Source organism: Hakea prostrata, chromosome 1, assembly GCF_041222555.1.
Source record: "Hakea prostrata isolate BN-2017 chromosome 1, UWA_Hpros_2, whole genome shotgun sequence".
NCBI classification, from domain to species: domain Eukaryota; kingdom Viridiplantae; phylum Streptophyta; class Magnoliopsida; order Proteales; family Proteaceae; genus Hakea; species Hakea prostrata.
The window spans coordinates 75,148,714-75,292,525 of NC_142600.1; the positions used below are offsets into that span (position 1 = coordinate 75,148,714).

The 143,812-nt window shown below is 38.1% G+C and overlaps 9 protein-coding genes across 12 annotated transcripts; 5 read left to right on the forward strand and 4 right to left on the reverse strand.

Annotated features, from left to right (window-relative positions):
- Positions 1–2,211: 2,211 nt before the first annotated feature.
- Positions 2,212–4,671, reverse strand: LOC149030083 (transcription factor LAF1-like). The gene is made up of 3 exons (XM_089152188.1): positions 4,404–4,671; positions 3,669–3,798; positions 2,212–3,217 (listed from the first exon to the last, which is right to left on the reverse strand). Exons 1-3 carry the CDS (start codon positions 4,537–4,539, stop codon positions 2,605–2,607), a joined length of 879 nt encoding a protein of 292 aa, XP_089008314.1. The 5' UTR covers positions 4,540–4,671; the 3' UTR covers positions 2,212–2,604.
- Positions 4,672–17,005: 12,334 nt separating this feature from the next.
- LOC149030084 (pre-mRNA cleavage factor Im 25 kDa subunit 2-like) lies at positions 17,006–34,911 on the forward strand. The gene is made up of 7 exons (XM_089142398.1): positions 17,006–17,312; positions 17,723–17,768; positions 28,512–28,605; positions 28,782–28,855; positions 29,153–29,239; positions 29,333–29,443; positions 34,099–34,911. The coding sequence occupies exons 1-7, from the start codon at positions 17,188–17,190 to the stop codon at positions 34,168–34,170; spliced, it is 609 nt and encodes a 202-aa protein (XP_088998524.1). The 5' UTR covers positions 17,006–17,187; the 3' UTR covers positions 34,171–34,911.
- Positions 34,912–34,926: 15 nt separating this feature from the next.
- On the reverse strand, positions 34,927–36,983 carry LOC149030085 (pentatricopeptide repeat-containing protein At3g29230-like). The gene has a single exon (XM_089142396.1). The coding sequence runs from the start codon at positions 36,959–36,961 to the stop codon at positions 35,273–35,275; it is 1,689 nt and encodes a 562-aa protein (XP_088998522.1). The 5' UTR covers positions 36,962–36,983; the 3' UTR covers positions 34,927–35,272.
- Positions 36,743–47,560, forward strand: LOC149030086 (propionyl-CoA carboxylase). Of its 4 annotated transcripts, none has more exons than XM_089142393.1 (14): positions 36,745–37,310; positions 37,382–37,480; positions 37,564–37,765; positions 38,015–38,089; positions 38,216–38,317; positions 38,519–38,547; positions 38,807–38,920; positions 39,524–39,638; positions 40,282–40,472; positions 40,546–40,662; positions 45,090–45,170; positions 45,373–45,611; positions 46,326–46,365; positions 46,703–47,560. In XM_089142393.1, the coding sequence occupies exons 2-14, from the start codon at positions 37,433–37,435 to the stop codon at positions 47,285–47,287; spliced, it is 1,938 nt and encodes a 645-aa protein (XP_088998519.1). In that variant the 5' UTR covers positions 36,745–37,310; positions 37,382–37,432; the 3' UTR covers positions 47,288–47,560. The 4 variants fall into 4 exon arrangements, with proteins under 4 accessions (XP_088998521.1, XP_088998519.1, XP_088998520.1 ...); XM_089142394.1 differs by having other exon boundaries at positions 37,396–37,480; XM_089142392.1 differs by having other exon boundaries at positions 36,745–37,306.
- A 2,507-nt stretch (positions 47,561–50,067) lies between these two features.
- LOC149030087 (LIM domain-containing protein WLIM2b-like) lies at positions 50,068–51,448 on the forward strand. Its single transcript, XM_089142399.1, has 5 exons — positions 50,068–50,202; positions 50,311–50,410; positions 50,492–50,517; positions 50,610–50,699; positions 50,954–51,448. The coding sequence occupies exons 1-5, from the start codon at positions 50,068–50,070 to the stop codon at positions 51,254–51,256; spliced, it is 654 nt and encodes a 217-aa protein (XP_088998525.1). The 3' UTR covers positions 51,257–51,448.
- Positions 51,449–52,215: 767 nt separating this feature from the next.
- Positions 52,216–53,703, reverse strand: LOC149030088 (WD repeat-containing protein RUP2-like). The gene is given in 2 exon segments (XM_089142397.1): positions 52,216–52,844; positions 52,846–53,703. Coding segments are annotated over 2 exon segments (1,191 nt in total). The 5' UTR covers positions 53,626–53,703; the 3' UTR covers positions 52,216–52,433.
- Positions 53,704–66,733: 13,030 nt separating this feature from the next.
- Positions 66,734–118,600, forward strand: LOC149030089 (K(+) efflux antiporter 2, chloroplastic-like). The gene is made up of 21 exons (XM_089142400.1): positions 66,734–67,004; positions 67,192–68,915; positions 77,308–77,479; positions 77,657–77,747; positions 81,611–81,747; positions 81,860–81,919; positions 82,029–82,148; positions 83,242–83,310; positions 87,656–87,721; positions 95,637–95,726; positions 97,508–97,612; positions 97,682–97,810; positions 98,116–98,325; positions 104,120–104,269; positions 111,738–111,791; positions 111,928–111,986; positions 112,164–112,230; positions 112,312–112,488; positions 112,688–112,744; positions 118,137–118,211; positions 118,385–118,600. The coding sequence occupies exons 2-21, from the start codon at positions 67,246–67,248 to the stop codon at positions 118,427–118,429; spliced, it is 3,603 nt and encodes a 1,200-aa protein (XP_088998526.1). The 5' UTR covers positions 66,734–67,004; positions 67,192–67,245; the 3' UTR covers positions 118,430–118,600.
- Positions 118,601–128,067: 9,467 nt separating this feature from the next.
- Positions 128,068–129,384, reverse strand: LOC149030090 (F-box/kelch-repeat protein At3g23880-like). Its single transcript, XM_089144553.1, has one exon. The coding sequence runs from the start codon at positions 129,382–129,384 to the stop codon at positions 128,068–128,070; it is 1,317 nt and encodes a 438-aa protein (XP_089000679.1).
- A 10,695-nt stretch (positions 129,385–140,079) lies between these two features.
- TET10 (tetraspanin10) lies at positions 140,080–143,662 on the forward strand. Its single transcript, XM_089142401.1, has 10 exons — positions 140,080–140,423; positions 140,512–140,566; positions 140,650–140,705; positions 141,502–141,549; positions 141,887–141,935; positions 142,025–142,108; positions 142,191–142,258; positions 142,397–142,522; positions 142,614–142,689; positions 143,047–143,662. Exons 1-10 carry the CDS (start codon positions 140,347–140,349, stop codon positions 143,113–143,115), a joined length of 708 nt encoding a protein of 235 aa, XP_088998527.1. The 5' UTR covers positions 140,080–140,346; the 3' UTR covers positions 143,116–143,662.
- The last annotated feature ends 150 nt before the right edge of the window (positions 143,663–143,812 follow it).

The window sequence follows — 143,812 nt, forward strand, 5'->3', positions numbered from 1 at the left end:
ATAAGAAGGAAAAAAAGAAAAAAAAGAGAGGAAAGCAGTACACATGGAGGGTGAGGTGTAGAAGAATAAAATCCTGCAAAGGAAAAGGAGTGGAAGGGGAATAAAAATCAAGAAGAAGAGGGACAAAGAGTTTCACACAAATAAGAGAAGGCTCCATCAAGTCTGTTAAATTCATTCTTCAATGGTGCTTATAATTTTGCAAAAGTACTTTAAAAGAGGGAACATGCCAAAACCATTGCTTTCTTCTTTTATTTTCTTTTTTTTTTGTTGGGTGGGGGGAGGGGGTTATTGGCTTGGATTGGGAGTGAGCGAATGTTAACTGGTGGATAAGGGAGATGAGTCAATTGCAACAAAAACAACAACCAAAATGGGAAGAAAAAAGGACACTTGTCCCCATATACAACCATAGACTGAAATAGAAGCAAAAGAAAATAATAAATAATATTAGTTAATGATAAAACCACAGTAAGTGGGTTTCATAGGTTTTGCTTTGGCAACATATAACTGTCGGGGACTCTTCTTCAGCCCACAGAGGAGCAACGTAATGGCATCTTTGTGGTCGATGAAACACTTAACGTGGTGCAAGCTACACACCAGGGAGGGAACAATTCAACTTATTAAAGAAAAATCAACCATAAAAGATTCTTTTTTTAGGCCATTATAAGTTTCACTTTATTTTTATTGTAGTATATACCTGTTCATAATAATAATAATTGAAAAAAATGATTAAGTAATATTTTGTTGAGAAGTTTTGACAGTTTTTATTCTAATAGTATTAATATGTGATAATCTAAGCTACAATTCTTAAATCTCTTATTTAAATGATTAATTAATTATTTTAATGATTAATTGATGACAATAAACTATTATTCTTAAGCCAAATTGCATTTAAGTTAAATGTCTACACTTTTTACTAAACTTTTTTTGTTTATATTTTCATGCAATCTCTTTGGTGGTCTTTCTTATATACGAAAATCAAAAGGACAAAGCGTGACACACAAATGAAAAATGTAAACGATCTCGATAAATTTGAGAAATTTTTGTTGATTAGGAAATATCATCGAATTTATTAAAAAGTTGTAATCAATAAAAACAATGACGATTCACCTCCTAAAGTTACCTTGGAAAGTGATTGTAATGCAATTTTACATATAATATTATTTCACGAATAAAACTAAAATATATCAAATAAGGAATGATTATTTTTAATTAGTTAATGTTGTTATCTTAAGCTTACTAGTAAACTTAAAACCTAAATTTTTTAAATTTGGAATAAAATAAGGAGGGTATTGGAGTGACTGATAGAGATGATCACAAAGGTAATCTTCTCTAAGGTTTTTCCATGTGATATTCAATGCATTTCGACTCTTTATTCAGAAGCTTCACGCATTAGATCGACCATATCGGGTATGTTGCATGCAACTATAATGGGAATCATGAACCTTATCATTGAATCTGGTTCATTGAAGATGATACAATAGATTACTAAAAATAAGAATTCAGTTGTGGAAACCAACTCTATTTCTTGGAATATCAACTGTCTTAAACAAATATTTAATAAATGTAGTATTTGCTTTGTTCCATGGGACTCCAATTTGGTTGCAGATTCCCTTGTATAAGATTGTCCTTTCGCTTGAACTATTGGAAGTTTGGCAAAATTCTAACTCTTAGCTTCATGACTTATGTAAGTTACATATGCCAGTGCTTATAATAGTTATTCTTGTTGGATCCATTAGGATTTATATAGTTCCTATAATAACTAATTCATAATTATGAATATAATCATGGAAGCGTAGAAATAAATACCTGTAGTGCGTTCTTGTTGTCTCCTTGAATCTTCCGTAGTCTTTCACTCTTTGGAATCCTTCGTTTGAATGTATGTTGAGTGTATTAAATAGCCTTAAACCCAAATGATGTATCGTATGACGGTTACGCGGATCCAAAAGGTTATTTATAATATAAAACCCTAACCTTTAACCACTCCTCACACTAGTAAATGTCAGTAATACCCTTGAATGAATATAACCTAGAGATAAAGGAACCAGTGTTAGTTAAGCCCACAAAACCCAAAAATTCTCACTATAGAAATTTAAGAATGACAAATCTATGTCAATGTCGTACCAATATCATATCGGTTTTGTATGTAATTCGTAGCGGTTTCGGTGTTAGGTGCACACGCCAGATCACCCCAAGGAGGCCATCACTATTCTGGAAGGTCTATGTTTTATTAATGCAATCAACGCCGTGAGTGACGGTGACAATTACGTCTTTTCAGAAAAGAAAAAAAAAAGAAAAAAAAAGTGACGGTGACAATTACGTAAAGAATGGGAGCAGTTCAATAACGTCACTATCTTAGGCTTCAAAGGACTTCCATTATCTGACACGTGTCCTTAAAAAACTAACAACTTCTTCGAATCACGCCATTCACCTAAACCAAATTCCGATTCTTTTCTCATGTCAAAATCATAAGAAACGTTGACTGAGAAAAACCAAAATCATAATTCTCGTATTCACAGCTTAAATTAACGAGCAACATATGGAACATTAACACTTAAATTTACAGCTTAATTAACAAACATTTTAATGGTGGTTTTCACTTTTCAATCAATATATTATGTCATGGGCGGCGGCTAGGCTGAAATCGCTGCAACTCTGTCCGACGGAAACAAAATCGGAAAACCCATTTCCGGCGATGGACTCGAACTGAGGAATCAATCTTTGGCCGGCATTAGAACCATTATTATTGCCGAATAAGTTATGAAATTCACCACCAAAAGGTATATCGTAATGCAACAAATTGTTTCTGAATGAATCGTCGTCGATGCTCAAGTTGTCGGAGTTTTCACTTGGGATTACTTCTTCGCCTGAGTTGATGAAGCTCATGCTCCGACCATGATTGTTATCTGAGGAGAGCCACTCAGCAAATAGTAGTTTTGGAAGAGAGCTCTGTGTAATTTCTTTAATGGGGTTGGGACGCAAATCGTAAGATTGTGGAACTGACTGGTCTGTATCGGTGGGAGAGTCTTTCGTGAGTTTGAAAGAATCAAAACTTGGGATTTGGGTTGGTGTAGGTGTGGATTCCATTAGAGACTGGGAATTGCTACTTTGAGCTCCTAAAGATCCAGATTTCAGAACCCTTTTCTTCAAATACGAATTCCAGAAGTTCTTGATCTCATTATCAGTTCTTCCGGGCAAATGCTGAGCAATCTGCGACCACCTGAATTACAGATTTAACCATTTAGTCAAAGTCAAATCTTTTACTGCCATAGTTTTCATTAAAGTCTCCAAATAGTAAAATCGATTTTTCACAAGTAATCCATTCTAGGTTTAAAACTTGAAACCTAGGAAGGTTTGGTTTTTACAGTAACTTTCTTATAATATCATATATTACTCATATTTAGTTAAATAAATATATAAATTCTTACCAAAAAAAAATAAATAGATAGAAACTCTAGGTCTAACTCTTTTTTTTTCTTACATAGGAAGTAACTTTCAATTATTTTTATACATATGTACAAAGAGAATCACTATTTGTCTTTAGATAGAGTAAATAGAGTGAAGGTGGCCTGCGTCTTAAAGTTTACGGATTAATCGAGAAAATTTATGATACCAGAACACGTTCAAATTATTTGTCTTATTTATTAAATAATATAGAGATTATTAGTTACCTGTTGCCTAATATGTGATGAAGGGACAAGATCGTTTCTTCTTCTTGTAAGGTGAAGAGACCACGCTTCAAACCGGGCCTCAAATAATTGATCCACCTCAATCTGCAACTCTTCCCACTCCTCTGCAAACCTATAACCAACACCAATAACATCAACAAAATGTCAAAATTTGAGAAGTTGATTTATTTACTAAACTATACAATTCTGATGATCAATATATGCAATGCATCAGTGGTATAACATTATTACATATTAAGTAAGTCTTGAAGTTCAATCATATACAAAGCATGCATGGGACCCAAAAATGCATGGGACATGTAACTCATGCATCATCATCATCAATCAATCATTCATTATATTCGAAATCCCATTCCAACAAGCCATTAGTTGTAACCAGTTGGAGATGCATACATGATTACATGCCAGCTTAATTGCTTATGCAGTAGAGGATGAATTTACCAAAAACTCCTTGTCGGTGTTGACTATTTTACTTGTTTTTGCCTGCATTTATTTCTTTAATCTAATTAAATTTTCTATCCTGGGCAATAAGGAAACTACTGGTGCGCAATGCGCTACGAAGTAGTGAAAATTTTTAATCTAAGTAAATAACACTAAGATACACAGAATGGCCGGAATTGAGATTTGAGACGGCCAGTTCATGTTAGCATGCATTGGACGAGTGATTTGAAGGAATTGAATAAGATGCTAATGTAAGCAGCAGTGAGTGCAACTCACCAGCTTTGGTAGGAACGGAGCTCCAGCAGCCATGGCCGTGCTGGAGAATATAATTCCTGAGCTTCTCGTCTTCTTCAGGCGACCATAGCCCTTTCCTGTGCCTCTGCTTTGGCTTCTCACACGACTTGCACCCCATTTTTTTCTTCTTCTGCAACTTGATCAAAGATGTTATAAATCTCGTTCCTTATTTTCTCTCTACTCTGAAAAGAAGTGTTCTTTCTGAAGAGAGAGAGAACCTGAAAGAGTATATTTTGATGAAGGAATGACCGACAAGAGAAGCTTAGGATTTAAAGGAGGATTGGTGAAGCTTCCTTTATAAAAAAATTCAACTCTAATACATAAAATAGCTATTTTTTTTCTTGTTTATTATTATTATTATTTTTTTAAATATAAATACCCGTCCCTCCCGGTCCCCAAAGACAATTTGAATTATAAGAAATGGTACTTAATATTGACAATATATAAATATGTTATATTTAAATTAGAAAGAATAATAAATACTTCAAGGGAGAAGGGTTTGGGGGAGGGAGTTTGCACCCATCATTGCAAGGCTGGACATATCAAAGCAAGAGGGTCTTTTCCAAGAAGGGACAAGAGAGGATGACACATGCTGGACTATGTAATCGTATTATGGTAGATGTATTTCTGGCATATTGGTGGCAACCTTTCATATAGATGCAGTAAGATTAAGGAGGTTTTGAATTTAGACCTCTGTCTTCCACACCTTCTCCTTCTCCTTCTCCCCATTCTGTCAGCATATGGCCCAGTCCTCGTGATTGGTGTGATGAACACAACCCAAAAAAAAAAAACCATTTAATGCATGTATAAGAATATAACGAATTATTTCTTGTGTAGTGAAGAGTTACAAACAGGGAGCTAATACGTACGTGGTCCATTTTGTCCACAGAAGAGCAAAAATCATATCTCGTCTTTTCACTTTGTTCCATCTGACAACTACAGTTGCGACCATATATTTATCTAAATATGTGCAAAAACTTACACTATATAAGTAAATAACAAAAAAAGTGTCACTCAGTCACTTGGTTTCTATATATATGAAATATATTGCTTACCCCTCTTAGTTCAAAGTTTATTTCATTTCGATATAAATAGATGTGTACCATGTTGCCTAATACAAATGTATTTGCATGAGCATTATTACCTATTTGTTTTCTAGTGTTTTCTTGGACATGGCCTTAAATAATGAGGCTCTAAAGTCTAAACCCTAATAATGATTGACAATGAGGAGATAAGGAATCAATATGACCCATGAGCATGGATCATTTCATCATACAATTGGTTTCTAATCTGACTATTAAATATTGATCTCTATTTGATACTTATGATGCATAGGATTGCTATGAATATGGACCACCATGGAAAGGGACCAAGACCAAAATTCAAATAATGGGGTCTGGTTTGATTTATCTAAGCCTAAGATCCAATTAACAAGTAGTCGAATCTATTATGAAATGAAAAATTTTTATATAGAAACGAAAGTCTGCTGCGATGATGGCTAGATTCATTTAATAGATTTGATTCCTTTTGTGGTCATTCAAAAGTTGTTAATTGATTTGACAACAAAAGATTATCATAAGTTCATAGCCATCTAAACAAGTTATATTCTCTTATTCCCAGTTAAATGATGTTATATTTAGAAAAGATAAGTAAAGAAATTAAGGGTAGGTTTTTTTTGAATCGTCAACCTCCATGCTACCCGGCAAGTAGTATATATATAGACATTTTTTAATTTGTAAGTTAGGTAAGACCAAATCATCTAAGGAAGCCAGGAATCATATATATCCTTTGTGTCAAGGCAGAGCATGCGTCCGTGCATTTGGCATACGATGCTTGCCTGTGGTACTTGGAGTGGTTGATTGGCACTACAGGTAGGCCATTGTGCGGCTGAATGCACGCCCTACCCAAACGCAGAGGATCTGCTTGTAGGAAACCAATGGAAAATTTATAATCTAGCTTTCGTCATTGGTGACAAGAAGACATTTTCTCTTGTACAAAAAACTAATATCATGGATAATTACATGTACACTTACTGAAGCTAGATGCTCTAAACCTATGTTCACTAAAATATCTTAAATTTGAGGTCTCATAATTTTTTATTTTGAGGGTTTGAATCCTCTCTTTGGAGGGTCTCTCAATAAGTGTCCAATGAATTATAAGGTTTTGCTACTTATAATATTCTAATTCAAATATTATGATTAAAAAACCTATAACTCATTGGACTCTTTAGAAGATTCTCTTCAAGAAGAAGAGCCAAATACTATGTTCTGGTTCCTTCTATGAAGTAGGTACGAATTAAAATTGAAAAATGATGAAATAATTGATTAGTTTTTCAATTGAGAAATCCATAAGTTTGATTATGTCATGCATTAAAAGAAAACACTACAACAGCAAAAATAAAAAGAAGGTATGGGGGGAGAAATTATGGAAACTGCCCTAAGAAAATTGTAAGGTGATAAATAATTTGAAACCCAAAGTTAAGAATATTAATGTTTGATATGAATTTGTTTCGACAGGTAACTCTGTGGGGGAGGGGGGAGATGTGAAATATGAGCTTGAACCTAAGAACCCATGGTAACAATGAGCTTTTAAAAACTACAAGCAACTAAAAATGTCTCATTTGATATTAATTGTTTATTTAAAAAAAGCTACATCGGTATAAGGTCTTGAAAAAAAAAAAAATAGTGCGAGTCTGCATAAATGTTTAGCAACGTTGTATATGACAAAATTTTTGTTCCAAGTTGTTTTGAGTTGGAAAATACTTTTATGTTTCCAATATTTTGAGTATTTTTGTCCTCACAAGCATCATATACTGAAACTAGAATGAAAAAAAATCCCTTTCAGAAGATCAAAAACATTCGTGAATTACACATTAACAGAAGTATACATTGTTCAATGATGGTAATAGTGGGGGTGGCAACAGCAACAATAGTGATAGCAATGACATTGTGGTATTGATGTGATTGAGATGGTGGTGATGATTCGGAGATATTCAATATGTCAGTGTCATTCTTGTTCTTGTTTTAACTTTGTATTATAATTTTCGAAAAGCTCATTTCATACGATATTCAAAATAGCTCCTGACGTATCTCAAAAATACTTAATATTAGAAGTATTTGCTCTTCTTCTATAATTGTATAGCCCTGAGTAATTCAAATAACATGTACAATAGAAAATAGAAAACATTTTGCCATCATTGGTTTTCTTAAAAATCCTACTGTCTGCACTATGGAATAATATAATTTATAGCTTCATCAACATATATGGTATAAATTGAAGTTCAATATGGTATTTTGAAGTAATCCTAGCCTTTTGAAGGATTTAATAATTGAAAAAACCCTAGGCTTTTGCTTAAGATGAGTAACATATTTAACTTTAAAAGCTAGAAGGATTAGTTGTTAGGAGGCAAGCCAAGCCATGCAACATCATCTTTTAATCATTAAATCAATCTATAAACAATGAAAATTTGTATATGATTTGGAATCTTTTTGCAGGTTTCTACTCCCAAAGTTCTAGCTTAAAAAAAAATTAGAAATGAGAACTTAAAAAACAAAAACAATGAATAAAGAACCTTATCATCTGCTTTCAATCCCATTCAATCAAAGTTTTAATAGAAATTAAATTAGCTATATATTATAAAATTATTACAACCTTATCAGCTCAATCTTCTATTTGTCAATGCAGGGATTTCATAAGACCTTTCTCAACTAATCCGTCTATTTCATATTAATTTTAAATTTGATTCTTTGGATGGTTAATGTGCTAGAGACGCCATTAGGAAGGACAGGTGTAAACATCTTCATATTCCCTGAATGTCATCTGTTGTAATTGTTCTTGCTTTCATCTCTTTCACTAATTGTATTTGATTTTTTGTCTGATGATTTTGATTTCTAAGTGTTTTTTAAAAAGTCTAATTAGGGTTTGTAATACCCAAGAGTACAAAACAATAAATAAAACTATTTTGTAGAGAATTTTAAGAAAAAGAACGTATAATTAAATAAAAAAATATATATAAAATATAAAAATGAAAACTGAATATCATATTCTGACTTACTAAAATTAAAAGACACTTAACTATTGACTCCATATTCTAAGTATATCTACCATGAATTTTATTGAAATTTTCTTTGCTTAATGATGAGGAATCTAATATTTGATAGACTAGGTTATGAAAACTACATAACAATGACCTCGAAATTATAAACTCTAGTGAAATTGATAGTTATATCTATTTAATGAAAAATATAGTATATTATTGGTAATTAATTTCCTCAGCTCAAGCCTCAAGGGTTGGACCCAAATAAAATGGCAAAGACTTCTAACTGGAAAAAATAATCTCCTTTATTGAATTGCAGACTAAAATTGTTGGGTAATTCTTTGTAAACAAAAACTACTATAATTATCGAAAATGGTAATTCACTGATAGAAGTTCATAAATATATATATTTTTTTTGTATGAAAAATTGGGTGTAGCACCCAAATTAGAAAATTACATTGCAAAGAATGGTACGTGAAGCCATTATGCCTGGAGAAACTACTCGATGCCTTGAGGAGGTTCTTGAAAGAATAAGTACACAGTGTCCTTCATGAGTGAGCTTCCTAACTATCCAATCAGCAGCACAGTTTGATTCTCTATACACAAGTTTGAAGACAATATACTCTTATGTATATCGACCATTTCTTTGATTGCGTGGATTATGCGTGCCATTCTCTACAATCAATTGCTAGGTTGGAGGATAAGGACTGCCTTGGACGAGTCCAATTCAACAATAAATGGTAGTAAATTTCTTTCAATTGCTACACGGACCCCTTCATGGATTGCATGTAGCTCAGTTTCTACAACATCTCTTCCATTTACTCGCCTTGCAAATCCTCCTATAAATGTACCTTTTGAATTCCTGAAGAGTCCGCTCACTCAAGCTTACCCCTGTGTGATTATGTCGGCATCAACATTGCATTTGATCCATCCTTTCCCTAGGTGTTGCCATTCCTCTTTTAGTCTTCTGCATCCCCTTGATGTTTTGATCTCTTTGTTCATTCACCATGCATTATTAACCTGAATTTGATAGTCCTTTATGACTTCAACCCCATTCCTCGGTCTGGTAAAGTTATTGTCATGCGCCTTGTGGTTTCTCCAGCCCCAAATGAGATATATTGTGCATGCGAATGTACTCCATCTTTCTTCGATAAAAACTCCATCTCACTCGATCATGAGCTTATTCTGAATCATCTTCATAGCTTGGTCTCAACTTATACGTGGTTCAAGTATCATGATAGAGTCAGGCCTGTACGTGTGTTGATAATGTTTAATTGCTGTCAAGAAAGCCTTGCTTTATGCACCTCTTGCATTCCAACTCATTATCTTCATAGATAACTTAAAAAAGTTGTTGGGAAATTCCCTCTTCTTCCATTCGCTCATCCCTGTCAGGGTGATTGATTATCATATCAGCTTCTGCTTCTTCTGTCACTTGATTTGGTACCTCTATCATGTGGGAAATCTTTATCAGGGTGGTTTTCTCCTTGAGTTCTCCTCGACTCCTCCACCTACATGTCTTGGATTAGATTCACTCACCCTTGTATTGTTGCTCCATTGCATAGTCTGGTTACTATTTTCTTTACCCCATATAGTCACCATTTTTCCTGTTTCTTGTGAGCTATGTTTTTCTCTCCCTTGGTTTACTCAATTTTGTGTATCAGTTAGAGATTGTGGTGGAACATAACTCTTAGGCTAAGTTTGATTAATATGGGATTCTCTAGCTATCTTGTTGTTGTTCCTTTGGTCCCTAGTTTGCACATTTATTCTTTCTTCTACCATCCTTCGGTTGTTCCGGTTCATGCTATTATTGGTAGTGGGCCCCACTTGTTGCAATGACTACATTGTGCTAGTTCCCACTTCTACAAACTCCTTTTCTTTCCCATCCCTTTCTTCTTCTAACTGCAGACCCATGAATCGCAACCCCGTTGTTGCATTCCTTGTTGTCTCCATTAGTGCCCCATTCGGTTGGAACTCTTCTCCGTTTCCATTGGGTTTTTGGGCTAACATCCAGGGACCACAAGTGTCCAGTGGAGCGTTTTCCGTTCTTTTGACATCATGTTCCATTGCACTTTGCATGTCACTACCCTCAAATGCCACTTCTGCCGGATTTTGTGCTTCAATGAAGCTCATACATTGTTCTTGTGCGTGCCTGTATTTTCCACAGTGAAAGCATAAGAAGTCCAATCATTTATATACTCATCCATAAAGTTACCTTTTCTCTAAAAAAAATTATGTTTATGAATTTACTCATCAATAAAGTTACTTTTTCACTTAAAATATATATATATATATATATATAATGAGTGAGTTCCACAGAACCCAGTGAGGTCAGCATAATCATACATCGCGCAGCGTCACACACATCAAATGCAATATAAATATAATGTGATAATAAATGAATATGCAAGTATGTTCCTAAAGCCTAACGAATGTAGTCTATATGGCAAAGCATTAAATAATAACATTAGCGTCGTTTGGGTAGTTTCATCACTCTCCCTCATGGACTGGTTACTTCTGTTGGGATCCTGTTGGATGGGATTAGATCACATAATATTATGGCTAGGATTAAGTCACCACTCTCTCACCAACACCATTTGGTTTGAGTACTGTGCATGTCAAGTATAAATCTAACCCGATGAAAGGTCATCTATGTCTTATACTACATGTGATCTAGATACCTTCTCTCACGCCTAGTGTCGTTTTGGTCCGCGTATCTTTCTTACCTAGGGATGTTGTTTCCCACATAAATCGCATATTATGCTGGACTAAAATCTTGTAACCCTATGGTTGTCCGCACATACATAAGCGGATGCCCTCGTGGCTTCTCCATGGAAATCACACATCGTGCTGGAAGTACCACAATTTCCGAACACATCATATTCACACTCATCATTTGAATGAATTGAATAGTAACATAAGCATAAACATCATATTACATCTTATTCATGCAAAGTCTCACACACAATTCATAAGAGGTACAAGACATTTGCAATAACAAGAATTAGAATTTAAATAATACACAATACACGATAATGTATTCCTCACCCGTTAATAACAAGAATGATCTCCAAGAATATAAGAAATCCACAATTCAAGAGTGCTAACACATTATAAGAATCCTAGAAACATATGGACTAAATTAGGTTTAAGTCGGGAATCAAACTAAGCATCAATCGGACCTAACTTGCAAACCCGGACAGGGGGCGGCAAGTCAAGCTCACGACCCCCTCCCTGGCTGGGACCAAAAATTCAATTCTCATGCTTGTTTCGAAATTAATTGATTTGGGGGGGGGGTGTTTGGAACTTCAATGGAACAATAATATTGTCCCAAAAACACATTTGAAACATCCCAACTAGTCTCAAAAAAAAATCCCCAATTTGGTTCTTAGAGTGTCGCCTGCGGGTGTCTTTGTGAGAATGAATCGGTCTACAATAGAAAGGTAGCACTATTCATTGCTCAAAGGGGTTAAGAAACATGATGGGGGAACATAAATGAGTATTCAACCCAACTCAACTTCTAAAACTGACATCATTATTGCAATCTATCAACTTAAATACCATACAAAGTAGTTGGAGAAAAGGGTTTATAGGTCTTCTTACATTCACACGCGATTATCTTCGTAATTGCACTTCGGCACTTCCTCACTTGCTAGATCTCTCCAAACTCCAAGCTCTTCCCCTCACCCAAACTCTCAACCTCCAAGGAACATAAACAATTCATTTATGAGATTAGAAAGCAACAAAATAGGGTTTTGAACCTGAAAACCCAAAATTGCCCCTTTTCTGGGTTGTGGGCTATTAGTCAATTTGATCAACCGTCCCTATAACTTTCACATGCGAAAGTCATTTTTGATTGGCTTTGCGGGGTAGATTCCTCAAACATACTTGACTCAATAGTATGCTTTTACCTTGGCATTGGGGTCCTCTTGCATTGGTTTCTGTGCATGCCAAAATCTCCTCTTTAATCCTTCCAAACTGACTTTCTCTTTTGATCCCCTTGAAATCAATTAAAGTAGCCGGGTCATCTCCTAGTGCATCCAAGTCCAAAGGTTCGATTTCCAAATTGTCAGGCTCAATTCGAATGGTCCAAAATTGCCTTCTACTAGAACTCCAGGTTCGCGGACTGGAGGCAATGGGTTAGTGGGTTAGGATTTTAGGAGATTTTAAAGTTATAATCTATAATATTTTATGCCATTAGTATCATTTTGAATTGGGTGAGGTGGGGTTGCTAGTAGACATAATGGACGGAGATAAATCTTTTGGGTGAATTGGAGGAATCTAACAAAAAAATCTACACAATAAATAAGTTCTCAAACATGATGCACAAAAAACCGCTCGTGAAGCATCTTGCATGATCTCCAATTTCAGCCACCATATCAGGTACATAAAAACGGATACGACGACGGGTCCTATTCACCATGTGAATATTTAGTTATCTTTGAATCAGATCACACCCGGCGGATGTGTGTAAGATGTGTCGCCTTTGCTTTGGAAACCCTAATGAAAATAGTTGTGATCTTTGTTTGAAGTATATTACCGCTCTTTGTCCTCATTGCATTTTTTAACACAATATTTTAGAAGAAAGACTTTTACATTACGCATGACTTAACGCATTTTATCCAATTGTTTTGGGACCAATTCTTTCTCATACTAATTAAAAAGGACTTAGAGGTCATTGTCATTTTTTTTCTAATGATACTATATTTTTAATAATATTTTCATAGCAAATATTTATTATCAAATTAATATCTCAAGGTATACAATACAAATAAATTGTCAAAAAATGGCAAAAGTAAGCAAAAACACTATCTATAGAAACCGTTATAATAGCGATCAACCATGGTTAATTATTAATGTCATTTTCTTTCATTTGGACTTTCATTTACAAATACATTTTTGCTTATCTATAAAAGAATTTTTCGTGGTTTTAATCTAAAATGAAAAACCTTCTAATTATTTTAAAATAAATCATAACAACTCCTTAATATTATTATGTGGAGAATATGATAGCTATTATAAGAAAATTAACATCCAAGTAGTCATCCATATGCATGCTTAGCCCACTTAAAAAAATATAGGAATAGTTATATTAATCTGCTAAATACATCTTATAATTTTTTTCTTTTCTTTTCACAAATATGTTTTATTATATTTTCTTTCCTTTTCCTATGTCCTCTAAGAATGTACGATTAAACTAAATATAAAAATGAAAAATGGAGAAAACAAAGGGGAGGAATGAATGAAAGGAAGCAACTCAATATTAATCAATAAATAATATAAGAAAAATAGAAAGAGCCTCAAAATAATAAACCCATATATTTGAATTCAAACTATATATGCTTATCAATGGGAATAAAATATTAAAGTTGAATGGGTGTTAAAAGCATTACTTATTTATAAAAAATATTTCAAAAAACTTATTATAGTAAAAATCAAGAAAGTAAAAATAGCCATGCATTGAAGTGAAAATTAGCATTAGAGTATAAAATGAGGAATACAAAATAATTTCTACATACTTTTGATGCTTAATTGGTGTATATACTCTATGTTGCATTACATGTGTTGCTACGCAATCCTGCACGTCTCCTCAACCGAATGAACCTGCAAGAATGAGCTCGATCAGGGTGGTCGAGTTTCACCTCCGACAATCTAATTAGGAAATTCTCCGATTAAGGAAGACAAGAAAGCAATGAACAATAAAGTATTTAGTAGTGACTGCTTAATTCAGTGTCCCTTTCTCTTGTATTAATTCTCTTATCCTTTTATAGGTTTTCTCTGTAGGAGTTTGACTGAGACCCAAATATCATTTGGACTGCCACCCCAATCTTAATCATTGAGTCCTACTCAAATGTGAATAGTTGAATCCCAATTGAATACCTTTTCTTTGGCTACAAGTCTTATTGTATTCGTCTTGCTATTATGCCTTTGTATTTATTTGACCGACCTTATCTTGGCTGGTTTGACTTGATCCAAATTGCTCGGACTGGGCTCAACCGATATGGTTCGGGTTCACGGGAACCCGAACCAGGTCAGTTCTCCTTTATCAACATGATTTTGGTCAAAGAAACAAAAACTAGAGAAAAGACTGTCATCACCTTCGTATGGTGAATAAATGTGAGTCTACATGACATCATCCATTTAATATCTTACATGCATTCGTTTATGTGGTGATTCATCAATGTTGGAGGGGAGAGGAAAAGAGAATGAGGGAGAATCAATAAATAAATCTAAAGAAGGTAAGTGAAAATTATTCTTAAGAAGAAAAAAAGAAAGGCATCCATCGATCCTTGTGTAAAGTCTCTATCTAACAATGGTAATTAACAGAGGTTAGTTGGGATGTTTTAGATTCCCTTATCCTATATAAGAGACCACGGCCACCACCAAGAAGCAAGAGGGTAGACTTTAGTTTTTTTTTAATGTTGCATGAACTGTGCTTTCAAAGGAAACTAATCAGATCCATGTATGATATTCAAATGGAAGAAGAAATTCATCTAGAGAATCGAAGGAGCTGCACAGCATTGTTAATGCCAAAAAATCTCCCTTGAGATGTAATCGTGGTGCGCGTAATCTGGCCCGGATGAACTTAATTCAAAAAAAAAAAAAAAAAAAAAAACTTTTCTTTTTGTATTTATAAGAGTTTTGACACAATATGATTCTATAGAATTTTGATCTGAAAATTTTCTAATCACTTGAAAAGTGTGATTTTACTAACTTTGCTGCATATGTTAACTTAAATACCCTCGAAGAAGTAACTTCTAACTAGAGGGAAAGTTGGAATGAGCATTAAGCCCATTGTCCTTTTAAGTTTTTTCCCACTTACCCAGTAACATGTAGTTCATGCATAGGAAAACATCATCTGCTGTGCACAACTCTCTGCTGTGCATAGCAGTGCACATATATACCAAATGATTGGCTGAGAAAACAAAGTAAATACAAGACTATTGAGGACAAAAAGGACTTAGTATTTACATTAAGGGGATATTCATAACATTGACAAAAAGGACTTAGTATTTATGAGTATTTCACACCTAAGATGGATGGTGATAGGCGAGGTGTGCAATTTCGCTATTGAAATAATGTTATATACTTTTTTGGCAAATAAATAAATGATAAACGCTTGCGTTGATAGTTCATAAAACTAATGCTTGCATAGGTTGAACTCGAAAATTCGAACATTATGTAGGGAGGGGCACAAAGTTGTCACTATTGCGTTCCCCTCTTTTCTTACCCCAAAATACAATAAAAATAAATAAATTTAAAACTAGGCTTGTCTAAATTTTACAATAATAAAAAAGCCCAACTCTCAGCCCATGTTTGCAGGGTCTATGCTATAAGATCCATAAAGTTCAACAATAAATGGCCCAACCTTAGCTGAGCTTCAAATAATGAAAATTGTGACACACATGACCATCATTATTGCCTTGTCTATCTTATGATATTTTCCTTCTTTGGAGGGGAGGGTTGTAGGAGAGAGAAGGAGGTGGGAGAGAATGATATGTAGTTCTAGGTGGGGGCCTGGGGGCTCATAAGCTCAAGGAATGGGGAGGTGCAAAGTGATGGATGTTCGAATTCAAGATTTACTTGGACTTAGTGCCTCTAAGTAGAAGGCTGCCATCACTATACTTGATAAGTAAAAATAATGATAGCAAGCCAACCAGGATGAACTAGGGTTGACCGGCTAGGTTGGGTTGTGGACAATCGGTTCATACCAAATGGAACCATAGCGAAAGGATAAACCAAAGATTCATTGAGTGCAAAAGAACCTAACCATTATGGTAAGGATAGTGATCCCGCTAGATTTGGGATGAGCAATCATTCTCAGAAATGAATCAACAACTAATTCGGATTAAGGGAAATAAACACTATGATCATATAACCATGGATGAGATTCATCAATTAATTTAATGGTCGAGAATGGAAGGTAAATTCTATATAAGTTAATGATCAATGTGGAGGAGTAACTGAATTGTTGCCTTCCTCTCTATTTTTCAATTAAAACTTTGCAACAAGCCAGAGAGCTCTTGGGTGGTGTTCTTATGGAAAAAAAAAATTTCTTTTGCTGTGTACATCTCTTTGCTGTGTACAACAATGCATTTTTGTACCAAATGATTGGCTGAGATTAAAAGCTTAATTTTAAAATTTAAAAATTCTAATATTGTATTAACTTTGTTTTCTTAACCAATTATTTGGTATATATGTGCATTGCTGTGCACAGCTGATGATGTTTTTCCTGTTCTTATTGACTTAATCATTGGATGTGGCTTTTCGACCAACAAGTTGGCATGGGTTTGACTCTTGTTTTGCAAGGCTTTTGATGGTTGGACAATTTTCAAACGCATCAATATAAATAATATGAGGTCTAGCTCAATTGCCCAAAACTAACACTTCATATAATAATAGCAGAAGATTAAAAATTAAAATCTCCCTTCAACGGCAGAAAAAGAAGGAAAAAAAAAAAATTCAAATCTTTTGGAACTTTGTTTTTCCTATACGCATGTATAAGTTACCGGTTGGTTTTGTGTTTTAGGTTATCTCGGACTAGGTTTCAAGTTTCAACCGACGATCTATTCACCGCACCTCACCATATAGAAAAAATTAAGGGGGAAAAAAAAAAAATCTTTCGAAAGTTGCAATTCTACTTGAATTGCGATCAAGCGAGCGAGAGCTTGGTTGGAGGCAGGAGGTGGAATTCTGGGGGAGAAACCAGCGTCGAGGTAGAGACCGAGAAAGATGGTTGCGAGTGCGACGCCGATTGTGAATATGTATCCTCTCTCCAGCTACACATTCGGAACGAAGGAGCCCAAGATGGAGAAAGATACTTCAGTGGCTGATCGTCTTGCTCGAATGAAAGTCAAGTAAGCATTTCATTTAATGAGGAATAACAAGGTGTGTTAGGAGCAGAAAACCCAAAACCCCAAGTAGAAGAAAAACGAAAAAGAACCCAGCAACTATTGTGTTGATCATTCTGAAAATCGTAGGTCGCAACACCTGCATAGTGGCTTTATCTCTTTCTTTACTTGTTTCCGCTTCAATGTCTTCATTTTCAAGGATATGAAAGATCTCTATTTGGGAAATGATCTATTCAATTCCTGTTACAAGATATTCCCGCTAATGATCATTTCAAAAGTAAAAATAAAAATTGGGTAGAGCCCGCTGATGTTTATTTTGACCTTTTTCAGTAAATAAAATGTCATGATGCACACAATTTAGTGTGAATGACATGCACCTTTGATTGACTAGTTATACTCCTTTCTGGCTTTTACAGCTACATGAAAGAAGGCATGCGGACAAGTGTTGAAGCCATTCTACTGGTGGGTATATGTCAGCTGTAACACTGTTGTGCATTTGCCTAGTTGAAGTTCCTCCTATCCTTCTTTTGTGTGCTTATGTTCATGATATTGTCAAGTTTTTGTAGTGATATAATACCAATTGATCAGTATTTTGATGTAAAGCTATCCAAGCTTGATTGTCGACTCTTGATCATCAAAAACTCAGTTTTTTGCTTCTAGGTTACAATGTATGGGCTACTTTCGGATTTATGAAGAACTGCTTTATACTCTTTTGTGCAGGACCTTCTGTTCTGATTTGAGTTCATAAGAATTACTTGTAGTTAATGATGTTTCTAGAGAATTATTATTGTTACAAGACATTGTATAGTTGCCTTTCTACCTCAGCACAGTTACCTATCCTCAGTCTTCCCTTCTGACATAATATTTGTCACTGAAGTAAGCTGATCTGCTCCTCCTCCAGTTCCAATTCAATTTTAACATTTTAGGTAGTTCCAGTTTCCCATAGGTGGTCATCTTGATACAAAAATTTGGTAAGCACCATAGTTCAATATATATATATATATATATATATATATATATATATATATATATATAAATAATATATATATATATATATATATATATATATATATATATATATATATATATATATATATATATATATATATATATATATATATATATATATATATATATATATATATATATATATATATTGGGGGGGGGGGGGGGGGGGGGGCCGGCCCCCCCCCTCCCTCCTCCCCACCCCCCCTTCTTTTTTTCTCTCTCTTCCCCCCCCCTACTCCGCGGGCGGTTTCCCCCCCCCCCCCCCTTTCCTGGGGGGGGGGCGGAACCCCCCCCTCTTGCGGGGGGGGGGGCGGGGGCCCGGGGGGGGGGGGGGGGGGGGGGGGGGGGGGGGGGCGGGGGGGCCCGGGCGGGGGGCCGCCGGGGGGGCGGGGCGGGGCGGGGGGGGGCCCGGCCCGCGCCCCCCCGCGGCGGCCGCCCCCCGGCCCGCCGCCCGCGGGCGCGGCGGCCCCGCCCGGCCCCCCGGCCCGTTCCTCCCCCTCCCCCCCTACCCCCCCCCCACCCCCCCCCCCCCCCCCCCCCCCCCCCCGCGCGGGGGGGGCCCTGCTCCCGGGGGGGGGGGGGGGGGGGGGGGGGGGGGGGGGGGGGGGGGGGGGGGGGGGGGGGGGGTTGGATAAAGAAAAAACTATATTACTAAGAAAGAGAATTACATAATTTGGTTAGATCTATTACATTCCAAGCATTCTTAAGTGCTATTGAAGATCTATATGCTAAGGAAGTGAAACATAATTGTAGAGTAGGGTATTGGTAGGCATCGATGTCTATATGGTTTATACAAGAAGCTAAGTAAAAAAGGGACATGAGAAATTGGCCATTGAGTGTTCTTCGGATGTCGAAGTAGATCAACTATTTATTCTAAGTTGCACCATATGTTGGCTAGCTTGACTAGGGAATTGTTGGCTTGATCTATTCTCTGTGCGAAGTCCAACTATAACTAGCCTCCATGATATCTCCATTCCCCTAAGCTTCATGTACCGACATATTGAGGCTGGCCTCCCCAAAATAGACCCACACTCCATCCTGCAGAGTTTAGTTGTGGATTATGTACACCTTGCATATAATAAAATGGGAGGGATTGAAACAAATTAGTAAAATGCATATTTTGGCAAAAACAAGTGGGTGTAGCCATAACATCCATTGTGTCATTGTGGGTTGTGGAGGACTCAATGGTCCTTATAGTGGGATGTAGGGTGCCACTCGAGGGAGATGCAGTGTAATACTTTTAAGGGGTTGGGTGCATGTTTATTGAAAACCTTTTGGTTTCTCTTTTGCCACATATAACAACATGTAATTATAAACACAGAAAACAACCATTGTTTTGAAATTTTATCAAGGGTAGAAAGTGATAGGAAGGAGGTACATAAATGTAGAATGGACTGCTGTGCAAGTCCATCCGTTCGCAGGCCTAATGGTTCTGCAGCCCAAATTCTTTTGGTCCATTCACAAGAAATGAAAGTGTGCCAAAGTGATTCTACACCATTTTCACAGAAATCACATTCAACAAATGATGATGTCCATTGTGCAAGTACTGTCTTGATTGGAAGTCCTTCATTTAAAAGCCGCCACAAGAATATTTTGAATTTAGGGTAAGAGGTAACTTCCATAAGTACTTCCACCATGGACTTAGGGTGGTATCTCACTTATTAATTCTTGATTTTATCAACTCTTGTCTTGTTAGCTTGACTATGATCCATTGCTAGAGATGAGAGATTGCCAAGAGTCAAAGTTGGAGGAAAGGTGTAGAGATGCAAATGGTTAAGAAGAGATAGATTGTGAGTAAGAAGATACTCCCTTTGCAAGTTATTGTTTGAGGTTGCTACTTGTGCCACCATAGCATTTCTCGTCCATACTTCATAATTATGAGGTTCCTGTATTGTATCCATGGATCGAACCAAAATGATGTTTCACTCCCATTGCCTACTTTTCTTGCGACCATTTTTCCTAGTAGGGGGAGGATGCTGGAAATGCTATTCCATGTCCATGACCCCTTCTTTTGTTGAACCTTCGGTTGAAAGGGGTAGTATTGGGAAAGTATCTTGCCTTGAGTGTTTAGACCCACAGAGCTTCAGGTTTGGTGAGCATTCTCCATCCCTGCTTCAATAGAAGTGCTAGATTGACATCTTTCATTTTTTTGAAGCCTAGACGTTTATGTTCTTTAGGGAGGCAACATTGGTTCCATGGAATTAGAGTAAGTTTCTTTTGCTTCTTAGGGTTCCCGAGCCTGAATTTTTGGCAAAGGGAATCAATTTTCTTGCAAAAGGTAATAGGGAATTTGAAGCACTGCATATGATAGAGAGATTGTGACTAGAGAACTGATTGTATTAACACGTCCTTGCTAGCATATGACAAATTGGTCACTTTCTTCTTCCTTATTTTGTCAAGTATGAATTGCCAAGTTTTCATTTTCGCTCTTCCATGAGAATGATTTGTTCCCAAGTAGACTGCATCTTTTTTCATTTCCTTGATGCCGAGCGAAGACAAGATTGATTGTTTGTCCTGCTGTGAAACATTTCTACTAAAGAAAGCTTCACTTTTGTTAAAATTAATTTTGTGTCCTGTAATATTAAAAAACAAATCTAAAATTGCCTTTAATGTCAACTTATCCTCTTTTTCTGCATGACATAACAAAAAAGTGTTGTTAGCAAAGAAAAGAATGGGAGATTTTAGGGGCCCTTCTAGCTACTTTAATCCCTTTAAAGAGTTTAAGGGCCCTGTATTCATTCATCAAATCTTGACAAGATTTCCATTACCATTAGGAAAATGTATGGACCGAGAGGGCCTCCTTGTCACAGACCACAAGAACCGGAAAACCAAAGGTACGGGCTGCCATTGAGCTTAATAGAGAAAGAAGTAGTCAAGATTAGAGAGTCAATAAGATTGCACCATTTTTGGTTGAAGCCTAAGAAATGGAACAACTTGATTAAGACACCCCATTCAACTTTGTCAAAGGCTTTTGACATGTCAAGTTTAAGAGCCACAAAGCCTGTTCTTCTTCTAGATTTCCCCATAAAGTGGAAAATCTCTTGGGTCAGAAATTTTTAAGAAAGGTTTCAATCTTAAGGCCAAGAGTTTTGCCACAATTTTATAATTGACATTACATAGGCTAATTGGCCTAAAATTAATCACAGTCTTGGGTTGTTCTTTTTTTGGGATGAAACATAGGAGGGTATGATTGACTCCGAAAGCCAAAGAGCAGTTTGAAAAAAGAAAGATGACAAAATCAAGGAGATCATTGTTAATTAGATCCCAATGTTTTTGGTAAACCCAAGTTGTAAATCCATCAAAACTTGGAGCTTTATGCGGGCCTAGGGAGAAGACCACATTTTTCAGTTCTTCCATAGGATTTTGGGGGGGGGTGGGGGGGGGGGCAGAGATCCTAGTTAACGTTTCTCTCGAGGGTAAACATGGGAACAAACATTCAATAAAGGATGGATCTAAAGGGTTGGAAAAAGTAAACAGATTTTGCATGAATTCAAAAAAAGCATAAGCAATTTCAAAAGGAGATGAAACCAACTTACCATTATGTGCCAAAGTCTAAAATTTTCTTCTTATGAATGTAAATTTTAGAAGATAAATGATAGAATCTTGTGTTTCTGTCTCCATTAGCAATGTATTGGCTTCGAGATTTTTGGAGCCAAAATTGCTCTTCCACCATCAAAGCCTATGATGGGATTTGCTTCTTGGAAGCGATGAGATTCCAATTCGGCTCAGGCCAGTTTTCCAGACAATCAATTTCAGTGCATGTGTTATGGAATAAATTATCAATATTGCTAAAAGTTGATCTATTCCAATGTTGAAGAAATCGAGAGAGATTAGAGAGTTTGCAATCAAAGGGTGCATTACCTTCACTTACCTATGCCGATTCTATTGTTGACATGTAAAGTGGGTGGAACTGCAAGGCATTTTGAAAATGAAAAAGTTTGCGGCCATGCATAGGTGTAATCTCAGGGGTGAGAAGAATGGGGTTGTGATCAGATCCGGTAGTTGGTAACTTCCTTAAGGATGCATTTAGAAAAAGGGTTATCCAAGATGGACAAACAAAAGCCCTATCAAGTTTTTCTTTTACTAGAGTTGGAGGTTTATGTTTGTTAGACCAGGTGAAAGGTGAGCCTGGCATAGAGATGTCTTGGAGGTCAAGGTTAGAACATATTTGAGTGGAGCAGGGGTAGCGCCGTGGAAGGTTTAAAAAAGCCTCCCAATTGTATCCTCCTGAGACATAACCTCATTAAAATCCCCCATAATTACAAAAGGTTTGGATAGGGGTAAGATAAAGTTTTGAAGACAGCCCCAGAAATCTTTCCTTTCCGCTGCCGTAGGAGGAGTGTAAATTAAGACTGAGATCCATTCTCTCTCGTCAAGGATACAATTGACAGCCATAAACGAGCAATCAATTCTGAGTAGATCAAAAATGGTTTTAAATGCAGTCAATTTCAGAGTCCATAAGCCACCTTTAAGACCTCGAGATCCTTGACTATCCACTGATGCAACAGTCTCATACCCTTTAAAGGTCAACTTCTTCTTTTCTTTTAAAAGAGAGGGGTAAGTGGAGCATTTCGTTTCACAGAAAAAACCAGGTCTGGTTTATGTTTCTTGAGGATTTTAGCAATGCATTGCAAAGTGAAGTTCCCATTTAATCCTCTAACATTCCAAGTGAGAATCTTCATATTTTTTTTGTCAAGAAAAATGGTCAAAATCTCTATCCCTTCTGATAGTGATGTAGCACAGTGAATATAACAGAGTAAAAAGCAAAGTGTAGATAAGGCTGAAAATCAACAGAAAGAAAAGATAAAATTTGTAATATACAGATTTATGGAACTCAAAGGCAATGAAAGAAAGAAAGAGACAGAATCTTCAACAAGAAATGGTAAAAACCACCCCTGAAGTGGAGCAAAGAAACGAGACAAAGCAAAGTGAGAAAGGCGAAACAACGAAGAGGAAATGTAATATACAGTTTTGGCTCAAAGGCAATGAAAGAAACAGACCCAACAAGAAATAAAAACCGAGAAAGAAAGACACAAACAAATACAAAGTTAGAGATTTAGTCAAGCAGAAAAGCGGTTAAAAGATATCGCTTTTTTAGGCAGTCTAATGAAAATACAAAATATTCTTTCAATGACAATACAACAATCAAAGAAGACAGAGTTTAGTTGCAAAGAGAAAGGACATAGGGGTACCTAGGGGGCATTTGGATCCTGGTTTGTCATCTCTGCAGGGTTGGGGGGAGGTTGCTGTGTGGCAACTTGGGCAGTCAAAGTTGTATCATAAGCATGATCACCTTCAATGATGATAGGGTTGTTTGTGTAATGGAGGTTGAGAAGATAGAGGTGTATGCGGTTGCGGGATTCCATTTCATTACAGAATTGGAAGAAAACAGTGAGTGGTTTAGCACAAGCATTGAGAGTTGCATCTAGATTGAGGATTAGAGAGGCCAGTGGAGTGAGATTAAGGTTTGGTTCAGCTATTCTCCTTCTTTTCTTTAGTTGAAGTCCAGCATCACTTGTCCCTGCTCCCCCTGATATTGTCCCTACTTGTTCAGGAAGAGAACCAGCTCCAGGGTTGATTGAAACACCACAAGTCGAATCTGGGAAAGATCAACTACCTGTATCTTCCTCTTCCATCTTTCAATGCGATCGAGAAGTTTTGTTACAATATCTTCAGAAAATCCAGTTTTTGGGATATTGATCACTTCCTGCAACCATCATTGAGTGGTCAAATGCCGTTGCTTCAATAAGTCTTCAAGCTGTGTTTGTCTTTGTAGCAGTTCCTTGAAACTTGGATGAATAGCATCATCAGCAGCCTCTAAAACTTTCTTGCCTTTTTCCTTTTCTTTTTCTTTTTTATTTGTTGCAGCCATGTTTTGCAGACTGCTTGGAAAAACCTCCTTTCCTCCAAGCGGGTTGTGGCAGGATTCTTCAGGAGTTGTTCCTTTTCCTTCTGCAGATTTTCCAGACAATTTTTTTGGTTCAAGAACATTCATTGGTCTTGATTCAGCTCCTTGATTGAGTTTCTTCAGCATCTTTGTAACCTGCTCCAACTTGTGCATCCAAATATTCACCTTCTTCTGCTTCTTCATTTGCTTGCTCCAAATTTGTCACTGCAGACAAAGACAGCAGTGCTTGCAGTTCAGCAGTAGTAAAAGTTCTTGAAAATCCAACAGGTAGATGATCCACTGTTAGACTGTCAAAAGATTTTATTTTGAGGGCAGCGTTGTTGACATACAGTGGGTCATCCATCCCATATCTTTTGCAGAACCCAGATTGATGGGTTAATTTCCCACATTTGACACAAAGAACTTTTGACTTCATACTTTACATCAATAGGGCTCCATTCATTTTTGAAATTCTTGATGGAAGTTTGATGGAGGACCGGTTTATTAATATCAAAGATGATCTTAATTCTTGCAACATCATCTGGAAGTCCCATTTCCTTGAGGTTCATCTAGATATCAACCACCTTGCCCATCTTAGAGGCAGCCATGAGGTTTCCTTCATACGTAATATTGTTAAAGTGAATTCCCCACAACTGAATCCAGATTGGGATCGGTGGGAGCTTAGCAGTTTTCTATTTTCAGGCAAGGGGTTTAAGGCCAAATGGAGGATGAAGTTCCCTATCCGACCAAGGGGACATAGAGAGGACAGCATTGCAGTGATACTCTTAGATAAAAACCGCCTTGAAGTTTTCATGTCCAACATTGGTTACAGAGATGGCCCCAATGTGGGACCAATCCTCTGTCAACCTCTTACAGGTGGTGGTGATGAGTTCTCTTGGAAAACCAAGAGCAAACCCATACAACACCCTATCCACAGAAGCATCTTCTTCGAAATATCAAGCCTGTTGGTTGACCAATAGCTCCTGAAGGTTCCACTGCCTTCCAAGAGTCACTGCCAGTGCCTCGACAAGGCTCACTCATTTTTATTTGATGTTTAATGACCCCTGTGTTTTGTGTTCCTGTGAAACCAGGGGGACGAAAATGGGGAGAGTGAGGGGAAGCACGTGTGCTTTGCCTGCTCATGCTGGAAACAGGGAGAAAAGCCAATGGGACACCGATAACGATAGGAGAGAAAGACGGATAAGGCAAAGAAAGAGGTGAAAATGCGTGGTGAAAGATGGGACAAAAGGAGATGTTGGGATTTGCCTTATCCTACCTGGATAAAGGATTGAAAGAAGCTTTAAAGTGATGTGATTAGAGTGATTGGGGTATAAATTGGTCTAGGTAAAAACTGGGTTACAACACAACTACGCTTAAGATATTCTCCTCAAGACTGCCATAAGCCAGAGATCCCCTCACCAATGCATTGATGATTTAACGCATCCTCATGCCCCCCAGTGGGTCCCTTAACCTGCAAGAGAGAACAAAGAGACAAGTTGACAACAAAGCAGATGTGAAGAATGAGAATGAAAGAGGAGAGAGCAGTAAAGGTACAGATGGGACGAAAGAAGCTAAAGGATTGGATTTCTTCCATGTTTCTTCCTTTTCTCTAGTGGTTTCTGAAGAGTTGATGCCTTGGTTGGATAAATAAATCTATATCTCTATTGGCTCATCTGTCTCATCCAGACAATTCTGTCTTTATATTTCAGAATCTCCTTGGTTTATATCCGTTCTCTTACAAATTCTTGTGATACATCTAATCAGGTTTAGTTATAGTGTTGTTTGTTAGTGTTTCTGGAATGCATTTGATGAAACTCATTTTTGGCACCTAAAGTCAACAAGATGCCAGGGAATTACTGAGCATTTTGGTCACGTGTCAAGGGGGCCAATGTATTTCACCTGATAATGGAAGATAAGGGTTGGAATTTCTGAAGGAAAAGTTTGAAAGAAGGGTGTGGGCTAACAGAATATGGCCTGGATAGGGTGGAAATGTGGAATAGGATTCCTAACCTACCAAGTATTGTTGATTAGCTTCTCTTCATTTTATTCTTGTGCAATTGATTACGTCTTGAAGTTTAAGAATAAAGGAGAAGATTCTCATCTTTGGTTGCTTGTTACATAGAAGCCTCCTTGGGTTAGCCTCTGTTGAGCTTTTCTAGGGCAGTCAATTATTTTATAAATACCTTTCAGAAAAAGAGAGAGTTCTTATTTTGTTCTTTATAGGTAAAAGCCTCTTTGTAATAGGCTAATAGCATTGTTTTACTTGATTATGTTGATGTATATCATTGCTTACAACAAATGAGGGACTAATAGCTTGGCAAAAGAATGTGGGTTTGATTTCAAGGTTTGTTGAACATCAGTTCTGGCTAGAAACAGGGATTTTTTTTGTTAGAGTATTTTGAGGAAAAATAAAGGGAAAAAAATTACACTTGAGAACATTATATCGGCTATGTTATGAAGCATACGAGGAGAAATACTTGGAACAGGTGGACTTTTATATTTATTAGCTCTTCAGTTTGAGGATTATATTTGGTGGCAACATTGTTCTGGCACCAAGCAGGACTGAGGGTGCACATGAGTCACTCTTTCTGGGATGACAGTAACTAGTTATCTGATTCTTTGATGGATCTGAGTGGTGCATGCTCAGATGCGATTAAATAATTAATGATGATTTAGATTCTGTGGGAGCAATTGTCTAAGGATATGGTCATTGCATTAATCCAGCTAACATTCAGTTGCATGAGAAGGTCACCTGGGATAAAGTTGCTGTGTTTAGGTGACATGTCTTGGCAACACTTCAATTTAAGTTCACTAAATTAGCGTCGATTCTTTACGTGGGGGATGACCTTTTGAAAGGACTCAATAACAATGATAAGCAAGCCTATCTTAGAGGAATTGGTTGTGAGTGGGAGGTCATTACAAGGTGGTGCTGTTCCTGATTCGTAGATTCCATCATATCTAGTAGATGCTGTGGATGATTTTGATTTTCCTCCAAGTAAGGAGATTGAAGAAGAAAGAAGAAAGTAAAGAGATGTCTCTCCAGGACTGCTCTGGCTTGGGGCTTGGAGTCCAGAGGGAGCGACATTATTTTTCTTTGATCCCTCCCTTAGGAGCATCCATTTAATGTGTCCCTTGAGGCTTGCAATTCCTCTCTTGCCTCTTTAAAAGAGCTCCGCAAAACTTGTCTCATGGAGCTTGGATGGATCCAGCAAAGGAAATTTCTTTTTGACCATACTATTGATTGTTGACCTTCCTTTTTTTGCCTGCCTCACCAATATTGGTGCAACTGATTTTGAAGGAACTGATCTTTCAGGGGGACATAATGTATTTGAAGTTAGATGTTGTCATCACATTAAATTTTTTCCATATTATCTTCATTCAGCAGAGAGAAGAACTTGATCTTTTGTTTCCCATAGGATTGTTCTTGTCCTAAATTGCTAATTTTGTCTTAGCTCCTAGTAGTTCCATCTGGTTCTCTCCATGTATAGCTTTTTGAGCTGTATACATCTTTTGCCATTGGTTTTTCATTTCTTTTTAAAAATTAGTTCTCCCTCCCCCCCTCCCAATAAATATAAAAATAAATAAATAAATGAAATAAAAATAAAATTGTAATCTAGCTATTGAACAATAAACTGTGGATTTATTGTTGCAAAATCTTTTCTAGGGTTGAGAAAGTCAACTTTAATATTCAGGATTAAAATGGGCAAAATATTGTCAGTGAATCCCTTGAGATTGCAATAGAAGGCTAAATATTGTCATTTTAGAGAGTAAACTTGAAATGCCAGAGGTCAAGTTTGGAGATATGTTATTCGAAGTAATCCCTGTGTAAAATTTGGGGCAGAATGAATCCATATAATGTATGAGTCTGCAAATTCCAACCATTCACTGATCACATTATGGACAATGTGGGCAGTGGGGATGGGGTAGGGGAGCTACTTATTATGGAACTATCCACGCACATTTATCATTGAACATGAGAAGTAAATTCTTACATTTCCTCTCATTATAAAGCGTGTTAGCAATATTGTTGTTGGTTATATTGAGGGAATAGGAAAAGGATTTCTTTGATTTATGACCTCAGGAGGGCAAGGTATTTTATCTGGCCTCCAAATCCCTAGTTTTGGTCGGAACATTGATCATGTGATTTCACATTTTCCCTTTCACCTCTCAAAATAATGTCAGTTTCTCTTTCTTCTATAGTTCTGCTGGCAATTGAATTTAGTGCTTCCTTGTAGGTGGATAAGCTTAACTGATGCTAGGCTACTATATTTTACAGTGACAATTATTCCCTTTTTGTGGCTACCTTACAGGTACAGGAGCACAACCATCCTCATATATTGCTTTTGCAAATTGGGAACACCTTTTGCAAGCTTCCTGGTGGGCGTCTGAAGCCTGGAGAGAATGGTAATATGGTCCCCCCCCCGCCGCCACCGAAAAAAAAAAAAAAATACATAAAGAAGGAAAAAAAAACCAAAAAAATTAAATTAAAGGTTTGAGGGTGTTCCTGATGACATTGTTTACTTTGCTGTTGTTTAACTTATGTGTCTCTGACTTTTGATACTCAATTATCAACTCTACAGAAATTGAGGGCTTGAAACGGAAACTCTCTAGCAAACTTGCCACTAACTCTTCTACACTTCAACCAGAATGGCAGGTATTTTTTCTCTCAAAACTTTTTGTTTATTGAAAGCCATCAATGCTTCTTATTTTAGGTAATCCCTGAGCTTACGTGTCCTTAATGGATGTTTGTTTATGCCCATTGGTTTGTTGCCTTATTCTTTGAGAAGTGGGAAAAGACCATCCCTTGGCATGTGGTCTTTAGATTCTTTAGTGAAATCAGATATTGTTAGAGTTGGTATTCATATGCACAAGCTTTCTCGAAGGGGCTGAAATTAATCATCGCTGTTCACCAGAGGTTGATTTTCTATTAATTGGTTGCATCTTGTTGCAGATTGGAGAGTGTGTTGCTGTCTGGTGGAGGCCTAACTTTGAAACTATAATGTACCCCTATTGCCCGCCCCATATCACAAAGCCGAAGGTAAATAGATTTCCGAGCCTAAAAAATTATGGCAAGATTCTCATGTTGTGATCTTTTTGATTTGGCCGAGTCTGAATGGGGTTTGTGATCCAGGAATGCAAAAAGCTTTTCCTTGTTCACTTGTCTGAGAGGGATTACTTTGCAGTTCCAAAAAACTTGAAACTGTTAGCTGTTCCACTGTTTGAGCTCTACGATAATGTTCAGGTACAATGACAGTATGACACTTTCCTGTTATCCTCTATTGAGTTTTTGCTGGACATCCTTATGAATGTTGGACATTGGTACTGTTAGATGCTGGGTGTAGCTTTAGAAAGAAGCTATATGATGGCACGGTGATATTCCTTTTTAAGAAATATGTCAGTTTGGGATATCTTGGCTGGAAATAATATGTTGCTATGAATCAGATAATAAAACAACCATATGTTCATATAGAAGTATAATGTGTTGATGGGAATCACTATTTCAAAACGTACTAAATGAAACCAATGCAAGGAAGAGCATTTTAAAAGGTTGTGATAACCATCAAGAAACCACAAATTATAGTTGTATCAATGAAAATATGTTTTAAGCATTAGGTCTAGATGATGGAGGAGAAGCATGGTGGTTTTGAGTTAGAAAAACTAGTGATACTCAGAGCTGTAATAATTAAGAAGTAAAGACGAATAGGAGAGAGTAATTTAAACCTGCCTGAGACAAGTATCTAATATTTTGGATAACCAGTTGGATTTATTCCAGGAAGATTAACCCTGGAACCTATTCATATGCTTAAGAGACTAATAGAAAGATTTAGAGGATGCTAGGAGCATAGTTGCCACGGTGAAAAAGTGACTCAAGTTGGTGGTCGCCAGGGGCATCTAGACTCCTTGTTGCCTACACAAGCCTGGCAAAGTGAAGGCTTTAGGAGTGATACGCATGTTTTTATCTTTTAGGTTCAAATTTTAAAGACTTCTGTATATAAATGAATATTTGTTTAATTAACATATTAAATTAACTTGTTTATACAAATACCACAGTGCTAGCCTCTCCTCAACTCAATGAAGTAATGTCTGTTGTGCTCATCTCTTCTACACTGCAACTTAGCAACAGCCCAATAATCGGTGAGTACGCTTTTGAGAGGTTGGGTTCATGCCAACACCCATCCCTTGGGAAACTGTGTGGATGCTGACACACTTTCTTGACAGTTGTAGTATGAAAGTGATGAAACCACGGATCTAGGGTTAGGGTTTAAGTTGTAATTTCCCTAGATTTGGTGGCTGCCCCGGAACTCCAGCAATAGAGAGGGTTTTCTAGGGATTTTAGAGGTTTAGATCTAAATTCAATTGTACTTTGAAATACAGACTTGAGATTTTGAGTCCTAAGGCAACTAGGATTTGAATTAGACTTTACAGAGGTTTCGGCCAGTGTGGTTTGGACTCTGGTTTTGCTTGTTTTGTGATTCAGAATTAGGATCAGGTTTAAAGGGGTCTGGACTCTGGAGGGTCTGGTTTAGGGTTTTATGGAGTTTCTAAAAATTCTGCAGAATTCCAAGGTTGAAGAAGACTTGCAGAAATTTTCAGATTAGGGCAAACAATGTTGAGTGGGGCAAATGACTTGAGGTTTCTGTTCTAGGTCTTGGGGCGACTCTAGGAAAGGAGGAAAGGGTTCAAGAGGGGCTGGAGGGGAGGGCTTAACCAAGGGGGTGTGCTGCTGGAATTGCAGAACAGAGGAGGAAGAAGGGAGACCTGCGGTCTCTAAGGGAGGGGATGGAGTTGCAGTACCAGAAGGGGAAGGGACTAGGGTGAATTGTGATGGGGTTAGTGGGGTTTCCTAGGTCTAACAGAAGGGAATGGGGGCAGGGGAGATACGGTGGAGTTGGCAGGGGCTGTAACTTGTTGGCACGGGATTGATTTGCTTGACTGATTGCAGGCTTTGATGATGCTGGAACTTGGCTGAAATTGATGACGAAGAAGAAGATCTTTCACAAAGCACTCAACCAAGGCCCACCCAAAAGGAGACTCTTGTCCTTAATCAATTCAATAAATCATCGAAAACTGACTTTAACTTGCAATGAACAAGCTATTTATAGCCCAAAATAGGGGTGTAAACGGACCAGATTTGGATCGGATAGTGGTAATACCATATCCGCATCCTATTATATTCGGACGGATTCGGATAATATCCTATCGGTTTTCGGACGGATTTAGTTGGATTCGGATGATAATCAGATGGTTATTTTCTTAAGTAGATTCTTCTAAATGGGCATAAATACAAATTGAATATAAGTTTTCTGACTACCTATTTACATCTTTATCATTTTATTTGTGAGGGCTAGGTTTGAAATTTAAGAATTTATCAACTTTGGTAGTTATTTTAGTAAAAAATCTAGAAAAATAGTCACATATCATAGGTAAAAAATTTATAAAAATAATAAAAAAATCTAAATAAGTAACTTAATCGGATAATTTTATCGGACGGATAATAATCGGTAGGTAAGAGACATACCATATCCGCATCCTATTAGTAATCAAACGTATTCGGATACCCCTAAATGGATGCGAATGTGAATTCGGAAGTGAATTTCGGTTATCCATTTACAACCCTAACCCAAAATAACAGACCTTGACTTAGCTTAGGACTATTTTATCAGATAAGGATTCCTTTACAAAACTAATTGGACTCTTAATTAGGAAAAAAACTCTTGACTAAATAAGATAGGGAATCCTATCCTAACTCAACCATGACTCTTGACTTTTCAAACATAATTTTAGCTCATACTAAAAGACTCCAAACAACTTCAAATTGGACTCAAACTGACTCAAATAATCCTAATTTAATTTCAGGAGTAAATTCAGGACTAAAATGCCCAAAATACCCCTCCTGTTGGATTCAGCCAGCCTAAATGGAGGCTTTTCGGATCCATCCTGAGGGTGCCACTTAGGGTTTCAGATGGGGGGGGGTTCTTGTGTTCATCAGAAAGATCTTCACTCGGTCTTTATGGACTTCCAAAAGCTTATACAGATTCCCTATAGAGTTTTGAGTAGATATGTGGTCATGGGATATGTATGTGTAATGGTGTGATGACCTTGTGAAATGCTTCGATTATAATGAATATCGAAATAGTAGGAATGCTGGTTTCAATTGAAATTTTGCCATTTCAACCAGCATTTTGGTTTGGTTCAGTTTTGGTTTAAAAGAAGTAATGAAAAAATTCTGATTAAATTTTAAAATTTTGGCCCATTTGATGAGTTTTGAGTCGTTTCATCTGTTGGAGGCAAAGTTGGAACTAGGTTTTCTGACTTGATCTGAACTCTGCAAAACCTGTTGTCTAAGGCTGCGTTTATTAGCTGGAATAAAGGTGGGGTGGGAAAAAAGGGGTGGGAAAATTCTTGAAAAAAGTGTGGATTTCTTACTTTTCCTTTAAATCCCAAAATAGTAGATTGTTTGGTTGCTTGGGGTGGGAAAGTGGGAGACAAGTTTCCTTGATTCAAGGAAACTTGTCTGCTGATGTGGCAGCCCAACTTTCCCACCCCATGCCATTTTAAAACCCCACATATTTGGTGGGACTTTGTGGGAAAGTTGGGAAAAGTAAAAAGTGGGACCCACCCCTATCACTTTTCCACAAAACCCTTTCCTTTCCTTTCCTTCTCCCTCACCCCACTACACATGGGACCCACATGTTTTTTTTTCCCACCCCACCTTTGCAAATAAACGCAGCCTAAGTAGAATCAAACCCGGTCAGGATGAGTTTATTCTTTTTGAAGGCACTACGTGGAGTCAGTCATAAACTCATATCCAGGGGTGTTGCTCTGTATGGCATAATAGGTCAGCTCTTCTTCAAGCAAACCTGTCAAAGTCGTTGTAAAATTTTATTGTACTTTTATCTGGAACCTAAAGAGCAAAAGGTGGTTTTATTTCTATGCAGAAATACCATGGTTAAAAGCAATTCAGGTTCGCTTCTATTCACATAAGACATAAGTGCACTAGACTTGTGGCTTTCTTACAAAAGCACTTCTAGGAATTCATCCATGGTGTCACCCAGATTTCAAGTGTACCCCTCTGTTGCTATTAAAGTTGCCTGTGGAATGATTTCTGATGTATACCAACCATTCACAAGAGGTTTAAGATACAAATCAGGTATACACCTAGATATTTGATCTCGTGGAATCAAAGGTTTCCGATGATAGAACAAAACAGAACATATGATCTGTAAACTCAATAAGAGCAGGACTGATGGTGGGGTGATAAAACTTGTAGGTAGGTACTGCAAAGTGAATATAGGTTGCTAGGTTCAATTATAAATGAAAAAATAGAAGATGGTGTTGCATACAGAAGTAGATAGGGCGGTTGATTTTTTTCCTTCAAAATTCTGCATAAAATTTTATATGACTGTTATGCATCACTGTGATGTGATCAGCAATTATTTAGTGGAATGTTTGGCAGTACAAACAAGATACAAATCAACCTACTTAAGCTGAAATAAGGATGTTGAAATGGATGGGTGAGAAAATAAAAATTATTTATTAAGGAATTAACAAATTAGAGCTGTTCTATTAGTATCTCAGAGATTTGCTAACCACATCATGTTGGACAAGACTGAATTGGGTATTATTTTATCTATTCTGGGCAAGTATTATAAACAGGTAGATTCTAATCTAGAGTTTCTGTTGTATGAAACTTCAAGTAGTGTTGCTTCTGTGGTTTTTCTTTTCTTCTTATCCTCCCCTGAGTCCCCTTTCCTCCCCCACAACCCCCCCCCCCAAAAAAAAAAAAAAAAGAAAGAGAAAGAAAAGAAAGGTAAAAAACAATGGAAAACAACTGGAGAACAATACTGTATAATTTTTTCAGCTTCCATTTTACATGTCCAAGTTATTTGGTTGCAGAGATATGGACCAGTTATCTCCACCATCCCGCAGCAGCTTTCCAGATTCCAATTCAACATGATCAATGCATGAATAAGGTCAATGTCGAGGAATATATTGATGCTGGGAGTCATTTTATCACTTATTGGTTTGAGGACAGTTTTACGGATAGACCCATTCACTGAGACTAATCAAAGTCAGAGACCTTATTTTCATCTGAGAGTTTATATCGGTCCTTGTGAGGACTTGTATCCTTCGTTATCTGATAACTGCTTCAGTTTTTTGTGTTTGTCAAACTTGTATAATGCGTAGGTCCTAACTCTGAATGCTAGTCCATGTATGCTAATTGAAGAGCTGTTTGTGGCTTGGTGGGATAGTTTTCTGATGTACACTTGGGAAACTTGTAAGTAGGTGGGATGGTTCTTTGGCTGATGCTGCCCTTGGTAAAGCTGTGAGCAGACCAACTGGCTTCCTTCTCCTCTTCCCTCCAACGGCAAACACCGACACCACCTCCACCTACAACCCCCCAACTGAAAGAAAAAAGAGAGAGAGAGAGAAGAAGAGGCTAGCATGATTGGTGTTCTTTCAACTTTTGAGGTTCACTGTTCAAAAATTGTGGTGGTTGTGAAGAACTCTCACCTGGCACTGTGGGGTGCTTATTTTGACTCCCCCCCAGGTAGTACCTTGTGTTGTGGTTGTGTCATATCACCTCCACGTTGTACGCATCCCTTTGTACTCTTGTTTGTAATCTGCCAATACCAAACTGCTATTGTAGCCATCTCAAGTGCATTGTCATATCCTATGTAACTTAATTTTCCATTTCAAAGGTTTTCATCACTTATGGTATTTCTCTTGGCCAAAATTGAAACATACTAATTTCTGGTATCTACCACATAAATCGTGTATTTGGTGTCGGTAACTCTTAATGGTTTCCATCGGGCAACTCATTAGTTCTGATCCATGCAAATCAATTCCAAGAGTTTGATATAGCAGGAAGCAACTGGATGAAAAACCTGGAGCAACTGATTATACACAGATGGGTTGGTCTCTCGACTTATATTATATTGAAGTCTTCAATTTCTTTCTGGGGAATTTGGGCACAAGGAGGAGAAATACATACTTGAGCAACTTCACAAGGACATTTGGTAAACTTATTTTTCCTTTATCATAATGAAACAGAAAGGATGTTAAAAGGTCATACATGAACAACTTCCAGAGCACTAAACCCAGCCTTCTTCCATAAGCTTTTTTCTTCCATCTTCTCTCTCATGCGCAAGGCCTCCGGCCATTTACCACTTGATGCATAGATGTTTGAAAGAAGCACATAAACTCCTGGTTCATTGATTTTCAACTTGTCAATCCTGTTCATTATCCTCTCTACCAACTTAGAGTCGCTGCTAATTCGGCAACCCCCAAGCAGAGCTCCCCAGATAGCAACATCTGGATCATACGGCATCTCCTTCAACAGCAACTCTGCTTCTTCAAGCAGACCATTTCGACAAAGCAAATCAGTGAAACACCCATAATGTTCGAGCCTCGGAATTATTCCAAAATCTCTGTTCATAGCATAAAATATCTGTTTACCTTCTTCAACCAAACCTCCATGACTGCAAGCAAACAAAGCACTGGAAAGGGTGAAATCATTTGGCTTCACTCCCTTCCTTTGCATCATAAAGAACAATTTAATGGCATCTGCTGTTCTTCCATGGATGGCAAGAGATTTTATCATTACATTCCAACAGAAGACATCCTTGTTTCCAATTTTAATGAAAACCTTAAATGCTCTATCAACTTCCCCACATTTGGCATACATTTCTATAAGAGCAGTGGCTACTATAACTCCCAGCTGGGTCCAGTCTTGTATAAGATTATTATGTACCCATCTACCAAAATCCAGAGCACCCAATTGGGAGCAAGCAGAGAGAGCAGAGACGAACGTAAACCCATCCATACCTACACCTCCCAAATGCATCTGAACGAATAGATCCAATGCTTCCTTGAATTTCCCATGCCGGTTGTAGTTTGAAATGATGGTATTCCATGAAATCACATTTCTGACAGGCATTAGTTGAAATAATCTATTGGCCTCGTCAAGGTCTCCCGAGCTAGCATATGCTTCAACCATACAAGTCCATGATATGACATTTTTCTCTGGCATCCGATCGAACAAATCTCTTGCCTTTTCTATATCTCCAGCTTTGGCATAACCAGTGATCATTGAATTCCAAGAAACTACATCTCTTTCGGGCATTTCATTGAACAGTCTTCCTGCGCATTCGATATTGCCAAGATTTACGTTCCCAGATACCATTCTGTTCCACAATTCTACGGGTTTAAGAACAATCTCATCGAACACCTTCGACGTATCATTTAAACTGACATTTTCCTTGTCATTCTGCTCAGAAGAATCGCAATAACCTTCTGTTTTCATGTAGAAATTCAAAAGTGAACTAGAAATGGGAAAAACCTGAGACAAGCCCCCTTTTATAATCTGACAGTGTAAATTCCTACCTTTTCTATCCAAACCCATCTGAGCACACGAATTTAAGACATATGGGTAAGTGAAGTTGTTGGGTACAAGTCCTTTTTCAGTCATTTTATCGTACATGGAGATGCATTTCTGGTGAGGGCCATTGTAAGCATACCCTCTAATCATGGCATTCCAAAGTACGATTTCAGCATTGGAAATTTCATCCATTTGAGAAAACAGAAGCTCGGCGTACTTCATCTCTCCAAATTCTGTGCTCCTTCGGAGGAATCTCAAGCATATTCCGGTGTCTTGGTCGAGGGAGGTTGAGATGATGAAGGCATGTATCTGTTTCAGCTGTTTGAAGCTGCATTGCTGCAACAAAGCTGAAATTTTTACTTGCGAGTAAGAAAGCATTCGCTTGCGTTGCGATCTTGTGGCTGCTTCTACTAAGAAATTTCTATTCTCTACGATGCCTCGTCTTAAATATTAACCCGATATATCGGAATGTATTCCCAGTAATCATTCCGATACGTGTTCTAAAACCATGCCGCTGCTATCTAAATTCATTTCAGCAAGTTCTGTACCTATTTGATTCTAGTTCATACAAGTCCAGCATGTACTAACAATTCAAATCAACGTTAACCCAATAGAAAGGTCAACGAGAAGTTTTTGGGTTTTCAAAATCAATATCATCTACATCAGCAGTTTGAAATTTAAAGCTTTCAAAACTACAATCACCGATCTACCAAACGGGTGAAGGCAGGTTATATCTTCTTTCTTTTCACTGTACCAGGTTTCTATGACTTTATTTTAATGGTTGTTGATTGCTTACAGTCCCGGTTCACTAGGGCTAGGGATCGATAGCTCTAGGAGACTTTCGAGGTCATGGAACTGGAGCAGAATGATTGCGCATACAATTGTGAAATCAAACTGGTTAGTTAGCTTCATTTTGCTTTCTATGGTCTGAAATTGATTTGAAGAAACAGTGATGGTAAGATCACAAGGATTAATTACAGAGGGAGAATCCTCGAAGGCGCAAGGATAAAGTTGTCATTGGTTGTGGAGCTGGTTTTGGTGGAGACAGGGCATTTGCCGCTGTCAAGCTTCTTCAGAGGGTTGAAGGGTTAGACTATCTCGTACTTGAATGTTTGGCAGAGCGGACCTTAGCGGATCGTTATCAAGTTATGGCATCTGGAGGCGATGGTTATGATTCCCGAAGTATATTTCAGAATCCAACTCTCTTTTTGTTTGTTCCTCTGTTTTTGTGTTGTTCGCTGATTACCCCTAGCTTCTTTCAATAGTCCCATAAATAGAAATTTCAAGAGTAGGTGGGAGCAAGAGTGAGGAACACACTTTTGTTGAAACAAGATTGCAATTCATTCCTAAACTTGCAATTTTCGGTTTGATCCGTATTTTGTTTTTACATTATCACCATTCTACAATTCGCAATAATCTTTTTGTTTTTAGTTTCGGAGTGGATGTCCTTGCTTCTACCTTTGGCTGTGGAGAAGGGAACTTGCATAATTACAAACATGGGTGCAAGTAAGAAGCCAACAACATCAAATTTTTTAATCTATCTGCAAATTATATCTGTTCTGATATTGATGGACGTGCGTTCTCTGACATTTGTGTTTCGTTTATCAATGCATACAATCTAATTGTTGAAAGTGGACCCAATTGGTGCTCAGAAAAATGTCATCAACATAGCAACAGATTTGGGCCTCAATCTAACAGTGGCTGTGGCATATGAGGTCCTTCCAACAAAACCAGGTGTCCCCTTAAGTTCCATAAAGAAATTTTCCTCCTCTGTTAAAATGAAATTGTGTACATGTACCTTCTTGATTTCAGCATAAGTATCTTGGCTGATATATTTAATTTTTGTTTAAAAGTAGTTTATGTCGTTTTCTTGTTATAGAACGACATCCTAAGGTTTACAGGTTACTCTTTTCACTTTTTCCATATACATTTCAGGCTCAAGGTCCTTGGATAGCTTAGAAGATGTAAGCATTTCATAATCTTGACATAATTATTCCTAAAACTTCATTTTTTTGTTCTTTACTTAGTTAAATGGCATATAAGTGAGTTTCCAAATCACATTGTGCATAACACAGATAGGCATTATACCCCATGCATGTGCATGTAATTTATCTATTGATAGGGTGTGAAGGCATGGAAACCTTTTGGTATGAATTTGATCACGTGTAAATATGTTTTTTCTGTGTTATGAAGTTGGGACAATATTCTTTCTGATGCATGTAGGGTGCCAGCACATATTTAGGAGCAGCTCCCATTGTCCAATGTCTAGAGAAGTATCAACCAAATGTTATAATTACATCACGGGTTGCTGATGCAGCATTATTTTTAGGGCCAATGGTATGGAATCTCTACTTTTTTTTTGAATTCAAAGGTATTTTGCCTGCCGTATGATTTCAGGATCTGACCATATTTGTTTCTTCTGCCAAGAACTAAATAGCATATGTTTATGTAAGTTGTGAACTAGAATATTATTAATACCTGAAAAACAAAAGAGTGGGAGGATTACAACAACAACAACAACAATAAGCCTTGTCCCAACTAAATGGGGTCGGCTACATGGATTCTTGCCCTCCAATCAGTTCTGTTCAAGGCCATGCTAGATACAAGGCCTGAGCTATACATATCCTTTCTCACCACTTCTCCTAAGGTTTATTACTGTTTAATTAATGTATGTTAGAAATCAAGGTGGAATATATGTACATTAAACAAATGTGAGACTGTAACCAAGACTATTGGTAGTCTCACAAAGTAGAGAAAGGATTAAAATGCAGGCAAAGGTCATGGATTTCTGTAACAAAATGGGACTATTAATTTGACAAAAATTATATATGACATTTTCTATAATATGTTGTTCCTCCCTTTGTAGATTGTCATGCAATTGATCAGTTGTATAATTTACCTTTGAGAAACTATCTGAGATTTATTTGGAATGTTTGATAGGTCTACGAACTAGGTTGGAATTGGAATGATTTACAGTTGCTGGCACAAGGATCTCTGGCTGGCCATCTCCTGGAGTGTGGCTGTCAACTCACAGGAGGGTACTTCATGCATCCAGGTGAACTGTTGCATAACATTTGCCTTTTCATAACTTTTCAATTTGACTGCTGGTATGTTTTCTGGTGTTGTATCAAATGAAATTCTTGCATCCATCTCCTTCAGTTTGTTGTGATTCTGGGAAAGAGAATATTTGGAAATTGTTGACTGTTCAATTATATGATAAATATTTTAGTGTTACATGCAAGCCCATCACAGGGGATAAATACCTTGACCTATCTAATGAGTTTCTTTTCCATTTATCACTTCATTTAGCTGAAGTTGGTTTTGATTGAAAGTGACTTTCATATCTAATTCCATTGCAGGGGATAAATATTGTGACTTTTCTTCTGAGCTTCTTTTCATTTTCACTTCATTTCACTGAAGTTGGTTTTGATTTGGAGTATCTGTCACATGTAATACCATAGCAGGGGATATATACTGTGACTTTTCTTTTGGGTTTATTTTCAATTTTTTTTTTTGGGGCTAAATAACTTCATTTCACTGAAGTTGGTTTTGATTGTAAGTAACTGTCATTATGTAATACCATTGCTGGAGATAAATCCTGAGACTTTTGCTTTGAGCTTCTTTACATTTTATCACTCCATTTTGCTGAAGTTGGTTTTGATTGAAATAAAATGTCATCTGTAATAACACCATTGCAGGAGATAAATACCGAGACCTATCTTTTGGACACCTTGTCGATTTATCACTTCCTTTCACTGAAGTTGGTTTTGATGGAAGTCTATGGGTTGCAAAGGCAGAAGGCAGTGGAGGAGTTATAAATTTTAGTACTTGTGCTCAACAACTTCTCTATGAACTTGGAGATCCATCTGCCTACATCACTCCTGACGTGGTATGTCTGCATAATGAGTTTATCTTATACTAGTGCTCAGTCACGTAATATTGATGTCTTTCCATGATAACAGGTTTTAGATTTTGGAAATGTATATTTCCATTCATTATCCAGAGACAGGGTTGCATGTGTTGGTGCAAAACCATCTGATCAAGGTGTTCCGGATAAGCTTTTGAAGTTAGTTCCAAAGGTATGATCCTAGTCCAATTTATGCACTGGAAAAAGATGATATCCACTACCAGTGTAATCCCAAGACTCAACTTTTAGCTCCGAACTGTAGTCCCAAATTTAATAGGCCTTGAGCTGCAAAAAGTAAGCTTCAAGGCAACCCATTTTTCAAGTGTCAGGATCAGATTCTCCAACCTGATGGAGTCAAATCAGGATCAATGGACTTTGATATGCCAGTATGGTGCCAATCTCATAAAAAATCCGTTGGCCAGGTTTATTAACCTGTAGTGGTAATGTTCTGCCAACCAACTTGGGCAGCAGAAGGGAACCCAACCAAGCCCCCCCCCCCAAAAAAAAAATTCGGGGGGAAAAAAAAAGCGCGTGGGGGGGGGGGGGAGAACGCCGGGGGGGGGGGGGGGGCCGGGCCCCCCCCCTTTCCCAAACCCATATATATATATATATATATATATATATATATATATATATATATATATATATATATATATATATACTAGCAACTTACACACGGCAAATGCACGGACCATATAGAAGGATTAAGAGAGTGAGATCTTTGAAATTATTTTATGAGATATCTCGATATGCAATATAAATAAAGACAAACGCAAGAGAAGAAGTAATAATTTTCTTGGGAGAATGGTAATGCATCACAGTTAAAGGAAATATAAAGCCAAACACTTAAGGCACATCATGGACAGGAACAAACCGGTTCGCTTGACTTCCGCATCAAGAAACTCTTCCATTATTCTCGTGGTTCAGACCTCCACGGCCTTAAGTGTTTGCGCCGCGTAAGTACGAAGCCATCCGTCGAACACCCGAGTACTCCCCGATGCTGCCATCAATATTATTCCTTTCAGACCCCCAATGTATGTCCATTAAGGGCAGCACCATTCCCACAAGGAACCAACACAGAGCAGCCCATAGAACCACCATTGCTTGTCCACTCTTCAACCAGCATTTTCGAATCAGCAGAATGGAATCCCAAATCTTTAACTTTGTCCTGCATCCAAATTAGGGTTTCACGGATGTGCGTGAAGGCCTTCCACAACAGAGGATTATACTCACAACCACGAGAGACAGACGAGGGAGTGGGAGGAGATTGAGAGAGGTTGAGATAGAAATTGAGATATGTCGTGAGAGGAGATTGTGAGAGATCAAGCGGGATTAAAATTAATGATAAATTGATAATGATTCATGACTAAAATGTCAAAATTATCCTTGTAAAAGTAAGTAAATAAACAAAAAAAATAGTACCAAATTATTGGTATTTGAAAACAAGAAAAGGACGGAAAGGTCAGAAAAAGATTTGCAAAAACAGAATAGTAAATGCTTTTATAATAGTAGTATGATATGATAGTATGTGTTATTCCTAGATTGACACCGAGAGGGGGTGAATCGGTGTCTTCAAAAATTCACCACAATGTGGTGGGTCTACCAGACAAGATACCACTCGTAGTTATCAACCGCACAAGGACACGTCCACCACACACCACAATGTGGCTGGGTCACCAGGACAGGTACCACCACTTTGCAATCAAGGCACTCCAATATGTGCAACAAAGAAAAAAAAAAAACGCAATGCACGGAGTTTACGTGGTTCGGCCAAATTGCCTACATCCACGGAGTAATACCCTACCTAGGGTTTCGTATATTATTCAATACACTCCTAGATATTTTGACTGCTACAACAGTCCAGGAACACCAATCCCTGCTATAGTCTAAAATGCAATTTAGACAAGGGCACCAACCCAACCCCTGACAAGCTCCAACTTGCTAGGTCACAATGTAAACCAATAATTCAAGTTCCCCAAATTACATTCATGATCTAGGTTCTTCATCATTAAACATAACCTAGAAAATAATAGACAATAACTTGTGAATACGGGTTACTCAACTTGTGTAAGATGCATGGTAACAATACTTGTTTCTCTTTTTCTCCAACTCTTTTTCTCTTTTCAATCTTTTCAGTTTTTCTCTTTAAAAAAACCATACAACCATGCCCCTCTTCTCCGCTTTCTCCTTCCTTTCACTTTCTTTCTTGTTCAAGCAAAACAAAAGACTTATTATTCCCAAGCAGATCTCCAAAGCCAACTAACGTCTCGGCGACCTCCACGCCTTTCCAAGCTCCTCAAAACGTTCTATCTCTTCGCGGAGTTTGCTCTCCTTTTATAGATTAATTAAACTCGAGTTTGAATCAAACTCAAAGTTTGAATCAAACTCGAGTTCTATCGACTTAAACAAGGAGTGTTTTGACGTACAAATCGGACTAACTTAGAGATCTCAATGAACAATCCCACCGTGGATTTGAAGATCAAGAAGTCGTGAAGCTCTCCTCCAAAATCGGCTCAATCGGACACTGGATGACCATCCGATGAAGAGGTTGATCAAAACTGGACAGAGAACCTCAAAAGGGATTCTTGAGAGACCCTCAAAAACGGGATCTTGAGTTTCTTTATTTGAATTGGATTATTTCTCTCGGAACCTTTTTGTGTGTTGCTGTACCATATCAAAGCCCACTTAAGTTGCCAACAATGACAACACCTTCATTAGGCCAATGGAACAACAGAGATGATTTACAAAAACCCGAGCTTATTATACGAGAAAAAGAGGAGAAATAACAAAGATAAATAAATAGAAGAGATTGGTTTCCGCCTACCTCTTGTAGGTACCAACTGGAATCCCTCGAAGTCGATCATTCGATCTCCGAGATCGATAACAACCCTTGTCATCGCCATCAAACACCGCCCGAAAAGAGATCACCGAAATATATCAATAATCGCCGAAAGAAGCCGAAGAGTGAGAAGAAACCCTAAGTAACAGCTGAGCATTAGAACAACTCGTGAGGAGAAATGATGAGAAAATTAAAATTTGCTGGAAATATTGAAGATTTGCTGCAACCCTAGATCTCACGCATTTGAACCTAACAAAGATAAATAAATAGCAGAGATTGATCAGAGCGAGTTTGAAAGGGATATAGGGATATTTCGCAATGAGAGAACAAATACATAGATCAGAGAGATGAGAGGGATTCAAGCGAGTCGAGGGGAGAGAAAGAGAGCGAGAGACCGAGATTGAGAGGGGTCGGAGAGATAGTGGGATTTAGAGAGAGATTAGAGAGAGTTTGAGAGGGATAACGGACGAGTTTGAGATAGATTGAAAAAAGTCAAGAGAGAAATCGGGATTAAAATTAAGGATAAATTCATAATAAGTCATGAGTACAATGTCCAAATTATCCTTGCAAAAATAACTAAAGAAATAAAGATAGACAACATTATTGGTATTTAGAAAAATTCTAAGGGAGAAACGAAAAAGATTTGGAAAAGGTAGAGTGCATGCTTTTATTATAGTAGTAGATATATATGGGAAAAACAGTCTGAAAATCAATGAATCAAGGTTTTTGGTGTTTCCAAATTCTTGCTTTTGGCACAAAAATGTGGCCACTCTGTTTCATTGATTGGCACATAAAAACAGCCATTATTCTCAAATGAAAGAACTTTTTTTTTCTGTTTCACTAGCATCGAGAAAACGCTAGAAACAAGGAACAGAAGCATCACCTATTTCTAATGTTGTCCTTCTCCTTCTCCCATTTGTTGCAAAATTTCAGGTGGGTTGGTCATTACACCAGCTGGGCTACAGTTTATGACACTTTCTTTTTGTTTTGTTGTCATTGACTACAGTTTTTGTTTTGAATTCCTAGCCAGTTTGCTTGCCATGTGGGGGTCAGCAAATCTATTGGATATGGTTGATCCCTAGATTTAGATTTTGGTCTGTCTAAATGAATCTTGTTCTGTCATTCCACCATATTTGGGCTAATATCTTTTATTCATTTGTAATACTCATTTGATCACCACTTTAGTCTGTTAGTCTCATTTTGTCTTCTCAGAATTATAACATGCTCCATGTCACGCTTAATCAGTGCATTAGATCTTTGGTGTCATGGCTAAACCATCTTGGTTGATTTCCCATTATTTTGTCGGCCATTAACGCCATTCACTAGTTCTCTAAAATGCATTGATTTCTTAATCAATGTTTTCCTAGTCTTGAAATGTGAAGCATAATAATGCTGATAGGTTCTAAAACTGCGGTTCTCTAGTTGTGTAATCTTAGCAGTCAGCACTATCCCCATATGAGGTAATGAATGATGTATCCCAAGGCTCTCTACGAACAAATTCCATGTGGTCCTTACTGCTCAGACAATGTTTTTGCATATGTATAACTGTCATGTGTCTGAGAAATGCATTGATTTTGGTCACTTCAATTTTGTGCGAAATTTAAAACTGCTTATTCTGTTTTCAACTATCCTCTTGTGTAGTACATTAGTTATTAATTTCTTGTAGTCATAAGCCTGTGATGCTACTAAATCTACTTGTTACTATAGAATTTTTATTATTAATGGTTATCTTGTGGAGGAAGTAAAAGTGTTCTCTTCAGGACTATGGATGGAAAGGCTGGGGAGAGATATCCTATGGAGGATATGGATGCGTAAAACGTGCTAAAGCAGCTGAGTTTCTGGTAAGTTAAACCTTCACATTTTCTTATCGATAAAAATGCCAAGAATTGAATGCATAAGGGAATTTCATTACTTATCTACCCTGGGTTGAATATTTGTAATTACAACCCTACTTTTGAAAAATTACTTATGAAAAAGACTGGACATTGTATTCTTACATTTGATTTTAGTTTTTGTAGTGACGGATCTCTTTCATTTTGTCAGGTTAGGTCATGGATGGAAGAAGTACTTCCTGGTGTTAATGAGCATGTTGTTTCCTATATTATAGGGCTTGATAGCCTGAAAGCAACCAACATCAGTGAAGCCACATCATTGGACCAAGATAGTGAAGACATAAGGCTACGCATGGATGGACTGTTTGAGCAGAAGGAGCATGCAGTTCAGTTTGTGAAAGAGTTCACTGCTTTGTATACAAATGGACCGGCTGGTGGCGGTGGAATAAGGTTAATTTCCTTTTGGATTTTGAATTTTTTTTTTTCTTTTTCCCTTTCTTTCCAAATTCATTGACTTATAGACTCGAATATGTTAAAGGTGTTTTGCAATGGGGTTCATATTTTCACTACAAAATAACATTGTTAGATTAGGTAAAGGTGAAAATGATTCTAGATAAAATAATGAAAGATAAGCATTTGGTCCAAAATAACAACAATCACAATAAAGAAAAGGAGAAAGAAAAAAAAAATCATAATATAACATTTATAATAGCAACACCTTGACATTATTTAAGAACAATTATAGTGATTCTGCTTCAACTGTTTGTTGTCCATTTTTGACTCCATTAAGCATGATAATAATGCCCAAATGTGAGCTGTCAGCTAATCAACAAAGCCCATATGGCCATTAAGAAGTTATTGTAAGCCAAGTTATGCCATGCTTGTAGGGTTGCTGTTCAATGAGGATAATTTCATGGTTATCTGAATTATATCATCTGCCTTCGTCCATGGCTAGTTCCAACTTCTCTGAATCATGAGGTTATTTGAGAGCCTTTTGATTCTAATCAGTTACTGTTTATGTTCCCATCCTTCTTCCCAGGGCCCCTTTTTTTCCTTTTTTCTTTTCCTTCCTGACTAGAGTAGCATATGCTCAAAACTTCCAATTTTCCCTGTTAGGTTCTGTTTTAGATTTGTTCATGATCCTCTGTTGTTTACTAAATGCAGCACAGGGCACAAGAAAGAGATAATTCTTGAAAGAGAACTGGTATGGCTTACTCATATTAATTTATATTTCCTCTTGGCTGTGTTGTGAGTTTCAATCATCGACTGCTATGAGAAGGAATTAATGTGGGATGGTGATCAGGTTTATCATGTCTTTAGTCTACTTAACCTCAAATTTGAATTCTAAAAGATGAATCAAATGCATCCGTTACTGATTTATATTAACTTTTATGTTTCAATACGTATTTTGTTGAGATCCATCATGATTTAATCTGGTCTGCTTCAATTTATTAGTTGTTTGTGTTTTTAAGCACAAACCCTGCTGGCAGCATCTAGTCCCTGAGGACAAATTCTGAAGGAAGGGTTGACCTGTCATTCAGGTTGGACGTGAATCTGTGATGTGGAAAACCGGAGCCAAAGTCACTGAAGTCATGGACTCAAGCCAGAAGATCTGCCCGAAAAATGACAGAGTAAAAGACCACGGCTTACAGGCGACGCACTTGCAAGAAAGTAGGGAGAAAACTGCATTTGGTGCTTATATGGATTTGCCATCACTAGAAGGTGAAGCAGATCCTGCTCCAGCAGGTCAAAGGATTCCACTTTATAATGTAGCACATAGCAGGGCTGGAGATAAAGGAAATGACTTGAATTTCTCCCTTATACCACATTTCCCTTCAGATATTGAGAGGCTGAAGAAGATAATAACACCCGAATGGGTGAAGCAAGTGGTTTCAAGTCTTTTAGATATGTCTTCCTTTTGTGATATTGATGCCACCAAGAAGAGAAACTGTTGGGTTGATGAGCAAGTGAAAGTGGAGATATATGAAGCCAAGGGAATCCAATCTTTGAATGTCGTGGTCCGAAACATTCTTGATGGTGGTGTCAATTGTTCGCGGAGGATTGACCGGCATGGCAAGACAATATCGGATCTCATTTTGTGCCAGCAAGTTGTGTTGCCCCCATGATCGAGCTTTGAGGTTCAGTACTGCTTAACATTATTATTCAAAGAGGTTCTCCAAGACCACCTCATTCTGATGTATTTGTTTTCAATTAGTGCTTATTCAAGGAACCAAAGCCAGTAAAGATACATGAGATCCTGCAGTCAAAATTTTGAACCACCGACAGACCAAAATGTATCACATGACGGTCTTGTGCATTTAATGCACTCGACAGGACTGAAGCAAGATCCTTCCTAAGTCCTGACACTCCCCACCCCTTCCTGCCCCTCAAATTTTTTTTTTTTTTTGGTAAATGGGGGTGGAATGGCGATACGGTGGGTTTAGGTTATGGGTTGTCTTCAAGCCATCCAAATTTATTAATTGAATTGACAGGCCTCAAAAGTCCATACCGTTTAAAATATGATTCATGTGGATTCTTAGTAGGATAGAAATTGAACATAATTTCAGTATCCAATCAGAGGAACATGGTCAAGAACTCGGCCCGAGTAGGCTTTCTGTGTTAGGTGATCTACAATACAGTTGGATCTTCTAGGAACATAAGTGGGCATAAAGCCTAAAATCCTACTACCTATAAATTTGATATCTTCAATTACAGATCGTTTAAAGGTGTGGATAAGACTAAATCAGATAAATAACTCATTAGAAGTTGGGAATTAGTTTCTACCTCCACGTGCTCAAAAGCCATTTGCTATAGTTTCTAACCTCATCAATTCCCGAATCATCTGTGATCGAAGGGGAAGCCGAGGCTATGCGAACATAATGTTGAGGCTAGATTTATTAAGTATGAGGTTGTTATTAAATGTTAGTACTACGGGTGTCAATAAAATCCTGTTAGTCTAAATTGTTTTAAATCCGCCTTTGAGTCGGCTCGAGTTGAAATTTCAACTCGAATGTTGGGTTTGGTTATAAAATTACTTAAGGGCCTGTTTGGTTACATGAATCCAGAGATTTCAAATCAATGGATTCATGAATCTAAGAATTATACTTGTTTGATTGTAAAAATCTCTAGATTCATGAAATCTAGAGATTCACCTTTTTACACTAAAAACGTGAATCTATAGATTTATGGGTAAGGGGTGAAATCCAGAGATTTCAAAAAAGCTATACATTTGCACGTTCACAAAAATCACGTCGATCAAATAGTTTTTTAGGATGAATCCACAGATTTCATTCCACAACCAAACATCTAATTTTATAAATTATAACTCTATAGATTTGAAATCTCCAGACTCATGTAACCAAACAAGACATAAAGCCTTTGCAAAGTAAGGTAAGGTTCGGATTTAGCTCTTGCATCAGTTCGGTTCAATCCTATTTGACCCAACGTATAATCATATCATGTAGGGATGTCTAATCAGCAAGGAAGGGTTAAAAATCAAGGTTAGGCTGGTAAAGGTAAATCATGCAGCTTAACCTGAGCCCACCTTACCCTATTAAGTAAATCAGGGTTGGCCGGACTTAGTAGAGCCCTCGCAAGTAGGGTAGGGTTTGGCTTGGGGGTTCTTACACGTACCTTACCCAATTATGTCCCTAGGGTAGGATTAGGTTTAGGTTTTCATTGATCTTGAACGTGTTCCAAGGAGTAGTTAGAGTATTTCAAACCTCCAACAAGTAAGGAGGGAGTAAGTAGAGGGGTGTGTGTCGTCATGAGGATAAAGATCGACTACGAGGGGTGTTTTTGTATTAAGAGGATAAAAGACTACAAATCTTTAAGAAAAAAAAGACATACTAAGAAAATACTCTTAATTACATGGAGAAGGTATGTATCTTTTCATATGTAGAAGAAATGATCGAGTAGCTTCTACCTAATGAATAATGATTTAAAGACTCCATACCCATATGAGCATGAAATATTACTGCACAATTTCTTCTAGTTTGTAAAAATTCCATGTATTAACCCAAAAAAAAAAAAAAGTAAAAAATTCCATGTATGTTCACAACATGTAGTACTCTCATTGACCCAAGGGATATATGACTATGAACAATAATTTTCTATCTATTTAATTTATAATCACTACATATAACCATTACAAGATTCCATCGATCCTATATATAGATTATTTAATTTTCTAAAATGTTCTGCCAAACTAAGAGAAAATTCAGCATCTAACACCAAGAAAACAAATCTCTAAGCAACTAGCTGGCTCATTAAAATGAGGAAAAACTATTTTTCTGAAATATTTACCAAAAAAAGACTATATTTTTTTTTATTCTTGAAATACAATTTTTGTGGATAAAGAATTAATAACTAACCTAACGACCTAAAAAGCCAACACAAGAATAGCCAAAATAGCTGGTTCCTGTAAACCATGAAAGCTAATCTCCAGATCATTCTGTGTAAAGAATCAGTCAGTCATTCTCATTTTCCCCAATTTAGACGAGTTTACTCTCTAATTTAGTTGTTCAACTTCCAAATTATTTCCTAAGCAATCGCAACTTCAATCACGTGTATCTTCGTAATCCACCCATTAATTCCAATCCACTTTTAACGCTAGGTTGTCTTGCATAAAATTACATATAATCTGATCTGAATCACTATTGTGGCTTCCATTGGAGTTCTATCTATCTCATCCAAAAAAAAAAAAAGGAACTTTTTTTTTTTGAGGGAAGATAGATCAAGAACTCCATTCTTTGCCATTGATTCTCTTCTTTCAGAAAAAAAAAAAAAAAAACCTTCTATTCAATTCTTGAGACCTTTTATTCGATTGGAGTTTGATTCTTGTTCATCTCTCATTCAGTTCTTTGTGTTTGGGATCTTGCTGAAAACCCAAAAATAAAAATAAAAAATGGCATTCAGTGGGACTTTGGACAAGTGCAACGCTTGCAATAAGACTGTTTATGTGGTTGATTTGTTATCTGCTGATGGAATCTCTTACCACAAGTCTTGCTTCAAATGCACCCATTGCAAAGGAACTCTTGTGGTATAAATTATGAAAACTAGATTGCGTTTCATTTTCCCTAGATGGTTCTGAATCTTTTGATTATTCCCAACACCCTGAAGGAATGATTGATACTTCTCTGTGTTACAGATGAGTAACTACTCTTCCCTGGATGGGGTCCTTTACTGCAAAACTCACTTTGAGCAACTTTTCAAGGGAACTGGTAGTTTCACCAAGAGCTCCCAAACAGGTCTCTCTCTCTCTCTCTCATTTTTTCTCTCATTTTCTCTCTCTTTTTGTTTGGCTAATTATATTTTCTTTCTCTTAATAGGGAGGTCCGAGAAGCAAAATGAACTGGTAATGCATGTTTCTTTCTTTAATTTTAGTTTCTTATACTATAGAAATGAAGATTCTCCAAATATGAAATTCTACTGTTTTTTCTTTTACAGGCTAAGGCTCCTAACAAGCTCTCCTCCCTTTTCTCTGGGACTCTAGACAAATGTGCCACTTGTAACAAAACAGCATATCCATTGGAGAAGGTTTGCTCTCTCTCAAGCTAGCCCTTTTGATCTCCTTCTTTGATGTAATTTCTTCTTTACTTATAAGTTACCCAATCCAATCATCTGAATAAGGTGCTTCATGTATATTTGGATTCTTGAACCCTAATTCTTCCCTTGAATTATCATCTATATATTTGAGACTTCACGTCAAGGATCAAAATCTCAGTTTCAAGCCTGGTTTTGTTTATAATACATTAAGAAAAAAGCTATCAATGAGATGACTTCTGCTGCAGGTGACTGTAGAGGGAGAATCTTACCACAAGTCATGTTTCAAGTGTTCTCATGGAGGTTGTTCTCTCACAACTTCATCCTATGCTGCACTGGATGGAATTCTGTACTGCAAGCACCATTTCTCTCAGTTGTTTATGATGAAAGGAAGCTACAATCATCTCATCCAAACTGCTACAATGAAGAAAACTGCTGCAGCAGTATCTGATGAAGAACAACAAACAAATGCAACAGAAGCAGAAGCAACACCCAATGCAGAACTAGACGCAGAAGTGGAGCCAGAGGAGAATACACAAGAGCAATCATAAGGGCTTGTGGCCATGGTTACTTGCTTATGTTCATGATTTTCATCTTCCCCATTTTTGGGCCCAGTTCCTCCCCAGAAAAGGATACTTAAGAGTGTCTAAATTAAAAACTGGGTTTTGATTCATTCCATCTCAAGCCCTACCCATCAGGGAAAAAACTTACTTGTGTAACTGTTGTTGAAGAGTTAATTTAAATGTACGTGCAAATTTCAATTGTTCTACGTCTTATCATCATCCATCTTAAAGCAACATATAACTTTTGATCTTATTGATAAAAACCCTAAAGGAACTACATACAAGAACATCCAAATAACATGATTACAGAAAAATGAATATGAAAAGGGAAAGCATTCTCTCATTTACCCTATCCAGTAACTAAAATCTGGCAATCCAAAAATGGGTCCATATCATTATCCATCACCATCAACATTACCATTATCATCACAGCAACTGTCCAACCCACCATCTCTTGAAGGATAGAAAGATGAGAGGACAGGATTCGTACCCGGAAGATTCCTTCTGTCTATCTTTAGGGCTGTGGAGTGCTTTTTGGTCATATAAGGCTAGCATTTATTTCAAATTTCAATTTGACCTGCATTTATATGCACATAGCCCTACATGATTTTCATGAAAACTTTTCCAAAGACAATTCAAAGAAAATCTTCCATCACTAGTTGCTTATCATCTCTTTTTCGCTTCCTCTTTTCTTGCTTTCCTTTTCTCATCTGTATCATAAAAAGGAAAAACAAAGCTACTCCAGCTTACTGGTTAAAGAAAGCAACGATGCACTTCTCTAGACCACAGAAGCCTGTTATCTCCTAACCCAAGAAATGAAGAACAACTGTCCCAATTCCCAAATGAATGACTGCCCACCAGCCCCACCTGCCTTTCTGAGTCTGAATTAGTAATTAAAACTCCTAATTATCATTAAGAATGAGAACGATGGAAGATTTCTTCTTTTTTTGGTAACTGAAATTTCATCCTGAAAGACGATTGGAAGAACACGGGGGGCCGAACTGGATTCATAGAGATTCACAAGCTACGGAGACTAAATCATTCTACCTTTCTACCATGAAGACTATGATGTTTTAGATCAAAATTTAATTCGTTTTCGAGATTTTATGCTATCTAAGCAAGTAGTATAACAATTGGGAATCAGAACCAGAAAAAGAATGAGATTTTATTGTAATTTGGGACATGATAATGACTTTCTTTTCCCCTCAAAAACCTGCAACACACCATCAGATCCTCCTGCCACAAGCATGCATTTATCCTTGTCTTCTCCACCTTGTCTCCAGCTCACACAGCTGACGAACCTTCCTCCATTCTCACACCCGACCTCCCCCACCCGACCCACACTCGGACCCGCCTCAAACCCACGTACCCACACGGGTTCTCCCCATCTCATATCATACACAAACACCTCGTTACTCTCCGACCCGGATCCCAGAAGGCCTCCATTCGTCCACGCAGATAACCCGACAAAGCTTCTATTATTCACGTGCCCTTTATACGTGCGAATCACACGTGCACCCTCCATGTCCCAAAGCTTCAAGCACCCATCTGTTCCTGCAGAAACCATCTTCCCTCCCGCCGAGGAATCTCACGTACGTGACCGTCTTCTGATGCCCTTCCAACACCACCACCGGTTTTTTGGTGTTCCTCACATCGTATATATAAGCCCTCCGATCAGCACATCCAACGGCCAGCAATGGCCCACCACTGGTTTCAAACTCCACGCAACAAACGGGGCTCCGCGAAGCGCTCGGCTGTGCAACAGCCACGCACGTGCCATTATTCCCACCGCAGCGCGTGTCCCACATTTGCGTGATCCCATCATCGGATCCCGACGCGCCGAGCGAGGGAACGCAATGCGAGTAATCTACGCTCCAAACGCGCCGCCCGCCGTGTTCATCTCGCTCGAAGATGGGGACTCGACGGTCCAGATCGTATTCCGTCACCACACCGTCGTAGTCGCCGGAGCCCACCACGCGGCTGCAAGTGTTGGGCTTCCACCGGAGACTACTAAGCTTCGCCGGAGTGCATATGTAGAAGTCACAACAAGTGGTGTGATCGAGAAAGATGGTATCCTGCGCATCCTGGTGAATACCATCTGGTTTCAACAAGGAGTTCAAGCTGTAGATTCTAATCTTTCTAGCAATTCCTCCTGTTGCTAAGAGATGATCTGATGGGTCAAACTCAATTACGCCGAGGGTGTCGGATACTACCCCAACGTTTGCATTTGGAGAGACAACCGTGGAGAGGTTGAAATCCCATTCACAGAGCGGTTTTCCTTCTTCTTCGTCTTCTTCTTCCTCAGCTTCTGCTACTGTTCGAATGCGCTGGAAGAAGTCTGTGGTGGTGTTTCTCATTGCCCATTCGTCAGAAATGGTGAAGACGTCGTCGAAGTTTCTCTGGTGCGTAATTATCCACTTCAATTCCTTCTTTTATCCACGTTCGTCTCCGGAAACAACCCCGCTTCTGCGTGATATAACAATTGTGACACGCTCCTTGGTCCGGATTTTGGTGACGCACAAAGGTGAACCGGCCCTCTTGAACCGTTGACTGGGTTGAAAATATGTTGACCAGATTATTATTTTTTGTTAAAGCAAATTGCACTGACTTCTAAAACAGTGAGTTTTTTTTTTTGGTAAGAAAAAATGAGTTTTTAAGCACTTATACCCTACTTTTTAAGTCCCATCATAATAAAGATTTGTTATTGAATTTTTTCCCCTCAGATTTTGGTAAGTATATTTATGAAATTAAAAAAAAAAAATAGTGGATTAATTGTTTTAGTAGTAGAATAGACTTATATGTTTAATGGATTTGAATGTCTATATTTTTTAAATAAAATATGGAGTGTCAGTGCTTTAAAGCCTCCATTTTGGGGTGCCAATATAATTTGATATTTTTTATATTTTAATAAAAATTGAACTATGATTGACCGAACCTTTATAAATTAACTAAACATTATTACCGTTTTGTCCAAATTCTAACCTCCAAATTGTTTTGATTAACTTAAGACAGTTATTTAGGGTAGTTTTCATTTGGACCCTACGAAAAATATGTTGAGGTTTGTTTCAAGTTTTTTTTTTTAATCCAAATAAAATGACTTTTTGCTTTTAATTTTCTTGTGGTATCTAAAAACATCAATTAAGGACATATAATTAATTTTATAACCAAAATATAACTACACTCTTATGATTTCTTTTGTTTAACATGTATGAAGTACAAATAATTTAGTATTAGTGTAAATTTCTAACTGAACATGCTATCGATTGATGAAAAAAATAAAAATAAAAGACAAATCAAGAGATGTAAGAATATTTTAGTTAAAAAAAAAGGGATAATTACTGTTGTCCCCTTTACTCTGATTTTCTTACTACTTTATCCCCTCTACTTTTTAAAATTGCTAATCCAACCTTTAACTTTGTCAAAAATTACTAATGCCCCTTTTCGTTAAGCTTAGTTAGTTTACTGATGATGTGGCATCCATATATTTTTTCAAAAATCCAAAAATAACCTTACAGGTTATCTTTTTACTTATTTACTCATTTGCAAGTTATAATACTATCATTAACTAATTTTATTTTCTAAAAAGAAACTATCGAATAAAGAAAAGACTTGATTCTTCTTCTCTAAAAAGAATTCGTCGAAAAAAGGAAATATGTGATTAAATAAAACTTAAAATAGAAACTAAAATATTAGGAAATATCAAATGTAATTTAAAGTTGAAAATTGAAAATCTCCTAATACTATCATTAACTAATTTTATTTTCTAAAAAGAAACTATCGAATAAAGAAAAGACTTGATTTTTCTTCTCTAAAAAGAATTCGTCGAAAAAAGGAAATATGTGATTAAATAAAACTTAAAATAGAAACTAAAATATTAGGAAATATCAAATGTAATTTAAAGTTGAAAATTGAAAATCTCCTAATATATGCTAACCATTGTACAAAGTGTGTGGTTCCACCAAAGCCAAAATTTATTGTAAAATATAAGATTTGAAGGATATAATTGACATTCAATATAGTTTCTAAAAATGAGGGTAATGTCATATTTTTTAACTTCTTAATTTTAATGAAGGGCAAAATAGACATTATATATTTGATGTTAACAATCACTTAACACCGTTAGAAGTGAAGGGGGCAACAGTAATTTCATAAAGAAAGATGTTTGATTAGTAATAAAATCAAAGTACAAGGGGGCAATAGTAATTATCCCAAAAAATAATGATATATCATAGAATTCCAGATAAATTAAGATTGCCTTATTAGGGCCTGTTTGGTTATATGAATTCACACAAATGAGAGATTTATACCCGTTTGGTTATGTGAATCCCTGGATTCATGAAATCTAAGGATTCACCTTTTTTACACTAAAAACGTGATTCTGTAGATTTATGTGTGTGAGGTGAAATCCATAGATTTCACTCCTATGATAAAAACGCTAAACATTTGAACCATGACTCCATCGATGTTTTTTCAGGATGAATCTACAGATTTCATTGCAAAGTTATAGGCTAACCAAACAATTAATTTTATGAATCATGACTCCATAGATTTGAAATTTCTAGATTTTTTAGGCCTGTTTGGTTAAGGGCCTGTTTGGTTACATGAATCCAGAGATTTCAAATCTCTGGATTCATGAATCTGAGAATTATACCCGTTTGGTTGTAAAAATCTCCAGATTCATGAAATCTAGAGATTCACCTCTTTACACTAAAAACGTGAATCTGTAGATTTATGGGTAAGGGGTGAAATCCAGAGATTTCAAAAAAGCTATACATTTGCATATTCACAAAAATCACGTCGATCAAATAGTTTTTTATTATGAATCCACATATTTCATTCCACAACCAAACATCTAATTTTATAAATTATAACTCCATAGATTTGAAATTTATAGATTTGAAATCTCAGAATCGAATCCAGAGATTTCAAATCTCTGAATTCACAAATGGGAGATTTTTTCCTGTTTGGTTGTGTGAATCCCTAGATTCATGAAATCTAGAGATTCACAATTTTACACTAAAAACGTGAATCTGTAGATTTATGGGTATGAGGTGAAATCCAGAGATTTCACCCATACTATCAAAGCATTAAAGATTTGAACCATAATTCAATAAATATTTTTTTAGGATAAATTTAGAAATTTCATTCCAAAAATTCAAACTAACCAAACAGTTACTTTTACGAACCATGACTCTAGAGATTTGAAGTCTGTAGATTTGAAATCTCTAAATTTTTAAAATCTACAGACTCAAGTAACCAAAAAAGCCCTAAATCTACAAAATCAAGTAACTAAACATCTCCTTATTATTTATTTGAATTAACTTACCATCAATCCAAAGGACAAGAGCCGACCCAGTTTTTTATGGTCGAGGTTACTAGGTGGGGAGCAATTTATGGGGATGATGGGTCATGGGTGTAATGGGTATTTGATAATTTAATTTTATGGGTGGGCAGGGAAATAAGTGGATAGATTAAAAAGTATTCAAAATCCAAGCTAGCTTGGTGCATTTATTTTGAAACGATATACAAGTGGTGGAGATAGAAAGAAATGGTGGATGGTTTTGTGCCTCAAGCAAGAAGAGGGCATTGTCTCACCAGGAAAAGGGAGCTGTGCAGTTTGGACCATTCAACTGTACAACTCCTCCCTTGTTGGGTTTGGGCTAACGTGGTTGCACCACCACCACCTTATAGAGAGTTATAGTTACCCATTTCAACACATCACCTCACCTCACCTCACCTGTTTGTCCAAACTCATCCAAACTCTCATCTTCCATCTACTCAATTTATGCCGAGCTTCTCGTGACCTAATGAAAACAATCATGGATGCAAGTTGCAAAATTGATGTTCAATTGAGCCTCTATTCTCTTTTTTGGTTGCCAACCCCAGTTTCGACCTGGGTCCCACACCTGGTTGTGGTGGGAGAGTCTCCACAGTGGAAATTTTTTGCATCTACAAAGTTTCGATACTGCAACCATGCTTAAGCGGATCAAGCTGCTTATCATTTGGACCAACTCCCCATTGGTTTACCATTGCTCTATTCTATCATGTCAGTTTAGTTGGATTTTCTGCTCACATAAAGAGAAATTTTTTATAATTTACGTAGTTAAACTCATGAATGCAAAATTTATATCCGTTTAGTTGTAAAAATTATTGGATTCATAAAATCTAGAGATTTATCGATCAAATAGTTTTTGAGGATGCCTTATTAGGGCTTGTTTGTTCGACATTCACATCTATCTCATTCAAGAAGTAAAGAGTATTATTTGAACACGTGTCTATAATGTTGGTTGACATCCACGTCTATCTCATTAAAGAGGTAAATACTATTATTTGAACACGTGCCTCATATCACAACCACATCTGAACATTTGGTTGGTAATCTAACGAAAACTATATATACGTTTGTTACATAAAAGAACGGAAAGTGAACATATATATCATCAAGACTAGGATGAATATTGTCATAATCATCTCCTAACATGCATGTTTGTTACAAAATCACCATTTTGGTTTAGTGTCTATTTTAAATCCTATTCTGTTTAAGAGAATAGAAAACTTCTAAAATCTGTAATGGACTTTTTGCTTCTTATATAGATTTTGGTTCAAAACTCAGAACCCGTTTGATAACTCACCAAATGTTTCTGCTTCAACAAACACCAACAAAAATTCTAAGTGTTTCTAGAAGCAAAAACATTTTTATAGATGATCGTTAAAACTTGTAAGAAAATTTATGAATTTTACCATTGTTATGTTTAACGAGCATCAAATTTAATAAATACTCATTCTAAAACTCTCATTTAAATCCAACCTGCCTGGCTCCAATTTTGCTTTGAGAATACAAGTAACAACAAATAGTCGTTGTATGGAAAGTGTTTATTGAAGCAAATTTTTTTTATAAAATTTTAATTTATGTTGCAAAAGTCATGTGAAACAAAATGATTTTCGGTCAATTTTTCTACTTCTCGAAGCAAGAAACACTAGAAACTGTTTTTCAGTGGATTATTAAACTGGTCCTCAATCTATTCATTATTGCACAAGTCAATTATTAAAATCCAAATGCAAATTGAGGAAATAATAATAAATATATTTTTTTTTATATGAAAAACCATATTATTTCCGTCACTCCCAAACCTAATGATACGTTCTCAAATTTTTGGTTTTGACATATCAAATTTATTTTTTATTCTCATAATTTATTATAGATAAAAATTACCAACAATTTTTTTCTTCTTTTTACTAAAAATGAATTCTTATACTCAATTTTTTTCTTTAAATAAACAAAATAGAGTATGAGAATTGATTAAAAAAACCCTAAATACCCAATTTCTAATAATAGAAAATTTCTCTTTCCATGCATGGCAATTCATTCAATTTTCCATAAATGGGACGTGCTAAAAGTAGTGGAGATGGATGAATCCACGTAAATAAAATAACATAAACATCTAATTGGAGGTTTACGTCTCGTTAGGAATGAAATAGTCTTGTATCTCGTGGTGTGAAAAGTGTGAGGAAAATAATAGAAGATCTGCACTCGTGAACCACCACCACCACCACCATGCATCCTTGGCATTAAAGTTTTTTCCATATGAAAAATAGTTTCTGCATTTATATAGAAAAGAAAGCAGATCGGTAGGGCAAAGTGTGCTGTGCTTAAAAGTTAAAAGAAACCTTTGTGTTCTAAGCCCACAGGCCACAGTCCCCCTAATCCCAAGGACACCAACTGCTCCCCACCACCACCATCATGACTTTTAACGGTACAGTTGATGGGATTGGGATGTTTGCTGCTTTGGTTAATTTATAGCGATGCAAATAATCTTTGGAAGAGACCAGATGAGATGAGTCGATGACCGTCTCAGCGACATTTTGCAGGCAACCCAAGAGAAGCCAACCTCATATTTGGAATTGGAGTTCCCGTGTGATTATTAACTGGGGAATTTCATCGAATACGTGGTGTGCCATGCGCCTCAATCAGTTGGTCGGTGGTTCTAACGGTCATCAAATTTCAAGGTGTACTGCTGAGCTTTGCAATCTTCAATGTGTACGGCACTGTCATGGGGATTCCATATTTAATTTGGAGATTATGATGTGATGTTGGTGGGACTTGGGAATTGGGACACCTTCAAACTGAAGCCCAAGTTATGAATATGAATTCTTTTCAGGACGCTCAAGTGAGAAATATTTTAAATTTTTTTTTTAAAAAATTACAAGTCATTCATAATTATGGTTTACCTTCAAAAATAAAATGACCATTTTAGCTATAGAATGAAAGAAAATGTAAATTTTAGCTTAATTTTATTTTTTAAATTTACAAAAAAAAACTTCCTGGATTCACTCTGAGTCACCTAAACTCATTTTTCCATTACAACTCCCAAGAGTAGAATATTCTCTAAATTGAAGTCTCTCAGGTGATTCTAGAGTCTAGGGTTCTTATGATTTAGAATTAGAAACCCTTTATTTTTTTTTCCTTCTTCCATTGGGCTATTAGTACTTATAATTTATTTGATAAAATTTGGAAGATTTGGTCCATTCACTTAGTAGTTTGAAGAGAATGTGATTTCGTGAAACTATAGTAGGTGATTTGACCACAATAAAGCTTTGTAACTGAAGCTGAGAATCATGGGAAAAATACGCTTGTTGCTTAATATGTTTCATCTACTGAGAAACTTCACAGTTACAAGTACACAACATAAAAAATAGTGTTAATTTGAGAATTGTTCTGAGAGGAAGAGAGTTCTAATTTACATTGGTTAGTTATGATTTCTTGTTATCGCTAGCAGTCGGATGACCCTTCAGCTGAGACCATAGTTGTTGTTTCTTGGCTTTTGAAAAATGGGGTTACTTGTGTTGGGAGGATTGTCATGATGAATTGGCTTTTAGGTTTGTAATAGATTCGGTTTATGGATTGTTATGGGGAGTCGATAATTGAAAAACTAGTTAGAACACGATATAGAACCAATATTATTTAATCTATAAAATAAGAAATACAATTTGACAAAATCACAATAGAACTAATATACCTCTTTAAAATATATTCCAATCATGTAGAATTGATATAGAAGAAAAAAGAAGATCTTGCACTAGTGAAGCAAAACAATTTGAATGATGAAAATTGAAGATGATCACCACAATATGAACCACGAATGATGTCGGCGCTCACCCCAGCTGGACATGTATAGTGGTATACCATTGTAATATTGAATCTAATTTGGAGGGGGGATACTCTTTAAATATTGTTATCCTTGTTGAGTCAAATTTTTTTTTTTAAATTAATGAAATAAATTGGAGGATTGGTTTTCCTTAAAATAAATCACTTGTGTTTTCTATTTTCTCAAAATAGGTAGATGCGGGGAACAAAGACCAATAGAGTGAGCTCTCTTATTTGTCTTAGGATTCCATCCGAAGAAATTTGAGTTCACTCAAACACTTCACCCGAACCCACATGCGTGATTTTAACACATTGTCTTTGCGCCACAATGCCTCTTTTTTTTCCTGTAAAAAACATGAAACTTTACATCAAAATCAAATGGAACAAACCAGATCTAGACTGTTAGAAGACAAAAAAGAGGGATTCACAATGAAATAGTTGCGACTCCCAACCAACTACGGGTGAGCTTTAAACACCTAGCATCCCTTGTTAAGATTTTTTTTTTTTTGTAAGCCCTTGCTAAGAAATCAGCAAATGAGTTTTGAGACCTAAGAATGTAATAAAAACAACAATATTAAAGTCTGAAACAAGCTTTAAAACTTTTGATACTAAGCTCTTACTCATCTTTTTTTTTTATTGAGACGGCAAAGCTGAGGAAACAGGACTACAAAGAGACTGCAATCAAGGAGAGGAAATAAGCCACAAAGTCAAGATCATCACCGACTCGGCCCTCTGGGTTAGGTGACCATCGACACCATTGATCCGCCTAGAAACATAAGTAAAACAACATTCTTCAAATCTATCCCCCACATTGAGGAAATCATGGATGCTGTGGGCCACATCAAGGGGGGTGGGGGTGGAGGGGAAGCTGTGCCGTTCCAAAGGCAAACCAACACTTTACAATCAGATTAAAAGAAACAATGTCCACACCCTCTGCCAAAGTATAAAGAACTGCCACCCTAAGAGCTTTTGCCTCAACCATGAGCACAGAAGCGGCTGAATTGGGTTCAGATAGAGTCACGATAGGTCTTCCAAGGTGGTCTCTATTATACAACCCAAGCCCGCAAAATCAGTGTCCTCCTTATATGTGGCCTCAAAATTAATCTTATGGGCTCTTCTTGGGAGAGGAGTCTAAAGAACTTTAGTGGGGGATCCAACTAGTTTATGGGTTCTAGTGGGTATGTCCAGATGGGCTTGAATATATTCCTGGGCCGATCTCCATGCCTCTTGGGCCACCTCAATTGGGCTCCACCCTTTCATTTGAAAAACACGATCCTTACAGGCCTTCCAAATTTTGCAGCACAAAAATGCACAAACAATGATGAATTCATCTTTCTCCTTTTTGGTAGAAAAGCTCTTGGTTTTTAAGATGTCAATCCATGTTGAAATAGTCAATTCCAAGTCATCCCATCTAAGCCAAGAAGCCGGAACACACAAAAGGGGGGGGGCTCATCCCATAGATCACGCACCACAGGGGATCTTGTAAATTCTTTTCTCTTTGCACTGGGGGGGCCGCCGCCATACCCTCCAAAGGAAGAATTTAAGTTTCGGTGGGGGTGTGAAGCTTCCAAATAAAATTCCAAGTTGATTATGGGATTGAAATCTATGTGGGGATCTTCCCATTATTGCTAAGAAAAGTTATTTCTCTTCCTTCTCAAATCTTTAAATACATTGCTTTGATTGAGATGACCCCATTTTTGGCACCCAACCATACTTGTTTATCCTTGATAGGGAATATTCTAAGTTGTATTTTCAGAATTTCTCCAATCACTTGACAAGAAAACCAAGTATTTAGGACCTCCAAATTCCAACATCTATTTTCTTGTTCAATGAGCTGGTCCACTGTATGAAGAGGGCAACTGGTGGGTTTTGGAAATCCCACCTTGAAGTTATGATTGGTAGGAATCCAATTATCTTTTCATATATCAATACTCGATCCCACTTCAATCTTCCAATTTAAGTACTTTTTGAATTGCTTTACTCCTTGTAAAATACTCTTTTGAATCTTGGGCCTTGGGCTCCACATCAAGAATTGAGGAGCTGGGGAAATACAAAGATTTGTAAAATTTGGCCCATAAAGAATCTGATATTTTGCTATTTTAACCAAGAAGGCAATAATTTAATATTTTGATTTTTTGAATCTTAATCCCCCTTTACTCTTTGAGCTACACAGTTTATTTCAATAAATCCAGTGGGTTTTTTCCTTTCTCCCAAGGATCCCAAAAGAAATCTGTTGAAGCCTTCCTAATATGCTGGTGAAGTGATTTTGGGAGTTGAAAGTGGGCATTAGCATATTGGGGGAGAACAAAGAGTACTAACCTCAAGAGAGTGTCCCAATTTGCATGTGAGAGCAACTTCATCTTCCAGTTCTCCATCTTTTGGGTAACTTTATCATATAGCTCGTTGAAACTTTGTTTTTAGAGATACCCACTTTTGAAGGAAGGCTAAGATATTTGGTTGGTCCCTTTGTATATGATATCTTGAGGACTCTGGAGAACCACCTTTGAAATTTTATGTGTGTTTTAAGGTTGAAAAAGAGGTTTGACTTCTTTAGGTTAATAGTTTGTCCACTAGTTTTATAGTACATCTCAAAGCATGCCTTCAAATTACACACTGCATCCAACTTGACTTCAGAAAATAGGAGGCAATCATCTGCAAATAATAGATGGGCAATTTGTGGAGCTCAATTTTTAACCCTAATATCTTTTTTGATCCCAACAACTTCAGTTCTCTTAATAACTGAGTTCAACCGTTGTGCACTCAAAATAAGAATAGCAGGGGAAAGAGATATCCTTGTCTTATGCCCTTAGTTGGGGAGATGGGAGAACTAACGTAACCATTAATCAATAACTTGCATGAAGTAGATGTTATGCATGTCATGACTAACCCAACCCACTTTTGATCAAAGCCCAATCTCAAAATAACTTTTTTTACGAAGCTCCACTCAAGCCTATCATAGGCTTTCTTCATGTTCAATCTAGTCCATGGATGAGTTATGTCCCTAAAAAGCAAGTATTGCTGCTTTGAAATTTGAGGTGACCTATAGTTTGTCTACACCCAGAGATTGCAAGTATCAATCCGCCCCTTATAGCTTCAATTTCCATAGCTGTTGTAGATGAACCATCGGATCCTTTGCATTTTGGTGCTATAAATCCTCCATTAAAATCCCATATGATGCAGCCATGACTACCTAAGTAAGATTGCAATCCCATGAGCCACACTGTCAATAGAAAAATTACGTATCAAAAGAGTTAAAGGAGCTTCGCCTATATCAACATCGGGCATGTATTGCTGAATTTTTGCACATTAGTTATAAGTAATTGATGGGTTTAAACATTTATAGATGGTGGCATTTCAGGTTTTCCAAATACACCAAATGCGTATGGTCCTCAATTGATCCGCATGACCTATTTTTTTATATCCTTTTAATTTAGTTTATATAGAACTCATCCAATCATGCAAAAGACTCACCTTGAAATTCATCTGTATTGATACGGAGACAGGAACATTCTCCAACACTCCTTTGCATATGATTAAAAGAAAATAAAGCATGGATAACATCTTCATTTCCATGAACACAAATCAGACAAAGAGGAATTTTTGGGTACCTCTACGATAATATAAAGATGACCAATTGCCAAAGCTTCATATGAATTTTCCTTTTCCTGATAATGATAATGAAAAGGAAAAATATATATTAGAAGCTAAAGTTGCAGTTACAATAATTAGTTAAGCTATTGCTCATGGAATCAATTTCTAAGTCGATGATTAACACCTTAGACTTACTATTAGTTGCATACTTAGTTGCGAGCAAACTAAAAAGTTCTAATGTTAAGTGGGATTAATGGTTACAAAAGGAAATTTAGTTGTGTTTTAGTGGCAATGTTTGTTAGTTTCATATGGAGTTTTTCACAACAAATGTTTGATTTTTGGGAGGGTGGGGAATTGTCATATTTTCTTTGAACAAAAAGAAGGAGTAGAAGAAAATGCTACAGTGCCAGTTGTGCTAAAAAACATGTTGGCTTATATCTCTACTTTTCAAGGGGTAGGTTGGCCATTTCACCCAACTTCATGTATTAAATGTAGTTTGTTTTGGATGTGGAACCTTTTGGTGTAGCAATGTATGGACACTATTTAAAGATGCTCTTGGTAGTTGGTACCATATGCAATGCTATCAAGACTCATTTGATTTGAGAGTTCTATGTTGCTTGCTAAAGACTCACTCATGGTTGATTGAAATAATGATGCAATAAAGACCAATTTAAATTGGCTACCAACTTTGTTAGTTGCAAGATACATATCAACTGCAATGTGGTGCAACTTGAGATGTCATAGTAAAGATTTTCATCCATCTTTAGAGTCTTGAAATTTTTTTCTCTTCTTGTTTTTTGGGAATTGTTGTTTGTATTGGTTTTTTTTTTAACAGTAGTATTATATAGAGCAAATTGCACTGGCACCCCAAAATGGAGGCTTAAAACACGACACCCCACAGTTAAAAACACAGACACCCCATCATTAAACACACAGCCACCGAATGAAACCATTAATCACGTTATTCTTTTAATTCCAAAAATACCCTTATCAAAATTAAAGGAGAAAAAATAAGCCATTAGATGGTTGCCACGGTTCTATCCTCATCTACTTCACCTCCACCGGGCCCAAGCGCGGCTCCACCGCGCACCGCCTCCTCTCCCTCTGCTCCGGCCGAAATGGCACCTCCTTTGGTCACCATCATATACCTCGTAAGACTCCACCCTTCTCACCTAACAAGCCATCAGTATCCCATTAATTAACCTCGCCCCGACTTCCCCTTGGGAGGGGTGCAAAATGGGTCCTCGCAACCCCACGAGACCCCAACCCTCAACCCCTAAAAACCCCAGGCACCACGCCGAGGAGAGAGGACCGAGAGCGGCGGAAAAGGACGAAAACCAACCGAGAGAACCGGATCTCGTGACACCGAAAAACAAAAACGAGCGGGGAGAAGAGAGACTCGTGAGAGCGAAGAAGAAAAATCCACACAAAGCAAAACGGAAGGAAAACCGAATAAAGGTGTGTGATTGACTCACAGCGCAAACCCCCATGTGTTCATATTAGTGATGAAACGACGCCGCCGGGAAGATCTCGCGGGGAAACCGAGAGAGTAAACCGGCCCAACAAGGACAACCCACAGAAACCCCACACCCACGACCGCAGCAGGCGCAACCCGCCATACTCGCGCGAACCGCCAACGACCGATCTCAAGCACAACTATTGGGCATTTAAAATATACCGAAACCAAACAACCCAAAGCAACGAACACCATGATGAAACCAAGTCAACGGAAGAAAAGAAAAGCGAAAGGAAGAAGCAGAAGAAGAAACCCAAAGGCCCGCCCACCAAACGGAAAAGAAGGGAAGAAGATGATGATGTGTAAAACCAAAGAAAGCGAAGAAGCGCACGAGATTTGAAAAAGAGAAGAAGAAGAAGCACGAAGAAGAAGATGAAGGGAAAGATGAAGAAAACGAGGAAAGAAGCCCGCAAGTGGTTTAACCCAAAGAAAGAGGAAGAGCGGGCGACGGGGAGACGCGAAATGGGCCGAAGGTGGAGAGAGGAAGAGAGGAGAGAATAGCACGGCAACCATCCAATGCCATTTTTCTCCTTCAATTTGACAAGGGTATTTTGGAATTAAAAGAATAAACGGAATTAATGGTTTCACTACGATGGACAGTGTGTTAATGAATGGGGTGTCGTGTTTTTAAACATTGTGGGGTGTCAGTGTTTTAAAGCCTCCATTTTGGGGTGCCAGTGCAATTTGCTCTATTGTATATGGAGGAAATGGGGTAATTTTTATATAAGAGAAGTCCTTGGTCCCAACCTTACTTATGACGTATCAGTGTTTTTTTTCTTGTACGAATGGGCTTTATTAAGCCAGAGATGAGATATTAATATGCCTTAGCAAGAGCTGAACCCACTACTTTCTTCATTAAGAGGTGTTGGTTTCACCATTAGAACAACTCTGCGTTGATGAAGTATCAGTGTTTACCAAACACATCTTATCCCTTGGGGTATATTTATTGAAGAATTTTCCTTTTTTGGTGGTAATTAATCTTGAAGAAAATTACACCAAAAAGATTTTGTAGAAGGAGTGAAGGACCATTAGAATCTTTCGTACTTCAGGAATATCCCAATCCAAAGGAACGGAGGAAAACTTCCATACTTCGCCTTTGACAGCGAACCTTTCATCAGAATGCGTCCAAAAGTATCAAGATGTGGGGCCTTCAACGGTCTAGTTATTAACGCCGTCCATGTCGCATTCGGCGTTTCTCCGCCAATGAGATCCTTTCTCTTCCTTATTCGAAATTTTGTCATAAAAAAACTTCCGTTGAATGCTCTACTGCTCTGTCTTCTCAGTTCTAACTTCTCTTCATTGTATCCATTTGTTTATTTCTTGGACCCTAAATTGAAAAGAAAAAAAAAAAAAATCTACTGAAATGTGCCATGGATTTCTGCAACTTGAGCTCCAACTTGACTCTTTATGATCGGTTAGCATCTTCCAGAACGTAAATTCGGCTTCACTTTCTCCTTGTTCGTTCAGTGGTCTTGGCTATCTAGGTCTGCAAGTTGCTGTAAATTACTTATTTGATACAAACTTCGGCAAAATTAATATAGACAATTGCGGAATCATCTCTCTACTGTTTTGATTCTTCGAGTTCGATATCTTCTTTTATTGTATATGTTTTTCAGTGCGATTTCTGATATGCTTAATTTAAATGTTGGTAATGGTCTTGATGTAATGCAGGATTTTTGATTTCTGCAGTATCGTCATAGAAGACTGCTTAAAGTAGCGGGAGATATGGATTCTGCCTGTTGTTTCCGGTTGCCAAATGTTATTCGTGGAGTTGAAGGTTCAAGTTCTAGTTCGAGTCTGATGTATAGTTGCAGAAATTTTAGTTATAATTTTGTTGGCTATCCGAGTTTTGGCTACAAAGGGTATGCATCGAAGGGTATGAAGAAAATAAGCAAGCGTTACAGAGGAGAGTTTGATAATTTGTTGCGGACTTCACATTTAAGGGGATATTTGGACAGTAACTTGGGCAATATCTTGAAGGTGTCAAGGGCCGTAGAGCGTTTACAGTGTCAAGGCAGTGATTCTTTACCATATGTTGATGGCAATGGTCGAAACGTTGAATTCATGGAAAGTTCCAACGGAGGAGTGGAAAGTTCCTCAGAGAGCTCAGAAAGTGTGTCTGTTTCCAATATAGAGTCAAATAATCTGGTAGTGGAAGGGGAAGAGGTAGAGACACCTAGTACTGATCGTTTGAAGGAATTACTTCAGAAGGCTCTCAAGGAATTGGAAGTTGCTCATTTAAACAGTTGTATGTTTGAGGAAAAGGCTCAGAAGATATCGGAAACAGCAATTGCCCTAAAAGATGAAGCAGCAAATGCTTGGAATGATGTCAATACCACCCTGAGCACTATTCAAGAGATTATAGCTGATGAGGCTGTTGCTAAGGAAGCTGTTCAGAAAGCAACCATGGCCCTTTCAATGGCTGAAGCGAGGCTTCAATTGGCTCTGGAGTCTTTGGAGGTGGCAAAAGGAATGAGAGCTTCTCCAGAAGCTTTTACAGGGAATGTTGCAGAAAATGTAACAGCCATGGAAGCATCGAGTACATTGAGAGAGGAGGAAGAGGCGATTACAGAGGCACAAGGTGAGGTTAATGAATGCAGAGCTGTACTGGAAAATTGTGAGAATGAGTTGAGATGCTTACAAAGCAAAAAGGAAGAGCTGCAGAAGGAAGTTGATAGATTGAGTGAAGTTGCAGAGAGAGTGCAGATGGATGCTTTGAAAGCAGAGGAGGATGTTGCAAATATTATGCTTCTTGCTGAACAGGCCGTTGCTTTGGAACTTGAGGCTACCCAGCGTGTAAATGACGCTGAAATTGCTTTGGAAAGGGCTGAGAAAGTTCTCTCTAATTCTAATGTTGAAATGTCCGACAGTTCAACACATCCAGTGGTACCATCATCACAAAAGCAGATGTTAAATGATGAATTTATTGTTCCTGAGGATGAGATTAGTCGAGGAGTTAATGGTGGTTCTAGTTTGGAAAGAGACAAAGATGGGTCAGTTGAAGATGCCTTGTTGGTTGGTGAACCTTCATCAGAATACCAATCTGATGCATCTGGGAAAAGCATTGAAGATTTAAATTTCTCTGATGGCTTGCATGATCAAGAGAATGGAAAATTAGGTGTGGATACAGAAGTCGAAGCTGAAGCAGAAAAAATGAGGAATGTTGGTCCAGTGAAGAAGCAGGAAATTCAAAAGGATGTAAATAAAGACATGTCACCTCTTAGTGCTTCCAAAGCATCGTTGAAGAAATCTTCACGCTTTTTCTCTGCTTCATTCTTTTCCTTCTCGGTAGATGGTACTGAGTTAACACCGTTGTCAGTTTTCCATGGTATCATTACATTTGCAAGGAAGCAAGCGCCCAAGTTGGTTATTGGTGTATTGCTACTTGGGATTGGGTATGTATTATTGTTAACCCTCACCTTATCAGATAGTAATTTTTCACTTGTTTCTCTGATTATCACCCCATTAGCTCAGTCATCAAAGGCCTTAGCAATTTTGTGCTTTTACTCATCAAAATTGATTCATTAGTGAAAGTTTCGAGTGAAAAATACAACTTTTGTCTCTTTTGGGATTATTGCCACCTACTTCTTCTCCTTCTGGTTATTGGGGTATTTGCTCTTTTGGAAGATCTGCTATATTTTGTTAGTCTGATTTGAATAACCATAATTCAAATGCAGAATACAAATCAATTGTTGACTGAAACTTGAAATGCAAGTGATGTAACTCCCAAATTGTGGGCCCCTAACCAGGATCAATTTATATGAAATCAGCAGTCAAATTAGAGTTTCTCAAAAACCTGTGGTTATGAATTTAGGCTGATTAGGGTTGTTAGGGCTAGTGGGAAAGGATAATAGATTTGGGTGGGGTTTGTTGAAACACAAATCCAAAAGTCCTTGGGGTTTGGGAAATTTAGGGTTTCCAAAAATTCTAGGGTTTCTAAGGGGTGGCTAGGGTTAGGGTTAGGATAGAAGGTTAAGGAGGGTGGTGAGGGGATGATGAATCCAAAAAGGAATAGGATTTGAGTGAGGGGATGGAGAGATCTAGGGTGTGGGAGATTAAGATATTTAGGGTTTTGGGGAAGAAGATGATTTGCGGGTTTTAGGGTTTAGGGTGGGTAATTGGGGTCAGGAAAAGGGATCGAATACCAAGGAGGGGATGGGGGAAATTATTCCAAAAAGGGGAGGGAGTTGGAGGAGGGGATGAGAGAATATGGGATTTAGGGTTTGGGAGAGGAGGAAGGAATGCCGCAGGGATGGGGGAGGGGTTTATAAGGGTTTGAGAGAAAGTAGGAGATGGCGAATGGTGTGGGAGGATCACTTACTTGCTGTATACTGTTGGGGAATGGAAGAACTTAAGAAGAAATAACACCACAAAGCTGCCATGGGGTTTCCTTCCACCTGGAAACCCCATACAACCCCAAATGCACCCTCCCTTGGTTGCAACTCTTTCTCAATATTTTATTCATCAACATAAACTGATTTGGTTACGTGCCTGAGGCCTTATTTATAGCCTGCATGGTTGACTTAGACTTGGAGTCAAATTTGAAACCAAAACAAAGAAGAAATTCTACTTTATTTAGGAGTCCTACTCTCCTGAGGACTCTCACTTAGAAAGGGAAACAAACTAGGAATTCTGTTTTTAGGGAAATCTGAACTAAATACTACTGCAATTAAAAGAACTTCCACTCCAAGAAGGGGGATCCTTTTAAGATAGGATTCAGACTAACTACTCCCAACTAGACTTGGGCTCTTTCATAACTTAACAAGGACTGTTTCTAATAACAAAATAAAATTAGAAGTGGAGTCCCAAATAAGACTCTGATTCTGGGCTGGGCTAGGGTACCCGAAATGACCAAAATGCCCTCCATGTGGTTTGGCCTTCTTGAAGGACCACGGGGTTTTGGCCTTTTGGGCGGCAGTCCTATACTTTATTTCGGCTCTTGGGACTTCTCTTTGGGTGGTCCTGCAACTTCACATCAGCGGGTCTGAACTAATTCTAAGATTTGAAATTGATGTCAACAAAACATGAGATTAGTTTAGATGAACTCATTAGTAATAAAAGATGGTTGATATGCACTTCACATTACCAACCCCAGCTGTCCACATCCCAAGACCCATCAGCACCGGCAATATTTTGATCCACCCCACACTCCCCCATGAACCTTGTGAGATCTTTCATCTGGGGAATAATCCCTCACCCTCATTCTCCCAAGTCATCTATGTTGTTTGACGGTCCTAGTTGCTGATCTTGTCAAGAAGAGTTGTGATTTTGACTATTTTGTATACAAAAATAAATGTAATAAAAGTACTAATAATGGAAAAGGACATTGAGGAGATATGGAAAGATTATTTACACGGCTTTACAAGATGAAGACATTTTAAATAAGGACGTTTTGGAAGGTTGCATTACTCATCAATACATTCAATGTCATAGATATTTACTGAAACTAGATGATTGAATCAAATGAAGCTTCAAGGGTGATGAAAGTAGGTAAAATACTAGTTTGGGCTATTTATAATATTTTTTATTCACCCAAGGAAAAAAAAAAAAAGGGGTGAAAAAATACTAGTTTGGATGGGAACCCAATAAAAGTGTAGAAAAGCTTAGGAATTATGGTTTATCTTGGCTAACCAAGTTGTTTAGTAAAATTATGAGCACAATGAAAGTGCCAGATGAATGCAGGTATAAAAGTAATGCATGATATTTTGAAGTTATGAGAGAAAGTAATTGAAACTCACCAAACAAAAGACCAATATTATGGAGAAGTCACTTATATCAGTGGCTAATGAAAGATTCAGAGATAGCAAAAATGATCCCCATATGATAGTTATTGATCTAAAAAGAAAAATATTCAATTATCCATCTCGATTAGGTCAAATTTCTCGAGGTCTTGAGATCTCTGGAAGTTTGCACATTTTTTTGATTTAGGGATTTAAATTTTTTTTTTTTTGGTTTTTTTGATTTTTTTGATTTTCTCTCTCGTAATTATGCGTTTGTGCATGTGTGATATATGGTTTTGCATCCTTGGTTAGTAGTAAACATCGAATCTTAAAATTGCCTTTTCTACTCCTTTTTGAGTGTAATGAGATATAATTAGGCAATAAATATTTGCAGACACATACTTAAGATTAATAAATGGTTAAAGTTTCTACTTCAAACCACAAGATACGGTGAAGTTCTCAATAGTGCACATTACATGGACATCTAGCCAAAGTACAATGAATTAATACATATGTTATAAACATTTAACTACTGTAGTCGTCCATGTTTCACCTCCCAAGTCCAACAACGCTATATTATGAGTATGTAACTGCCTATATAGGAGTTCAAAATTCTTGAAGTAATTGAGATTTTATTGAGATTCTCATATTATTCAAAATTTTGGTTGAGTTATTTAATTTGGTTTGCGTGTCTTGCATGTCATATTGTCTCAATAAGGTCAATGTTTTCAAGATTTTCAAGATCTAGCTGAGTTTTTGAACCATGGGAAAAGCTTTTGATAGGGTACTTAGAAGCTAACAGGGTAAGAAATAGAGAAGAGGACATAGTTATAAACTTATAGTGACAAGTATACAAACTATGGGGGGCCAAGGTAGTGAATTTTGAATTACAATTTGGTCACAGTAAGAGTCAAACTTAAGCTCTTGTTTGTTTGTTCTAAATACAAATGATTGAATTAGAGACATTCAAGATCAAGTTCCTTGGTGTAGACTTTTTGTTCATGATATCATTTTGGTGGATGAGACAAAAACATGGATTAATGCCAAGTTGGAGTTGTGGAGATCAGCCTTGGAATAATTTTTTTTAAGATAAAGAGAACGAATAGTTTTAGTGTGGTTCATCTAATCGTCTCTCATTTGGCTGCTCCTGCTCCCCCTTAGTGTGGAATGGTGTCTTGTGTAGGTTTTCCACTTGAGCATGAACAGATTTGGGTGGACATTGTGAGTCAACCGGAGAGGAGGTGAACAGGTTGAATTAGTGGTTAGTTACCTTCTTTTCCTTTTTAGTTATATATAAATAAAATGAGGAAAACTGAAAGTAAACAATTTAAAGCACAAACTACACATAATTTATAGTGGTTTGACTCAATTGAGTCTATGGTCACTCCTCTATAGATATAAAGAGACTCCCACTGGTGATTCCCTTTCCATACCATAGGCGGGGAATTAACACCTTTACTCACTTCTTAGAGGATAACAGGAACCTTTACAAAATTTTGTTTACAGGCGAGAGTACCCCAATCTTGAGGATGAGAGTGGCCTTGTAATTGATCTAGTTTTAGTTTAGATTAGGAGTTCAAAGTCAATTACAGTAATATGGAGGGATTACCTATCAGAGAGTGTGGCATATTACCCTTTGAGTGGTGATGAAGATGCTAATGATATACGTTATAATTCAATCTATAATGGTCGTCTTCAATAAGGGCCTTGAGCTCTTCAAGTGAGGCTCTTTAATACAAGCATTGGAGATCAAGAAAACAAACTGTACTTATTTTCAGTTTGGACTCAAGGGAGGAAGCACCATTATTTGTGTTAATCATGGTGATTAAGAGTCATTAAGACCTATAGTTATAGACTTATAGCCAAAAATGTGGCTAATTTGAATACCAATGCATAGAGAACGGTCACATTTTTGATTTGTTGGTGACCGTTTAATGTGGCCTGAAATGAACGTGGGTCATTTCTTCCAAGATCTTCTAAGAGAACCAACTCATATTGGGTGGATAGCTCTGGTTTTAGGGGGGACAGGGTAAGGTGGGGCTCTACGGTTAAAAGTAATGTGCTCTTAAATGATGTTCAGGGTGTCAATAATACTTAACCCACCCTATGGGAGGTATGGGATAAGTTTCTTGATGGAAAACTGATGTCTTCAGATGCCAGAATGGGCTGAAATTTGGAAGGAATGCGGGTAATGATATAGGGATATGATCTCTCAATTTTGATTGGGTTTAGATGGCTAAATTGGAAGATATGAGGATTCTTGTTTTGGGATGTGTTTAGGGAGTACAAGAATTCAAGGAAATATTTTTATCTTGGGATTGGACAGTCAGAATAGGGTCAAACTGGGATCTAAGGTCCCTAGGGTTATAGTGATGATGTACGTTAAGTGTGGGACAGATCTATTGGCTAGATTGGTGCAGATTGACCTTGAATTTTGGGTGTCTTGGGAAGTCCAAAACTCAAGAAAAAATAGAATTAAATGGAAATAGGAGAAGGGGATGAAGTAGGTTGCCAGATACTTGGATTGGGGAGCCTTGTGAATGCTTGGATAAAATAAAATGGCTTCTTGAAGGCTGTCTATTCAGCCATAGCAAGGATTTGGCTTGAATTTACAAAGAACTTTAACATAAACTTAACTGTTGGACCTTTTCTGACCAAAGTTGACATAAAGCAATAGTTGCAGACTTGCAGCTGCAACACCCACATAAAAGCACTCAAGGTTTGAAGGAAAACAATCTATCAATCAACTGTGGTCTATTCTAATTGATGCTTGGATCAAATAGAATGGCTTCTTGAAGGCTGTTATTCAGCCATAGCATGGATTTGGCTTGACTTTACAAAGAACCTTAATGTAATACTGAACTCTTGGACCTTCTCTGACCAAAGTTAACATAAAGGAATAGTTTGCAGTTGCAGCATACACATAAAAGCACTCAAGGCTTGAAGGGAAAATAATCTATTAATCAACTGCGGTCTATTGTGGGTGGGGGTATTTGTAGCCTTACATAAAATTGCCTACTGAAATTAGGACGTAGAAACTGACTTAACTAGGACAGCAGCTAACTGGCTTCTGATTAACAAAAAAAAAAAAAGACGACTTGAAGTGCTGTTGGGCAGCAAGCCTAGGGGCTTCACCTGCGCTTTTAATGGTAAAGTAGCGAGTCTGAGGACCCCAGTTAGGGGCTGAATCTGCATCACTTATGCATTTGTCGGTCACCCAGTACAACTAGCCATTACATAAATACAGTCATCAAAGGTTTGGCAGGCCGTGGGTTGACCAGTACATTGATTGGTACAGGTCTGGATGACGGGATTGACCAACTGGGAAACATTGGAAACAACAGACTACTAACTCTAGGGAAAACTTGTCAGTCGATATTGTTTTGATGGTTAGTTGACTAATGCATCAGTGCACACAATGCTTTGGTTAATTTTGGCCAATTTGACTGTGGTGTCCATTGAAAAACTTGACCAGGTCCTTGGGTTGGGTCGAGTATCTATGTTTGAGGTCTCATAGCGTTTATCTAAGTTATATGCAATTATGCATGTGATGTGACTGTATGCAGTTAGATTATGCAAGGTCTCCTAGTGTGTGTGAAAAGTATGGTTCCTTCAATGGGATTCTTCAACTTTAAGTAACTTTTCCCTTTTGTCATTGGGCTATCTGATCTTCACTATTGCATTTGTACCTCGAAAGGTCTTTGGCTGACTAAATTGGGCTACAAAACCAAGTTCTTGATCTATGAGCTAGAGGCGGTTGTTGGCATGAACAACTTACTTCTGATATCAAAGAGATAGGGGTCCGAAATCTGATGGAAAGATCTAGGTCTGGGCTTCCATCTTCTTGCACCTTTATCCAAATGTGATATACGACAGCTCCAAATGCAAGCTTACTCAGATGGTCACAAACTGAGTATCCCAAAAAGGACTTGTCTGCTGGGAAACGACCCCTCTACCCTCTCTACAAACATGACTTTTGGTTATCACAAAGACATGTCAATGTGCTAGCTTCTATTCAAGTAAAAGAAGACAAGACCAATAAGATAGATGAAGTGGATAGGTGCATCCGGAGTGTTATGTGATTGACATATATTTTATAACTTAGAGGAAAAATTTATAGGATATCAGTAATTGACTATGATTTGATGCGTGGCAAAACTAGGAACAATAAAGTAAGGAATGATCAAATTAAAACTGAACTGGGAGTAGCACCTGTTGAGAGAACAAGGGACACTTGAACCTGCCAGAGAAAGAGGGGCACTCGAGGGAGAAAGAAGGGACAGATGTAGAAGGGAGAAAAAGGGAGATTTGTGAACCAGTCAATTAGACCACCATGCCTTCTATTATTCAATTGAATCAAACATAAAGAGGACATAAACAGAGAATAATTTTGTCAATGGAGGCTGTCAGATGCTCTGGTACAGAGTAGTGATATGATTCAGATTGAAGGAGCCAAAAGAGCCAGGGAAAGACCTAAAATGAATATGGGGAAGTGCTGAAGACATGCTTGGTTTAGGCCTTGGATCAAGTATGACATCAGATAGAGCTGAGCAGGGGTTAAGGATCTGTGTAGCTCATCTTTAGTTGGGACAACACTATATTGTTGTTGGCAGCAATTCTTTAAATTTTCTCCAGCCTATCAACTGAGCCATTTAACTCCCCAGAAGAAGGACTCAGTTGTAGAAGAGTCCAGAACATTTACCACTCAGGTATTGTTAAACCCACTACTAATTTAGAAGTTGGCTAGAATAACCAGGAGTATTTAGGTCAATTGGTTTTGATCCTAATATCTTGAAAGGGACTCCATTTGGAGCTCCCCTCTATCAGATGGTTACTGGACTTGGAGAAAGGTCCTCAAGTTCTGTAACCTTGTTGCTGGCTGTATCACCTCTCCTACTGATGATGGCACAGACACCTTGAGGTGGCTTGACCACCCCCTTGGTTTTCTTATTTCCATCTTTGGTAACAGAATCAGATTTGAGATGGGTTTCAACAGAATGGCTATAATAGATTAGTATGATATGTTATCAGAAAGTGTCTCTGTAACCCAGGACCAGTTTCTCACCTGGCTTCATTGAAGCCTCAAACCAGCACCACAGTAACCCCAAAGGCTTAGAGTTAAGAGGAAGTGGAGAGTCTGGGGACCTGGTGCTCTTCAGCCTTAAAGACTGTTCCCCCTCTTCAGTCGGACCTTGATAAGATCGAAAAAGACAAAGTTCCTTGGGCTGGCATTGTTCGGATTTCAGGTTTCATCCCTCGTCACAACTTCACTGCAGGGGATCTCTTACACCTTATCTCCTGTCCCAAGCTTTCTTTAACAAAGCATCACCATTCAACATTGCTGCGCATCATTGGACTATCCAACACATTGATCATCTTTTCTTTGTTTATCCATTCACCAACTAGGTATGGAAAGGAATTATTCACAAATGTTGGCCACTTCGACAGCAATTTGCCCCTTTGAAAGAGAATGGCTTTTCACAGAAAATAACTTCGAAAGCAAATGCTTATGTGACTTGCTGGGAAGTTTGGCTATGAAGCTGTTTTTTAATTATTTGTTATAATCTAAATATGGTTTTAGATAAAGAAAAGATGATGGCACGATTCCTCTGGCACCATCTGTCATAGTTTAAATGCAGTTGGCTTTGATGTCGGATGGGAATAGTTAACATGTTGGCAGCCCGGCTGACTAGTGAGCTCCACACTGACAGAAATTGGGGCACTGACCTGAAATAGGGGCACTGACTCTTCCTGAGACATTCCCTTGCCTCTGACTCTCCGTGTTCACCTAGGTCAATTGTTTTTAATATATAGCTTTGCTTTTCAAGTTGTTGCCCTTTTGCCTCTTCCCAAGTATTCATGCTTGAAGGCAGCTTAGTTTTTCTTTGACATTTCTTCTTGGTAGTTTGCTTACTTCTTGGGAGTTGGGAATTTTTTTTTTTTTTTTTGGGGGGGGGGGGCTTAGTGAAGGCTTTTCTACTCTTGCCTCCTCCTTGAACTGTATAACTCCTACTTGTTGAGAATTATCATTTCCTATTGTAATAATAAAGGCTGAAACTTATGACAGGGTCTCCTTTCTTACTAATCGGGCTGAGAGGAGTTCTCAGCTGTTTCAACAGCCTGATGTCATTACCACTGGCATTGGAGAAGTTTCTTCAAATGCAAAGCCTTTAATCAGAGAAATACAGAAGTTTCCGAAGAGAGTGAAGAAATTAATTCAGATGTTACCTCATCAAGAGGTGCATGCTTTTGTCCCTTTTAACATTTTACTTATGACTAAAAAGACCCAGCATACTTTCCGGAAATTTTCTTGAGCTTGTTGGGTGGTAACTTTCTTCTTATTGTGTAAATATTTTGGCATTATTAAAAAAATTTGAAATTTTACTTTCTTACTATTTTTGTAATTCTTCTTTCAGATAAATGAGGAGGAGGCTTCCCTCTTTGACATGCTGTGGCTACTCCTTGCAAGTGTTATATTTGTGCCCCTATTCCAAAAAATTCCTGGAGGTTAAGTTGATTCCTGTATTTTTGTCTTTTTCTGTATAATATGCCATACACATCTATTCGATTTATTTCTTCACCCCTGCCCAAATTTAATAAATTGGTGAAAATCAAATCATAGAATACAAAGTTATTCTAGTACAATCCCTTTTCTGTTTGATTCCTTGACTATTTTAGTTGGCAACCTAGAGGTCCCAACTCCCAAGATCATTGCTTCATGAGTTGCATGATCAAACAACTGATGTCTACCTATTGGCCATGGCAATATAAAATTGCATTGCAGTTCTTTGAACGGAATTCATATTGCTCTTTCATAGCTGTTGCCGGACTAAAAGTTTTTTTGACTGCCTTATTTTTCTGTGACCATCGTCTTGTTAACTAGTGTCATTGTAGTTGTAAGGGTTAATAATATGCTTGGTTTCTGGCTTTCTATTCACCAAATGCACTCATTTAAATGGTATAGCCAGTCTTTTGTCTTTTGCCATTGTGGGCTTTGGGATGGTGTTGAGAAAGTCGATTGTGGTGGAATGGCTTATTGATCAATGATCTCAAGCCCTCTATTTATAATTAAGTGGAAAGTACACTATTACATAAATACCCTTGGGTAACAAGAAATATAATTTTACATGAATACAAACTCTAATTGAACTCCTAGTAGAATCTAACACTCCCCCTCAAGTTGAGGCATAGATATTAGTTATGCCCAACTTGCCTACAATAGGAAGGAAAACTCTTTCTTTCAAACCCTTAGTGAAAACATTTGCTACTTGGTCTTCAGATCTCACAAAAGGCATGCAGATAAGCCCTTGTTTTAGCTTTCCTTTGACAAAAAACCTGTCAATTTCAATATGCTTAGTTCGATCATGTTGCATCAGATAATTAACAATACTAATAGCAGCCTTGTTGTCACAATATAACATCATAGGGTTTGGAACTTGGACTCCAATATCTTGCAGCAAGCCTTTCAACCATAGTAGCTCACAAATTCCACGAACCATAGCTCTATATTCAGCTTCGGTACTGGATAAAGCTACCACATTCTGTTTTTTACTTCTCCAAGTAACTAGATTACCTCCAACAAAGGTACAATAACCTGAAATTGACTTCCTGTCTGGAGATCCAGCCCAGTTTGCATCAGTGTATGCTTCTACTTTTAGATTATCAATGGGTGACAAAAGTATTCCTTTTCCAAGGATTCCCTTCAAATACTGTAGTATTCTGGTAACAGCCTTCATATGAACTAAATATGGATCATGCATGAATTGGCTCACTATCCCCATGGCATAAGTGATGTCTGGCCTGGTGTGGGACAAGTGAATAAGCTTCCCTACCAGCCTTTGGTATATTCCTTTGTCCATTGGTTCTCCCTCTTTTTCTTTAAGTTTAGCTTCAGCTTCAATAGGGGTTTCAACTGCTTTACACCCCAACATTCCCACTTCTGATAATAAATCTAGGACATACTTTTTTTGGGAAAGGAATATACCCTTCTTTGATCGAGCCACCTCAATCCCTAAGAAATACTGTAACTTCCCTAGATCTTTAATCTCAAACTCTCTGCCAAGAAAGTCCTTCAACTTTTGAATTTCTTCACCATCATTCCCTGTGATGACAATATCGTTTACATAGACAATGAGGAGTGTGATGTTAGTACCTGACTTCTTGACAAATAGTGTATGATCAGCATCGCTTTGTTTGTACCCAATAGAAGTCATTGCCTTTAGGAGGCGTCCAAACTAGCATCTAGGAGACTGTTTTAACCCATAAATTGACCTCTTCAACCGACAAACCCTGCAGTATTGTCATCGGGAAACCATGTGGGATTTCCATATAGACTTCTTCTGCTAACTCCCCATGTAAGAAGGCATTCTTTACGTTTAGTTGGTGCAAGTTCCAGTCTTTGTTCATAGCTATAGAAAATAGAATTCTGACAGTGTTTAGTTTTGCAACTGGGGCAAAAGTCTTCTAATAATCAATCCCATAGGTCTGGATAAATCCCTTTGCAACTAGTCTAGCTTTCAACTTGTTGATTGATCCATCCATATTTTGTTTAACCACAAATACACATTTGTAGCCCACTGTTTTTTTTTTTTTTCTGGAGGAAGTGTAACCAGCTCCCAAGTGTCATTTTTTCTTCATTGCCTGCATTTCCTCTACCATAGCTGCCTTCCATCTCTTATCAGCATAGGCTTCCTGCCAACTTTTATTCTCCAGGGGAAGTGTTAGATTCTACTAGGAGTACAATTAGAGTTTGTATTGGAGTTAAATTAGAGTTTGTATTCATGTAAAATTCTATTCCCTGTAATATTATACTTTCCACTTAATTATAAATAGAGGGCTTGAGATCATGGATCGATAAGCCATTCTGCCAAACATTGTATTTCTACACTACTGTTATATTTTCTGGGCAGTCTCCAAAATAGGGACTGACGAGGAGCATATTTGGGTGTGAAGGTACTTGTTCATTTAGCTGTCACTGCAGGTAGTGGGTTGTTGCCCATGCCTGACTGGGAAGTAGGCATCGCCTTGATGTGCATGAGCTTCCATACTTGAAAATGCCACCTAATGCCTTATGGCTCGATCATCTATCTATTATATTCACCAAAAGGCCCTGCTACATTTATCTCACTTGACTGTTCCGACCGTAATTCTGAAACTTGTTTCAGCAGGCCATTTTGGTCAGACCTAAAGTAGTGAAATGCACGGCTGAAATGATGCATTTCCATCTACAATTTAGACATGACATAAATGACTGAAATAAGTAAAACATTGGTGAAATAGTGTCCTGTTTCTGGGTTTTGCCTTCTAGTTATTCTTGAACCTCACCAATTTAGTGAAATTTCTAGAATTTTGAATTATGGTTCCAACAACTGCATATTTATTACCAATAAAAATAATGAACAAAGGAGACCATCAAATATTCTCCAACAAGATGACTTCAGGTGCTAAAACTAAAACGGAATATCAAATTTAATGCTTCTTTAGCTGGTCTGATAGAAACAATCTAAAGAAAAAAGTGAGAACAAAGCTAAAAATCCGATGTAGTATTATTTTGACAGAGATTTGAGAATCAAGCTTTCCACCCCCAAAAAAAAAAAAAGAAAAAGAAAAAAGAGATTTGAGAATTAAGCTTCCCAATTTAAACAATCACAAGAACAACACTTGTATGGACTTTTTATTATTATTATTTTTTTTACCAAACTTCATGTGCTATGGAGATGATCTTATTAGTTATTTGATGCTCTTATAGTCCAACAGAAACACAAAATCTAGAGCCTACTGTAACATAATAACATTGAAGATAAACATTAGACGGATGAAATGCATCTCAATGTCCAGTATCGATACACTTCTAGTCCTGGATTCACTTGACATCCTCCATTACCTAAAGCTGCTGTCCAGGTTGGAGAGCATGGTTGTGGCTTAACAAGAAACAGTTTCAAACTAAAAGAACCAAAAGCAGTATTTGCAGGAAACAAGATTGATGAGTAACATTGATAATTGGGTAACTTTGAACTCCTCTTAGTCAATGAATTCCCCTTTGATCAAGTTGGATAGGTGGACTGGATTTGAGATTCATAGAACATAGAGGAAAAGAAAAGCAGACTAGAAGAAATAAAGAGAGAAGAGTGAGAGCTTTTGTGTACACTCCTTATGCCTGATCTACTATTTACCTTGAATCATTCAGACAATAATGCCCTCAGGTAGAGGAAGAAGATTTTCACATATACAACAACCGCAAAGAAGAAAAATACAGTTACCTGTAGCATCAGAACATATCAGAGCACAGATAGTGCCTTCTAAAGTTTTATGTGTCCAATTCTTCAAATTTTTTTGTTGAGGGTGTGTCTTTTATTTGGTTTGATGTTTAGGTAGTCCTGTACTTGGATACCTGGCTGCTGGTATCTTGATTGGACCTTATGGTCTTTCCATCATTCGTCACGTACATGGTACCAAGGCGATTGCTGAATTTGGAGTTGTCTTCTTGCTATTCAATATTGGTCTTGAGGTGGGATTCTTGAAATCTTGATTTTAGTTTCTATACAGAGATGCTTTCTGTATATTCAATTGCTTTATTTCCCAAAGTTTCAGAGGCTGGATTTATCATTTGTATTTTGCAGCTCTCTGTGGAAAGACTGAGTTCCATGAAGAAATATGTTTTTGGATTAGGTTCAGCTCAGGTGAATGGCAAATTTATTTGTGCTTTCCTCCACATCTTTTTCTTTGCATGTACCTGATGCATACTTCAAAATTGATGTGTAATGTGTGACTGTGCGTCTGTGCATGCAGGTCTTAGTTACTGCAGTGGTTGTTGGTCTTGTTGCTCATTTTGTTTCTGGGCAGTCTAGTTCTGCAGCAATTGTCATAGGGAATGGCCTGGCATTATCTTCAACTGCAGTAGTCCTTCAGGTGACGATAATGATTTTTTCCACCACTTTTGGGTCATTATGAATTTATTGAGGAGAAGAAAAGAATTCTCAAAGAAAGAGTATCACATCCCAAAACAGAGAAGCAAACAAAAGGGAAGTAGACCTACTTTCTTACAAATGCAATTTTCCACAGTACATAATCATGTGTTTTTCCATTTTGCATAAACAAGGTGGTTCAGATAAATTTTGGTTTTTGTCTGCAGCATTTGTAAAACTTCTTATTCGAGAAGAAATTTTATTACCGCAGAAGAACATTCTGACTAACCTGGCAATGAAACTCTTATGTTGCCTTTTCCTTCAGCAGGAATAGTTTTCAGATGATATGGGCCCCCAAGAGATGAGCTAGAGCTGAACATTGCTTGGGGTTTGAACTCTGTCCCACTTGATGGACGAATTCTTCTCTCCTTCTAGTTTTGTTCTCCCACACGCCTTTGCCCTCTTTCACCAATAATTTTCAAGATTATTCCTTTGGTTGTAGTGATATCTAATCTCTATGGACCTACTAAGGTCAGGGTTTATTGACCACATCACATTGTATGCTTTGGCTTTTGATTCAAGGACTGAGGGTTTAACAATTGTGCTTCAAATTTAGGTCTTTTGAGTGTGTTAGACATTAGAATATGTAAGAGGGCAAACAGGTTAATAACTAATAAGGGTGTGAAATCCCTGTCTTGGGATGGGAGGATCCTAGCCGAAGTTTCTTTCCCTTTTTTATTTTTTTATTCTTCTGTTGTGATGCAACTCTCTCTCATGATCTTTATGTATATGGAATTATGGAATATGATTGGAGGACTACACCACGCGAAGCCTCGGTTGAATACTCTGTCCTTCCCATTCTTCTGCCCTTTCTCTGGTTTTCTCTCTATAATTTACAGACTGTAACACTTCTGTTGATACTTGGTATGTTATGCACCCCAAATGTGTCAAGTGGTTGTGATTACTCTTAATTGCTTTACTTGCAAAATATGTTGTGTCTAATTTCAACAGAGAGAACTCAGTAAACGTTACTAAGTGATATTTTTGCCGAGACAAAAATGAATGAATATTTTGGGTAATCCTCGACTCGTCTTCAGGTGTTGCAGGAACGAGGTGAGAGCACATCACGTCATGGACGTGCTACTTTTTCAGTTCTACTTTTTCAGGTAGTACTTTGTTTTTGGGACATGTTTTTTTGTAGGTTTGTTTGTGCACTATGCTACAATGAACTCTATCTGTTGCTATCTTTTTGCAAGTTCCTCTGCTTAAGCCTCTTGTTCTCATTGAAGTAAAAAACAATGGACAATGGGAGAGAATTTGGCTTACGTATCTTCAAGCTGATATATTCCTCCTTTCAATAAACTTTCAAAAGAAAAAGTTTCTTTTACTGTGGTGCATAAGTTTTCCTCGATATAGAGTAATTTCATTTCCATAGTTTCTGACATTCTGTCAACTACTATCAAGTTATATCCAACTACCAAATGCATATTGGCATAACATCCACAATCAAATACCGTGATTTCCTGAAGTTACTGTATCAAAGAAGGACCGGTGAATTCCACTCAAATTAAAGTAAGGCGTGTTTAGCGTAATAGAACGTGAGTCAGTACATGATCATGAGAAAGAACAAAGAAAAGAAACGAGAAGAGAGAAGTCAAACAGAATAATTGAGAAGGGAAGCAAACACAACCCACTGTTTGAGTAATGAGCATTATTAAATCAACTTGGAGGGGGTGGATAAGTTGAGCTGGTGGAAATTGCACTTTTAAAGAAAATTCAAGCCGAAGTAAATCCGGTAGAAAACAACAAGCACACGACAAGGCTGCACATAAGATTTGTGGTGGTTTAACTCAGGTCAGTCTATGTCCACTCCTCCCTAACCTTAGAGAGAATTCCACTAGTGTTTCCCTTTCAGTATAATAGGTAGGGAACAACACCTTTTCCAATCTTGCTAAGGACAAGAGAACCTTTGCACAATCTTGATTTTGGATAAGAGGGTCCAATCTCTTAAGGATGAGAGAGTCCTTGTACCTTACTCATGAGTCCAGTCGAGAGTTCAAGTACCACAAAGATTACAATTAAAAGGAAATGATACAAGAGTTTCCTATCAAAGGGTGTGACACAATACCCTTGAGTGAGTGCAGAATGATATGAATGATGAGCAATGCACTAGTAGTCTTCTCAAATGGCTTTTTCCTCTTGATGATGTTTGAAGAAGGATGCTTTGAGTTCTTCACATGTAGCTCTTCAATTGAGAGCAATTGAACTCAAAACAAATTTGGACTTCTTCGCGGACAAGGCTTAATAGAAGCAAGAATGATAGGCTAATTAATGTCTTCTTGATTGTGTTTAAGAGTGTCATTGAGACCTCTATTTATAGCCAAAATGTGGGATTGATTTGAACCCCAAGGGATGTAAAATGGTTATATTTTTGGCCTGACGGTTGACCTGTACAACGTCAGTTGACCTATACCTTTGGCTATTAGAGGCTTGTCTGCCAGACAATTACTTGATGGTTAATCTGCAGAGTAACCATCAGGCTGACGGTTGCAACCATCAATATACTGACTCTGACAGTTGATCTTGCCATTTTGTTGGATGGTGGACCTACATTCAACCATCGCTTGTATTGGGCAATTTGAATTGAATTTTATGAAATGTCAATTGTCCTAAGCTTTGACTTAATAGTAGCTTATACACATGCTCAAAACATTAAAATATGAAAATGCATCTTTATGCAATTACAACATGTCATGTTTCTAGGCTAAATTTAGGGTCTTGACGTCTTGTATAATCTTTAGTCCTACGCTCTTGAAGAATCCCCTCTTGTGTGAAGAAACCTCCGAAAAGAATTCCTCTGCTTGTAGTGCATTCATAGGCTTGACTGTCATGTGAGTAGGTTTTATCCATTCACGCTTTTAGGGTAGTCTCTTCCATGTATGTTCAAGTATATTTGAAACTTTTCTTATCTTACATGCAAACACATGGTTAGTGCCTTGTTATGTGTTTGTGGTCATCAAAACTAGTGTAGGGTAAAGGGTCATTCCCCAACACATTATAGTTTAGGGCTGTATGGATAGCCAAAATCTGCTTTATAATCTGCATTTGTATCTGTTTAGGGGAATTCAGATCTGTCCAATTACTATTTGGATGCGGATACGGTAATACCCCTTTTGGACTGATTATATCTGATCAGGTTTCCTTGTTTGATCTGTTTTCCTACTTCTATAAAGTTTTTAACTTTATATATGTGATTATTTTTCCAGATTTTCTGATTAAAATAAATACAATGGGAAATCAATAGTAAAAAAAATGTAACATAAATCAACGACTTAGAAGAGTAGAAGAAAGGAAAGCTGCTACATTCTCAAAACTCAACCCTAACCTTCACTAGTAAAAGGTACAGATGTCAATTGGTAGTTGAAAACTTGTTCAATTGGCATTCATACTCATTTAGGACAATCTTTATTGAAAAGAAATAACTATCCAGATGCAACTGAATCCATCTGAACACCGATAGGTTATTATCAGAATCCATCTGAATAAATAGGATGCAGGTATGGTAATGCTGCTGGCCGATCTGAATCTGATCCGTTTACACCTCTTATTATATATAAAAATCCTTGGGGCTGGGGGAGTTTTATTTATCTTAATCAAAGAGCAATTACAGAGCCATGCTGGGTGCACCACATAACTGACATAAAAGTAAAGACTATGACGACTATGACAATGATACTCATAAGATGTACATCTAAACTATGACAATGGGACCAACATATTGAATAATCGAACTGACATACATCTAAACATATGTTAAAACATCATACAGCTGTTCTATCTCCCTCTCTTTCTGATAAATACTAGCACCATTAAGGTGAAAGATGGGAATAGAGTGATAAAAATCCACTTGCTGCCAGAGGGAAATGAGGGCAGTTCAGTATGCAGTGACTACAATTCCTTCCGCGTAGTATTGTGAACCTGATAGAAAATCTCTTAGGTCTGGACATAGTTCCCTACTTGGGAAAAGTCTGGTAAACAACATCGCGATATTCTTTGGCCAGATTTAATTGCAGCCTCCTGGAATTATCAGAAAAGATATCCCAAAAGCATTAGTAGGACCATGTAGCAGCAGTAGCTGGGTATATGGGCTTGGGGCTGTCACTGATATCAAGGTCAACATAGTCATGTCCATGAAGATTTAGAAGGAAGACTTGAGACCATGTGAGGTAGGTCTGACCATCTATTTTAATGAGGTGATATTGGAGAGCGTCAGAGTGCCTGGAGTTGCTGGACTGTCAAGGTGGGTATCCCTCAGTTGTGCCAGAGGAGGGTACCCCATAGAGGTGATCAGGGTAGAGACACGACAACAAGGAGTTCTGTGTTGGCTGGACAAGTTGAGGCAGTGGCAGCAGGGCATTCAGAAGGGTCACAACCCAGACCAAGAATGGTCATGTCAGAATAGGTGCAGCGGTCAGGGTGCATGTGACATGCATTGTTGAGGTGGAACAACCAGGAAGGGAATGGTGGAGCAGTTGCAGCAATGAGAGAGGGTAAGGCTGTGGCAGTGAAGGCGACCAAGGAGAGGTGTGGCCTGCTCATGGAGTGTAATTACCACGGAGGTGGCGTGATTTGTGGTATGGGGGTGTGGAGACCAAGAGGGATTGCATGAACATGCATGGCAACAACAGGTCGCATTGGTTGGCAATGGTGACTGCAGTGACAGAGGGGCCCTGTGAGGTTAGAATGGCAATGCCGGATACACAATGACAGCTACAGGGGTGGTGGCAAGGATGGCATGAGGCCGTCTGCCATGCTATATGAGGAGGGTTAGCCTGCAAATAGCATTGGCAGCGAGAGAGAGAGAGAACAATGCTAAAAATTAAATAAGTTTCCTAGGTTTTTGAGCTACGATCCAAGTTGGAATTGAAGTACAGAGAAGTAGTGTGATTCATAACTAATGATGGATGTCTCCTTTATTTACAATGAGTTTCAACCCAATGGCAAAGTAGTAAACATGGAAATACAGTAAGATCCTAAAAACACCTAAGGTAGATTGAAAAGTAATAATATTCTAATCCTATGGTATTCAACATTAAATCATGCCAGCTTTTATGAACTTGTCATTATCTTGAATGAGCAATGATCATTGATTCACTTTCACACAGGTGTGCACTTTGGTGTACTAGCAACTAGCAAGTTACTTGTTTTCTCTGAGATACTTTTGATGATCTTCAGCATATCTGAATGGTTTTTCTTTTTTGGTTAGTATGCATAGATGATGCATTGAATATTGCAATTGCCTTTGATGTTTCTTTTTTAAATTTCATGCCACCATAATTATTGTTATTGTTCTTATTCAAGTTATGTTGATTGCTTTTCAACACCTCCCCCCTTCTGAGCACCTTTCATTAAACCTTGGATTTATTCTATAGTTGCATTTTGACTTTTGAATGTGATACGAACTGTTTAGAACTTATTGTCTTCCTTTTTTTTCACCTTTCCCCTTTCCAGGACCTGGCGGTTGTGGTTTTGTTAATACTGATACCTCTTATTTCACCAAATTCTTCCAAAGGAGGGGTAACTTTTGTTCTGAAATACCTTATGTCATTCCTGGATTATTATTACATTCTTAGCATTAGGTCATGACTGAGAAAAGAATCCATTGCACATCTATGCCTTAATGTTTTGTGATTTGGTCTTCTATATGTTAAATGTGGCAACAGAGGTTGCGATCCTGATGATGTTGACATTTCCTGTACCTCACCTTCTGTAACTTTGTTCATGTGAAAACCACTGCTTTAGAAACTCAAAAGTAAAATTTTTTGTTTAAAGAAAGCTTTATGGGGTTGAAGATTCTAAAACAATCCCCAAAAGTCTAGTTTGCTTGTTTCTGTAGGGCCATCGTGTCAATTGGCCATAAACGAAGTAATGCTGATTGCTGATCACATTTTGTTCATTAAGAAGACGAGCCAGTATCTTGTAGCTTTGGTTGTCTATGTCAATGACTATTTATGAGAACCTCTGGAAGTGATGCTGATGAAATAAGAAAACTGAAAACCTAACTAGGGAACGGAGTTTGAAATCAAGGACTTGGGAAAGCTGCAATATTTTTCTTGGGACTGAGATATTCCATTCGACTCAGGTATCTTCCTCTTACAATGGAAGTATATCCATGACCTTCTGAATGACATTGGGATGCTAGGATTTAAGCCTTCCAATACTCCATTAGAGCCCAATACTAATCTAAGACTAAGATGGAGAGCTAGTGGATAAGGTAGCTATCAGAGGTTGGAATACCCAATGTATCTTGCCCAAACTTGGCCAAGTATAGCTTTTGCAGTGAGTGTCGTTTGCCAATATATGCATGATCTTCACTTAACTCATCATCTGAAGACAAAATTTCTAAATATTTGAAGTTTTCTGCATGAAAAGGTTTTCTCTTTTCTCTGCAAAATAACTTGCAAATTGAGGCTCTCATCAAAGCAAACTGGGCAAGAAGTCCAAATGTTAGGATATCCATCTCTGGTTTGCATCTTTGTTGGAGGCAAGTTTGTTACTTGTTGGAGCAAGATTTAGGCTGTAGTTGCTCAGTTCAATGTAGAAGCTGAGTTTTGGGTTATGGTTTGTGGTATATGATGTCGCCTGAGGGTTAGTCTTCCAAGATCTTTTAAGAGAACCAACTCTTGTGTGGTGGATAGGTTAGCTTTGTGGAAAAAGTGGTATCAAAGATTACATGGCCCATGGGAGATGTGAGATAAATTTCTTGTGATGGGAATTGCTGTAGGTGTTAGAATGGGCTGAAACATGGAGGGGATGTAGGTAATGATATAAGGATGTGATCTTTTGGTTGGGTTAAGATGGCTGAATTAGAAGTATGGGTTTTCTTGTTTTTAGAGTTATACAAAGTTCAAAAATTCAAGAAAATATTTATGTCTTGAATTTTGGTTGGTTAGAATGGGGACAAACTAGGATCTAAGGGCACTATGGTTGGGGGGATGATGTACCAAATTTTGGGATAGATCTGACCTTGAATTTTAGTGTATGGTTAATGCTGAAAATTCAATAAAGTCCAAACAAATGAGAAAAGGTGATAGGAAAAAAGGGGAATGAAGTGTAGTCAACTAGATACTTGGATGGGTTTCTTGTAGGGGTGCAAGTTTGGCCCTGGCTGCCCTAACCCGCCCTAAGCCCTAATAGGGCTTGGGCTAAAGATTTTGGCCCTAAGGGTTGGTTAGGGCCAAAATATTCTGGTCCTGAACTAGGTCCAAGGGCGGGCCTGGGATTACTCTTTGGCCCGCCCAACCCGTCCTTGATTTTATACCCTAACCAGGCCTTGATTTTGGACATGATTTTGGCCCTAATTCTAACCCCTGATCTTGGCCCTGGTTATGGCCCGATCTTGGCCCTGATTTTGGCCCCTGATCTTGGCCCTGATTTTGGCCTTGATCTTGGCCCTGATCTAGGCCCATGATTTTGGCCCTGATTCTGACCCTGATTTGAGTTTGGGGCCTCCACCCATATGGGGAGGAATTAATTCTAATCCACATGGGTGAATACTTGACACATGTCAAATTTTAAAATCAAGGCCAAGATCAGGCTTAGAATCAGGGCCAAGATTAGGGCCAAAATCAGGGCCAAGATCAGGGCCATAATCAGGGCCAAAATCAGGTCCAAAATTAGGGCCTGGGTCAGGGTATAAATCAAGGATGGGTAAGGACGGGTTGGGCGGGCCAAAGAGTAATCCCAGGCCCGCCCTTGGACCTAGTTCAGGGCGAAATATTTTGGCCCTAACCAAACCCTGGCCCTAACCAACGTGATCATATTTTGTAGAAAATTAATAAAAATAAATTATATCCTCATTACCAATGTAGTAAGCATCCATTTGATTTTGGCCCTGATCCTGGCCCTAATTTTGGCTCTAGTCTTAATGTTAATTTGACCCTGATCATGTACTAGGTTTTTACCCTAATCTTCATATTAACATTGATATAACAATAAGTCTCGATTTTGACCTTTAGTCATTTTGATCATATTAGACTATGAGTTCACTTTTTATATTATTTTTAAGGTAACTTTTATTTTTTTTCCCCCAACACCACAACACAACAATAGCCTTTCCCCTGAATGGGGTCGGCGCTAGGGGGGTTTTCGCCCCCCGGGGGTTTTTGTAGGGGCGCGCGATAGAAAGGCCTAAGTCAATTTTAGTTCTCAAAAAACATTTGACTTTTTTTTTTTGGACTAAGGCGAGATAATATATTATAAATAATAAAAACTAGTATATAGAAAATTAATATCTAACAAATCTACACCCCAACTTCTCATTATGAATATTGACATCTTTCTTTTGCCTCAAATGTGTTATTTCAAAAAAACTTATTAAGGACAGATAGTGTGTTTGTAACTAAAATATCATTTTCTTTAACTACGAAAAAAATACCAATACTAAATTATCGTTGATTTACTTGTTAACAAGGTTTTGAATATGGATTTTTTTGTTGAATAAGGATATCAATGGGAGAGGTTTTCAATTTCCATCACCAAAGCAATGGGAGACTTTCAGAGCTCAATATAGAATTATGGAGTGTGAATTTATTTATGTTTAAAGCAACACTATCAACTTATTGACTATTTTATCATTTTGTAGGAGCTTGAATCATCTTATATTTCTATGAATTTTATTTTTAGTTTACTTGTGATACTTTTATCTTTTTTTTTTATTTATTATTTTATTATTTTATTATTATTATTATTATTATTTTTATGAATTTACATTTGATATTTTTAGGACCAATTAAGGCTAGGGACAAGGCCAATCAGGGTCTGGGCCAATCAGAGTTAGGGCCAGGGACAAGGCCAATCAGGGCCAACCCACACCGACCCAGCCCAATTAGGGCCAATCAGGGCGGGAATGGGCTTGGCTTGGCTCTGTAGGGCTTAGGGCTAGGGAAAAACCCCCCACCCCCCCCGCCCCAAGAGGACCGCGCCGCGCACACCCAGCCGCGGGTGGGCGCTCTCTCCAGGGGACTCTTCGGTCGAGGTTCAAGCATCAATCCTTGGCCCTAAACTAGGGTCAAGGCGGGAATGGGCTCAGATTAGAATATATAGGGCTGGGCTTGGGATTGCAAAAGCCCATCCCAGCCCAGCCCGGTCCTGTTGCTGCCCTAGTTTCTTGTAGATGCTTGGATTGAGTGGAGATGGAGTTGTAGAAGGCTTCCTTTCAGCCATGGCAAGGTTCCAGGCTCAATTTCACCTTGGATCTCAATGTTCTTCAATCTTGTAATCTCTCAATTCAAAAGACATACATTGCAGCAACAATACATATAAGGTACTCGAACTGAGAAGTCTTTAGTAACAATGTTGTCAAAGCGACAAAGCGATGGAGGGCTTCCAAGGAACTAAAGCGACAATAAAGAAGCAACTAAGCGGTCAAAGCGTTCTAGTGTTATTTTTTATAAAAAATTTATTTTGTTCAAAATATTAAAAGTTACATAAAATTTCTAGCATTTAAGTATTAAACATTATGCAAACCTAATGAAAAATTCCTTCATATAATCAGTATAGAAAATTGGAAAATGTACTTCAAATATATTAACATCAAAGTCACAAATCAAACTTCAAAGTCTAACAACCAAATTATTAAAACAACTAAACAACCTTACTGGGAGACAACAAGTAACTCAGACACCTGCTGAATAAATAACTTAGGCACTATGCATTTTCTTCTAGTTGATAATCAAGAAAAGTAACATAAAAAAAAAAAAAAACCCAGTATAGAATCTTAGAGAAGAAATGCTATTTCAGAATCACAGAGATGTGATGTTGGGTTTATTGTTGGTAACCAATGATGTGATATACTGATATTAGGTTTACTATAGAAGTATTATTTCGGAATCTCAAAGAAGAAAACAGAAAAATTGGGAAAAAATAAAACCGCCAATAAAGCGGTGACTGGGGGACCGCGTCCAAAGCGCCCGCTCGGACGCGTAAGTGACACTTCAAGAGACAAAGTGACCGCTTTATTGACTTCAAAAAAAGAGCAACGGTCGCTTTGATTGGGCAGGGACTGCCCGCACCCTAAAGGGATGCCATGGCAAATATGTTTACTGATGCTCTGGAATTTACTAAGCTGGATTTCTAATCTAATTTGAACTCTTAACTCAAAATAGAAATTAACTGGCCTGACTAGGAAATAGAAACACTAGCTCAAAAAGGTCTTTATATTTCAGACCTTCGCATGGACTATGAACCTAAATCGGTGGCTTTTAAAGAGCAAAAAACCAACTAATAGAATAATATATACCCCTCGAATCGGGCAGAATTACTGATCTGCCACTGAAATTAATAACACTGAAAAAAAAACTATTTATAATTCATGACCTTTACATGGACTAGGACCCTAAATCGTGGGCTTTTTAATGACTTGAAACTACTTGGTAGAATTACTGATGTACTCAAATTTGCAAAACCTGCCACTGAAATTACTAGCACTGAAAAACACACTATGGAAAAGCAATAATGATTTGAAGTGCTGTTGGGCAGCAGCCCTAGCTGCTGGGCAGCAAGCCTAGGGGCTTCACTGGGCTTCTAATGGCAGGGCACCAAGTCTAAGGTCCCTAATTAGGGGCTGGATCTGCATCAGTATATGTGAACTTCTTTGGCTTTAGGGACTCCTCCATGATTTATGTGTTCATGTTAAAATACCTTTGCCCCTTTAGTGTGACAGTAATTCCGTAATCAACATGATCACACAAAGCATGTTGAGATTTATCATGCTGAACTTGGATGGTGGTTTTCGAAAGAAATTCAAATCTGGATATATCTGTATCTGTAAAAGTTGATCAGTTTTCATCTCTACTCTTGATGTGGTTGCTGTTTATACTTTATCATAGTGTTATTTTGTAATGATTTCGTACCATTTTTGTCTTGTGTCTATTAACACAAGTCGTGAACATTTTTGTAATTCCTCTTATTTTAGTGTTTAGAAATACAATATACAAGTAGAGATTGAGGGTTTGCTTGCTGCACATAAATAAAAAATTGTTTGCTCCACTCAATTCTTCTCCTTTGCTGGTTATCTTTATGTCGTCTACTTGCTTTGTCACTCTTCCCAATTCTAAATTTATGGCTGATAAAACTCTTCCGATTCCTAGCTTTGTATGGCATATCAGCATATGTCAGAAGAACAGTTGATGAAAATGCAAACCCAAGCAGATTCACCATTGTCATGAGGAACACTTTGTTAGCAATGACGGCTCACTCTTTGTGCTTCCCAAGTATATTAAACTACATAGGAGCTATACTAGTTGATAGCTAACCTTCTCTAAGACTATATGATTCTTGCTGAGATAAACTTGTTAGATTGTTTGCTGAGCCCTGTTATTGGGGTGGTTAGAGTTTTGATCCATTATTTTGTGTCTGAAACAGTAGACTACCATTTTTCTACTGCATGCCTTTATTTTGCTGCTGAATTTACCAATTATTTGAAGTTATGGAGTTCTCTTAAAGAATTTGTTCAAGAAAGTTGCTGGAGATTTCAATTTTTGTTTAAATTTCATTACCAGTCAAGGGCTTTGGGGTAAGATAATTGAGAATGTGCTGATCAGATTCTATTAGAAACGAAGAATTACAGATAAATTTTCGAATGAGTGTCAGATGAAGGAAATGTTTCTGTTGCAAAAACTTCAGTTTATAAAGTCAGAGCAGTGGAGATGATGAAGAGAAGAGTGGTGAAGGAGAGAGAATGAAGAGAAGGGGAGAGAGTTCCCAAGAATCTCTCCTCCCTACACTTGCTTTATTCAAAGATCCAATCTCTGTCTGGGAATACTTTCCTAAACTGAGTTACATCAAAAAGTAAAGTAAATGTTACATTCAGAAAATAGAAGCTGCTTAAATCTTCAGATATTTTCGTATCTGGTTACAAGATCTTCAAATATTCTCAAATTTTACTATCTTAAAACATACTTGCTTGACACCCAAATAACAGGAGGAACGAAAACAAACTGAAATAGAAAGTAAATAAAGAAAGGACGAACAATGTGCATTTGCATGATGCCATGACTCATGTGCACCCAACTGGTACACAAGGGTCAAGTCCCCCTTTATAATAGGAATCAACACTCCCCCTCAAGCTAGAATATACATATCAAAGGCTCTACCTTGGAATTACAAGAATTTATATTAAAGACTTCATAATCTTGAGCACAAGTAGCAACAATAGACGCTGATAAGCATTGAGAGAACTTCACTTAGGGGATAATCAACACAACTTAGATAAGCTTCTTGTTGAATGAACCATCCAACTATGAGAACAGAAGGCGCTAGTGGCACTAGAGCATGAAGCACATCCACAAGTATGGTAGTAACAATAATATCACAGATTGCTATCCAATTAATGTTAATGGTAGTAAGTAGCAATTGTCTTGAATGTGCAGCTCCAATGTCCACATAAGTAAAAAGTCTAGCTCCAATGTCCACACAAGTTGATAAAAGTTACAGCTCCAAGGTCTGTGTATAAGCTCTTTGCAAGAAAGCAAATAGTAGGTAAAAGTATGGATGGATAAAAAGCAATATGGGGCTATGGACCAAGTAGGTAAAAGGCAATACGATTATTAATGAAAATTTTCCTGGGCAGTTTCAACAAGTGTTAGGACTTTTTACATCTAATTTTGGTTTGATTTCTTGCATGCTTCCTATATAAAGCATAAAGAACACAATGACATGGGCATTTTGCGGAAAAAAAAAAATTATCATTCAAGTGTTAGTATACATGAGAGGTATTGAGAACTACAAACTTTATAAAGTTGAACAAATTGTCTTGCACACATCGAATGTTTGGCACAACATTACGAGTACAAAAAAAATACAATAATGAAAAAGAAACTCCCAGGCTTCACCAAGTTGAGTGCTTGGATGGATCCATCCCTTGAGTCACGTAGTACTCTGAATATTGCTCAAAAATAGGTCATGTCATAGTACGCATAAACTTGTCCATGTAGTCCATCACTGCTTTTTATAGGTGGCCATGTCAACATAAGTTAGATATTCTAGCCTAGGGAATGTGTCATCAGGCCATGGACTATAACCCGATGATGATGGCTGAATTGGCATAACTGGGTTTGATGGTCCTGATGGATATCCAATGATGGAGTCACAAATGATGCATTTGATCCATCACCATACGCATATGCAGACATGCTATTGGAATTAACAAATGAACCACCATGTGCTCCACCATATCCATAGCCATAAGCCCCGTATGGTACGCTGTATCTTGCATAGTTTGGTCATTCATTTTCCATTTTCTTTGCGCTATCCAGAATATCTAATGAAAATTTTCAATTTTACATCCTATTTCAAGATAAATAAGAGATTTTTACTTTATGCTGCATTAATCTAGAATTTGTGACGTCTACACATGGTTGAAATTTAGGTTTGGTTTTTTTTGTTTGTTCTTCAAATCATACCTTGGGATGACATATATGCCTGTTTTTAGGTTGGTTTTCAAGCCATCGCTGAGGCTCTTGGACTTGCAGCTGTTAAAGCGGTGGTTGCTATCACTGCCATTATTGCTGGTGGACGCTTGGTAATGTTTGCTTGTATACATTATATTCCTTTACTATGATATAACAAACTTCATTTATTTTGAATGCCATTGCCACTTATTTCCTCTTGGTCTGAAACTATAATTTCCCATGCATTTTTAAATTTGTCTTTTGGAAGTGAGGAATTGCTGCATGATTTGAATAGACCAAAAAACAGACACAAATTTAAGGTAATCTGATTGAATTGCAATGCGTCAGAAGCACTTTAAAGTTCAGACAATTCTTCAGTATATTCAGCAGTTTTCTGTCTCTGGGACATCTCAGCTGTTGGGTTGGATATCAGTTTGTCACGTGCATTGTACTGCAAAAAAGAGGTGTTTTACTAAAACTTCCCATGTAAGTGTAGAAAATGAGACAAATTGTACTAAATTAATATACTGACTGAATTCTACTGTCACTTGTGCACAAAAAAGTTGTTATGTGGCCAATAATCAGGCTCTCACAAGGTTCAGAAGGATCAGTTTTTCGGAGTTTAGGAACTTACGTTTACCTGTGGATATGGCTTAAAATCATAGTTAAACTACTGTTAAAGAACAAGTAGGTTTTTACCCCTTCCAGTGCCTAGGAACATCTAGACACCATAACAGCTATGCTTCTGATTGAGTAGAAGAGTGGGAGCCTGGGAGTGTGGGACATGTTATCATTTGTTTACTGCAACTGTCTGCATGCGGTTGAGTCTAGGGATAAGGTTAGAGAGTTTTTAGGAATTGTATGCAAAGTTTAGGTATCATATTGTATTCACTGATATTAACTGCTATGTGTAATAGCTTTGAAGTTCTGATACAACTTTGTACTGTTAAATGCCTATTTGATAATTTCGATACATTTGAACATCTCTCATAAATTCTAGTGTAAGATCTGTGACTTAATAACTCTTATTGGGAACTCTTGCAAGGCATTTGAATAAGTTTTTCTTTTGGCAAAATGAAAATGATTCTTTGGTCCTGCTGCCAAAAGGCAAGTTTCACAATGTTGGTTTCCATCATTTTTTGGGATTAAACAATATGCAGTCAAGGATTGAAACCAGACTAGGTCATTCCAGAAAACATTAGGGGAGAGGGTCTGGATGCGGTTCCAGGCTCAAGTCGAGTAGAAGGGTCCTTTCTTGGAGGGAAACCAGAGGAGGGGGTGTTCCTATGAGAGGGAGGGGATTGGAAAAGGGGGGGGGGGGGGAACCATATCTGGTGAACCTCAGGGGAAGGGACAAATAGATATCCCAGATTCCACTAGAGATGGAGGAGAAGGGAGCTTTTAGGGGTTTGGGAAGAGTAACTGTTGTGGCTCCTACAAGGTTGAAGAGAATACTAAGAGGGTGTGAGGGGTCAAGCCAGAAGGAGATGAGGGCAAGATGGAGGAGGATGAGGATGGATCTTCAAGTCCAAAAAGGGTTCAGGGAGCGGGGAAGGGTCCAGATAGAGTCTTCCTTGTGGAGGTAAGAAAAGACCCCCTTGACCCAAATGGAGTTCTCTTTGGAGGAGACTTTCCAAATGTGTTTGAGGAGACTGACAATCTTTACTCTTGATCCTTTGGATGCCAAGGGCTCCTTCAGATTTTGGTCTACAAATTGGAAGCCCAGCTGGTAGGGTGGAGAAATTCAGGGGATTCTTGGCATTTAAAAAGACACAGTTCCCCTTCCCGTTTTGCCCATTTTTGTTTGTTCTAGCACCATGTACCACATTACCAGATTACTATATTTATTATTTCTTGACAGCTTCTGTTAAATCTTGTGCTTCAGATTCCTCACTTTCCTCTGTTTTTGCAGTTGCTTCGGCCCATTTATAGGCAAATTGCAGAAAATCAGAATGCTGAGATTTTTTCTGCTAATACTCTTCTCGTTATTCTGGGGACTAGTCTTCTTACAGCTAGGGTATGTCCCCTCTTTTATTTTACTCACATACATTCTTCAAACAATAATTGATTGCTTTTGTTGGAACAGGCTGGTCTTTCTATGGCATTAGGAGCGTTTCTGGCTGGTTTGCTTCTTGCAGAAACCGAGTTTTCCTTACAAGTTGAATCAGATATAGCTCCATATCGGGGCCTGTTGTTGGGTCTCTTTTTCATGACAGTACGTACTTGCTATTGCCATCTAGGTTGGCTGTGCTGGATTTTGGTGGGAGAGTCCTTTTGATCTCATAAAATTCTGAATGGAGTCCTCCAGTTCTATTTTTGTCCTGTCTTTTGTGTGCTCAAAGTAGTTATTCCACCTGCTTTACACTGTTTTGTTTCTGCTGCTATTTATGTGCTATCAATATCTTATTTTTTTCTTCCCCCCCCCCCCCCCCCCACTTTTCTGCTGGACCTTTATGAGTTGGAGTTGGGTTGTTATTGGACATGTGAAATTGACAAACTTCATTTGTTGGGAGTTTTCAGGTTGGAATGTCTATTGATCCAAAACTTCTTCTGACAAACTATCCAGTTATTTTGGGAACATTAGGACTCTTAATTGGTGGCAAGGCTTTGTTAGTTAGTTTAGTTGGTCAACTTTTTGGCATTTCAACCATATCTGCAATAAGAGTTGGCCTTCTTCTTGCACCTGGTGGAGAGTTCGCATTTGTAGCCTTTGGGGAGGCTGTTAATCAGGTTTGCCTTTTACAAAGTACTATATTGCTTGCAAACACTACCACTTTTTTATTTTGAATTGAAATATGCATTTAGTTTTATGTGCTAAAATTTCCTTGGTATGTATGCTGGGTCAAGCAAGGTTTGAAATCTCGTTTCATCTTGAAGGGTTTGAGAGTACCAAGATACCGAGATTTCGGCTGAAATCTCACTGAAACCTGGTACAAATTCTGCCAAGTTTCGGTGGCATGTTTTGGTGGATTTTATGCATTTTTAGGGTTTGGGTCTTCTTGGATAGCTTATTTTAAGGCCTATAAATACATATCCATGTTTGATTTGACTAGAAAACACTATACAATGGTCTTTTTTATTCGCAATTGTTATATGCAGATGAAACTAAATTCATTTCCACGTATCTAGACATGTTTGAAGCATGGTAGAAGATCTCGCTCCCTCGAGAGACTCGCCACCGAAAAGAGAGATCTCGACCATCTCGGTGAGATCCGGCGAGAATACAAGGCGCAACTCGGTGGCCCACTCGGGGGTTTAGGGTCTCAATTGGGTTGAAACTTGGTATTTAGCTATTTAAGGCCTTTTGAACACGTTGGTGGCCTTGGATTTGTCAGAAACAGCCCTATGTATGATTTCTAAGTCTACCCATAGTGTGAAACCGAAATGTAGTAGGATTAGGGAATGTAATGTTATACAACATGTAATATAGAACCTTTAAAGCATATAAATGAAAAGCATGTATATCAAATGCATCAACTAACTTAAATGTTATCAAAATTCCACCAATGAGTATCACAACCAATTTCAAGAATAAAATAATTATACAACCATGAAGTCTATATAAGTCATTAAACATAAATCATAAGACAAGTAGAGAATGATTGATCTTCCTTGTTGTAGATGTGCTAAGAGTAGTTGCAAGTGAAAATTCAGCCAAAATCCACAAAAAAATGCAAAAATTAAGAGTTCCAGCGAGATCCAGGGCGAGATATGGCGAGATATGGCGAGATATGGCGAGATATAGCGAGATATGGCGAGATATGGCGAGATCTCGAGCGAGATATCCCAACTCGCAGATCTCGACCTCCATCTCGTCTCGCCAATGTGAAAAAACGAGATATCTCGCGAGATCTCGGCGAGATCTCGCGAGATCTCCCACCATGGTTTGAAGTATAAGTTGACATAAATGATGAGCAATTTCAATTGAAAATGATGTAAACATTAATCCTACATTACAATATGCATAACGCATGGCTAAAACAGGTGCACAAACATCATCATTTGTCTAATATCAAATACAACTGATATGTGAAGTGCAAGAATAAGAGTTCACATAACTTCAATTCATAGGAAATACAACAGCAAAGAAATTCCACATCATACAATTCATAGAAACTCCAGAGTATAAGACTAATAGAAGCTGCTTGTCAGTATTGCTCAATCTGATTGTAAGTCTGTTGGAATCGATGTGTATTGAGCTCTGATTGTGTTGTTACATATAGGAAACCCACATCATAGACTGCAACGAGAACCAAACGCTTCAATCTTGGTGTTGGAAGCTTCAATCCACTGTTTCCACATGTTTGCCGGTGATTTTGTCTGCAAATATCCTTTATTGGAAGAATATTTTGCTCAAAATAGTAAAACCCTCCTCTCATATGGTGTTACTTATTGAAACCAGCTCCCTTGTCAAAATCTCTGCTGAAATCACCGAGGTCTGGTTTTTAGATTTTTTATTATAAAGAAACCCCTGGAGCTACCAAAATCTTGAGACAAGGACTGGAATATCACAAAAATTCGGTCGGAACTTTGGTCAAATTGGTTTTGAACCCCCCTGAGGTGGGCAAGATATCTGAAATCTCGTGAGATTTCATTCCATGGGCTCAAGTTCTTTACAAAAACGCCTACTTTGTATATATTTACATGTGATTCTCGGTTCCGTTTCTCTTAACTAATAGATGATTTTTTTTTTTAATTTTTTAATTTTTTATTTTTGAGTTTATTTACATGTAAGTATGTAACTCACTTAAGTGGGGCTGAAACTCTTGTTGTCTCACTTAAGTGGGAAAAATGATTTGTGACTCACTCCAATATTGCATGAAGCTCACACATAACAGACTCAGGTAGTCTTAGTTAAGTCCCAAAATGAAATTACCAAAATATCCTCTTATTATTAATTTACTAGATTACCCTTCTCTCTCATCCCATACCCTACCCTTAGAGAGTTGGGAATATTCTGGGTTTTAATTTTCTGAGAATTCCTATGCTGCTGCAAGTAAGAAGGAAGAAGAATAAGGAATGGAGAACAAAGGGGCTGAAGGAGGAAGGGCAATATATAATAGGGATGAGGGAGGGGTAGCGGTGCTGCTGCAGGGTGGGGAAGGTGATGTGAGATGGGGAGGGGGGGGGGTGTAGTTGCAGGTTTTAGGGTTTGGGGATGGGGAAGGCTGCAGATGGGAGGGGAAGGGGCAGGGCTGGGTGGGGTTTTCTTATACTTGAAGAAGACAAGGGGACTGAACGCCTTCACAAATTCTCCAGAATTCTCACACAATAGGAGCTGCAAGTGGGCTGCAAGTTCCCTCAAAGGGAACCCACAACTCCTAAGCTTTGCACCTTTAAATCTCAAATTTTATTCAAAACATAATACGTCGTTTACAAACTAGAGAGGTTTATTTATAGCCATTAAGATGGAACTCACACTAGAGGACTCAAATTTAGAATGTAAATCAGACTATCAGACTAGGACTCCTACTTGACCTAAAGACAAACACATTCATATAAGGACTCCATCATATCTCACCCTAGGGAAATCCAAATTGAAAAATAAGAGTAGATATAGATTCCTTCTAGGAAGTGAACAGTAACTATGGGAATCCCTTACTATTTGAGAATCCCAACCTAACTAGGACTCTTCATTACTCAAATTTAAAAGCAAAAGTAGATCTAGGATCCCACAAACATACTGGATCCAATGAAACCCTAAGTTGACTCACTAGAATATTGTAAAATTATCAAAATACCCATGTTGTTGCTAGAGGGCCATAGGATATGAGGCTATATCACCTTAGGTCCTATTTCAGCCCTGACTCTGGTTCACATCACGCAGTCTCTGATTGAAGCTCTAAGGTATGCTTCCTTGGAGGGAGGAAGACTCTTATAGGAGATTGGTCAACTCCCAACTCCAAGAAAGTACTACAGCTGCCCCACATCATTGATCCCAAATTCTTGGTCCAAGTAGGATTTCAATTTAGCTATCTTAGTTGTTGCTCTCATAAAAGCTGTCATCAACATTACAATGAGGACAGTGTTGTCATCACCAAATTGCTTAATAATTAGCGTCTCACCCTTTGAGAATTAACCTTCAGGGGCAGCTAGAGCCTGGAGGTGCAGCCTCAGTGATGAGTATGGGCATAAGCTGATCCTCCATAGCCTTGCCCTTGGCTATGTCAACGTGTAAATGGAGGTGGGATGGCTAAGTAGCTTCGAAGAATAATCTGTTGTGTGGCATTTCTTTTCATAGTAATCACATTCACTGGATCATGAGCAGATGAAGGATGGCCAGCAGGTAGATCCATGGTATGAACTCCAGGGCTAGTGTAGGGTGTTGACCTCTCAGGAAGAAAAGGCTGAAGCCTGGGAGTCTGATGGTTCTCCTCAAGCTGAACAGGAGCATAACATAGCTTTGGCTAGGGAAGTGGATCAGGTCTGAGCTCCTTGGTATAATCTGACTGTACTCCACATTCAGACCAGCTAGAAATCATAGATCCTGATCTCATGCTCACGCTTCTTGAAAAGCCAACAACATCAGTAGAACATGTGATTTGGAAGGTCTTGTTGAAGTCAAGCTCCTACCACAAGCTATGCAGCTTGGTAGTAGGATGAAAGAGATGGCTTACACTAAGTGGTGTTATGGAAGTGCTTGGGTACAATTCCAACCTAAGAATAGGTTTCCTTTGTAGTCTTCCATATCTTCTCAGCTGAGTCCAAAAAAGGGTAACCCACGCAAAATTAGGCTAGAAGCTAATAAAAAAGGCAATATAACAAGCTTGTCATCCGAGAGCCACTTTGCAAAGCGAGCACCAGCCGTACTAGGCTTTGTAATGGTATCCATAAGATATCAAGTATGACCATGGGCTGCAATTGAAACAAAACAATTTTGAGACAATAGTAAATAGCTGCCTGCTCTAATCCAGTCTGACTAAAAGGCTAGCAGATAATGTGAACTCACTGTGATGATTGCAACTCTTTCCTTTCGTAGAACCAGAGATGGTACTACTTCTATCAGCTATGGTCTTTGGGTAAAGAATGGTGTAGATCTAAGGGAGAAAAAGGGCTTGAGAAGATTAAACAATTAGGGACAAAAGGGCTAATAAGGGATTCAAAGGAGACAAATGGCCCGTAGAAAGTCAATCCAAACCTTAAACATGATCTAAACCTCAAGAGCCTGAAAATGTAGATATACCTCAAAACCTTGGAAAAGTTGATTTCAAACCCTGGTCGAGAATCAGATTTTCATGTAGTATCTCTCAGATTATTTGAGGAAATCTGAGGGCTCTCAATACGGTAAGAGAGGACCCTTAGGGTCTCAAAGGCTATTATAAAGGAAAAGTTGGGAAGAAAGGTTGAGATGAAGAAGAGAGGAAGGTGAGAGCCTGAAAGGTAAAGCAGAGGGGAGAGGGGTGGCAACCGCTAGGTGCTAAGGTTATGGGAAGAGTCTTGAGAATAAGTCCTGCTTGGACACCGTGAAGAATTAGAGTTGGGGAAAACATGGCTTGTGTCTTACAACTTACAAGAGTATATTTATAGTTAAGGAAGAAATGTAATTACTAATAGGCTTGTATAGCTGTATGAAATTACAAATATACCAAAAAGCTTGACATCTCACATTACAACAGTCCCTTTCATGTCTATGAATGAAAGAAAGATATTATTGGTTGACATTTTTGCAGCTGGTAAACCATGAATTGTTTTTTTCTGGTAGATGCAGAACTTGAACTTCTATACTTGTATATGTTCCTTTATCCATCTTTGAAATATGTGGAGGTATGCCAAATTTACAGGTTCAGCATTCTTTTTCTCTGTTGGTGCTTGAAATTGCCTGATGTGTTTGGGTCAGTTATATAGTCAAGTGAATCTGTCTTGTGTCTATTGACACATGAATTCTTATTTGATTCACAAGATTAAGTTCAGGAATCTACTTATGCAGTAAATTACAAAGTGATTATTAATAATTTGCCAAGGCCTAACTGTCTGTAGCTCCTGCTACCTTAGCTGTCATGGTGGCTAGGCTAACTAAGGTCGTTGAGGCATAATAACAAGGAGATCAGGTGTCACCTAGACAACCAAAGTGACTTCAGAAAACAAAGCTAGAGAAGACACCTGGATGCCTAGTCGCTGCGTTGACAACGTAGATTTCTGAGGAACCAGAAACAATTGTGGGTTGTGGAATTTGGCTTCTGAGGTCAATTTTACTAATCTGATGCATGAACTCCCCCACACCCCCTAGCTGAAAAATTAAAATAAAGAAAAAAACAAAACCTACGTGTACTATACAAGCTGTTGGAGCTACGTGATGTGGGTGTAGTTAACATTTGTATGGTGAATTCTGTAACAGACGCTGGAATAGACTACTGTGTTTTTCATTACTAAGTTTTCTGCTTTTCTGATCATAAAAGTTGCTAATCTGCCTTAACATTCATTGATTCATGGTAAGTATGGCTTGTTGTCATGTTTCTCTAATGTCTAGCATTCTTTTATCTTCTTTATTAGCTGAGTCACTTCAATCAATGCTATCTGGTCTCAGGGAATTATGTCTCCTCAACTCTCATCTTTATTATTTCTGGTTGTGGGGATCTCAATGGCACTTACACCTTGGCTAGCAGCTGGTGGCCAATTTATTGCATCTCGCTTTGAGCAGCATGATGTGCGGAGTTTATTGCCAGTAGAGAGTGAGGTATGATTCTTCTAAACATTGAGTACTAGCTGCTCTCAGTTGCCAGTGTTGCTATTGTTGCTCCATTACTTTTGTGATATAATACTAGCATTAGAGATTTGTTAATGATTAGGCAGGTGCAGGTTATATTCTCAGATTTGATGCCCTTTATGTGGTTGGTCCTCAAAAAGAGCAACAAACCTCTGTTTGTTTAGTCATTATAATTAAATGATGTTTTTTTTTAAAAACCAGTTCCCAAACGGAACTAGGTGTGCCTTCGATCCTAAACAGCACTGGTAGTAAGAATATCTACTTTTAGGGGCCTTGAAGTTTCTGTTAATTTCCTAGTTTCATTAGTCACTTGAGTTGTAATGTGTTAGCTGTTTCTGAGATTTATTTATGGTCTCTATTAGATTGTTCTGTTACATAGTTGTATGTTCTTGGTAAATCATTTGGAGTTTTGCAGATCTCTAATTGATGATATCTAAAAGACTATTCATCCAAAAATAATATATAAAAAGACTTTGGGCTGTAAAACACTGAGAAAATATTAACAAGTTGCTTGCAGAAGGGGGTATCAAGGAGCATTGGGTTTTTTCGGGCCAAAAAGCACAGTGTAAAAAAAAAAGAGGGGCTTTCTGGGGGGGGGGGGGGGGGGGGGGGGGGGGGGGGGGGGCCAACCCCAAGGGGTTTTTGGGAAAAAAACTATCCTTGAGACTCAAGCTGGACAATTTATACTGGCAGCCTTGCACAATTGCTGCAAACAGTGGTCACAATGAGTCCATTCTGCCTCTTTTTTTTTTTTTTTTTTTTTTTTTTTTAATTTGAATTCATTTTTGGATGAATGATAAATATCATTACCAAACAACCTGATAAGGGGGGAGAGAAAAAGAATGTACAATGAGGAGGGGTGGGGAGCTACAAGTAACTAGGTGGCAATAAGGAAGACCCAAGACCCGAGCTAACAACAGTCAGCTTATTCCTTGGGGGTATCCAAAACTGGGGGCTGGGGGAATGGTGAAACAACTGAAGTCTAGCAAGGACGTCAAAGCAGATGGCTTCCCAAAACCAAGTCCAGGGAACTAGAATTGGAGGTCCATCCCCTAAGGTTTCGTTCCCACCATAAGTGAGGGATTATAGCACCAAAGACCAACTTGCCAACCATATCACAAACAAATGTGCTAGAAAAGGATCTTCATAGCCATAACCAATCCTTGGAGAACCCAAAGGAGTGTGATGCCAAATTGGGTGAGATGGCTTTCCCCCTTTGGAGTTGAAGAAGGGATAGGAGAAGAAGAGATGGTTCACGTCTTCAAGGCCATCTGATGAAGACATCGGGCCTTTCCGACCCGCGGAGATCATCCCGCGGCATCTATGTGGATGGACGATGCGCTCTGGCGTTTGTCATGTTATTTTTCTTAGTCTTAGTGGGTTGGGTAGTAGTTTACTATTTAAATATTTTGATTTCATTGTTAGTCTTTATGGGCGGGGCCTAGAGTCTGTTTGGGCCCAATTTTGAATTATTTTGAGTTTGGGTTATATATACAACTTAAGTTGGGGTTATTTTGGGAATTAAACATGTAGGGTTGTGAGGAATCAATTCTTTTATTTAAACCTTGTATCAAATTCGTTTTTGGCAATTTGAATGAAAAGAAAAGAATTAGAAAAAGCCCTGGGCCCCCCCCCCCCCCCCCCCCCCCCCCCTCCCCCCCCCCCCCCCCCCCCGGCGGTGCGGCTCCTCTCTAAGTTTTCTCCCCTCCCACCACCCACAAAAACTCTCCCCTCCCTACAAAGATCTACTCTCTTCTTAAAAAAAAAAAAAGACCTAGTTCTTCTTGAAATCCCTCTTCCCAACCCACGATCCTCTCTCCTCTTGTTAGTCTAGTTGTCTGTAGTCTCTCCCTCTTATTTCCTCCCTCTCTCTTATCACCTACTCTCCCTAGGATACGCCATTATTGGAATATTATTTCTCCTTTCCTAGGATTCCCACTCTTCAAAATATTTTCTTCTATTATTTATGTTCCTAGATGCTCAACCCCGTTTTCAGCCAAGATCAGAGGTAACATTATCTCTCCTAAAATACTTCTCAATTATTTGTTTAAAACAAAAACTCTAAGACTCCCACATTGTTAATTGTTGAATTCCTTGTTAGAAATCTGATATTGATTAGGATAGTTCTATTTTTTTTAAGTTTCTTAATAGTCGCATCAATAGTATATGGTGCCAAGATCCCCATCCCTTTTCCATTGATCTTGTTTAGTTGTGCACGAAAGACTTATGTTTTATTTCTCTACTTTAACTCTTACACATGATAAATCAGATACAAGCTCAAAATTCTTTCTTACTATCGCAAGAATAGGCGTTAATTCTAAGAGTCTAGTAGCCACTTTGTAGGTCCCCTAGTTTCTAGGGTTTCTCCTACATCACCATCAAACAAAGGATGCAATTGGGGTTCACGGTTAGGCGTTTATGGATGATAAATTCTTGGGTAGGAAGACAAAGGTCAAAGGATCTCTAGATTATGAAGGCATGAGGGGTAATATGGCATTTGAACCAAACCAGAGAGTGCCAAGTGATCGGTTGACTCAGGTTATGAGCCAGGTTCTAAGCAGACTAGGAGAAAGAGCCAGTAGGGGAGGGGTACTAGATAGCACGATCACAAGGGATGAGCAGTGGGGGGGGGGGGTGGGGAGGAAATTAGACCAAATCTAGGTGAGACTTAAGGGAAGGGTAGGGGTGGACCTAAGAATTGCTAGAGATGAAGGCAAAAACAAAGTTAACTTCGGGATATGATTCACATAGACTTGGCGGGGGCGTGGCTCAAGGTCTCGCAAGATCTCAACAATATCTTGGTTGACATCTCATTCTTTAGGACCTTGAACCGAGACCTCATGCGATAGCAAAAGTATTCTTAATCTTGGCCGAGATCTTAGTCGAGTTGAGATCTCGGTTGAAGCGAGATCTTGGTAGAGGATCTCAATTCAACCCATAGTTCATAAGTACCCCATCTCGGTCAAGACGGATCTCGACCTGTCTTAAGAGAAGCTCTTCCCTCTGTGTTGGTTTTGTTGTTTTGTCCAGATTTTCCATCAGAAAGTTTGTTGGATCTTTATGTAGACAACATCAATAAGTTGTTTAGCTCATCTACAAGAAAAATCTACCCAATTTTAAAGCCAATCTTAAAGCATAGTGAGTGTTCTTCTCAAACTTCTTCTTTTTTTAAAATTGTGTTCTACAATAGGTGTTTGGATGTGGATTAATATATGTTGAACATTTTTGCTTGATCTACATTTTCATGGAAAAAGAGTTATTTTTTGAATGAAAAATATATTTTTTAAGAAATTAAAATAAAAATATTATGAAGAATACTTATATCTAGAAATGTTTTCGTTATGTTGTGACCCAAATTCTTGTACCGGACTTCAAAGATGGACTAGCACTGACATATTTTGATCGGCGACCCGAATGACCCTTTTTTAGAGATTTGTGATAGAAGTGAAGGGCTTGGGCCAATGGATCAACCCGTTTACCCAATTCTTGTTATGTTGAGATCATTGAGAGATTTGGGATTTTTTCCTTTATGGTTTTGTGTGAGAGTTCTTGTAACAATGCTCTTAGCAATTGGTTGGGAGATCTCCACTTAGTTCTCTTCCACATAGTGAAAGTTCTTCCTTTTAGCCCTTTGATGAAGCACACCGCGTTGGTGTGTCAGCCTCATAGAGTTAATTTCTTTTAATGGAAGTTATTGTTTCATGTTTAATAAGTTTGCATGTTCACTCCTTCAGTGTATTGATTTCGAAGTTAGGGTCGAGTTTGAAATTAATATATACACTTCTTTTCTCACAAATCTAATGCCATTATTGTGTTTAGAAAGCCTAAAATAGGCTAAATTCCAAATTCCAGCACAAACTTTCCACTAATATCCAATGAGGTGGGCCCTCGAGTTGGGTTGAGTCGATCTGGAATTCTTTACTTGATCTTGGCTTTTTAAGGGACCAAGATCTTTGTTGAGACCAATATCTCAAACCATGAGCAGGGCTCGATAAGTTGAAGAGGATCTCAGAAGGACTCTAGGGTTCAAGCTAAAAGGAGGTTGAGAACTCGATTAGAGATAGCGAGAGAGCGAGAGGTCTAAGGAGGAGGAGCTTCCTCTAGACCTAGGATGGATTGAAGGAGTGGACAATCCAAATGGGATCAGATATCAACAAGTAGGAGTAAATCCAATTGACCTAAATGGAGTCATTCTTAGTGGAGATATTCCATATGAGCTTCAACAAGTTGGCATTGTAATCATGTATCCGAAAAAAATCAAGGCCCCCTTTAGATTTGGTAGGCAGACAGAGGACCAATTGATATGATGGAGGAAGCAGGATGATTATTGGTCTTTCCAAAGGAAAGCATAGAAGAGGGCTTTCATGTCTCTAATTGTGGCTTTAAGAATAGAGAAGATACCACACCAGTAGAGGTAGGCCAGTTAGAGGACTGATCTTATTAGGACAACCCTACCAATAAAGGAGAGGGGCTGCCTTTCCAAAATTGGGGCTTTTTGCTGATTTGGTCAAGCAACAAGGAACAATGATGGTTGTGAGCTTGCCAATGATGAGGGTTAGCCAAGGTAGTTGACAGGGTGGGAACCAAGAGAGAAACCCGTGATATGTATGTGGGAGGTTTGGGTTGTGTTAGAGACACCAGCCAAGAATAAGAGAGATTTCTCTAGATTAACTCGAAGACTAGTGAGGAAGAGAGAATGTAGGAGATAGAAGAGCGGGAAGCTTTGGGATTGTCGGCAAAGGCAAGTTGGTTTAGGTTGAGAGCTTTACACTTAGGGATAACTGGATAAGAGAGATGAGGTGTTGGTATATTTTGGATTAGATGATTTTGGAAAGGTCTTTCATAGTAAGGGGGAAGAGGAAGGGGGCAAGTGGACAATCTTGGTAGGAAACCAACATCAGAGGGGAAGAAGCCTATCGGGGAGGCATTAGTGATAACGAAGGAGGGGGTGGAGATGCAAATTTCGACCTAATGGAGAAAGGAGGGAGGAAACCCATTAGTGATAAAATATCTTGGATGAAATCCCATCAAATGAAATAAAAAACTTTGTGGAGATCAATTTTCAAAAGTCACCAGGGGAGTGTGAAGTACAGTCTAACCACCAAACAATCACAACATAAAGGAGGATATTGTCAGTAATGCTCCTATTGGAGATGAATACGAATTAGTTCTTATTGACAAGGATGGGTTGACAAGGAGGCTGTGGTTGGTAAGAATTTTGATGATGAATTTATAGAGGAGATTGCAAAGAGAAATAGGCCTAAAGTAAGAGAGAGAAAGGGCACCTAGATTCTGGGGAATGAGGCAAAGGAAGGTTTGGTTAGTAGAGGAAATCTCGGAGGGGTTGAAGAAGTTGCAGACCTCATTAATGAGATCTTCTTCAAGAAAACCCCACTTGGATTAAGAGAAGCCCATGTTGGATCCATTAGGATTAACAACATGCTTGCAGAAAATGATGGCAAAGAGAATCTTAGAATTAGTAGGAATTGCAAAGAGGGAGTCAAGAAGATATTTGGGGGGGGGGGGGGGGGGGGGGGATTGGTTAATGAGATTTGGAAGGTGGGGAGGGGGCGAGAGCAAGGTTGTGAAGGCGACCAAGGTGATGGAGGGCTTCAAAGCCTAAGCAGTCAAAGCGTTCCTAGTGTTAATTTTTTGATATTTGATCAAAATATCAAAAGTTACATAAAATTCCTAGCAATTAGGTATGAACATTTTGCAAACTTAATGAGAAGTTCATTCATATAATTAATATATAACATTAAAAAATGAACATAGTCATTAACTTCAAACATAACCACATCAAAGTCACAAATCAAACTTTAAAGTTTAAATTTGAAGTTTAACAATCAAAATATCAAAACAAGTAAACAACCCTAGTGGGCCTCCTCCCCCACATATCAAAAGTTCCAATTTCTTAATATTCAAGTAGTCAAATACATATCATATCATCAAAAATCAAAAGTCGTCATCTAATGATATTGGTGGCAATCCTGCTTCCTCTTGCTATTGTTTGGAGTAGAAAAGTGGCGCCTGAGATGAAGGCAATTTGCTGGCAATGAGGGAAAATGATGAAGAAATTCCGGGACTGAAAACGATGAAGAATGACTCCTTTGGTCAGCTGTTGTTTTCATGAGGAAGAAAACAAAGAATGAAATAGGATTTTAGGTTTCTTCAACTAATTTCATTTTTTTTTTTCCTTTTTAAAAATACAATTTTATGTAGCAATTGGAAAGAATGGTAGTATACTTTTGAGTCATTGACCAATTGAATCATAAATATTGGAATTAAATGGACTGAGCAACAACAGCCTTTCGATTGGAATATTTGTATAAAAAATTTAAACAAAAAAGGAACAATAAAGCGAGTGCTTTGGTGCCCAAGGTGTCCAAGGTGCTCACCTGGATGCCTAGGTGACGCCTTGGGCACCAAAGTGCCCGCTTTATTGTATTCTCTTAAAGCAACTAATGCACAGCGCTACTGATCATTGCCTGGACACTGAAGCATTGCTTAGCGATGCCTTGAAAACTATGGGCGAGAGGGCTAACAGAGAAGAGAAGGAGACCACCTCGTGCTTTACCTCCGCAACATTAGAGATCCAAACTCCATTGGTTGATAGGAGGTTGCGGATAGAAGTAGTTATGGTAAGCTTTTATAGAGCGGTGAAAGGAGGTGTTCGAGTGTTCGAGTCTCCGAGCTCAAGACATTTTGATATGTCCAATTTATCCTAGTTCCAGTCTAACCAATTGGTACGAGCCAACCAAGATAAACTAGGGGTTCAACCCCACACCTAAAAAGAAAAGAAACATGGGAGACGTTGAACACGGAGAGCAAATCCGCCATGAACAGAAAACAATCCGGTGGATAGTGTGTGGAAAAAGGATCATGCTTGTGGGAGCTAAAGTGGCCAAGATGGCAACTCAAAGAGATCCAAGTAAACATGGAAGATGGATAAACCCACAATGGGAAGAACGTGTACAATTGGGAACTGAATGTACTTCGTAACCAGCTCTAGTACAATTGATAATTTGAATGTACTTCGTAACCAGCTCCAAAATGGACTCTTACGTGATTTGGCCAGGTTAATCTATATAAACCATCAACTTCCTTGAATGGAGGTAACTTCTATTCACTTCAATTTCAGTGAATTTGTCTTCTTCTCTCTGCAACTTCTAAGTTCAAAGCCTGTAATACTGTTTGGCAGTGGAAGGTGTTGCATTCGTACTGTCTTCCGCAGATAGTTTGTTTCCAGACTCAAAAACCCATGACCAGATGGTCACAATGGAGCAAATATCTATTACTGCAGCATGACCTGTGTGTTTACTGACAATAGGAAACTACGATCTAATTTCAATTGAAATAGTGATACTGCAGTTTGGTATTTACTATTAGTTTTATTCTTTCTTTCATTTGATTGCTTCTTCTTTTTTATTTTTCCCAGACAGATGATTTGCAGGATCATATTATCATATGTGGGTTTGGACGTGTTGGTCAGGTATTTCCCTTATCCACTGTTTCTCTGAGCAGACTAATTCCGAATTGTTTAGAAGGTCAAGTTAGTTAATATGTATTTACCATGAGGTTATCCTTGGCTTCCCCTGAATTTGATATTAGTTTTTGTGTTTTTTCAGATCATTGCACAGCTACTCTCTGAACGCCTAATTCCATTTGTTGCTCTTGATGTCAGAAGGTGAGTGTAGCATGAGAGTTAAGTCTATTAATCTGATTTTAGGAAATCTGTTACCATTTGTTGTTCTTGAAGAAAGTTAGCATGGGGTGAGGGTTAAATCTGGTAATTTGGTTTTGATTTGTGTTTAAGCAATATGTAGGTCTGCATTGGCTCTAGTTATTTTCTTTGTAATTTCAGTGAAAGAGTGGCAGTTGGGCGTTCACTTGATCTTCCTGTGTATTTTGGAGATGCAGGTAGCCGAGAGGTAATCAGAAAAAAGTTAAAGATTGAGCAAACATAGTGCCATCTGTTCTTTCTGACATGCTTGTTTGTATCTTATCCTTAGGTCCTCCATAAGGTTGGTGCTGAAAGAGCATGTGCAGCTGCAATAACTTTAGATTCTCCTGGTTCAAATTATAGAACTGTTTGGGCGTTGAGCAAATATTTTCCAAATGTGAAGACATTTGTTCGTGCCCATGATGTTGACCATGGTCTCAATTTGGAAAAGGCGGGGGCAACTGCGGTATTTATTTGAGACCTTGCAAATTCCTCATTTACTTTTCTATCGTGATGAACAAAATTAATGTGGGATTGAGTTGTTCTACAAGCTTTTTTTTTCCTGGCTTTATGAATCTAACAAGTTGCAACTACTTGTTATTAAGTTTCGGTTTTTCCTCTTCTATGTTGAGCAACAGTCTAACAAACCTGCATGAAATGAACAGGTTGTACCAGAGACATTGGAACCAAGCTTACAGTTAGCAGCTGCCGTTCTTGCACAGGTAAACAGAATAACGCTCATATGCATTGCTTGGTTTGCTGTGTAGTGAAAAGAAATTTTCACTAGTAAATGGAAATAATTATATAAGTGAAAATTGCCCCATTGAAATCAACGCATTTTGTTCTTGAGTAAAATTTCATATATTCTAATATGAAGCAAATATTTGTATGCCCCTAATGTTCTCTTTTAGTTGGGTGTTATCTTTGCCCAAGTGGGTTTCTTTCATTTACTGAAAAATACAAATAAAAACTGTTGAACTCTTAGTGGATTGTTTATTCCCCTTTCCTTGGGAAACTTTGTTTCACTTGACCGAGCCACTAACCAAACAGGCAGCTCTTACTTATAATGAATATGTTGCCTCTGTTGCTTCACCTAGTAATGGAACGATGCTTTTATTTGCTCCGTATTAAGTTATTACCATGTTAAATAGTTACTGATTTGTCAATAAATTGTTCACAATCATGCTGTATCAATCCTTTCCGATTTGTTAATTATACAAAAGAGTATTATGTGAATATTATGGTCCTTGGAATAGCTGTGTTTCAAGAACTCAGTTTTGGAAGGTGACTTGGTCATCTAAAAAACCTGAGTTGGACCGAAATCTTGCTAAGTTGATGTACCCTTTATTGGTTAAAATCAAGGCAGATTTGCATAGGAAGCATAAAATTATAGTAAACTTCTGACCTCTATCAAGATATTGGGGATCTTGCCATGATGCTGAAATATTGCCAAGTTATCAATTTACAGGGCATCTTGTCTTGGAATCTCCAAGAAATGGAAAAAGATAATATTTCCGAGATCTCAGCTTGTTCTTTTACCATGAGGATAGCTCAACAATACTCAGCCTTATCCCAACTAAATGCTGCTGGCTACCTGAAACCTAATCCAGTAGGTAGAAAAAATTTAGTGGTGAAAGAGAAAGATGCTGCAGCTTGAATAGATAAGCTTTTGTATCATCTTATGGAAGCACTGAACAAAATACAGCAGTTAGAAAATTGACAAGCCAACTAAGCTGTGTGAATCCTTTCTCTCGATGTTGGGATCTCTAATCAAAGTCATACTTGAAACAAAAGCCTGAACTTGGCTTGTCTTTCGTCACGACTACTCCTAGGTCCCTTAGGCATGCAAATGGTTCTTTTAGCATTCTGCAAACCAGTCCTCCAAACTGGTGCAACCTGAAGTCTCTTGAACGTGGCCATGCTATCTCAAATTACTTTCTTGGACCTTACCTTGTATTCCTAAGTCAGCTTTTATATGGTTAATTCTAGCACCTTAAATCTAGATCAAATCACTTCAGGATCATCCCAAGGCCTTCATTGAACATGGTGTGCCACCTCAACTGATTCTGACGTAGCTTATAATGAATAGACGCTACTCTTAGTCGAAACTCAGCTTTCTAATAGAATATGGTCATTCCATAATTTATCGTTTCTAGTCTTGCCGCACATCCATCTCAACTTCCTCATTTCTGCTACACTTACGTTATCTATATAACGCTTCTTAACTGCCCAACATTCTACACCATCCATTATAGCCAGTCACACAGAACTCCGGATGCACCTCTCTAGTTCGTCCATCATATTTTAATCTTTTTAGAAATATCACTCTATATTGCCTTCTTTATTCACAAATGAGTTTTAGGACCTTGTATCCAAAACAATCTTTTTTGTGGAATCTCCATCTTATCAATGCTCACTACCTTATTAACTATCCCATCGTTGTTCAAGTCACATCATATTTTTGGTTTATGTGCTCATAATCTTGATAAACTTGGTTAGCATGGTTTGGGGATTTATGGTCCAAAAACCAAGTTAGACGTAAATCTCATTCAGTTGGTGCAATTTATATTTGTTTATTTGAAAGGGTCATCTGTTTTTCTTTTTTTTTTTTTTTTTTTTGGGGGGGGGTGGTGGTGGAAGGGGGGAGTTGAAATCAAAACCAGATTTGAGTGGGAAGTATAAAATTACTGTAATATTCCAAGATATCCTGCATCTCACCAAGATGTCAGAGATATTACCACTATCTCAGTGAGTTCTCGTACTACATTGGTTAGCCAAGATCAACTACAAAATTCTTAGCTTTTATATATTTTTGGGACCCCATCTGAGCAGCCTTGTCTACTTTCATCTTGCCTAATGATTCTTTTATTTAGACATGCTAAATTTTCATGTGTCAATGCCATGTGGTATCAAGAGTAGAGCTACCACCTGGGATCCCATTACCTAAGGACTCTTTAGCAGAAATATTTTTTCCATCTCTTTTTAAATCCTCATTCCTCATTAAAACCATACAATCTTTGCTGTTGATATATCTAACATGGTCCACATATCTACTTATCCTTTCTCTCATTTTAGCCATCTAACGTATAGCTTTTCCCCCATGGGTTATGTTCAGATTACTACAATAATCTTCATGCTTGGATATACAAGAGTACAAATTCACCATGGCTTGAGTGGTGTGGTTCAGGGAGCATGTGACTAGCATTCACGTTTTAATACTGGGATTCCTCATGATTGTACCATCCATGCTTTATTTAACTACTTCGAATAGGGTTCTTCCTACTGTGAAGAGTGGTATTTAGGTCCATTCGATCTCTTTACCTGCAGTTAGGCTGCTTTTATGAAGAATTCTGGTGGATCATAACTGAGGCAACTTCTTCAGGACGCGAGCATGTCAAGTCCTTGCAGGTTCGGTCAGTGGTGTCAAGCTCTTTCACTATCTTGACTACTACAGGCTGTCAAACATCTGCTAGCCTTTTGACAATCTTCCTTGTTTTTTGCGTTCTGTATTTTTTTTTTTTGGGGGGGGGGGGGTTGTTGGGGGGTTAGGTTTCGTCCATCTTTTGATTCATCCAAGCATACTTGTCAACGTGTCGCCTAGGTATCCAAGCACTTTGGTGGGACCTAAGCATCCAGGTGTCACCCTATTTGGTGCCGCCTTGATTCCCCCCTCTTCTCGGACAACTTGTTTGCCTAGATGCAGTGACAACTATGCATCCAAGTAGCAGCCTATAGTCTTATTTGATAATGTTGGAAGATCATCCTCTTAAAGTCCTCGTTTGCATGCTGGCACCTATATTTTGTGATCATAATCTGCACCGAGTGCTAATGCAATGTGGGATGAGATGGTTATGTGTACCAAGAACGTGACTAAAGATGTCATAGGTGAAACAAAAGGAAAGCTCCATTTCTTTAGAGAGACTTGATGGTGGGATGGTGAGATTCAACTAGTCATTAAGAATAAGAAAGCTAGTTTTAAAACATGACAAAGGACATAGGATGTCAAAGATCTTCATAGGTATAGGTTGATTAGAAATGAAGCTAAGAAAATTGTGGGAAAAGCAAGGGAGAGAAGAAGTATGAAGATTTATATAATAAATTGGGCACAAAGGAAGGGGGAAAATCTATTTATAAAATAGCTAAAATAAGGGACAGGAAGAGTAGAGATCTTGACCACGTTAGATGTATTATAAGTGAAGATGGTAAAGTTCTAGTACTTGATGAGGACTTTAGAAATGGAAAATCTATTTCTTTAGTCTATTAAACAAGCATACTTCAGGTTTCCGTGATTCAGACGATTACACCATTCACAAAAGCACCAATTTTTTTAAACATATATATGGAGAATTATGGTAATCAAATTAAAAGAAGCTCTAAAGAGGATGAAAATAGGCAATACACAAGGTCCTGATGAAATCCCAATAGATGTATGGGAGAGCTTAGGAACTTATGAGCTCACTTGGTTAACTAAGTTGTTTAATAAGATTATGAGCCCGAGAAAAACGCTAAATGAATGGAGAAGCATCGTGGTTTTAATATACAAAATAAAGGAGATATTCAGAGTTGTAATAACTATAGAGGCATTGAATTGATGAGCCATACTATGAAACTATGGGAGAGAGTAATTGAAACCCATTTGAGGCAATTAACCACAATTACAAAAAGCCAATTTGGCTTTATGCCGGGAAGATCTACAACAAAAGCTATTTACTTTATTAGAAGACTTATGGAAAGGTATAGAGAGTGTAGAAAAGACGTTCATTTGGTATTTATTGACCTAGAAAAAGCTTATGATAGAGTTTCTAGAGTGTTAATTTGGCGAGTACTAAAGAAAATAAGTGTTGTAAGTAACTATGTGGACATAGTTAAGGATATATATGTTGGTTCAGTGACAAGTGTGAGAATAGTAAAGGGGCAAAGTAATCAATTCCCAATTATAGTTGGGCTACATCAATGATCAACTTTAAGCTTATATTTTTGTACATTTTTAATGGATGGATTAACCAACGACATTCAAGATGAGGTTCCTTGGTGCATGCATTTTGCTAATGATATTGTGTTAATAGATGAGACTCAAGTGGGGATTCATACCAAGTTAGAATTATGGAGAGTAGCTTTGGAATCAAAGGCTTTAAACTAAGTAGAACGAAGACAAAATATCTAGTTTATAACTTTGGTCATGATCAGGCGGACAATGAGGTGATGAAACTTGATGATAAGGAGATTCCTCAAAGCGATTGTTTTAAATATCTTGGTTCTCAAGGTGCAATTATAAATAAATAAAGTAATGTAGAGGATGATGTTTCCCAAAGAACTAAAATAGGGTGGATGAAGTGGAGGGGTGCGTCTGGGGGGTCTTGTGTGATTGACGTTTTCCTTTAAAGCTCAAAGGAAAATTCTATAAGATCGTCATTCGACCTACTATGATGTATGGTGCGGAGTGTTGGGTTATTAAAAAGAAACATATGGATAAACTTAGTGTAGGATGTTAAGATGGACGAGTGGTACAACTAGGGAGGATAGTATAAGGAATGATCATATGAGAGTTGGTCTAGGAATAAGCTCCAATATTGGATAAGCTAAGAGAAAGTCATTTGAGGTGGCATCACCACATTCAACTGAGGCCTGTAAATGCCTCTGGTTGGAGAAGTGATATAATCCAGATTGAAAGAATTAGAAGAGCTAAGGGCAGGCCTAAGATAGCCTTAAGAGAAGTGGTGAGAAAGGATGTGTATATCATATGCTTTGTACCTAACATGACCTCAAATAAAGCTGGTTGGAAGGCTAGAATCCATGTAGCCAATCCTACTTATTTGGGACAAGGCTTGATGGTGATGATAATCTGTGTCAAACTCTCACTGATTGACGGAGGAGGGACTTGTGGTTAGCCTGTTAATGCCAACTGAATTTTGGAATCCAACTGATTAGTTATTCTTGATTTTATGAGTTCAGTAATATTTGATGCCTAGTTGATCTTTTGATTCTTTTTAATGAAGATGCAGGTTAAACTTGAGTTTACAATTATATGGTCCTTATAAAATGGAATTTGCCTGGGATTCTCTCTGGTCATAGCGTTTCTTGTATTTTTATGGTTTTTTTCCCCTGTTCGAACAGGCCAAGTTGCCCATGTCAGAAATTACAGCAACAATCAATGAGTTTAGGACTCGTCATCTGTCTGAGCTAACTGAGGTATTCAACCAAGGATGTTTACCATTATTGGATATCATCTCTTCTTAATCCATCATAAAATTCTGAACCAAATGCTTCCACTTGTATCTCCATTAGTTCTACATACACTGCACATTGGGTACCATGTCGTTCCACAAATTGGTTGTTGATTCATTGACTTTGTATGTATGCAGCTTTGTGAAGCTAGTGGAAGTTCTCTTGGTTACGGGTTTTCATGAATAATGAGTAAGCCCAAGCCTCAAGGATTCCTCAGATTAGAACGAGGTCAAAGACCCAGAATTCCCATAAAATCCAGGCAGAGAAATGTAAAAATCCTTGAAAATCGTATTGTTTGTCACTTTTCACCATTTGTTTTTAAAGATATTTATATATCAATCAATTTTGATGAATTTTTTCTTTGAGAAATTTTTTGTCGTCTTTCCTTTGATCTTCTCTATTCTGTAAATTGGAAATTTCTTTACACTCCTGTTTTCTGATCCAAAGCTGTCTAGAGTGGGCTTTGGGCTGGCTATTCTCTGCCACATGTCAAACTTCAATTCGATTAAATCTTTACATATGGAGGAATGAATATTCTGGGAGCCAATTTGTTTTCACAAATTTTAAGTTGGGATGAATTTTTCTTTTGGGTGGTAAATAAGATTGTTTAACCAATTGTAATCTTTAGATAAGCCCATTTGTAATAAATATTACATCCGAATAAGGAACCCATCTTAATTTATTGCTTCTAATCAGAAAATAACTTTCTCCCAATTCTACATTCCATAAACATAGGCATTAGATGTCTAATGTCTTCCACGATCAGAATTAACTCTGTTGGGCCTTTAATGGACTAGTTCTCATTGCTTGAATATTGCTTGAATCACCTCAAGGCAATTGGATTCAGCAATAATTTTGTTGTAGCATTCCCCGATAGCATACAACATCCCATCCTAAAATGCCATGGCTTCAGCTTCTAAGACTGAGAGGGCATGGGCTGGCTTGGATATTGCTAATTTACAATCCCCACTCGAGTTCCAGATCATGAAGCCCAACTAGCAGCTTCTCCTTTCTTCCACGCAGCATCAAAGTTAAGCTTCACCTAGCCTTGGTCAGGTGGTTTTCATGCTCCTGTTCGCTGCTTTTTTGTTCGCGTCTTCACTGGATTTTTAGCCACTTGCAAGTACTCCTCAAACGACTTACATGCACGCCTAATGACTTCCTCTAGCCGCCAAGATATCTTTTTAAGAATTTGATCATTTTGCGCCATCGATATTTGCCAACAGAGGAAAGCAACCTCTCCAGCTAACTCCTTGCAATTTCCATTTTGTAGACTCAAAAGCTTCCACGATTCATTTGGGGAACTGCATTTTCACCTCTTCACCTTTCGGAACTACGTAAGATAAGGGTGATTCGAGCCAAACCATTCTCGTAAAGGGAAAGACAAGAATATATGCTCAATGGTTTCCTTCTTCCCACATCTAGTGCAAACAGGGTCGATTGGTATTTTTCTACAATTCAACCCATCTGTAGACATTAATCCTCTGGCAACTATTCTCCACATTAGTTGGTTATACTTCGGGGGTGCCATAGAGCTCCTATCTCCCATATGAGTTAAATTGATTATGCTCGATGTTGATGGATTTTCTCTCATCTCCTCCTCCTTAAAGTACAAAGGGCTCTATATTCTAATTTTACACTGAATATACCATTTATTGACACAACCCAATATTGTTCATCTTCCTATGGGAATAGGATCAGATTTATCTTTGGATTGCTTCACCCTCCTCTTTGTTGGACAATGCTTTTATCAAATCCGTTTTTCACATTCTCTCTCTTTGGTCAATTAGCTCACCCTGTGAAATCCCCCGGATTTCTACCCCTTTAACTCGTGGCTTCAAAATCAAGAAAACCGGGCCTCAAGTTGACGGCAAATGTGGGCCATTCAAGTGGAGCCTGAAGGGTTGGAAATGGAACCAATGTTGGTGGATGACCCTTGTGATGACTCATCAACTCTCCTAAAGTTTAAGTGAAGAAAAAGATTAATCTCGATGATGTAAAAAGGGTGATTTTGGAACGTCCGTAGATCGGTGATGGAGAATCCGATTGACGCAAATAAGGTATCAAACCGAAGATCGTCGAAAGACCTTTCCAACAAGCCAAAAATCACCAAAATGGGAGTCCATTTGAGGGGTAAACTTGGGACCGGTTGAACGGCCGGTCGACCGCCCCCAACCCCGAGCCATTTTCCAGCTTCGGGGCAAAATCGGGTTTTTCATGTTTAAAACCCTATTTTGAGTTTCTAACCTCTCATACTCGCATTTTAGAAGGCTAGTACGAAGATGAGGCTAAAGGAGGAAGAGAAACCAAGGGAAAGTAAGGAGTGTAACCATTTGGACAGCAACACCCGGACAGGGAAACGGGAAGGAAGAACACAAACCCCAAGCAGGAGAGCCGCAAAAAGAAGAGAGAGGGCGAAGGGGAAGCTTGCAAAAGTCAAGCCGGGAAGGAGGCGAGCGGCAAAGAGCAGGCCCAACCCACCGAGAGCACCGGAGCCCAAAGGGGCGACGAGAGGAAAGACAAAGAAGGAACAGGACCCAGCCCAAAAGACACCCAAGGCGACGACGAACCGAAACAGGGAGAAAGGGGGCGAAATAGGGCAGATAGGCGGGGGAGGGAACAAAAACCAAGACAAAGCAAGACCACAGAAGGAGAAAACACCAACGAAGGGACGGGAACGGAGAGCAGCAACAAAAGGGAGAAAAAAAGAGAAAGAAAAAAAGAAAAGCGAAAAAGGAAGGGGGACGAGAAGGAAGAAGAGAAAAAAACAAGAGAAGAGGGGGAGAGAGAAGGAAGGACAAAAAAAGAAGAAGAAGGAGAGGAAAAAAAAGCAAACAGGGGGGCCAACAAGGAACCAGAGAGAAGACAGACGAAGAAGGAGAAGGAGGAAGAAACCCGGGAGGGGAAGGAGAGGGGGGAGGAGGAAAAGGAGAGGAAGGAAAAGAAAGGGGGGAAGAGGGAAAGAGGAGAGGAAGAGAGCAGAAGGGACCGGGGAAGGGAGCGGAGGAAGGGAAGAGACAAAGGAGGCGGGAGGGAAAGGGAGGGGAAGAGACGGCAAACCAAGGGAGGAGAGAGGGCCCCCCAACAGGGGAGGGACAACGGAAACCGGAAGGGGGGTTGATTAAATGGATGATGCTGCCGCCCCCAATTAAATATAAATAAATAAATTAAAAAATATATATATAAAAAAAGCTTAAACTATTAAATTTACAGAAGTTACTTCATATTTATCTAATATCTCTTGAAAATCCTTGCACCCTAAAAAGCTTAAGGGTAAATATCACTTACCACTCCTCTTAGCCAGACAAATAGCACTTACACCCCCTCTTACTTGGATAATATCACTTACCTCCCCTCTTACCTAGCAAATATATCAAACGCCTCCCCTTTGTTAACTTTCTCGGTTAAATTTAACTTTTACTGTTAAATATTTGTTTACAGCCCAAAATACCCTTGGCCGAAAATAATTTTTTAATTTAAACCCTAAATTAATTTAATCACCCTTGCAACTAAAATACTAAATTATCCTCAATTAAAATAATTATTAAAAACCAAACTACCATACTTAAAACTCAAATTATATTTAATTATTAAAACCCCAACATACCCTTTTGATAATTCAATATTGAAATATCATTTTGATATCAAGCAATTCGTGTTTTTTTAGTTGTTTGATAAAATTTAGTATTTTAATTGCTAGAGTGAGTACAATAATTTAGGGTTTAAACTAAAAAAATATTTTTAACTAAGAGTAGTTTGGGATTTTAGAAAAATATTTAACGATAAAAGTTAAATTTAATCGAGAAAGCTAATAGAGGGGAGGTGTTTGATATATTTGCTAGGTAAGAGGGGAAGTAAGTGATATTAAAGAGGGGATGTAAGTGCTATTTGTCCAGCTAAGAGGGGAGGTAATTTGATGTCCTCATCATCTTTCCTTGATTGTGTATTATGAAATCAGTCTGTAGAAAGTATAAGAAATATATTGTTGTGTTATGTCTGATCAAAAGAGCGATTTCTAGAGATTCTCTAGCAGGCCATGACACTGGGCTTCTGTAGGGTTAGGGTTATTTTACTTTCACAATCAGATACTAGTTGAGTGCCATCTCGTTAAGATAAGATATATAGATGCCCATTTCAGAATCAGCAAGCTCTGATAGTTTCTGATCATGTTTGTCTTTCCCAACCCAAACATCTATGAAATTAATTAAATTGGTTCAACCAGTTTACAGCTATAGGTAACGAAGTGTCAGGAAGGTAGTTTTTTAAATTTTAGAAAGCCTAATTTAGTTTTAGATCAGAAACTATGGTTTAACTTGTGATCAATTACAAGGTGAGGGCTGGACTCTACAATTTACTGAGAGCTTCTTCTGATCATCTATGCAAAAGTGGGAATTATGATATGTGCTAGAGATTTCAAGACTGGAGGAAGGCAATCTACGCTGGTTGGTTTAAGATTGCTTATACATTAAGCTGCTTTTCCAAGAATACAAGATATATAAATGGTCCTCATGAGCATAATTCTAGATTTCGCCAGTTTAGTTGATAAACTAACTATTATGCTATCTTTAATTTAAACACATACAGCAAAATCTGAAACATGCAAAGCTCTCTACAGTGATGGGTATAAGTAAAGAAACAAGAGTAGTATATGAGTGATGCAATCTCATACTTTGTTAAGTGGCATGGGTATCCACTAGTACATTGACCTGAAGTATAGCTTTTTTTATTCCTTGAATTGTCATCAGCAAGCAGCCAGTCTGAATGCCCAAGATTAAGTTTCTTTGATTTTGATGAATGTTGTGGGAGTGCTAGTTAGAAAATGAATTAATTAGGGGTTGATAAGTGATAAGCTACCTCCGAAGGATGAGTCAATAGTGGCTAGTTGCAGAGTTTAATTGAGAGATCGATATAATAGAAGAAGAACGATTCAATTACCTCCCATTTGTAGCGATTGCTACATTATATAGGGTTTACCTTTCATTCTCGACCATCACATTCGTTCATAATCCTTCATGGTGGCCATCGGATTATAGGGTTTTTCCCATTTTCTCGGGGGTGGAAGTGGTTTCCATTATTAACACGATTGTCCATTCCTCATAGTAGTTTGTAACCGTTTATAACTCAATCATGCATGTATCTCGAATTCCTCAAGGTGATGCTTATCTTTGGAACTGCAAGGTTCCTTCCTCATTGAGTTGTCCATTTACTGTTTATATATAATGAATGCTACACAGCTAGCTAGCTAGCTTTCCTTTGATAATAATTAAGCATTATATATAAATAAAAGGAGGTTTTATATATTCTCTCCTATTTCAACCCCACAACTGAAAGAGAGATTGAAAGAGAGAGCGGTGTTTTTGGCTATGGATCAACTCAAGCCAATTAAGCACAGCAAATTAAACTCAATCCAGAGATGCATGGGTACGTACGTTCTTTAATTTTGAGTTGATGAGGTTAATTTACAAGCTTTAATTAGGTTGTCTACTTCTACTATAATAATGAGCTTAGCTAGCTGAATACCTTTAGATAAATTAAGCTTAATTGTAACATACCTGCTGCTGCCTGCCTCTACATATGCAAGCTTAATTAATTTCCCCTTGGAGCTAGGATCGATATGAAACTGCATTAGTCGGATATATATATTGCTGACGGAATTGCACCATTGTGATCTTTGATAATTAATGTACATGTACAGTCAAGTCATCCCGCCAGTTTCTTCTTCTTCGATCTTCAACTACATGCATGGAAGTATCAGAATAATATATTCAACCCTGCACCAAATAACTCATATTTGAAACAAGCATCGATCGTTTAATTAGACTAGAACTAGAAGAGACCAGATCGATCGAAGGCCTACCTTCAGGAAGCTAGCACCAAACCTCACTATCTATACTACTTTCTGGACTGGACCTTATATCTTCTACGTACGTACACTCAGGAGTACTCCAACCTGGTAGGACTGGTAGTACTTGAAGTGATCATCGGTTTTGACACAACTAGGTAGCTAGCTAGGACAAACGCAAGAGATTATATATAGGAAACTTTTTGGCTAAAATCCTTGTGTAGCAATAATCAATCAATGCTATTGCTGCCTAGCTAGCTTGGGGACTTTATAAGCAGCCATGTGATCAGTAGCCCGGCCAATCTTTTGTAGTTTCTGCAACTTCACCATGCATCCTTGAAATCCTTAGAAGCTAGCTAGCTAGCTAGCTCATTCAATACTTATTCATCGATCCAATCTCTCTATTCTATTCGTCTGTATGTAAGACCCTCATCACTCATGAGCACCTTATTCCTAATTAATCCTGAAATTTCTGATTTCAGGGAAGAAAAGAAAAAAGAAAAATCATCCCAATCTTCATGGAATTCAATCATCGATCTCTTCCCTAAACGGATCGAGACCTTTAATTTTCATACTTCATACGTACCTTCAGCTAGCTAACATTCCCATGGAGGAAGGAACATTGACAATATATTAATCTAGCAGAATATTTAGAGAGCTGGAGGAGGCCAGGGATCGAATTACTACTTCAGTTACTCAACCCCACTAATGTTAGTTTTGGTTTCTTAGTTTCACTTACAGATCGTTAAGTGCTTAAGGACATCTCTCTTCTCTTATGATATATAGTATCCTACTTGAATGAAGTTATATATGAATCATATGATTTTATATTATTGATATATTATTATTTGAATTACTTGCATCCTTGTTGTATATATAGAGGAATGAATGCATCTTCATTTTCCTTGTTTTTATCAAGTCATAAATTGATTCTATTCTATGATCAAATTTTATTGAATTTATTATCCATTCTTACGAGCCTACTGATCTTGGCGTCCGTACCTATATTAGGAGTGGTAGAGGAAGTAATCTTCAGCTTGTATCACATTCTCCTTAAAGATGGAACTAATGGCTAGAAATGGTATTTTTGTTTACAAATCGATTATGCTAGATGACTGAAAATTGGGTTTTCAGGTATTAATTTTTTTTTTTTTTTTTTTTTTGGGATAAGAAAGAGATTTATTTATGATAAGGTGAAACCTCTATACAACCTAGTCCTAGAATATCAAACAAAAGAAACCAGCAAAGATGAGGGAGGGGGTGAGGAAGTGATAGTTAGGATGGCATCTTGGGAGAGAGCACTATCCTTAGTTAGAGCATCTTCCACCATGTCAGCCTCACAAAGAACATACCTGAAGGATATAGATTCGAATGAGGCCAAGAGATGTAAGATATCTGCTACAATTGGGAAGACCTCCAGGGTGCTTCATTTTGATTATTTTTTAGGATGCTAATGAGAGTTTGGTTGTGAGACTCGATGTCAATCTTAGGCAGTTTAAAGTCAATAGCCCACAATATAGCTTGTCTGATTGCCAAAGCTTCTACAGTTAGGATGTCCTGAACTTCAATTCCCGACCAAAGCAGAAGAGCATAGTTTTCAAGGATTAATTACTTGTCTTGAAAATTTGAAAAAGTTATAAGATTTCATACAGTTGGACCTCACTGTTCTATGATTGCTGCAAACTTGAAAATGGTTGCTGTGAAGTTGACATTGCCAAATTGTAGCAAGGAATTGTGCCAAATTGGATTCACTTCCTCTACAATTCCCACCTTTGCAATTCCTAAAATTCCTGTCTACAATTATGACATGTGGCAGTTTATTATATAATGGTCGCAATAAAACCATAAGAATTGAATCTTATTTTTTTTTTTTTAAATTTCTCTGAATTTTATCCCTTCTCTTTTCTTGAGGCTTAATTTTAGAAATTTATTTGATTCAGTTTTAATTGGGTTCTAATTCTGACTATTGGATAATTAAGTACCACAATCCTAAATAGAAATTATAGGAAATTAAAGGAATGAGAATTGTAGAGGATATGGATCTTTACCACTCAACCAACCGTGCTTTGCGATTTTGGAAAGCAGTCTCAAAACTAAACAAGGGACAACTACTCTGTTTTCTTCTTTACTGTTTCTCCACACACTAAGAATTTCATTATCAATCAAATAGAAAGAGATAAGCTCATAGATTTCCAACTTCAATCGCCGTTTGTCACAAAAAAACCAACAATCTTGAGAGCGAGAGCAAGAGACGCAGAGAGATGAGATTGTGCGTCACTGTATCCACCGGCGGGGAACACGAACCCTAACTTTCGTACGTTCCAGAGCATGTTTGATTTTTCTCCCCAATTTCTCCAAATTTTCGAGTTGCAAGCTAACTGAGGTTAGAAAAATTAGGGAAACTCGCAACGAAGTCTTAGAGAGAAGTGAGAGACTGAGAGTTGGGACTTTGAGAGAAGTGATTTTGCGCGGGAGAAGAGGGCGGTGATAGAGAACCACTTATACTACGGAAATAATCAACCGTAGTATATAAGAAAGTTTAGTGGGGTTGGAGGAACTTATGCTATGGAAATAACAAACCGTAGTATATAAGAAAGCTTAGTGGGACTAGAGGAATTTATGCTACTGATATAACGAACCGCTATTTGTGACAATAATATGATACCATGGCATATAGTCTCAAAATGGATTGGTACCTGACTGGTATCAATGGGGCTATTTGCTTCGGAATATGGATTTCGTAACATATAGTCTAGTTAAAATATATAGTTTATTTAATGACTGTAAGCTTAAATCAATATGGGGTTTGGACTATTAGCTATGGAAATAAAACACCGTATCATGTAGGATCAAGTATATTGTAAGCAAATGCACAAGCCAAAATAAAGATGCCAATTTATCTCTCAGTGCACCACCAAATGCCCATAAATTGGATTTATTTTCTTGGAGGTACATTACAAAGGGTGTACATTCGTTCAAATTACCTAAATTGACTTGGGCTGAACAGAGTTTGAACTAATTTTCTGAACCTTAAAGGTGGGTTAGGATTGATAAATGGTTGAGCCTTGCCCCAGTCCATCTCAACCCTGATTGTAATCTTGACCTAATTAATGATTTGGGGTAAATGATGTAACTAACGCGTCTTTTTTAGAACATAAAACTTCAATGTTTGATATGATTGATTAGGTTTTAAAATTTGTATATGTACCAAATTTACTTTGAATATCATCAATACATGTCATGCCTCTTATGAGAGGTTCACCGTGACTTCTTAATAAAAAGTCATATTTAAATCACACTAGGACCAAGATACATTTAGTAGGGGTGATACAACACTTTTAAGCTTTGTAGAGCTGACACTAGTAACGGTAGCATCATAGGCAACGCCGAAGGATGCCAAGGAAATCACGCTAGCGATGGTGGTGGTTACCGAAGACGAAAAGGATTGGAATGAAAAGAAAAACCGGTTCAATTAGGTTAGATTCATATGTTTGGGTTAGCCTGTAAAACTAACTGTAGATTCACTTCTTTTTTTTTGGTAAAAAAAAGAGTAAACTGCATTATATAAAATTGTTCAAGCCAGGGAACCTGGACGATAACAAAGAGGAATTAATCATGAACATTGTTGAAGTATGCCACCAAGATCTAGAAAGAGCCAAACACCAAGCTCCTTTGGCCAGAAAATCAGCCAAGAGATTGGAGCTCTTAAGAACATAGCAAAACAAAACATAATTGAAAACTGAGCAAAACCTAATAACCTCTGAGACTAAGCTATTACAATTCCAATCAAAGGAAGACTAAAAACCTCTTAAAGCTAAAACCGCTGGCAAACAATCTGAGTTATTCCTCAGATTTAAAATACCCAAAAAGTATCCTAAAATCAAGCCGTCCCTGACAGCTTCAAGTTCCAAAACTGTTGCCGATAAACCATATCCCGCTTTACATTTAAGTTGTAGATTCACTTACTTTGCGTACCTTTTAATTTGTCGGGGTCGCTTCCCCCTGGCTTCTTTTTCGCTGGCTTCTTTTTCGTTTCTTTTTCCCTTTTGGTCTGAAAGAAACTAGTGTCTCCACAAAAGTAGCAAAGGAATAGATATGGGAAGGTCTATCGCTGCAACCATAAGGTCGACTACTCTTCATTTTTGTCATCTTTTGGGTCTCTGGATTGTACAAAATAGGCCCTATAAGCTGTTGGGTCTCTGGATTGTACAAAGTAGGGTTTGTAAGCAGCTCTGATGCAGCAGCCATCAACAAAATTTCCTGACCATCCTTGAAAAACCCTCTAGAATTTACAAAGTACAATTTTATGGTTTTAGACAAACAAGATTTCATCTTAAAAACTTTGGTCCAGGATTCCCTCACTCCATACTCTTTCATTACCCATAACTCGATCAAATCCACTTCAAATATTGGGAAACCAGTAGATACAGTGAGGCACCCTCCAAGATACCCAAGGCAAAGAATCTTGCCTGGCTGATAGAAAGGCAACGGCGACATCTCTTGGAACACTTCTTCGTGTAAATCGAAAGACACTATTACATGAGGGCCCATGCCACCATCTTTATGATCTTCACCTCTTCTTCTAAAGGCAATCCAATGAAGAAATCCACCCACACAAATGGATGTTCTATGACCTGGAACTCTAATCTCATAAGGAAAAGGACGACAAATGTGTCTCCACTCATGAGAGTCATCACTAACTGTATATACCGTCACAGATGGTGTAAAGAGATAGTAAGTAATCCTCACCAATTTATATTCCTTGGTTATCGGATCAAGGCCCAACCCGTAATATGGGTTGAGGTATTGGTTATCCAATCCTTCCAGCTTATGTCGTGGAAGTAAAAGGAATTCTCTGGTTGCTGGATTGAGTAACCCTTCCCTATTGCCAAAACTGTTGCGTGACCTTTCAAAGCTTAAGCAAACCAAGCCATCGCAGGAAGCTTGCAACTTGATACATTCGAATCCCAATTCCTTGACGAGTAACTGTTGTTCTTCTCCTAATTCTCCATCAGTACTAGTTGTACTAGTAGTAGTAGTGCTGAAACAAGATTCAATCTTTGAGGAGTAGAGGGAACCGAGTTTTTCCTCAAGAATGTGAGTTGGGTCGTATGGGTTTTTCTCAGTTGATCGCTCCATGTGCTTAACAATGAAACTAGCATCGCTAAATAAAATTTTCCATGGTTTGGATACACACCTGAATCGCATCAAGGACTTCACTGGTAGTCTCGAAAGGATCTCTTCCGTTACTTCTGTTGGCAGTTCTGACGACGAAGAGATTTCTGATTCTTCCATTTATCAAATGGCTCCTCCTCGATCGATCGAGTTTTTCTTAATGGACGACGATCGACCGTAAGGAACTAGATAGATAGATCGATTTTGACAAGATTTTCTCACACCTCCCACCTCACAGTACTCTTGGTTGGTTTTGGGATTTAATTGTATTTATAAAGATTATTGTATAAGGATTTCAAGAAAGATAAGATAATTACAATTTGAATTTGAGTTGGATGCAATCATGCATGGACCGGTTTATGAGTTGGGGTTAGAGTTTGATATGGATTACACTTCCTGAATAAATTAAACAAGTGAGAAACAAAAACTTTCCTAATTAACGAGCTGGGATCGTTTTCCTATATATATATATATATAGAGTTAGTTATCTACACATTCACGTCTTATATATATATATATATATATATATATATATATATATATATATATATATATATATATATATATATATATATATATAATATATATATATATATATATATATAGAGTTAGTTATCTACACATTCACGTTTTAATTTCTCTTCTACTGCGAACTGAACTGTTTCCTCTTCCTTTTTTATCCTCATCATCGATCTTACACTGATCAGATCGCTGTACTCTACTCTCTGCAGCAGCTTGTTCACCAAAGCTAGAAATGAAATTCTCTTTCTTCTCCTCCCTTTTCCTTTTCGGAGAAGAAGAACAGATGAACTAGTGAACATTAAAAAAGAAGTTCACCAGAACTGCAACTCATAGCTTATTGGCGATGATAAATTAATTAATACAAGTTGGAGTAGTACCGCTTCGCCCAGGGTTTATTTTCCCCCTCACAAGTCACAGCCCACTTGTGTCAGGACACCCGGGCCCACTTGTGTTAAGTGGGTTGTGAGGGAAAAAATTGTGAAGCAATTAATCTAAACTCATTCACCCCGTATTTGGATTACTGGAGAATTCTTGTTACATGGGTGATATTGGCTTTGCATATTGTCTTTCATCATCGTCTCTGGTTTCTTCATGTGAGAAAATATAGAGTGCAATCTTATAGATTCATTGTAAATAAATATTGCACTCTCCCGAGACAGAAAAAGTTTTTATTCGTCAATGCAGGGTTGATAGAGTGGTAGTAGTAAGATTCATACATCTCAGTGAAGGAGAGATCATGGGTTCGACTCTTGCGGACACAAAGCTCCCTGAGGATGTAATCGAGGTGCGCGCAAGCTAGCCCGAATGAACCTCAGGCCAAGAAAAAAGAATTTTTTTATTCAAAGTTAGATATTGTATTTGTACCATTTAAAACCGTTACAGTACTCTTTCATCTATATTTTTTCACGGGATTTACTAAGTCTTTGTTTGTTTCAATTGAAAACTTTTCTGTTACAATTTTTTCTAAAATATTGAAAAAAATTTCAACGCATTTATTTTTAATATAAAACAAATGATGAGACATTTTCTAACAAGCAAAGTTTTAAATGTTTTATTTTTTTCAAACTAGAGGTGTAAATGGATAATCAAAATCTACTTTAAATTTGTATTTACATTTAATTAGGTAAATTCTAGTATGTTCAATGACTAACATCATGCATATGTGGTAATATTTCTTTACTATCATTTGACTTACTAATTGTTTAATTAAATAAATTTCTTCTGGGTTAAATAAATTCAATTATTTGTGGTGCAATTAGAGTACCTTATTGAATTTTTTTTTAAATCTTTTTAATTTTTATTTAAAATTATATAATTATTTTAGATTAAAGTTAATATAATTATTTTAGATTAAAGTAAATATAAAAGAAAATTAACAATAAAAGATGTAAGACCATCAAAAGAATAGATGAAAATTTCTCAAATGTCAACCCTAGTTAATCACTATCAGACGTGTTAGGTAATTGAACCAAGTGATTTGAAGCGTTGGATATGAATTTGAACATGATATCTTATGTCTTTCAAGCTTGAAATATGAGTTTAAATTGATTATTGTATTATCCGGCCACTTTATATTGGTCCCAGTGTGATTTAATCATGACTTTTTATTAAGAAGTAACGGAGAACCTCTCATAAGAGGCATGACATGTGTTAATGATATTCAAAGTGAATTTTGTACATATACAAATTTTAAAACCTAATCAATCATATCAAAGATTGAAGTTTTATGTTCTAAAAAAGACGCCTTAGTTACATCATTCACCTCAAATCATTAATTAGGTCAAGAATCAGGGTTGAGTTGGACTGGGGCAAGGCTCAACCATTTATCAATCCTAACCCACCTTTAAGGTTGAAAATTAGTTCAAACTCTGTTCAGCCCGAGTCAATTTAGGTAATTTGAACCAATGTACACCCTTAATTAATGTATCTCCAAAAAAATAAATCCAATTTACGAGTAGATGCATTTGGAGGTGCATGGGAGATAAATTGGCATCTTTATTTTGGCCTATGCATTTGCTTTGGGGAGTTGAACTAACCATATTAGCTATTTCTTTCTCTCTCTTTTTTCCGGTAAAACCATATTAGCTACTTCACACTTCAAGAAAAAATGTCAAATATATGCTACGGGAATTGGTAACAATTAGACTATATGCTATGGTTAATTACTACTGTGGCAAATAGTCAATTCCAAGTGTGAAATAGATACTGCGGCAAAAACAATTACACTATATTCTACGGGAATTGGTTACGGTGGTAAATAGTCAATCAATATATATCGTAATATTTAGTACACCAAATTGCTAAGGAAATCTGACTAGATGCTACGAAGACAAATTTCCGTAGCAAATAGTATACTTGATCCTACATGATACGGTGTTTTATTTCTATAGTTAATAGTCCAAACCCCATACTAATTTAAGCTTACGGTCATTAAATAAACTATATATTTTAACTAGACTATATGTTACGGAATCCATATTCTGAAGCAAATAGCTCCATTAATACTAGTCACCAGTCCATTTTGAGACTATATGCCATGGTATCATATTACTGTCACAAATAGCGGCTCATTATATCCGTAGCATAAGTTCCTCCAGTCTCACTAAGCTTTCTTATATACTACGGTTTGTTATTTCCATAGCATAAGTTCCTCCAACCCCACTAAACTTTCTTATATACTATGGTTGATTATTTCCGTAGTATAAGTGGTTCTCTATCACCGCCCTCTTCTCCCACGCAAAATCACTTCTCTCTAAGACTTCGTTGTGAGTTTCCCTGATTTTTCTAAGCTCAGTTAGCTTGCAACTCGAAAATTTGGAGAGATTGGGGAGAAAAATCAAACCTGCTCTGGAACGTGCGAAAGTTAGGGTTCGTGTTCCCCGCCGGTGGATACAACGACACACAATCTCATTTCTCTACGTCTCTTGCTCTCGCTCTCAAGATTGTTGGTTTCTTGTGACAAACGCCGATTGAAGTTGGAAATCTATGAGCTTATCTCTTTCTATTTGATTGATAATGAAATTCTTAGTGTGTGGAGAAACAGTAAAGAAGAAAACAGAGCAGAGAGAGTGAAGTAGTTGTCCCTTGTTTAGTTTTGAGACTGCTTTCCAAAATCACAAAGCACGGTTTATTATTGACTTGAAATATTTTCTACAGTGACATTCATCTCAAATACTGCTGGAAGCCTTTTAATCACAATCCCTCCTGAAATTAGATTCAATTTGCTTCTGTATTTTGGTTTTCTTTCCCTTTCTATGTTACATTTAGGTCATATTCAGTTGTAGTTTTGACTGTGATACTTAAGCATTCACCTAGGCTTGAACTTTTGGATGGTAAATCATTGTTCTTTGGCATCTGATGGTTCTATTGATTCTAGTTTAATTGTGTTTCCGAGCTACTAGTGATCCCTACCATCTTCTGAAGTTGATATTAGTGCTCTTTCAAGTTAATTGGCTTCACTAATTTTGCATATTGGTTTCTGATTCATAGTTCTTCAATTGTTGTTAGTGATCCTCAAAATACCTACCCTTTTATTTTGATGACTGGCATAAGCGATGTCTGGCCTGGTGTGGGACAAATATATATTATTTTGTTCTAAGTTGAACAACACCCGGAACTGCAAACGGTTGAAGGGTAGTCTTGTTAAATTTGAAGGTTGCCAATGGTTGGTTAGTAAAGCGGTAAAAGGCCCAACCTCCCACAGGGAGGTCCTCGGTTTGCCCCCATCTGGCGGCATTAATATACTTTCCATCCCCATATAGAGAGAGGGGGAAAAAAAATCTAAAGACTGCAATAATCTTCCCAAGAAATTTATTGATGCTCACCATTTGCCTTTTGCGAGAATAAGAAGCCAAAAGATGAAATTATGTTCATTTAGAAAATTTATAAATAAGACTAATATTAACCTTATATTATTGTCATTTTAGATTTAAAGAGTCAAATCTTGATGAGATGATATAAAGGACAAATAAGTAATATACAAACTTACAATTATTTTGAGATTTCTGAAAAAAATACAAAGATGGCCCTTCATCAATTAATTTGCAAAATATAATAACAAGGAGCGTAGAAACTTGAGGCAAAGTCTAAGTTAATAATTTCATAAAGTACAAAAGGGTGAGGTAGTAATCAAACTATAGTATAATTTGATATTAATAATTCTAATGAAGGACAAAATAGACATTGGCATTTGGCACCATTAGGATTCAAACGGAGTGCACTCATTGGATTAGAAAGGTCAAAATGAGGGCTTTGACTAAGGTTAATATAAGGATGAATATTATGATTAAATCCCTCATTAAAGTCATAACTAAAATTAGGATCCGGATATGATCAGGGCAAAAAATCAAGGAGTTGGATTGAGTCGGACAGAAAAAATAGTAATCCCAGGTTTAACCTTACACCTGACACTCTTTGACGACGAGTCCAGATCAGCAACCGACGCCTTCCGACCACAAAAACTAGTGGGGCCCACGGTGAAAAACACTTTTTGAAAAAAATTTCCACCAGGGGAACCCACTAGTTTTTGTGGTCAGGAAGTCATGGGGAGCACTCTGTGCTCTCCCGACGGGAAGATGATCCGAATTTTTTGACGACTGCTCAAATCTTAAGCTCAAACCCTATCTAGGCTCATGATGAGGCAGGGCCAAATTTTTGTTTTTTTTTTGTTTTTGTTTTTCAAAGTAATACACTAGGGCCAAAGTAACTTTGCTTTCTAAAGGATAGTGATTTGATAAATGGGAAGATTCGTTTAGTAATGAAGTTACAATACAAGGGTAGAACAGTAATTATCTGTTTACTGGATTTTTTTTTGGAGTGGATTACTCAGAAGGAAAACGCGTGGCCCCGTTCGCTTAGTATGTGATTGATATACATTAGAGATTTTCGTGAAAGAAAACGACATACATTAAATTAAAGGTCACAAAAATATATAAAGTCCGACCAGTCTCTCTTTAATGAACCACGGTCCACGTCATCACGTGACCTCTTTTGGATATTGACGTAGTTACCCTTCCTCTTCTTGTCCCCACTTAACGCTGTCTTCGCATGCTCCGTTTTCTTGCAGTGCAACTGTGCAAGTGCCCCAGGCAGGCGCTGCCACTTGAGAATTTTGAAAAAAATTTCTCTGCTAAATCAGTCCTGTGTAGTGTGAACTACAAAATCTCCGACATTGTATTATCCATAGATCTTTCTCACGCGCTCTGATATGATTCAAAAGTTTGGTGCAGGAAGAATGAGCAAGGGACGAGGAGACGAGAGCAGAATAGGTAGGGATAACCTTCGCCGATTACTGAATTGTATTACATTTATAGCATTTCATTAGATCTAGATCTCAGCCCTTCATCTAACAACCCACTTCTATTTCAATCTCAACCCTCATCTAACAACCCATCCCATCATTAAACTCAGCCCTTCATCAACAACCCACTCTACAACCAGCCCCATCTAAACAACCCAACATTGAGGTAACCTTCAGAAAAGCAGGCTTTTGGAACGTTAGTCCACGTGGAGGATCTTCTTGAGCTGCTCAGCACCGCGGATTCAATCATTGCTTGCCCATATAAACAACCGCCTCAAGGTAAACGGGAAAACACGACGAATTCATCTTGATCCACCCACGTGGCCTCTTCAAATGGAAGCCTTCCCATAACCAACACTGGTATAGATAAGATTGCGCCTAACCGCGGGTTGAAGTATTGCAGCAGGGTGAGTTTAGGAGGAGGGAGCTGAGGGAGGCAGCAAAGGGCGGGGATCTCCGAGCAAGGCTTCGAACCGAGATGTGAAATACGGGATGAAGCTGAGAACCTCAGGGAGATCAACGCGATAAGCAACCTTCCCCACTCGACCCGATAAGGACCGAAATACGCGCCAAGCTTGGTGTTGAGGCGGCGGGCAACGGTGGTTTGGCGATATGGTTTGAGGCGAACAAAACCCAATCTCCCGCGAACGCCATATCTCGCCGGTGTTTATCAGCTTGGAATTTCATCCGGTGTTGGGCACGGAGCAAGTTTGCTTTCAAAGTGTTAATAATGTGGTCTCGCGTCCGTAGTTCGGTATCCACGGAGCATTCAAAGTGGAGCGGGAAGGTAGCGACCGAGCACTGGAGGAGGTCGCCCATACAAGGCTGATAAGGTGTCATGTTAATTGCGTTTGGTGTGCGTATTGTACCAAAGTTCGCCCAGCCTAAGTATTTTGTCCAGCGTGCGGTGCATCTACCACAAAGCTCCTGAGGTACATCTCAAGGGTGCGATTGAGGACCTCTGTTTGGCCATCAGTTTGGGGGTGGTAGGCTGTGCTATAGGCTAAAGTAGTACCTTGCAGGCGATGAAGTTCCTTCCAAAAGTGGCTCAAAAACAGGGGATCTCGGTCGGTGATGATGGAGCGAGGTACCCCATGGAGGCGTACAACATCCGTGAGAAACGAATCGGCAACCTGAATGCTTGTAAAACCCGTAGGCAAAGAGCTGAAATGACTGTATTTAGAGAGGCGGTCAACCACGACCATTATAGCCGTTTTTCCTTGAGATGGTGGAAGTCCTGTAATGAAATCCATGGAGATGTCGTCCCAAACCTCCTCTGGTATTGGCAGTGGTTGTAATAAGCCTGCAGGATTTTGTGGTGGAGTTTTCAGCTGTTGACAAAGGAGACAATTAGCAACATATTTTTTGGTTTCTTTAGCCACCCCATGCCACCAAACATTGGCGGTGAGACGTTTAAGGGTTCGCATATAACCGGCATGTCCTCCAGTAGGAGAATCGTGGTATTCCTTGAGAAAGGTTGTGCAGAGTTCAGAGGCAGAGGGTATGAGAATACGCCCTTTGTAAAATAATAAGCCGTTGCGATGTGCATACCGACTATATGCAGGATCGGCAGCGACAGTGCCTGCCAGAATTTGTGCAAGCTCTTGAGACGTTGCAGTTTCGTGACGAAGGCGGTCCAAGAAAATTGGAGATGGTGTGTTGATGGTCAAGGTGTGAAGCTGGACATCGGGCATGCGAGACAGAGCATCCGCCCTTGATTTTCCCCTGCCGGTTTGTATTGAATGTCAAATTCAAAACCAAGGAGTTTGCTCAACCAATATTGCTGATCGGTGTTTGAATAATCTGATCAGTAAGCTCTCGTAGGCTACGTTGGTCGGTTCTGATAGTGAATTTACTTCCCAACAGGTAATGTCTCCATTTGGAAACTGCTTGTGTGATAGCGAGCATTTCTCGTGTATAGGCAGAAGTCACTTGCAAGCGTGGAGATAATTTGCGACTGTGAAAAGCGATTGGATGACCCTGTTGAGATAAGATGGCGCCAACCCCAGTACCCGAAGCATCCGTTTCAACAATAAATGGTTGTGTAAAATCGGTAAGGCGAGGAGTGGGGCTTGAACAAGACATTGTTGCAGAGCACGAAAGGCCTTCTCAGCTGCTTCAGTCCAGGTAAAATTTCCTTTTTTCATTAAATCTGTTAAAGGTGTGGCAATCTGGGCATATCCTCTTATGAAACGCCTGTAATATCCCGTTAATCCGAGAAATCCTCTGACTTCTTTTAGGTTTCGGGGAATCGGCCAAGCAAGAACTGCTTCCACCTTGGAACAATCTACAGAGAGTCCTTTACCAGAAATGATATGCCCCAAGTATTCTATTTCGAGCAACCGAATGAACATTTGCTGCGTTTGGCATATAAGTGATGATGCAAGAGAGTTTCTAATATAATTTTGAGGTGGCCGAGATGATCTTCCCATGTCTTGCTGTAAATTAAAAGATCGTCAAAGAAAATGAGTACATACCGTCGCAGGAAAGGATGAAATATATGGTTCATTGCTGCCTGAAAAGTTGAAGGAGCGTTTGTCAGCCCGAAGGGCATTACGAGGAATTCGTAATGGCCTTCATGGGTTCTGAACGCTGTTTTTTGTACATCCTCTGGTCGGACGCGGATTTGATGATAGCCTGCTCTGAGATCAATTTTGGAAAAGAAACGAGCTCCATAGAGTTCATCGAATAACTCATCGGCGGTAGGAATAGGGAACCGATCTCGTATTGTTATCGCATTTAGAGCGCGATAGTCAACACAAAATCTCCAGGTGCCGTCTTTTTTTTTGACGAGGAGTACCGGTGATGAGTAGGGGCTGATGCTTGGGCGGATGATGCCGGTGTCCAACATGGTAGTGATCTGGCGCTCTATCTCTGTTTTTTGAAAGTGTGGATATCGATAGGGTCTGACATTAATTGGTTGGGCTTCTTTTTGCAGGTGTATAATATGGTCATGGGCCCTTGAAGGAGGAAGCCCAGTGGGTTCTTCAAACACTTGAGAGAACTGTTGCAATAGCTGTTGTAAAGCTGTTGAAGTAATGGAGTTTGTGGGCTCAGCTATGGGCTCCATTTCTAAACGTAGTAAGACCACAAGCTCATGGGCTTCATAGGCCTTGCGCAAACCATGACACTGCAATTGCATAGGTGTGTGATTGGTGGACCCTTTTAAAATGATGGTGTGATCTGAATCGTTGAATTGTAAGGTCCTCTCTCGGTAATCAAACAGGATGGGCCCCAGTGTGGCCATCCATTGTACACCGAGGATAACGTCTGCACCGAAGATGGGTAGCACATATGCCTCAAGGTTAGTATTGTAATTTTGCAAATGGAGGGCCACTCGTACTAACCGGAGCACGCGAGTCGGTGCCGCGCCGATTAGAACTGAAATCGGTGCGCTCCTGCGATTCAGATTGTTAGCAACCTCCGTCCGAATGAAATTGTGAGTGCGCCTCCATCAACCAATACTTGAACCGGCTGCCCTGCTAGTACCCCAGTGAGTCGAATAGTGGTTGGAGAATTTACGCCCATTATAGAGAACATCTCACGAACCATTTCTTCAGATCTGATTGAATCAATTTCGGTTGATTCTGTTTTGTATTGTTCAACATGCTCCACTGAGTCGTCACCATCTTCTTCAAATTCCAACAGGTAGAGTTGCCGGTGTTTACACTTATGTCCTGGAATAAATTTTCCTCACAATTATAGCATAATCCTTTCTCACGACGAACTTGCATCAGATATCGTCAGGCGCTAATTGGAATGTTGGAGGTAGATATAGGTGACGGTGGTGTTTTGAATATGTGGAAACAAGTGGAAGGGATGCCCGCAGCACCGAGTGGGTCGCATAAAAGAGCGTTTTCTTCTTGGTGTTTTTGTTCCTGGATTCGTGCTAGCATAACAGCGTCCATGAGTTCCGTTGGTCGGAATGCCTACCGTGCGGATGTCGATCCGAGACCAGAAATGAAGCAACTCACTAGGAAGTCGTTGGGTAACCCGTCAACGCGATTAGCAAGTGCCAAATTGTGCTGGTAATCAGCAACAGTGCAGATGCATAAGTTTTGCTAATGCGGCACGAGGATCTTCAAATCAGTTGGGCCAAAACGAACTAAAGCACGAGTGAAGGTAGACCAATTAGTGAATAGTTTGGTTTTGCTTACCCATTGAAACCATTGGAGAGCCAATCCTTCCATATGAATTGATGCAAAGTTGATCCGTTGGCGCAGGGATACATGGACTTCAAAGAACTTCTCAGCGCGAAAAAGCCACCCGACAGGATCAACTCCACGAATGGGAAGATCCACTCGAGCGAGCGTGCCGGATCGGAATTGAACATGTAGAGCCGCGAGCCAGGCGGTGTACCAGAATTCCTCTTGTGTCTTGAACTGGAGAGCTTGCTGTTACTCGACCATCCATGGTGTTCAATAGTCAATTCGCCAGAAGGAACGCGCGCATGGCGGCGTGCTCAGCCATGCACGCAGGATCCATCCGCAGCGGATCGGTGGATGCTGTACAGTTGTCGAACAGCTCTTCAGCATGTCGTGCTCGGTTCCTCAGCCATGGATCCGGCAGGTCGGACCAAATTGATATGATTCAAATAGTTTGTAAGTTGCAGAAGAAGAATGAGCAAGGAGACGAAGTAGAGACAGAGAGCAGAATAAGGTAGGAGATAACCTTTTCGCCGTATTACTGAATTGTATTACATTAAGCATAAGACAGATCCAGCCCACTAAAACCATCACAACCAACATCTAAAAACCCATTCCCATTCTATTAAACAGCCCCACAACAACCACTAAATCCAGCCCATCTAAACAACCACATCATTGAGTGTAATCCCAGAAAAGCAGGTTTTGGTAATTCGTTTAGTCCTACGTGGAGGATCTTCTTGAGCTGCTCCAGCTACCGGGCGCCCCCCCCCCCCCCCCCCCGGGGGGTTTCTTTTTTTTTTTCTTATTTTTTTTCTTTCTGAATATTCCAAGTATTTTATATCTTTGTTTGTTTCGTTGTAAGGTTTTCTTTTTTTTTTTTTTCTTTCTTTCCACATTTTCATAAACTTCTTCCTACTCTTTTCTTCTTACTCTCACTTGTTTTTCAAATATTTCGTTGGGTTTTCCTTGGTTTTTGTTGGTCAATTAGGATTTCCATTTTGCCCTGCTTTGCTAAGAGATACTCAACAAAGAACGAAATAGAGATTTGTATTGTTTTGTTTTGTTTTAATCGTGCAGCTATTAGCTGTAGCTGTTATTTGTTTCGGGGTGTGGATGAGCACTCACCACGATGGCTGTAGAAAATCCCTCACTCATCCGGTACTAGCCCTTGGTGCCCTAATCCTTGTCGTGTAAGTTCTACTATTCTTTGCTTTGAAGCTGAAGTTTCTTCCTCTAATTTATCTCCAATAATGCCAGTTTGGTTTATTTCACTTACAGATCGTTAATTGGTTTTTGGGGCGCATTGAAGGACATCTCTATTCTGTTGTGGATAGTATCCTACTTGAATGAATTTATGAAGCAGATTATTGATATATTATTTTAAAGAGTTCGGATTGGCCTTGACCTTGCTCTCAGTATTTGGTGATGTTATGCTTGATCTTGGTGGCAATTCTGGTGTTTATTGTTCTAGCGTAAGTACTGTGGGTAGGGAAGCTGTAATTGTTCTCCATTTTTCATTCAAATATTAGAATGGGATTCATTATTTGAATTATTCGCATATTTGTTGTATGTATAGCAATGAATGCAATCTCATTTTCCTTGATTCTATGAAGTCATGAATTGATTCAATTCTATGATCAAATGTTATTGAATTTATGGCGCCATACCCATATTAGGAGAAGGAATCGTACAGAAAGTAATCTTCAGCTTGTGTCACATCGTCCTTAAGGTGGAACTAATTGTTAGAAATGGTATTTTGGTTTAAAATTCCAACAAGCTGAGAGATTGAGAATTGGGTTTTGAGGTATTAATTGTTTGTCTTGAAAACCAGGAGTTATAAGATTACTTACGGTTGGACCTAACTGTTCTATAATTACTGCAAAGTCAAAGTGGTTGCTGAATATGACATTTCCCAATTGTGGCAAGGAATTGTAGTTCAAGTATGAATTGGAGAGTTCTTTCTGCAGATATGTCCCCCAATCCCCTTTTTTGTTGTATAAGAAGTACCTGTTCATGCAATTTAGCTTTGTGATACTGCTGCTATCAAAATGCTAATATTATTTGATGCAGAATAGTATTGCAACACCATTGAATACCTGATACTGTGTTGTTCCTTGGATAACTCTTTTTTCACTTCCATGAGACTTTTCTTCCACCCTTTGTTTGTTCATTGTTTATAGAACTTTACTAGAATGTTTTTCCCCTTAATATTGCTTCCATGAGATTCTTGAGCAAATGATTAAATATAATATTGTCACTCTTTTCTAGGTTCATCGAAACAAACAATGGATCTGGGCATTCAGTAGCTGGCCAGAGGTAAGACACTATTTGTGTGATACTGCTGTTGGAATCAACCCCACCTTTCACACACCCCCCCCCCTCTCAAAAGAAGGGAAAAAAGAAACCGGGCATACTTTTACCGTATTTGATGTACAAAGCTGGGGATCAGAGATCCTGAGACATGATTAAGCAACAACCAGAAAATTGTTGAACTTGACTTACTGCCTGTGCACCTCTATTTTTCAGTTACCTATCTTTCTGCTAAGCTAGGTTTTTGAAATGTGTTAGAATTTTAGATATTTTGCAAGCAGGATTTTTGATCATCTAGACATCTACTGTTCTTCTTGTCGTTCTTTCTGATTATTGGTTTCAGGTACAAGGAGTATCAACTTCAAGATTATGGTTCCTGGTTTAGAAAAGAAGTAAGGCATTCCCATTGGTGGTTAGGAATTTGGAATTTTGATTCGGGACTATCAACTTTTATTTATGTCGTTATTTGATTTTGTTCTAGTTGAACAACACCCGGAACTGGGAACTGTTGAAGAGTTGTCTTGTTAAATCTGAAGACTGCAATAACCTTCCCAAGAAATTTAAGGTCATGTTTTCCAACCTTTAGGACAACATTTTCTTTATCTGTATTTGATTTCCATGTTGAAATTTTCATGAAAATTTTGCAGACCCTTAAGCAGTATAAAATGGCAGAACTTACTCCCATGGAAGCTGGGTGCTGTCGACCGCCATCGGAGTATGTGCCTGCCTTATTCTGAGATGCATCTGAACTTATTTATGGAAGAAATACTACTTAAAGAAGGAATTTTGGCACCATGAGTTTTACCTCATAACTGGTAGCTCATTGCCTAGAACTCGTCTTTCTTGTTGTTAGGTGTGGCTATCCTGCTGTAAATGCTTCCTACTATGACTTGAGTTTCCATCCCGTCAGTTCTAACAAAGACTGCAAACTTTACAAAAATGCTAGATCTATCAAGTGCTACAGTTGTGATTCTTGCAAGTAAAAACTCTCCATTTTGCCCACATTCTCATTCTTTCTACTCTCTATAGAATTCCCCACATCACTAAGATTCTCTTCCTCTCTCTTTCAGGGCTGGGGTTGCACAATACATGAAGGAAGAATGGAGAGTGGTTGCAATCTTTAGTTTGGTTCTGTTTGTTGTTTTGGTAAGACCCTTGCTCTCATCAAATTTCTGTTGATTGGTGAAAAAGGTTATGTTTTTCATGACGACTGAATTCATTTGGAAAATCTAGAAATTATATTAGACACTGGTTCTTCACATTTTAAAGGTTGATACTTGCTCAACCAGAGGTAGAAAATGATTAAGTACCCTTATTTAACTTGACCACGAGTAGCTATGCATATAAAAGGCCTTACGTCATACAACACAGCTTGAGTGTTATCATTTTGCTGCTAATTCCAATCTAATATATGGTGATGGTAACTTTTCATTCTGAAGTAGAATTGCATGGTAATTTTCTGCAATTGTATTCTCATTGCTACTTGTTTTCTGTGGCAAACAGTCGATTGTCTACTTCGTAGGATGCTGTGCAAGAAGAAATGCCGGCAGGAGTCATTCATCCAAAACTTGAAATGACCTCCTCTCTCCTCTCAGGTGTGAAAACTTTCTCAGGAAGTGCTTTGTATATGTCAAGTTGAGCAGAGAACAGGGAAGAAGGCCACACCTTGGAGAGAAGGCAAAAACTTATGGTTTTGTTTTAAGGGAAGCAAAAATTTTCAAGCCTAAAATGGAAGCTCCCACATCATTATTTTACTTGATTATAGAAACTAATTAAAATTCTTACCATATTTGGTACTGCTGTCTTTTGGATGTAATTTTTGCCTTCCAAATCAAACGAATTTATCTGTGTAATTGAAGCGCAATTTAACAACCAAGCTTGAATGATTCTGAAAGAACCAAGTGCAGTTTCTTTTCAGGGAGACCAACACAAGAATTTTCTCCTATTTTGATTGTGGGTTTATGTTGAGTTCAAATATATGACCAAATGTTCCAGTTGGTACTGCTGACTTCCATATTTTCAACCAATCTATCCTACTTTTTCTGCCTCGAAATCTCTTCCTCCTTAACCAAATGTTCAGCTAAGAGTTCTGTAAGACTAACAATATTAACCTAACTCTGGGAATACTCGTCACTAGGAGTGTCAATTTGCAACCTGAACTGTTAAAACTGAACCGAATTGGCCCGTTATAGTTTGAATCAGACCAAACCAAATCTTAATGGGCTATACTTGGGTTGGTTTGGGTCAGCCCGTTAGTTTTACTACAATA

What these genes read in the sequence shown, in the direction of transcription:
- LOC149030083 (XM_089152188.1), bottom strand. Translation starts at nt 4,539, where the DNA reads ATGGGGTGCAAGTCGTGTGAGAAGCCAAAGCAGAGGCACAGGAAAGGG. An exon ending in CTCCGTTCCTACCAAAGCTG is followed by an intron (nt 3,799 to 4,403) that starts GTGAGTTGCACT and finishes TGTTGGTTATAG; the next exon opens with GTTTGCAGAGGAGTGGGAAG. An exon ending in CATCACATATTAGGCAACAG is followed by an intron (nt 3,218 to 3,668) that starts GTAACTAATAAT and finishes TCTGTAATTCAG; the next exon opens with GTGGTCGCAGATTGCTCAGC.
- LOC149030086 (XM_089142393.1), top strand. Translation starts at nt 37,433, where the DNA reads ATGGAACTGGAGCAGAATGATTGCGCATACAATTGTGAAATCAAACTG. An exon ending in ACAATTGTGAAATCAAACTG is followed by an intron (nt 37,481 to 37,563) that starts GTTAGTTAGCTT and finishes GATTAATTACAG; the next exon opens with AGGGAGAATCCTCGAAGGCG. An exon ending in AGGGTACTTCATGCATCCAG is followed by an intron (nt 39,639 to 40,281) that starts GTGAACTGTTGC and finishes ACACCATTGCAG; the next exon opens with GAGATAAATACCGAGACCTA.
- LOC149030085 (XM_089142396.1), bottom strand. Translation starts at nt 36,961, where the DNA reads ATGCTTTCTTACTCGCAAGTAAAAATTTCAGCTTTGTTGCAGCAATGC.
- LOC149030084 (XM_089142398.1), top strand. Translation starts at nt 17,188, where the DNA reads ATGGTTGCGAGTGCGACGCCGATTGTGAATATGTATCCTCTCTCCAGC. An exon ending in CCCATATCACAAAGCCGAAG is followed by an intron (nt 29,240 to 29,332) that starts GTAAATAGATTT and finishes TTTGTGATCCAG; the next exon opens with GAATGCAAAAAGCTTTTCCT. An exon ending in AGCTCTACGATAATGTTCAG is followed by an intron (nt 29,444 to 34,098) that starts GTACAATGACAG and finishes ATTTGGTTGCAG; the next exon opens with AGATATGGACCAGTTATCTC.
- TET10 (XM_089142401.1), top strand. Translation starts at nt 140,347, where the DNA reads ATGAGCACTCACCACGATGGCTGTAGAAAATCCCTCACTCATCCGGTA. An exon ending in ACCTTCCCAAGAAATTTAAG is followed by an intron (nt 142,109 to 142,190) that starts GTCATGTTTTCC and finishes AAAATTTTGCAG; the next exon opens with ACCCTTAAGCAGTATAAAAT. An exon ending in TACAGTTGTGATTCTTGCAA is followed by an intron (nt 142,523 to 142,613) that starts GTAAAAACTCTC and finishes TCTCTCTTTCAG; the next exon opens with GGCTGGGGTTGCACAATACA.
- LOC149030087 (XM_089142399.1), top strand. Translation starts at nt 50,068, where the DNA reads ATGGCATTCAGTGGGACTTTGGACAAGTGCAACGCTTGCAATAAGACT. An exon ending in CCGAGAAGCAAAATGAACTG is followed by an intron (nt 50,518 to 50,609) that starts GTAATGCATGTT and finishes TTTCTTTTACAG; the next exon opens with GCTAAGGCTCCTAACAAGCT. An exon ending in CAGCATATCCATTGGAGAAG is followed by an intron (nt 50,700 to 50,953) that starts GTTTGCTCTCTC and finishes CTTCTGCTGCAG; the next exon opens with GTGACTGTAGAGGGAGAATC.
- LOC149030089 (XM_089142400.1), top strand. Translation starts at nt 67,246, where the DNA reads ATGGATTCTGCCTGTTGTTTCCGGTTGCCAAATGTTATTCGTGGAGTT. An exon ending in TTTCAGTTCTACTTTTTCAG is followed by an intron (nt 83,311 to 87,655) that starts GTAGTACTTTGT and finishes TCCCCTTTCCAG; the next exon opens with GACCTGGCGGTTGTGGTTTT. An exon ending in CAAATTCTTCCAAAGGAGGG is followed by an intron (nt 87,722 to 95,636) that starts GTAACTTTTGTT and finishes GCCTGTTTTTAG; the next exon opens with GTTGGTTTTCAAGCCATCGC.
- LOC149030090 (XM_089144553.1), bottom strand. Translation starts at nt 129,384, where the DNA reads ATGGAAGAATCAGAAATCTCTTCGTCGTCAGAACTGCCAACAGAAGTA.